This window comes from Zophobas morio, unplaced genomic scaffold (assembly GCF_036711695.1).
Source record: "Zophobas morio isolate AGI-343-1 ecotype UQ-CSIRO unplaced genomic scaffold, CSIRO_AGI_Zmor_V1 ptg000579l, whole genome shotgun sequence".
Lineage (NCBI taxonomy): Eukaryota > Metazoa > Arthropoda > Insecta > Coleoptera > Tenebrionidae > Zophobas > Zophobas morio.
The window spans coordinates 1-103,071 of NW_026972682.1; the positions used below are offsets into that span (position 1 = coordinate 1).

General features: G+C 34.8%; 10 protein-coding genes and 3 long non-coding RNA genes across 16 annotated transcripts; 6 read left to right on the top strand and 7 right to left on the bottom strand.

Moving 5' to 3' along the window:
- Window positions 1-4,605: 4,605 nt before the first annotated feature.
- On the bottom strand, window positions 4,606-10,249 carry LOC135121415 (cohesin subunit SA-1-like). Its single transcript, XM_064045734.1, has 32 exons — window positions 10,211-10,249; window positions 9,631-9,761; window positions 9,406-9,534; window positions 9,226-9,355; window positions 9,119-9,174; window positions 9,012-9,067; window positions 8,860-8,950; window positions 8,681-8,801; window positions 8,528-8,615; window positions 8,413-8,466; window positions 8,271-8,351; window positions 8,142-8,203; window positions 7,977-8,091; window positions 7,739-7,917; window positions 7,533-7,678; window positions 7,362-7,474; window positions 7,067-7,301; window positions 6,962-7,008; window positions 6,824-6,903; window positions 6,592-6,769; window positions 6,479-6,532; window positions 6,319-6,417; window positions 6,159-6,266; window positions 6,030-6,095; window positions 5,834-5,969; window positions 5,670-5,780; window positions 5,396-5,613; window positions 5,274-5,334; window positions 5,119-5,223; window positions 4,992-5,058; window positions 4,827-4,938; window positions 4,606-4,769 (listed from the first exon to the last, which is right to left on the bottom strand). The coding sequence occupies exons 2-32, from the start codon at window positions 9,752-9,754 to the stop codon at window positions 4,677-4,679; spliced, it is 3,315 nt and encodes a 1,104-aa protein (XP_063901804.1). The 5' UTR covers window positions 9,755-9,761; window positions 10,211-10,249; the 3' UTR covers window positions 4,606-4,676.
- Window positions 10,250-19,032: 8,783 nt separating this feature from the next.
- Window positions 19,033-19,447, top strand: LOC135121418 (uncharacterized). Its single transcript, XR_010278968.1, has 3 exons — window positions 19,033-19,118; window positions 19,193-19,321; window positions 19,389-19,447. It is a non-coding gene; the product is annotated as an uncharacterized LOC135121418 (long non-coding RNA).
- A 14,932-nt stretch (window positions 19,448-34,379) lies between these two features.
- On the bottom strand, window positions 34,380-35,520 carry LOC135121411 (ras-related C3 botulinum toxin substrate 1-like). Of its 2 annotated transcripts, none has more exons than XM_064045732.1 (3): window positions 35,418-35,520; window positions 35,083-35,209; window positions 34,380-34,938 (listed from the first exon to the last, which is right to left on the bottom strand). In XM_064045732.1, the coding sequence occupies exons 2-3, from the start codon at window positions 35,188-35,190 to the stop codon at window positions 34,468-34,470; spliced, it is 579 nt and encodes a 192-aa protein (XP_063901802.1). In that variant the 5' UTR covers window positions 35,191-35,209; window positions 35,418-35,520; the 3' UTR covers window positions 34,380-34,467. The 2 variants fall into 2 exon arrangements, with proteins under 2 accessions (XP_063901802.1, XP_063901803.1); XM_064045733.1 differs by having other exon boundaries at window positions 35,378-35,520.
- Window positions 35,521-37,924: 2,404 nt separating this feature from the next.
- LOC135121413 (uncharacterized) lies at window positions 37,925-38,373 on the bottom strand. Its single transcript, XR_010278966.1, has 3 exons — window positions 38,250-38,373; window positions 38,141-38,191; window positions 37,925-38,060 (listed from the first exon to the last, which is right to left on the bottom strand). It is a non-coding gene; the product is annotated as an uncharacterized LOC135121413 (long non-coding RNA).
- Window positions 38,374-41,905: 3,532 nt separating this feature from the next.
- LOC135121420 (regulator of nonsense transcripts 3A-like) lies at window positions 41,906-43,877 on the bottom strand. 2 transcript variants are annotated; one of them, XM_064045741.1, is made up of 9 exons: window positions 43,813-43,877; window positions 43,229-43,456; window positions 43,070-43,176; window positions 42,861-42,953; window positions 42,766-42,810; window positions 42,486-42,710; window positions 42,386-42,429; window positions 42,241-42,324; window positions 41,906-42,187 (listed from the first exon to the last, which is right to left on the bottom strand). In XM_064045741.1, exons 2-9 carry the CDS (start codon window positions 43,453-43,455, stop codon window positions 42,053-42,055), a joined length of 960 nt encoding a protein of 319 aa, XP_063901811.1. In that variant the 5' UTR covers window position 43,456; window positions 43,813-43,877; the 3' UTR covers window positions 41,906-42,052. The 2 variants fall into 2 exon arrangements, with proteins under 2 accessions (XP_063901811.1, XP_063901810.1); XM_064045740.1 differs by having other exon boundaries at window positions 42,241-42,327.
- A 2,534-nt stretch (window positions 43,878-46,411) lies between these two features.
- LOC135121419 (zinc finger protein ZPR1-like) lies at window positions 46,412-48,500 on the top strand. Its single transcript, XM_064045739.1, has 13 exons — window positions 46,412-46,572; window positions 46,651-46,809; window positions 46,862-47,017; window positions 47,068-47,110; window positions 47,167-47,310; window positions 47,369-47,469; window positions 47,526-47,633; window positions 47,695-47,778; window positions 47,833-47,943; window positions 48,001-48,090; window positions 48,148-48,255; window positions 48,312-48,383; window positions 48,439-48,500. The coding sequence occupies exons 1-13, from the start codon at window positions 46,462-46,464 to the stop codon at window positions 48,448-48,450; spliced, it is 1,299 nt and encodes a 432-aa protein (XP_063901809.1). The 5' UTR covers window positions 46,412-46,461; the 3' UTR covers window positions 48,451-48,500.
- Window positions 48,501-48,522: 22 nt separating this feature from the next.
- Window positions 48,523-50,453, bottom strand: LOC135121421 (replication factor C subunit 4-like). Its single transcript, XM_064045742.1, has 10 exons — window positions 50,376-50,453; window positions 50,214-50,292; window positions 50,053-50,132; window positions 49,881-49,997; window positions 49,644-49,778; window positions 49,387-49,507; window positions 49,206-49,331; window positions 48,822-48,947; window positions 48,683-48,757; window positions 48,523-48,615 (listed from the first exon to the last, which is right to left on the bottom strand). The coding sequence occupies exons 1-10, from the start codon at window positions 50,450-50,452 to the stop codon at window positions 48,523-48,525; spliced, it is 1,029 nt and encodes a 342-aa protein (XP_063901812.1). The 5' UTR covers window position 50,453.
- Window positions 50,454-50,595: 142 nt separating this feature from the next.
- LOC135121416 (peptidyl-prolyl cis-trans isomerase-like) lies at window positions 50,596-52,571 on the top strand. Of its 2 annotated transcripts, XM_064045737.1 has the most exons (12): window positions 50,596-50,638; window positions 50,711-50,809; window positions 50,999-51,102; window positions 51,160-51,300; window positions 51,368-51,469; window positions 51,523-51,694; window positions 51,765-51,809; window positions 51,874-51,949; window positions 52,013-52,053; window positions 52,114-52,245; window positions 52,297-52,363; window positions 52,424-52,571. In XM_064045737.1, exons 1-10 carry the CDS (start codon window positions 50,611-50,613, stop codon window positions 52,206-52,208), a joined length of 903 nt encoding a protein of 300 aa, XP_063901807.1. In that variant the 5' UTR covers window positions 50,596-50,610; the 3' UTR covers window positions 52,209-52,245; window positions 52,297-52,363; window positions 52,424-52,571. The 2 variants fall into 2 exon arrangements, with proteins under 2 accessions (XP_063901807.1, XP_063901805.1); XM_064045735.1 differs by having other exon boundaries at window positions 52,013-52,245.
- Window positions 52,420-64,712, bottom strand: LOC135121422 (cystathionine beta-synthase-like). The gene is made up of 16 exons (XM_064045743.1): window positions 64,673-64,712; window positions 64,245-64,597; window positions 63,766-63,784; window positions 54,490-54,579; window positions 54,332-54,377; window positions 54,191-54,270; window positions 54,049-54,137; window positions 53,889-53,996; window positions 53,704-53,830; window positions 53,580-53,641; window positions 53,381-53,525; window positions 53,262-53,312; window positions 53,048-53,203; window positions 52,764-52,990; window positions 52,592-52,708; window positions 52,420-52,530 (listed from the first exon to the last, which is right to left on the bottom strand). The coding sequence occupies exons 1-16, from the start codon at window positions 64,710-64,712 to the stop codon at window positions 52,420-52,422; spliced, it is 1,821 nt and encodes a 606-aa protein (XP_063901813.1).
- LOC135121417 (lysosomal acid phosphatase-like) lies at window positions 58,259-60,057 on the top strand. The gene is made up of 6 exons (XM_064045738.1): window positions 58,259-58,367; window positions 58,422-58,592; window positions 58,649-58,724; window positions 58,784-58,835; window positions 58,902-59,153; window positions 59,209-60,057. Exons 2-6 carry the CDS (start codon window positions 58,460-58,462, stop codon window positions 60,055-60,057), a joined length of 1,362 nt encoding a protein of 453 aa, XP_063901808.1. The 5' UTR covers window positions 58,259-58,367; window positions 58,422-58,459.
- Window positions 64,713-76,897: 12,185 nt separating the features above from the next.
- LOC135121409 (uncharacterized) lies at window positions 76,898-77,594 on the top strand. Its single transcript, XM_064045730.1, has 5 exons — window positions 76,898-77,018; window positions 77,106-77,151; window positions 77,207-77,317; window positions 77,379-77,503; window positions 77,557-77,594. Exons 1-5 carry the CDS (start codon window positions 76,937-76,939, stop codon window positions 77,592-77,594), a joined length of 402 nt encoding a protein of 133 aa, XP_063901800.1. The 5' UTR covers window positions 76,898-76,936.
- Window positions 77,595-77,951: 357 nt separating this feature from the next.
- On the bottom strand, window positions 77,952-78,825 carry LOC135121410 (uncharacterized). The gene is made up of 6 exons (XM_064045731.1): window positions 78,763-78,825; window positions 78,570-78,711; window positions 78,388-78,503; window positions 78,241-78,330; window positions 78,121-78,182; window positions 77,952-78,061 (listed from the first exon to the last, which is right to left on the bottom strand). The coding sequence occupies exons 2-6, from the start codon at window positions 78,617-78,619 to the stop codon at window positions 77,960-77,962; spliced, it is 420 nt and encodes a 139-aa protein (XP_063901801.1). The 5' UTR covers window positions 78,620-78,711; window positions 78,763-78,825; the 3' UTR covers window positions 77,952-77,959.
- A 23,459-nt stretch (window positions 78,826-102,284) lies between these two features.
- Window positions 102,285-102,893, top strand: LOC135121414 (uncharacterized). Its single transcript, XR_010278967.1, has 3 exons — window positions 102,285-102,410; window positions 102,516-102,613; window positions 102,832-102,893. It is a non-coding gene; the product is annotated as an uncharacterized LOC135121414 (long non-coding RNA).
- Window positions 102,894-103,071: the final 178 nt, after the last annotated feature.

Consider the following 103,071-nt stretch of genomic DNA (forward strand, 5'->3'; position numbering starts at 1 on the left):
ACCTAACCCCCCAACCCTAACTAACCCTAACCCTAACCCTAACCCTAACCCTAACCCTAACCCTAACCTAACCCTAACCCTAACCCTAACCCTAACCCTAACCCTAAAACCTTAACCTAACCCTAACCCTAACCCTAACCCTAACCCTAACCCTAACCCTAACCTAACCCTAACCTAACCCTAACCTAACCCTTAACCTTAACCCTAACCCTAACCCTTAACCCTTAACCCTAACCCTAACCTAACCTAACCCTAACCCTAACCCTAACCTAACCCTAACCCTAACCTAACCTAACCCTAACCCTAACCTAACCTTAACCCTAACCTAACCCTAACCCTAACCCTAACCCTAACCCTTAACCCTAACCCTAACCCTTAACCTAACCCTAACCCTTAACCCTAACCCTAAACCCTAACCCTAACCCTAACCCTAACCCTAACCCTAACCCTAACCCTAACCCTAACCTAACCCTAACCTAACCAAACCTAACCTAACCCTAACCCAAACCCTAACCCTAACCCTAACCCTAACCCTAACCCTAACCTTAACCCTAACCCTAACCTAACCCTAACCCTAACCTAACCCTAACCCTAACCCTAACCAAAACCCTAAACCCTAACCTAACCCTAACCTTAACCCTAACCCTAACCCTAAACCTAACCCTAACCCTAACCTAACCCTAACCTAACCCTAACCCTAACCTTAACCTAACCCTAACCCTAACCCTAACCTAACCCTAACCCTAACCTAACCCTAACCTTAACCCTAACCCTTAACCTAACCCTAACCTAACCCTAACCCTTAACCCTAACCCTAACCTAACCTAACCCTAACCTAACCCTAACCCTAACCCTAACCAAAAAACCCTAACCCTAAACCCTAACCCTAACCTAACCCTAACCCTAACCTAACCCTAACCCTAACCCTTTAACCTTAACCTTAACCTAACCCTAACCCTAACCTAACCCTAACCCTAACCCTAACCCTAACCTAACCCTAACCTAACCCTAACCCTAACCCTAACCTAACCCTAACCCTTCACCTTATAAAGAACCTAATTGCTCCCTCTTTTTTAACTCTTTGTACCTTCATCTGGTGGTTAAACTTATAGAGCTTCGCTAGCTATAAAAATATTTTATTGATAAGGAGTCGTGTCTCAATAATTTTACCTTCAGAGGTTGACTAAAAAACCATGGAAGTGTGTTTGTAATGATATATTTTGCAAATCATTCCAGTCCTCAAAACTCCTACTATAGCCCTCATGACTCCTACTACCACAGCCAACCCTAACCCTAGGGAGACCTGAAAAGCCCTTGTTATTTATATATTTTATATGTTATGGAAGGTCAAGCTGCACAATAAATTAGAATCAGGCATTAGCAGCCGCTTTTCTTTTAAAAATGGGTTAAAAGGACCAAAAATCGGGTACTTGCACCACTACCATCTCTTCGTGAAAAAAAATATAGTGGGCGAGTGATGGAGACTAAGTTACGCTTCTCCTTGCTACCTGGAAAGCGCCAGCTGCTTACTTAACTGCCAAATAATGCCATCGTCGGCGAGTTATCTCTTCCCGATGTCTACAAACCCCTTAAGATCGTTAATGTTGGCGAGCTTCAAGCGTTTGTAGAAGCGCAACCCTAACGAAAAGCGCTTGGCCCCGAGGGCATCACTGGTGAGATGCTGAAGAAATGCAGTAAGCAGTGTATATTATATGCACTTCCTAGTGAAAATACAATGGTCCTTGCCGTCTTCCCGATTTGATGGGAGGCCGGCGACTATTGTGATGCTGTTAAAGACACTTAAAGACAATTAAATCGGATTCAACACCTAGCAAAACCGACCCATCAGCTTCCTGTCAGCTGTCGGCAAAGTGGGTTACTATGCCGTCTTAAAGAGGTCATTGACGCTCGGGACGCCTTGCCGGAGTTTTAGTTTGGATTTTGACCAGAGCATTCTAGGACTCAGCATCTCCTCCGCTAAAACGAATGGAGCACACTATTAAGTTCAAGAAGCATCAGGTGCTGTCTACCTTGACTTTGAAAAGGCATTTAATCAGGTATGGCATGAAGGCTCGTTGCACAAACTGCGCTCATTATCGGTTCCTCATGGCCTTTACAACGTGCTGAAGTTGTATCCAAATGGTCGCGCCTTCAGCATGCCCGTGAGAGATAAACAAGGATCGCTGAGGTCTCTGACAGCTGCCACACATGAATCGCTCTTTACGCAAATGATACAACCGCTTACTCATCGCCGAAGTCTCCCGCTTTGCTATGCATGCATCTACAGCGCTAACTTGACGCCCTTGCCGACTGGTGCCTTAATTGGAAAGTTTCTATAAATGCGATGAAGAGCATAACGCTTTTAATTAGAAAGAAAGCGCCTCTCTGTTGACGCCCTTAACCTTTTAACGTGAAGATTCCGTGGTGTTCTCGAGCAAAATACTTGGGAGTCATCAACGACAACAAACTTTCCTAGCAGTCGCACGTGGACTATCTAGTGGCGAAGGTCAAGACAGCAACTAAGACACCTTTTACTATGCAATCAGGGCAAGCTTTCTACGCGAAAATAAACGGCAATTGTATACGTCTTACAATCCGTCAATAACGACATACGCGTCTGCTGCTTGGACCTACGACTCCATTGCAATAGCTTCTGCACTTCAAATGCACAGAAAAAATTGCTACGCGTTTTGATAAAGCGCTGTTGTTTGTCCGTTAGAAGCTTTTCACCGGGCCTTCCCCTTTAGACGTCGTCACGCCAGTACCTTCCACGACAGGCTAGCCAGGCACACTAACTGCCAGCTAATGAGCGAACTTATTTACGAACCATGGGAAGGGACACGTTTTCTGGCCGCCCTCGTTAGGCTTGTAAGCGGTAGTTCTTTTTTTGTTTGTTAATGTCAAGAAATAATAACATCTTATCGCTAAAAAGCTATTTTGTGATATGTCTGCAATCACTCCTGATTGAGAGTTCCATTATTCGAAGTATTTTGACTCGATCGACCACCAGGAATATCAATAAATAAACAAATTTTTAAATGATCTTCGATCTAAATGCTCAACTTAAGTGTCTTCAACATTTTCTGCCGAACTACTGTATTTTATCATAAACAACGTCAGTTATGAAGCAAAATTGAGAATTTTTGGTAGAAAAGGCTTATTTATAAAAATTAAAAATTAGTTGATATGCGTTCAAAGAGTGGGAAGTACATCACTACTGTATATAGTTTTTAATTATTGTCAGTTTATTAGTCGCTGAAAAAAGTGGTTATGCGTTTCCTAGAAAGCTAATAAGCTTGCTAACTCTTTGAGAGCTGTTATAGAAATTGTCTAAAATGTTTAAAGATCTACTAATGAATTTAAAATCAAAAAAAAAAACTATTGAACTGTCGTTAGATTTTATATGCTTAGGCCTAACTTAAATTATATAGGTATACTTAGATTGCATCAAAAGTTGCAAAGTCAAGTAGTAACGACTCTTGAAATGCAACCCTAAGTGCTGTACCTCTCAGTGCAATTCGGAGCACTCAAGAATATGCTTACCTCTTTTATTATGGAAAAAAAAAATTAACTCTGTTAGTAAATTATCAAAAAAGTTAAAGGATAGCAACTTAATAAAGAGAGATGGTAGGAAAGAGGTCTTTTACTCCTTTTAGGTTACTGGTTACCATGTTTACTACTTGTCGCCTAGGTTCAATTTGTAAGAGTAGGTCTATGGAAATTGGCCCTAAACGGCAGGCTCGTTCTCTGAAAAAATCTCGGGTACGTTTGAGTACCATGTTCTAACGGATTAGGCAGCAACCCACAAAACATGAAAAAGCGGTAAATTAAGTTAACAGTGAACGTAAAACAAATCTATTTTAAGACCCAAAGTTTTGCCCGTTAAAGGGTTAATTATTGGCGAGCGTTATCCCTTGGAGTTTCGTAACAACTTAAAGGCCAAAAATTTAGCTTGCGTTATTATCCCTTTAACTTAAAATTGGCAGCCACTTTTAGGCTTGGAAAATGATACCACTAATTAACTATAACCTAATCAAAAAAAACAAAAAACACAATCTTTACTATTTGGTAGAGGACCCGAAAATTGTCAATTATCCTTTTACAGAAGAAGCAGTTTGTTTATCCACCTGATAGTGGAGTACTCCGTAATATAAGTGATTTTCTCTGAAATAAACGAAAAGATACTAAAAAAATAATAATTACCAAAGAGACATTTTGTTTCATAGCAAGGAGAATTAAAAGTTAGGGGAGGGAGAAGGGCATGTGGTAGTTACCTATTACAGAGCTTAACAATCTATTAAAAGTGCACACAGCGGTGTTATATTTCTAAAACATTGAGTTTCTAAAATAATGTTATTGCACTTTGAAAAGTTTGCTTTATAATTTCGAGTCCCCCCATCCCAACTATTTTACTAACGTTTTGTTGTGCGATTCGACTATAAAGCCCAAGTTATAATAATTTCCTGCCCAACCGTAAACTGTACTATGTAACCTTATTAAGGCATCAATAAAAGAATACCTTATAATCCTGACTTATAACGTATTTTTAAGTATAAAGTTTCACAATCTCATACACCCTCACGTCGTTTTTAGACAAGCAACACATTAAAATTAGAGTCTTTAGTACTTTATCATTTTGAAGCCAATCCTTTAAAAAAGTTACTTAGGATTAAACGCTAGTACGCTTCGGAGATGGGGTTTGCTAATTGGCCTTTTTCAATAGCGTTGAAACGAGACTTTGCAGACTTTACGCCATCGACCTCAGCTCCCTGGAGGCAGATCATCGAAGTAAACTGGAAAAAACCGACTTAAAGCAAATGAGGTACGTCAGTGCTTTTTGCAGAAATGCGAAGAAGGTTGTTCATAAACTCCTCCACTAAACGAGAGCTTTTCTCGTCTAACACCGCTTCTTTCGCTAGATCCTCCACAAACTTGTAACTGGTAAGTAAATAAGAGCCTCTCAGACCATCTTAAGCGAGTCATCCACATACACCAAGGAAGCGTCCTGCGGGATCAACCGCGAAGACATAAACTGAAGGATGCGAAGGAACTTGAGCTCTATATAGACGCGAGCAGCAATAGCCCCGCGTAGGATAAGAAGAGTGCCAAGAAGCGCACCCGACGCGAATGCTCTCTTAATTCCTAGCTCGTGAATTTTAAGCAAACGCCTCCTGAACGTCTCCTCGTACGTATCGACCCCAAATGACCGCACAAACATCAACCCTTATAGTCAATACGAACACAGAAGCTACACAACCAGCCACTGAACGCACCCGTTTCTTTGACCTCCTCAAACTCGTGAGCGTCGCCGCTTTCCAGGTAGCCCTCAAACAGCTTTGCAAGGTAAAAGTAGTGAAGAGCAAGCTGGAGAGGTGAGTCGAAGAGAACGGCGTACGGTGCAGAGATTCTCGACGATGAGGTGGGCTAGCACGTCGGGAGGTGCATGCATGCGGATCATCTTCATGAAGTGGCGCACGACTTTTCCGTAGTGCTCATTGGCCAGCAGGTGCAAGTAACCGTGACAGTAGCGGACGTCGACGACGTTCGAAAGGACCAACTTGAAAAATGAGATGAGGCAGGAAGTCCCGATGTAAACGCGCAAATGGGAGTCGTCTGATAAGAGCAGGAAGGTCCAAGTGGCCAATAAGAAGAAGGGGCGCCCGCACTACCCAATTGATAGGGGTCAAATGAGTCCTTATTGGTCAGCGAAAAAAGATTGTCATGTGTCTCTGGCAGCGCTCTGAGCATGTGGTGGGTGACCGGATTGTCGCTTCGCGTATCTGTCGAGAACCACGTGGGCCACCGCAATAAGGGTCACTGAAAGCAGGTCGACCGTCGAGTATGTTGTCGAGCACATTGCAGTACAAGTTCAGTTCCTCGTCGGTGGCCTTCACGGACAACGACTCCAAGCTCGTGAAGGAAAGTTGCTTCGAGCAGAGCACTAATAGATCACTCCATACAAAGAACGCCTGCGGGGGGGAACGCAAGTGAGAAAGGGGCGGAAACATGGGAGAGCGGCAAAAAAAAACTTTAAGCTGTAGAAAAGGAGAGGCAGCCTCGAACAGCTTGACGCAGGCTTTCGAAAGAGCATGTGCCTGAGATTTGCGTGGCCAACAATAAGGCACTAGCAACACACAAGTGCGTACTTTATTGGTTACCGTCTCACTGAGCGGGTTGAGCTGGTCTTCGGTGACGCTAGCGATGTCTATGCGGGTGCAGGCCCATGAGATGCTCAGCAGACTGATGCGCAGGGCATGACCAACCACCTGCACAGAAGGCGCCGGGAAACTAAAAAGAAGCTCCCATGAGGTAGTCTACCTCCTCGTCGAAGCGCGCGGGGCTGCTTAAAATAGAGCTGAGCAAGTGCATCGTGCTGGACTTGGAGGTCACGAGATGACCGATATTGAAGCACATGGCCTTTAACCACATGTTTCGCTATATAATAGAAGGGCGGCAGTATCGTATAGACGCTCCAGACCACTTCGTTGAGCCGCAGCAGCAAGATGGAAAGGTCTTTCTGCAACGCGCCAGTCTTACCAGCAGTTAAAATAGTGAGGTCGTCTATTCAGCAAATGCACGTGACGTCAAAACCTCTTCAGTGCTTCGTGTAAGCTCAGCAGAAAGAGCGGCGAGCCTCACTTCGGTGGTGGTGACTAGGTTGCGAACGTGTGCTTGCACCATGCCGCTCAGCCTCTGCGTGGCAGCGCCAGTTGGGGCTTGAGCCGCCGAGGAGGTAGGCTCGTGCGTCCCAGCGCAGTACAGCAGAGCACTGCATATAACTTTTCAGTATCTTAAGCGAGACACTTTCAGGAAAATAGCAGACCTCAAGCACTTTAGCAGAACCTTGGCCTCAATCAGTTGGTGGCAGACTTTTTCCAAGGCGGCCAATAATTTTTCAAAAGGCTGGAAGGAAAGTAAAAGGGAGAGACGAATTAGATGGCAGCACTAGTTAACGTGGCACCAGAGTTTCATGGGGATGCAGCAGGTCCAGACACTGCACGACATCCGCTAGAACAGCAAAGCTGAAGGTCATTGGGCAACAGCGTTAACCAATAAAAAAGAGCACCGAGCGCAGAGACAGCTGAGGGCACCGTGGAAAACCGGTTTAGCAGGTCGGGCAGCTTCGGAAGAACATGCTCACTACACTTCCGCTTCGCGATGTCAACGGAGGCAGCGTCGGCACGTGGCATCCTGCTGCACCCTTGGCGGATGGCGCATGCCAATATGTGGACGAGGGCGGCCGCCTCAGCATCGTCCAAACCGCCACCGGTATGGAGCAGCTCTGCTAGCAGCCTCCAATCCTGCAAAGCCATATAGCCCTCAAGCGCCCATAGTGAACCAATCATAAGTTGCGGTGGGACCTGGAGCTGCGCTACTTTTCCCCAGAAATTGTGGACCATGTGCTCCGCGGTGCCATTCCCGTAGGCCAGATAAAACCGGACAAGAGCCCGTACATACAGAGTGTCACGAGCTTCTGGTAGAAGCACGTGGTCGTATACCACCACATGGCACACACTCCACATGCGGTTTACCGCTCGTTTCTTCATTGTTGCGGAGGACCGCCGTCTCGATATATTCTGAGCACACAAAGGCGGACAGGGCGCTGTCTGGACTGCACTTCGTTTGCAGAAAACCGGCGTACACGAGATCGAGGTCTTCCTCGCTCAGTGCTTCGTGACTGTAAAGAAAAATAAGGAGAGTTTTCATTCACTCAGCTAGGCGAGAGTGCTCTGCGCACCACCGCAGAGGCTTCAGTATGCTTGCAACTTCCCTGCGCACGTCCGGGGAAACGTCCCGCAGCATCTCAAGCAGCCGTTCCTTATATCTCAGCGTGAAGTTCTTCAATGAGCTGTACAGCTTCGCGTCCTGGTAGACCCTCGCCAACGCTTGGACGGTTCTCCATCGAACACGCGGCTCCTGCAGTAGCGGCGAACTATGGTGGTCTGAGGTGGAGGGGCTAGCCAATGGACTGATACTTTGTCATGGAGGGCCCAACCGTGGTACATAGTGTAGCTGTCGGACAGGAACCGACCGGCCATTTTCCGCTCCCAGACTCCCAGCTCTACAGCACATATCTCTCGTATGTCGGGGCTGCAAAGGAAGCGTTACGGGGGCAAGACGGCGGAAGCAAGGGAACACACCACACGTCTCTAAAGCGATTGGCATAGACTTTCTTGAAGAGATCGTCAACAGTGGTCTCCAGCTAGACAAGCGAAGGCCGTGGATAAGGGAGAGCGCCACGTGAGTAGAGACAGCCTTGCTGGCAGCACCTCAGATAGTTCCTGTGCATGTCTTTTGCTGGTTTTCTGAAGCTGCTGCAATTGCTTAGCGGGACCCCTTTTATCATTATGCTGCCCAAATAAAGAAAAGTCGGCGGCGCACTAGCGACTCTCATTGGTGAAATTAACGCACCGTTTTGATTTGCAAAGCGTTCATGTCAAGTTTTGCGGTGACATCCTCGTGGATCTGCATGGATAACAAAGTTATAGCGGGGAAAGCGGGGTGGTTAGGACGAACAGCTGCCTGCCTGGATAAGCACAGTGAGCAGCTTGCAGGCGAGGAAGACAGCAGTGTGGCGAAATCCTCGTGCAGGCGAGCGGCTCATGGCAGTAACCCTGAAGGATACAGGAAAGGGGGAGGCGTCAATACAGGGTACACGTGCAAGCAACCACGCGCTCACCATCCCACGAGGGCGCACAGGAAGTGGTCGTCAAATAGCAGTTCCTTTGTGTGGGCCTTACAGACGATTTTCCCGAGAAAATCAGAGAGCCTCTCAGAGAAGCGCCTGTAGGGCTTGTCCTCTACCGCGAAACAAGCAGTGAGGCTCGCCTTGATAGGAAAGGCGCTGGAAGGGCACACCTTTCTTGCTGGAGTGGGAGCGCTGGAGAGGGTACGATCCCTCAACGGCGCGATCCTCTATTAAAACTTGGAGCAGATTTGCGAGTACAGTCTTAATCCCAAGAGTCGGGATGTGAGTTAGTGCGAACCATGAATTGCAGAAACGCGAGGACCTGAGCCTCGCTGTCCACAAACCGCTGAAGAGAGATCTGATAGGGACAGCCGCTGGCTTTATATAAATATAAATTTGGGTAAGAAAACAATATGAAATAAAAAATACAAAGAAGAATAAAATGGATTAAGATTCGCATTCCGACCACATCGTGATCCTCGTATCTTTTAGAAAATAGTTAGAAGGCACAAATGACAGTCCGTTAAGAAACGCACTCTTTGAACCAGTCGGAAATTAATTTGGTGTGAGCGGTAGACTTTATAGAAGACTTGGGAGTTCCTTTCTCCGGACTTCCAGATGCGCCGGCTTGAAGGACACAGTTAAAGAGTAAAGTAGACATAGTTTCTGCTCAAAAATTTCAAAAAGACACTTTTTAAAATTAAACAACAGAGCACCTCGATCAGAATCTGTTGCTAGAAAATCAAGAGGAACTGCTTTCAAGTTTTTTAAATGACGACTTGTTTTTTTTTGGGTAGAAGTTGCAGGTTGTGAAGCTTGCTTAGCTCTCTTCGGGATGGGCGAAGCTACCACATTATTTAATATATACAGTTAATTTAAATAAATAAGAAATAAGCTTAAAGTTCTAGACAAGGGGAAAAAAAGTTATAGCTGTGAAAAACCAGCAGCATTTCCTTGTTGGATATTCTTCCTTTTTGGCTGCTGACTAACATGTTTTTTTTCTTGTTCTTCTTTGGATTTGTTAATATTACGAGAAGAACGCCGAACTGTACTTGGAGTTGTCATAAGACTCCTTTGTGGAAAAGTAAACTAAGTGCCAAAACACGAATATACTAGTCGGTTTAGAAGGAGAACTCTCTCCCTGGAAAAAAAGTTAGCATTTATAGCAAAGCTGGTTATATTACGAGCATTTATAGTACAAAATATTGTACAAAGTAAGTAAAACGTACCAATAATAATTTAAAATAGTAGTTACTTAGACAATGAGGTTACAAAGGTACGTTAAAAGAATAACATAAAAGCTTTAAAAAACAGAGAGTAATAACAATAGTAGTTACTTTAACAAAGTGATGGAAGAGGTGATGTACATTAGAACAGCACAAGAACTTAGAATAAGCGGTGAGTAATAACAAGTAATACAGTAGTTACTTCAACAAAGTGGGGAAAAGTTTAAAAAAGAATAACATGAGCTAACGAAAAGCAGTTATTAGCATATAATATAGATTTTAAAATATTAGTTACTTCAGCAAAGTGGTAAAAAAAAAAAGGTGATGTATATTTCTAGAATAGCACAAGAGCTCATGAAAAGCAATTAGCAAGTACGTAATACAAACGTAGGAATGTGTCCTACGTTTTCCTACAGTCTCAAAAGCTTCAATGTTGGGGACGGCTTTCCATTTCAGGAAGTTACGCAAATATTTCTCTGTCAAGGTTTCGTTTTTTTATATAAACATCTTACTCCATATCTTATTTAATAGTAAATAAAGCTGAATTTCACGCATAAAATTCTTAATATATGCTCGAAGTTACAGTGGATGTAATATTAAAATTCTTAGAACACTACTTTTATGGTTGAGTTAAGGCAAACTTAAATTTTTTTTTCATACGATGTCTCGAGAGTACTGCTCAGGTGAAGGTCTATCAAAGTATTCATTATTTTTTCACTCTTTGTGTAAATAATATTGTTAACAAATGGATTATAGTAGTTTCTATTCTATTTCCGCATAACGGTTAGATTCATCTATAGCGCTTAAGATTTCAGCTATTCATAAAGGGCCTAAGGCAGTTAATTATTCTTTAGATCGGGGTACTGAACGGCAAGCCCTCTATAAAAACCCCATTTCCTCTTGACTTTTTCTGTTTGAGGTCTTTTGCAAGTAGTAGGGTTGAGATTTAACGTCTTATTAAACCCTCAGCTGAGACAGAAACCTCAAAAACACGCACAACTCATTTAGTAACTTCTCTTCTATACATTTTCAAAAGCAATATGACTCGCTTGAGTTGTGAATCCAAGCAGCGTAGTAAAGTTTTCTAATCGGTAGCCAACTCCTATAAAGTTATATAGTATCACCGATGGGCTCAAAGCACGATCTTCCGTTTGAAAATAAAATTATGTCTTATTTTTAATATTTTTTGTGAAGCGAGGGGAAGCCTTCCACCGCGTCCTCCAAAGAGCGTTGTTCAATCAATGAGGGAAGTGTAACAAATACACCTATGAATTCACTTAAGTTATTTACCCAATATTTGGGAAGGAACAAACGATTTAAGAAATTAATACCCTACTGTTAAGTTCCGCTCTTCCTTTAGCAGCTTTTTAATATTATATCCACGCCTGTGTAGATTTTTGCCATCAGAGCAGATCATATAAAACGAAAGTGTCAAACATGTCATAATAGCATTTTTTGTTCTTTGGCTTGATTAACAAGCTATAATCTCATATGTAGGTCGTTATTAAATGCTTATTTAACTTGCATCTCGTAGAGTAAATTTTTGTATATTGATAAAAAATTTACTGGCCGATAAAAGAGGTATAAAGTACCCCCTTTTGAAGAAGAATATGGAGTATGACACAGGAAAAATTAACCATTTATATCTATATAACGCACTTGTATTGCAGAGGCGCTCCTTTGCTTCTGTATTTGTTCCAAAGTAACTGGTTTCAAGACCAAATACCGATTCCTTGTACCCTTGCAGCTCTTGCCGCCCGATAAAGTCAGCTTTTGCCAGGGGTTCATCAATCCTCTCAGTGTCTACTCCAAAAAGTTTTTAGCCCGTGATAGTTCAAAGAAGCAAAGTTAACTTTAAGTATCTAATTCGCAAATAGTTTGGGAGAAACTCGCCTTAATACTTAGTTCCTTTTAATAAAAAATACTTTATTGAAAATTCGGCATCATAGGATCCTCCTCTCGCACGTCATGAAACTGAACTAAAAATGCCCCCGTTAACGTGAGCGACCATGGCACCACTGCGACACGCTAACCTGCTAAAAAAAAATATGACTGTTTTACGTAGCTTAGCTACAGAGTATCAAAATTTAAAGTTTAGATCCTATACATTTATTAATTATTTTACGAAGTACAATCCGCGCATGAGCGAGAAAATCTGGAACTTCGTTGATAACCTGCCTTCGAATTTATAAATAGGATGAATAGTTGCAGAGACCCGTCTTTTAGCTTCTTTGAACTTGTTTAATAGTTAGGGTCGTTTATAGTAATAGCATACTTGGTTACAAAGACACCGAAGCAGGTTAAAAGAAAGTTTACTTTAATATTTTACTTAAGTTTCTGAAAATATAAACTATTAACAATACGCCTAGCTAGTATTCTTTTTTAAGCAATGTGTTACTAAAGTAACTGATATTTTGACATTAATTAAATATTTTCTTTAGTAAATTGTTAATCATCTTTACTTGATTGAAAGCTACAGAGATATACGCTAACAACTAATAAATAACTGCCTTAGGAAAGAAGAAACCTTCACTTCGTAAAAGTTAAATAGTTTCTAGTAAGAAATTTTAATAAACTTAGATAGGCAGGTTATTTTATTCTATTAATCTTTAGTGATGGAAAAATATTAATTTTAATTTAGTAAAGAAAGCAAGTACCTTGCACTTTTAAAGCAAAACTTATAATAAATTTTGTTTTTAATGGTTATATATAATGTCATAATTTTATATTTATAAAGTAATAAATAGTAGGATATCATAATTCATAGAAACCTTTTGTAAAAAATTAATCAAAAAAAGTATGAGTGAAATATGTGTCTATAGCCCTAAAGGGTCCGCACCTTGTACCTAATTTGGTAGTCACGAGAACTTTTGTTGTTCCGATGGGTTTATAGCGACCCTCACTCCTAGGAGGAGGGATTTAGGTGTTCTTATATCCATTATAAAAAAGGGCTTAGTTACTTTTGTTCTTAACTATTCTGCTTAACTCTCTGTTGTTTCCTATTTGTTCTAATAGCTTTAATATAAAATTATTGCACTTCATATTAATATATTAGTTTTACTTTGCATTATTATTTTTATCAAGTTTCTGTATTTTTATTACTTTAAATGCTATTAACTTTAAGCCTTTTATCTCCATTGAACGTTATAATTTTTACTTTGTTTATAATATGAAGCATAGTCGTCAATTTTATACTACATAATTATACTTTACTTAAAAGTAGTATAATGGTAAATTAATACTGTAATTCATTATATAGACTAAAATAAATAATAACTACTTTTTTATAAGACATTTAAAAATTATGAAAATAATACCCCAATAAGACCTACAGGATTAAATAACATCAATTCGCAAACTTAAATAAAACTATGTTCATTCCACTAAACCTTTTATTTACCCTAACTCTTATTCAGTGATCATATATATGTTTTTATTGTTTGCTAAGCAAACGGAACAGCTGCAGTTTTCAATGTGACTAACTGTAAGTAAAACAGTTGAAATTAAAATAAAAAAATTTTATTGCTTTACTTAGTAACTGCATTTATGTTCTACGTTTACAATCATGCTGCTAACAGCTATTAAATAACCATCAATATATTTAAATACTAACAGTGTCTTAAAGTACAAGACCTAACTAATCCATATCTGTCGAAAACTTCAAATAGTCTTACAAAATACTATCGTGGACGAAGAGAAAAGGCGATAGAGTAGGGTTGGAGCAAAAAAAAATGATCGTCAAAAATAGTAATAAAAGATTATATTTTTAAACTAGCTTAAAAGTTTTCTGTACAAAATTATTTTATTAAAATTATTTTACGCAATTTAAAAAAGAATTGTTTGACGAGTGAGGGGCTTTCTAATTTAATAACTTTTTAAAGGATGAGGGTTCATCGTTTATCAAATATAATTATATGAAAATTAATTCTTTTAAACAGGAAGCAAAAATAAAATGATTTTTAATGCTAAGTTGCATCGCTTATTTCCTAGAAACGTTATGTTATGAGCTACGCTGTAGATCCTGGAAGGTGTCTAGCCATATCGAAGCACGTGTGGATTTGCATTTTTCTACCGCATGAATGTTAAAGTCTATATTCCTTTGCGCAGAGACCTTGCATTCAGTTATATTCTTAATATGGAAAAGAGGCTCCAGGTCTTTCCTTATAGTCTGTTTCTAGTCTGTTTCCATAGATTCTTCATTATACTTGTAAAAATAATTGAGTACCTTTTCATTCATAGCTATTGATTAAATTTCTTAAGGAAGGAGGAGGATCTGTTTTTAAAAATTTTATTCTTTATCTTAACACTCTTTTTTCTTTTAGTGTTAGTTTCCTCTTTTCACTTCCTCCAATTTTTTAGTTTTATACTTTTCTTTCCTCCACCCTTATTAATCTATTATTTTTTTTAATTTTTTCGTAGTTTTGTGGTTTTTAATTCAGTTTATTAACCATTATATTTAGTATTTATACTTCTGTTATATCGATTCTTGTTTTTTTTTAAACCTTGGCGAAAGAATTTTTTCATTTTTGGCTCTTAACTTTGGTTTTGTCTCACATTTTTATCCAAGTTCTATAGATTATTCTTTTCGTCAAAGTTTTTTTCACAAAAATATATTAATTAAAGTTTGCTTTGCAAGTATAAAGAATCACTGCTACCTTATGTTTTTTTAAAGAAAGGTTTAACTTTGGTGTTAATGAGACCCTATTATCACTGTCTTAGATACCAATTAACATAGAGAGAAAAGCTTTTTTATTTTTTATTTTTTATTTTTCAACTACGAATCCTTTTTAAAACTCGTACAGTTGTATAGGAAAAATTAAATTAATCCGGAAGCCTTTTTATGGTTCCGCACTAATTTGTTGTTTATTTAACTTTGACTATGGTTGAATTCGTTAGCCTTGTGCAATTAACTTTTAATTTTACGACCGTTCCAGAAAAGCTAGAAAGTTTTTGGTTGCTATGAAAGGATCAGAGACTGCATCCGTTTTATTCTCTCAATTCAGCCTCGGATTAAAAGAGGTGGTTTGTAAAAATATTTTGTGGGGAATAAAGGATAGTAGAAAGGATGGTCTAGCGAGGTGTCATGATTAATTTTAAACCTCCCGCGATCTTCAGCTTTTAGCAGTTAACATCGATTCCCAAATTATGGAGAAATTTGTCGAAAGAGAGAGGAATTTCAAAAAGACCAGTTTTCTTATTTGTTCGCGTGTATATTGTCGAAAAACTTCTTTTTAAAGGCTTTCTAGGAGGAAGATTAAGAAAAAGTTTAACAAGGTTTGCGCGTACGGTGCAGCAGAGTTATGAGAAGTTTGCACAAGACATCCTTTTTCGAGATCATACATATCTCTATCTGCTAAACTTATTCTTATTCAAATACTTCCTTGTGTAATGTCTGCGGCGAGACCTTTGGAGCTTCAGGGCCTCTAGTTTTAAAGAATATGGTTAAAAATGTTTTTCTCATTGGGAGTTTACAGCTCCTCATATCTCTGGACAGTGGTCTAAGTTTCGTAAGAAAGAGTAATATTGAAGCTATCTCTTTTGGATAACCCTCTACCCCGTAGTATTATTTTAAGAATAATTCCTGCTGAACTTGTTATTGTCATTACAGCGGTGATGCAATCTAAGGTGGTGAGCATTATGCAATTTCTAGCTCTAAAGTTACAAAACTTAATGGAATTCCGGGAATTCTAGGTTTACCTTGACTGCAATGGTACAATCCAACTATTGATTGGAGACTCGGGCAAGTCTACTATGAAGGTGTTTGGTGTAGAGAATTATACGGACGTGCTTAAGTTGCGGTGTAATGGGCTTAACCTACAATAAGGAAGCATTGCGACATTAAACTGTACTCGGCTTAAATTTCTAATGAGTATGCTTTGAGCCCCAATATTTCTGTTTGAAGTTTTACAAGAGGTGATCCTACCTCAGGGGCCGCATTGGATAAAAGTGGGGTTCCGCTAGAGTATCGCGCAAACTAGGACGTATCGAGATGAAAAAAAGTGGATTCTAGAAAGATTGATTTGCCTCGCCACCGACTATTTTAAGTTATAACTTTTTAAAAATAAAGAATTTGCTTAATTATTTTTCATTTACCTTCCTACAAGGTATAGAAGTTGTACTATATAGCTATAATGATTAGAGCACATCCGTTCTCGTTTATGGTGCAGTGATTCGTGGAAAAACCTTTCTAAAGAGGAAAATTAGATTAAGTAAATGACGCCGGTAGCAAGATCTACGCTAATATCTTTGGTTTTTTTTGTCCTTTAAGTACACCTTTTTTACATATTCCCCTACTCCCTTAAGTTACACGGTTGATTTTCAGTAGTTGTTTTACGAGCAGTTTTTTTGTCTCTCTACTTTGTTTCTGATCCTATTGTATGGTCTTCGATTCTTGTTTTTAGTTGTCTGGTTTTTACAGCCCATCTTTAATTAATTCTCTATTACATAACTGGTTTCCTATTTACTTCCAAATTTAATCTTTTTACTTATATGAAATATATCATTAAATCCGTATTTATAATAGTAGCATTCTGTAGTTAACTGGGTTTTAACACGTGTATAAGAGGAGAAAATCAATTAATTTTAAAAAATAATATTTTGAAATTTAATTATAATAATCAGAGTTACTTATTGTAATCGGAAAGATAAACAAATTTGGATAAAATAAAATTCGTATAAATAACTAGTGTTGAAGCATTTACAAGTCTATTTGCGAAGAGACTTGAGTAATCTTAGGTTTTGCAGTACACTTTTTCTTTTAATTTATATTTTGTCAGAAAATAGAGGTATTTTACAAAAACTTTTTACCGCTAATTAATACATTCTTAAAGCTATTGTTAACTTACCGATCTCTTAATCTACAATTTTATTTCATAACACGTGCGGTCTACCGCGGTTTTCTTTCAATTCGTATACTCTATAGTTCTTTTACAATGAAAAAAAAAAACAGCGGTTTACCCCAAAAATTTATATCCAGCGTACTACTATGTAAATACTTTTGCTCTAAAAGCCTTTACTGGATTAAGAGTTAATAAATCTAGCTACTACTTTTTACGTTTTAAAAGCTATATAGATAAAATTAGTTTTAGGTTAAGCACTAAAATTTTCTTTGATATTTGATAACTTTTGTAAAATAGCTTATTAAGAAATACTTAACAAAAATTAATAAAAAGATCTAAATATCTATTATAATTGCTAATCTCGCACTATATTTTCATTGGTAGACCCTAATTTTTAAGACTGAAAATAACCAAAAGTTATATTTATACTTGTTTCAAGAGATAAGTTGACTTGTTTTGTTTATAGCTGTTAAACAACGTTCCAAAAGGCTTTATAAATGTGTTAAGTTTTATTTAACTTTAACCAGATATTCCCTTCCTGTCCCAGCAACTTCAGTTCTTATAGAATTTTTGTAAAATCTGTATCAGGTTTAACAGCCTTTTGCCATATCAGCTTGATAAAATGGTAATATACACCTCTTTTAGTGTCAAAAAACATCTAGCTTTATATACTTTTCCAAATACTTTGCTTCCATTTGCATTACCTAAAATATGTATGTGACAATCCAATAGTAACAAGCGTAGCAAAGCTCCTTATAATACATAGGAAAAGAAATTGTGCATCAAAAGAAAAAGCGTTGTTGGGATATATCTCATAAAAAAATTTTAGCGAATAGCAATAGATGCTTACTTAAAAAAGAATCTTTGACAAAATTTAAGCGGATTTCTTCATTATCTGTTAGAGTTTCGAGCTATTAAAATAGAACTTAAATCTAAGGTAATTTAGGGTATTTTGTAATATATAAAGAGCAAAATTGTACGACCAACCTCATTCTCCAGAAAACAATTTTATAATAATTAACTTTATGTTAAATATCTTTTCTTTATTCACTAGTAAATTTTTGGACTTTATAATCTAGTAAACATTGTCTTTAAAAGTTTAACAATTAAGCTATTTTTAACGTTAAGTTTGTTCAATATCAAAGTTACTGTCAAAGAGGTATTTAAACTTTCTTGTGATTGGTTTTCAAAAAAGGATTATCGAAATTTGCGTTTTTCTAATGCAAATGAAAATGGTAGAAGTATACGAAAGTTAGGTGTGCCAATATTAGGTATAAATAGGTTTGAATTTTTGTATATTTTAGCTTTAAAGAACATTTTTTTTGTGCTTGTCTTAATATGGATAAACTCATAACACATAGAAACGATAATGGGCCTTATCAAAAAAAATATGGTGGCACTTTATACCTTTCTTGTTCTTACTTTAGCCAATCGCTAAAAACTTTTAAATTTTTGCTGCTATACTTCTATTTTCCTTTTAAAAAAATTGTTTGCAATTATGAATTCTTTTAATTAGGGATAGTCGGTTATTCTGTCATACTTGGATTTACCCTATTTTTACAGCTGCCATCCTTAGTGGTTGGAATTAAAAGTAATTTTGGTAAGTAATTTTTACTTTGAAGTTCACTTATATTATTATGTTGATATCTATAGTACCTTAATTTAAAGCATTTATTCTAGTACTTTAATCATATTTTATACTTAAAATCGGCATCTCATTAGTCATACAAAGGTCCAATCGGTAAAACTCTTTAAAGTACATATTAATTTTTAAAAAATTAATAGCTTAGGGACTACTGTTCTACTAAGTAGCGGGCAGAAAAAGTAATTTGCCCTAAAAGTATCGCAAATAATTATATTATGCATACTCAGTAAATGATGATCTTATTCATTTTGAATAAATACTACAATTATAAGTGTTAAAATTAATGATATAAAATGTACTTCGCTCACCAAACTTCATGAAGTTGTGCACAGCGCGATCAAACTTGTGGTGTCTAAATGTGGTAGTTTATATATAAGAAAAACAGAGTAGCGCTAACATTCCAATAAATGAATAGACAACAAGGATATCTTAAGTTTTGGTTTTATTAAGTTTTTTTAAGCCTTACTTAGGACACCATTTTAGTTGTGGGACTTGAACTCTGTGCTCCGGTATATTTTTCTTGCTGAATTACATTAGCTTAAAAATATTTAGTAACTATTAGGCTAAAACGTCGTTTGTTATCAGGAGATATAGTTGCCGTTCTGTATATCTTATTTTTTCATTGAAAGAGAGAGAAAATCCTGCCGAAGAGACCGGGTTACTTGAAGAAAAAGGGGGCTATGAACTAAAAAAGATGTTTTATGTGTGCCTTTTTTCGGGTATTTTTTATAATTTTAAGTTTTTTTTTGGGAATTACAACATTAAAGAAGAAAAATATCTTTTTTTTTAACAGGCAGCATACACCTTGCATTTGTAGCAATTCTAATTGTTATTGCACTGTGGTTTCGTAAAACTAAAGCTGTCATCAGTAGAGGGCCTGTTTTCTTGTGTCACTTAAGCATTTCATTAATGGGCATGATAGGTATATCTAAACTAATTTAAGTAAACTAATACTTCAACTACTTTAAAAAAATTATTTAATTTAACAGCAACATCCATATTTTACACCAAGACTCAAACCGATAGAGTAATCACCCAAGGTTATGATGACGGGAAAAAAAGAGGCTATAAGGTGACAGTTTCTACATAAACAACTACTTCTTTTTTAAAATGCGTTGCTAAAAATAGTTAAATATGGTAGTAGAACGGTGACTGCTTAAACACATTAACGCCATTAACCATCATTTTGTTCCGGTAACCTTATAGCAAGCCAGCTTTAGATATCATTTACGCAAAACTTAGCCCTGCCCATATCTTATATACTTTTACCTTTTAATCCTTGTATCGGACGTCCTCTTCAGTAAGCTAATACTTACTCTTCCGTTCGTAAAATAGGTTCATTATTCCTTTCATAACAAATGACGGGGAAGAGTTAAATCTTTTAAATCGAAATTATTATACTGCACGTTTAGTTTTTTGTTATAAAGTAATTTATTTATGTGCAATACTCGGCAGGCGGCCATTTTGCTTGCATTTTTCTTTGGAAATTTCCTTTCGGCCATAGCGATCCGCATGCGTATAATATATGAAATTTTTTACGCGAAAGGTCAAAGCAATTTCCATCCAGTATTAAAACACTTCAAGTATTATTACATAGACTTGTTTATTTACGTCATTGCGATTCTTCCGGCCGTTTTAAAAAGTAAACTTACATTTAATATTTAATTTATTTATTCAAATACGAGGTGTTTCAATATAAATGTGGTTTCGCTATTAAACAAAAAATACAAATGTTAAAGGGTTTCCTATCAGAAGCTTACACATTTCAAGCTTTGCATAGAAATATTTGGAGAGCTTTAGTACTTTAACTATAATTTTGCAAACAGACTACTAGCCGCTTAGTTAAACTTTAAGTTAAGCAAATTTATGCCGAGTTTGCTGAGCACCGGTCCTGGGCAACCAGTTTGTTTTATGAGTTTCTTAGGGTCGTAATTGTTTGTCTTAAGGCATCTGGCAAATTGCCTGGATATTAGTTTAATTTCTATTTTCTTTTTCAATAATTTACATTTTATTACGTAAAGAATATACGAAAGATTTCTTTCAGCTTTAGCTTAGCAATTAGAAGTGAGTATGTCACCTGATCAAGCCATTTTTCAAAATGTTGTACTATGTTTGGGGTATAAGTTTCATTATAAAGTGCAAAATTTTTAGTTAGCTTACAGAATTTAAGGCTTGACCAGAGTGTCCGTTCTACAAATACCACCCATTTTAAAAATCATTGGGTCTTTTGAATATTTTCACTTAATAAAATTACTTTAAATACGAAATACAATATTAAAAAGCGAAAAACGCCATTATACCTGTCGTTGAGAACTTACTCTGGTTATAGTTGCAAGTTCATACTTGCAGTAATACACATATATATTTGAAGCACCTCGTAGTTAACATTTAAGCAGGCACGGGAGTAGAGCTACTAAAAAACTTTTTATACTTTTTAATAGCTTCGGGATTGATCCCAGCATATGTCCAAGTTGCCTACGCTTTTTCGATTATTCCTCTCTTCTACTCTATTGTGATTGGATTTTTAACTTATAAATGCAAAAATATAGGTAACATATATGACAAACATTTTATTATTGAAATTACCAAATCTTTGGAAGGAGTATTAGATTTAAAACTGTACATTAACAAATTAACCGTTAAAGTTAATATATTGCGTACTTAAAAGTAAAATTCGGTCATGAATATACTAAGTGCCTAGTCGACCATGTTCTTCATTGCTATTGAGACTTTATTAAAAAGTTGAAATAAAATAAATGAGTTCTTAAATAAAGAGGGAGTACATGGGGGTATTTAAAAAAATTTAATAACCTTTATGTAAAACTATTGTATTTTATTTTATAAAGCTAAATGAGAATATTACATATGCAGCTACTGAATTTTCAGATTACCGCACCAACATTCGATCCTTGTGGTATTGCCTTGCAGCTATGATAGTAGTGCTAATAGTATATAAAACTTTAAAAGCTGTTTTCACGGCTGCAGGTACGCTGTCCCGTTTGCGCAAACATTATATGAAGTTTATATTGTGTAGCCTGGCAGATAGCGATTGAGTCTACTGGTCTAATCTATGGACTAGATTCTTTGCTTGAGCTGACTTTCGTGGAACTCTCCAAAAGGAAAAGGGCTCGTGATAGAAAAAAAACGAAGAGCGCGACTATTGCTACTTTATAAAACTAAACATCTTTACTATTTTATATAAAATAAAATAAATTTTAAAAGAAATGGTTTAGTTTCATGTATTATCCTTAATACCACTTCAGTATTATTCTAATTGTAATTGAATTTCAAGTAAGTAGAACTTACTACAAACTCTGTATACCATATAGTCAATCGTTTAGTTAGTTAATATTTAAGGGCACCTAAAAAAATTATTTTAGCCATAATACCTTAAAAGAAGGGAAGGTTAACATAGAAACTACCAATTCGGTATAACATCCTAAAGAACTTATGCTAGTCATATTTGCTTGAACATACCGAATGGTATAATCATTGATATTTAAATTTTATTACTTAATGCTACTTAAAAAGTTAGTTGACAAGCCCTAGCTAAGTAAAGTATCTACAGTACTGAAAATGATTCAATTCTGCTAATATCTGGAGTAACGAAATTATTGTTATCTACCAGTGTACTATTTACATCTGCGCCAATGACTGGCACTAAACTAAATTATTTTTTTAAAAACTATATTAGGTAAACATAATGTTAAAATTTTATAGTTAATGAAAAGCAGCTTGCTGGTATATTGTTATTTCATCTAATTTTGTATTCTGAGAAATGTACGCTATCCCATTATCTATTAAAAACAGACTTTTCTTGTTACCTTTTCTATAAAGTTAAGTTTATTCGTCACAGTGGCCGGTTAATACTCTCTGGCCTGCCGAACCCTTCTTTCCGCCATTAATAACGGCGTAAGAGTGGCTGAAAGCGAAGAAGCTGAGCCGGCGCTCTTTGCCGACCATCTTGCAACTCAATGCATTCCTCCAAATTGGCTAATTTTTGTGACGAAAAAAGACATTGCAAGGCCTCTCAACTGAATGGGGACTGGAGGCACCCGTCCTCGACTGCATTACTAAAGTAATGCTAAAAAAAATTGCCACTTGGGACAAATAACAATCATTCCAATTCTGCACTTTCTGCAATATCGCTCGGCTTCTTCCCAAGACAATGGAAAAAATTGTGATGCTACCCGAAACTCTGCGTGCTTCACTGAACTCTTGCAAATATTGTCTCATTAGCCTAAATTCAGCAGTGAACAAAATAGGTAGGGCTGTTCTACTAGGTCAACTGAAAGATTTTCTTAAAGCACACGGAGCGCTTCCTAAATCCCGATTTGCATATTGAAGAGGATACTCTACGACACAACAACTTTTTCCTTTTAATTATGAAATCCAAGCGCATTATTTTTTCTCGATTTTGCAAAAGCCTTTGATCGCGTCAACTACGCGCACTGGGTACTTCGTTATTCTGACGTCATTTTTTGCGAAGGAACTTTTCCAGTGGGAATTAGCATTGCGCTGTGGTCATATCATTGACTGACAGCTGATGCAAGGCAAGATTCTTTGCTCTCACATCTGCGTCGCCCCCCACCCAATGACATTGCAGTTTGGGTATACTCAAAGAACCACCCATCATAACAACGACACCTACAACGCTACCGGAAAACACTTGCCCAATTGTGCTGCCATTGGGGATCAACCGTAAATGTAGAGAAAAGTTGAAGGAATCCCATTTAAACAATATACCGCATTACCCCCTCCTCAAACCTTCGAAGGTGTTCAGATCCCATTGGAATTTCATGCCAAATACTTTGGCGTCATTGGCGTCATTTTCGATAAGCAACTAACTTGGCGGTAACACATAGAATTTCGTTGCGTTAAAGTCAAAGCTGGTAACTCATGCACTATCCGCTTCTGTGTGCAAAAAGCAAAATGTCCTTGCGCATAGACTGCACCTCTTTAAAGTGTGCGTGCGCTCTATAATGGCCTACGCATATTTTGCTTGATCGTACGAAAAACCATCAGTCATTGCACTCCTGCTGACCCAACATTTATTCTTGTACGCACTGGCATGTTGCAAGATAAACTGGGCCTGGAACGAGTTGAAGTCCTTTTATGAAATGCAACTACTATTTCTTTGAATGTATTAGGTAGGCACCCAAACCAACATTCAGCTCAAGAATTTATATACAAACCTTGGATGGGCACATTGGGTTCGCGCTTTAAACGCACACCTAAAGTTGGTATGCCAACACATTTATTACTATTTAAGTGTCAAAGGATGAGATGATTACTGTAAATTGAATACGGATTGTGCTAAATTATTTGAGTTATTAGAAAACTAAGCAGTCTGCTCTCGAATTTATCGAGCTTTTGCATAAAATCATTAATAAATAAAGAGAAAATCTCTGATTAATACTGACTTCTTTCAGAGCCCCCTTTAACTATGTCAGTGCCTCAACTAGTATGTTTTTTTTTCTAAACAAACTTGTTTTCAGTATTGATAAAAAGTTAAAGAAAGCATGTACTACAGGTTACAAAAAAAATTTATTATATTTTTATTATCTAATTACAAAAAGATTAAACATATATACTAAGTTTATCTGTAAACCTTCTTATTTATTAAATTGAAGAGTTTCAATTAAACATATTTTTAAATACGTAAGAAGTCTAAATATTAAATAGTGGGAGCCGGTTCATTTCTGGATGTCAACTGAGCATTAAACCTTTTTAGCACCGTGTATCTAACCCAGTTTTGCACTGGCATTAGTATGGTTAAGATTCACAATTTGCCCCTATTTGTATATTGTTAACGCTGTAGCAGTTACTTAGTACGCAGTGGAAAATGGCGAATTAAACATTACTTTTTAATTTGTTTAAACAAATAAGTTTCATTAATTTCCATTATTGTTCGACAAGTTCCCTTAATAACCTATTTATGAACTGTATATATCATATGGAAGCTACTGAGTACGGGAAGTCTTGTAATATTAACAGCAATACATACATAGCATAACTAGTTCCATCAAAGGATGGACGTAAATTTAATTTAAAATCCGGTGGTACATTAACAATTGAGGAAAAAGGGATTAGACAATTTAATTAAGCATACAGCTAAACCTATTTCTTTCAGCAGATTTACTTATAGAAAAACATTAGATATTGTTTGCCTGTTCAGATGAAACCAAGACCTTTTCCAGTCAAATCGTAATATTCGTTTGAGCTCACGACTTTCATTTTAGTGTTAATCTCCGGGGTTTTACCGCAGGATCGCCGCTAATTTTTACATAAAAAAAACATAGTAATAATTTTATTTCTATATTATAGTCTATTATCTAACTAAAAATAATTAATTTTCACTCTTGCCATTAAATATATTAATGGCTTTATACAAAATATAAACTATGATAACTAGCACAGTCTGGTGCTCAAGCAATTTTTTTTAATTTTACGATTCTTGCCTTGCAAGTAAAGATACAGCCTAAGCTATAAAATCTTACTCTCTATTTAAGAATGTCAAGAAAAAAATTTAAAAGTATTTTTTAAAATTGCTGGTACGTTAAAATTAATAACATTAACTAAATTTATTAAATGATGAATGAACATTTAACATCGAAGGTAATGGCGGCATAAAAGGTATTTAATAATTACACAGTTATAAATTCTGTTTCCTCCTGCATCTTAAAACTATAAACTTTTCAAATATCCCTTTAAAAATTACATGGACTTTTTAAGAGAATTTAATATTATCTTTATTTTTTAAGCTCACTAAGTTAAGAACTTACCTGTTAAATGTTTATTGCTCTAATTGCCTGTAGGCAAAGAGATAAAGGTGTTGATTAAAAAATTTACATAAGCAAAAAATTTATAGTCTCATAGTTCAGTAGTTCCGTTTTTGTGAATATTTCTCTCTAATTATCTATTTAAACTCTCTCGAGAACGCATGACGTCAAAATACTCTGCTACGGTCCGTGGTGGGTACTATTTAACTCTCGCTGTGAGTAAAAATATTTAAGTTAATACATTAATTAAGTGGATTTTAAAAAGTATTTGGTGGGCATATTAACTTAATTGATGCATAGCAATGCAAATTACGTTTCAAATTTAAAGTGGGTAAAATTATTTCTTCTAAAGCAAATGTAAAGTTTTAAGGACATTTAAATTGTTAAAAGGTGCCAGCCTTAAAATGTTAATATTTTCATACAAGCAATATAATATAGTGGATAAAAGTTAAAAATTCAAACTCAAATATTCCTTTTTCAGTAAAGATATAAAATATTGGTGCTTAACGCTTTTAACAAAGCTAAATAATAATTATAACAGTATATCATGCATAGCTTGACTTGCTAAATCCCAAAATGACTTTGTGTTTATTCTTTTTTTTACTAATTTGTTATGAAACACTAAGAGGGTCAACTCAGAGAGAATACGAAAAAGTAATTGAAGACTGCAAACGTATCAAATGCTTATTATTGTACTTTTATCTTATATTTATTATTTACTCTCCTCAGCAACCTTCCCGGTACAACTGATATAAACAAAAACTGACTTTACAAGCTACTTTATTACATATGTTTTCGTTCTTTAAATACTTATCATTTTTAAATCAAAATTTAAAAATTTAAGTTTAAAAAACAAAAGATATCCAAGGTTTGATCTTTGCGAGTTTTGAACTCTTTATAAAGAGTATTAGTTTCAATTACTATTTACATTCTATAAGGAGATATCTATAAATTTTTCCTTAGTAAATTAAGAGACTATATTATATTGTTTTAATACTATAATGAGTAATTAATTTTCACCCCGGTAACACTTTAGAAGTAACAAAAGGGATAACAAAACGTTTTTAATAAACTGAAAATATTAAAATAATTAAAAACATCCTAATATATATAAGGGATGCAAAAATTTCCTCAATAAACTCACTTGAGCCTGAACTATTTAAAGATCTCACCTATTTAACTGCAGTGTAAGTTTTTATTAAGAGTATTAAATTATGTCTTATTCCTATTAAAAGGAGCTTAAAAGCAAACTACTTGTCATCATTTACCGCAAATACTTTTAAACTGTGTTACGCTTTGGAAAAATTGTAAGTTTCTCCTTTTAAGACTGTTAAAAGATATTAAAATAGCTTTAGTTTAAAGTTTCTATTTGCATAAAGGTGTATGAATTTTCAGAAAGGACTAATTTTATTATTTTTTTTTACGTTAATAATAACCATAATGGTAAAAATCGTTGAGCTTCAGGACGTTTTTTTTTAATTATATAGACTTTCCATTTCCCGAAAGCCTTTTTTGATATAACTAAGAGTATTCTCCCACGCTAAAATTTTAAGATACTTATTAGCCTTGGGCGTATGCATAAGATACTATGTCAAAGAAGTGGTTGGTAACGATATAATAATATGGGTATTAAATTAGAAAAAAGATCTTCCCACTATACTTTTGGGTCAAAAGATGCTTAATTTTGAAAACCGCTAACTTGTTTTGTAATAGTATGGTATATTATAAATAGAGACCTCTCCCAAAACTATCTAACCTTTCTTACTCGCAATGAATTTTCATACCTGCCTAGTCTGACGACATTGTAGGTCTCAATATAACTTTTCAGTACTTTTTAAACTTTAATATAAAAACAGGAATTTGGGCTTTAATAAGATAACTGCAATTGATAAAGAATTGTTTTTTAACTTTCCGAAGTTGCAGTACTTGTAATATTTACTTTTTTAAAACAAATTTTGTCCTGTTTAAAAATTTTCTAAGTATTAATTTAGGGAAACTTTACAGTAATTTGTTATTTGGTATATCGACCATACTCTCTATAGATACTTAAATGACAACAACCTAACATCACTTGCAATGAGAACTTTTGAATGGCTTGGGAATCTTAAAGAATTGTGCGTTACATAAGTATTTATGTTAGCTAAAAGTTTAATCATGATCTCTGAAACAAAGACATCTAGAAAAAAATCAGTTTACATATATACATGACGGTGCCTTTTCTGGCATGCCCTTACTCTCCAAATTGTAAGAAGTATAAAGTTTTAATATGTGACGCAGTTAAAAAGTGCTGCCTTTTATGCATTCAAGGTTAATAACTCTGCGTTGGGAGTTTCCTTGTTGTCTTCTTGTTCCACTAAAAGATGTTTTAAATAAATATGGCATAGTTACCACTCATTGCGCTCAAGCGGAAAGTTGGGTAGTTCTGTACGAATCGTTTGATCCCAAAAATTGTAAAGGCATACGCTAGATATTGTCTTGACCTTCTCACGCTTAATAAAGATGCGACCATTATTCTTTACTATTTCATATTATTTTGTTATTTTATAACTGCATAAAATTAGGGTTTATTACAAACAAGCCTTAGTGAAACAATGTTTGGGGCGTACCTATTTAAGGCTTATAGAAAGTTAAAAAAAAAAATGGCCCTACTTGGGGGTGTATCAGTTTGGTCACAGTATCACTATATAGCAAATTTAAAAATGTTGGAATTAACACACTAAATTCACTTAATTTAATACGCTTTGTTTTATTAAAATGATAAGGTCTTATTAAACTATTTAACAGCTCTGTACATAAAAAAATATACCTCAAAGCTCTTAGAACGGGCCAAGACAGTTATTAACCCTAGAATACTAGCCGGGATTACTCAGAATCACAGACGGGCCAGAGACCCGAAGTTATTTACTTTTGCTGGTTCTAGAAGTTTAAGGAGAAGTAGGTAGAGTTTGTCTTCTTTTGCTTATTAATATACAATACACTAAACTAAAGTAAACGGGGACCAATAAAAAAGTGAAACCAAATATCCCATAGAGAACGTTAATTTACTGGTAAATCACATCCACTTACTCGAGCTACTAGCTCTTTTTATTTATTTATTTTACCCTTCATTCTTAAGTTAGTGAATGGGGCTAAACGAATATGAACCGAGTCATTGTCGCGAGGTTAAAAGTATATCACTTAATTCTTCCGAGCATTCTCAATACACAAGGCAACATAGTAGCATCCATAAATGTGTTATTATCTAGGTGTTCATTTAAAGACCACAATTTTGTTACTCGTCTGACTTTGTTGACGTTTAGATTTTTACAGAGAAAATTTAACCACAAACTTTATTGGTAGGGGATTGTAACCTTAAAACACCTGACCTTCTTCTACACTTTCACTATGATGAAATCCAGTTAACAGAAATCTCATCTAAGCTCATCAATACAAGGAATCATTTAGCATAATCTTTTTGCAATTCAGAGTTTACCACACAAAGTAGTAAACGCTATTATTTACAATCTACTTTACTTTTTTCGGTTAGATGTTAACCAAAGGTTTAAAGGACTAACCTCATAGAAACATATTTGTATGTTAAACCCTGCGGGTGACATACCGCCGCCCTAAATTATAAAGGTCTTCTGAAGTCCCTCTCTCATCAAACTTGTATGAAACTTGTTGAAATAGGAATCTGAAATATTTTATAAACCAGTGAACTTACTGAAGCAGAAAGAATTAATAAACTAAGCTTCTAAAGATTTACAGAGCTTTATGTAAGCTTTCTCCTCAATTTCACATGGATTACACCCCTATAGGGACAAGAACTTAAGTGTGCATAATTATAGCGCTTCTTGTTCTTCACAGCTTTTTCATTTATGGTTGAGTTGATGATTTAGCAGGCCTTTGGCGAGGTCCAGTAAGATGATCTCTTTGTACAAAACTAAGAGTCATGTAGTTTATAATCCAAATAAAGTGAATAGCTAATTACTGTAAGAAATAGAGGATCATTAAAAGATGATGGGTAAGACGGATAGCTACGGCTTCCCAAAATTCTGCGTACATAACCATGACCCACGCCTAATTTAAAAACACGAAAACCAGCTGAAATAGTAATGCTCCTAATAAAGTGAAACTCTGAGTTGTAAGCCCTAACCCTTAAAATGCAATTAATAACTTTTTTACTAATTACCTTAGATCGTCTTCTCCAGAGAAAGTGGCATCAATAAAGAAAGAATTTAGCTTTTTTATCTTATATATAAACAAAGAACCATAACAACTGCAAAAGTTCAAATTAAAGGTTTCCAAAATTATTGTTTTGAGTCAGTATAAAACTCTTAATTTTTATAAATTTCATAATACTGATACGGAACTTTTCCAAAGTATATGACATGTTTACAATTTAATTTGCTTATTGAAACAACATAAACTTACTTTCTTGTTAATTTTATAAATTAGCGTTCGAATAGAAAAAAAAAATTAGTTGGGAAAAGCCCCCTCCTAGCCGCCGGAGGAATATTAACAGACTTCTCTAGGTCGCCTTAGGGCCGGGTTTGTAATTTTTAAAAACAAAATTTATACTGTGGCAGCTAAACGTTTTAAACTAATCAGAAAGCTCATAATTACTTTAATTAAACCAATTAAAAACGCAGACCTGCTAAAATATACGGCCTCGTCTCCTACATGCCCGTTATTGCATATTTCGTTGAGTGCGGTAGGCTTGGGAAGGATGGTAAATTCTTACATACAAATTGTGGTTCACATATATAGATTTCTTACCGATCTTTAAAGGAGTCGTTCCTCAACCTGTAGGCCTTTAATTTCTTTTTATACACAAATTATACTGTACACTTCATAATAATTTTACAAAGGTAAATCTGGTATTTGCCTAAAAAATTTGTATGCTCTATATTAATTTAGTAGAGAAAAGTAATTAACGAACTTGTTTTTTAAAAATGGGATTTTAACTTGATAATAAATGGCAAGTAATTTTAAAGCTACGTCTTTTTTGGCCTTTCGATTGTAAAAAAAAAGTTATAGGTAAAGTAATTGAATTCATGTTTATATCAAATTTTTTAGTTAAAAGAACTTTATGTACAAGGTCCTCCTGTTAACTTTGTTTAATCAAATGGACGGCCTTCTTTGGCTCTAAATAAAGAAGTCAGTGAAAGTTATTTAAAAAAAAACAGTTTTTAAAAATTTGTGCAGTCTAAAAACAGCTTCTCTTTATTTACGCACACTCCTTCGCTGGTACACACCACCCTTATACAAGAAAATACGTTCCAGGGGGACTGGTGCCTCAGGTTCGTCAAAATTAAAGTTTTCGAGAGTGGGGACTCGTGGGACTTGTTTCAATAACATTTAACTTCGTAGTTGTTACTCTCTTGGCAAATAAAATGGTCATCTGAGTTTGCTTTTCGATAAGAGTGCTTTTGTCTTGCAGTCGGGTATTATTAGTGGAATTTGAGCCCTTTCTTCTTCGCTGCTTGGTGCATGAGTAAAAACCACTGTTAACAATCTCTTTTGTAGCAACAAAAGTTTTTGTACGCAAACTTCCGGTTCTTTCAAGATCAATTTGAGCTAAGTTAATATTTTTCCATTCTTCGTCAGGTTCACTAAAGTCAAACTTATTTAGGTAACTTTTTCCGTTTTTTCAAAAGTCAGAGAGCCGCCCCGGCTAGCGTACTTGTGAAACTTTTATCCTTTCTTACCCTTCTTCAAGAGCCTCTCAGGTTAATGTTAGCCTTGCAAGAAAGAAACGTATTTGAAATTTTTGAAAAGAAGGGAAAACATATTTTTAAGATAGTGGTATCTGTGCACCCCTTGAAGAAGTCTTATACTTACTTTTGTGGCCCATAACACTTTAAACTTCTTTTACTATTTTTTTGCAAGGCGACTCCTGCATTTTTTAAAAGGGAACATCTTACTTCGTATAAATTGGCTTTATTACAATATAAAATTCTTTTTAGTTTCTTGCCTTTTATTATCGCCTTCTACAGCCTTAAAAAATTAAGTCGTGAGATCTTTTTATTTTTACAGTTTTCATTAAGTAGATCATACTTAATAGCTTCAACTTCACAAGGACAATTAAATTAGAGATAAAGGAAAGCGAACGAAAATAATTCGGAGGCTGCTTTAAAAGAAACTTCCAATTTGGACAATTTCATCTTAATAGTCGTCCGAGAAAAGAGAAGGGATTTTTTCCTTATATATTCTAGAAATTGCAGCTAACACATTTACTGTTAGAGGCATAGCTTCTTCCAAGGAACAAATTCTATATAACATTTCTTTTAAAACGCATCTTTTTGCTCTATAGTTAGGTCAGGGTTATAGTTTATCAGGCTTGCGTGTTTTTTTAAACATTTCAACACTAAAATGGTTCTTTCCATTATTTGGTTCAGGTTTAAAGAGAGTAGTACAAAATTCTGATGCGATAACTTTTTATTAGATTGGGCAGATCTCTCGGGAGAAAGTGTAAGTTTACGCCATTTTTCTACAAACTTTTTTAATATGATCTCGTATATAATTGAGCAAAAAGGAAAAGGCTATTATAGGATGAAACAATAAGTTTTTTAATATTGCATCTATTTTTTTTTAGAGTTTCGGCGAAGTCGTTAAATCGACAAAGTAGAAGAGCAGTTAGGAATAGTCTGCTCGAACGTTAAAAACAAACTATAGTTTTCCAAGACAAATTGCGGATTTCTACTATATCTACGAAGGTTCCATCGCATATCAACTGTGCAGAAGACTTTTATATATTTCAAATCTCTTTTTTAGAGCTATGAAAGCCGGATGACAACTTTAAACCGTAATAATAGTTGTGAATCAGATTTCAAGAATAAGTAGGGGTAGGGCCTCTTTCTAACGTTTTTATAATTTTTTTAACTTTACTAACTTAAAAAATATTTGGAAGCGTAAGCCATTACAATGTTCAAAGGATTTTTCCACACTATTACAACTGGTGCTTTGACAAAAAAATAAAGTATAATAACGGCATATACTGACGAAAAAAATAGTTCCTATAACCTCGTCCTCTTCGCCCAATATTCTCTACGAGGCATCCCCTTTAAGGAATTGAACTTCTCCATTATACCTAAAAATTTTTCTTCAATAATTCGTATGTAATTACACAGAAAAAAAAATTGTGTTTTTGAACTTTTGTAGAAAAAAAAACCCTATTAAATCTATTTTTCATAAATTTTGCAAGTTTAACAAAACATTTTTCAATAGACTATTTCTTTTATTTTTCTTTGGCCTAACTTCGTTCACTAAATTCTCTTTTGTGAAAAGGTTCGTTACTTTTTCTTAGAATTCTTTTAAATTCTTCAAAAACTTTAAATAATAATTTTGATTCCTGTTCAAATATTAAAACTTTCTTTCTGCTGACATAAAAAAAGTTTAGACAACCCAACTCGGCGAGAGTGGTTGCAACTAGACAAGAGGTCTAATCTGAAAACTTTACGAACCTTTTATTTACTTCGGCTTATTCAAAATTGTTTGTATTTTTCCTTCCGAAAGATGGAGCTTCAGATCAACAGCAATAACTCGGGCGGATCTTCAGAATTTAAGACCTTCAAGATTTGCAACACTTCTTAGTAAATTAATGAAGTTATTACTATAAAATTTTAGCTTTAAAGTTATATCATCTGAACACTCAGTTGTGTTATCCAGCTTTAAAAACATCCTTAGTAAATTCCTTTTTTCCAGGTGTTTTGAAAGTTTAATTGTTTTTTTAAAAAAAAAACTTTACCTACTTCCTTTAACTTTGGTTAATTCAGGTAACTAACGTATGCTCGAAAAGCAATTTTGAGTGTCTTCACTATCAATATAATATTTTAAACTACCTTTGAAACTAACTTAACAGCTCTGCAACCGGTGACTAATAAATTAAGGTAATTTGAAGGCCATAAAATCGTAGTGGTTTTCTTGCCTTAAGCTAGGGTAAGGTTTGTTACTTTTGAACAAAACTGAAGTATGGAGAGCACAAAGTGTTAAACGAATTAGCATCCGTGAGATTTTTACAAAATAAAAATAACTCCTAAGCAGAAAAGTAATAAATAGGCAAATAATGTTTAAGAACAACTTTATAGTGTTTAAGTTTAACTATTGAAGGTTTTTATAAACGCCACCTAAACGTTAAAAAGGTTTTTTAACACATTTACATATTACGAAAACGGATGAAGAAAATTATATACTTAATACAATAAAGACTAATTAACTTTTTACATGGTGGCGCTGTGTAGAAAGACTTTTTTGGCTTGTAGTCGTTGCTCTCTACTAAAAGTTGACTTGCGTGTAAGCATATCTAAAAAAGTAACAATATAGGGGAGTATTTTGTCTTGAGGTCAAACAAAAATACTATAATAAAGTTTCCCACAACATATTGCTAGAACCTGCGTAGTAGAGTATAAACTCCTTTATAACTTTAAGCGGTTCCCACTCAGCCATACTTTTTGAAATACAAAGATAATTTCTTTAAAAAGTTTTTTTAAAAAAAATACCAATTTGACGTAACATTAAAATTCTTGCAATTATTTCCTTATTCCGATCTCATAATTAAAAAGTAGATATGCTTAAAATAAAAGCAACTTTAGAAGGGAGTTACGTCACTCAGTTGTATTAAATAATATATTTTAAAATAAACGTGTGGCGGGTTAGTCTTTCTATGTCCACGAAACTATAAAGTACTCGATCACACTGAACATACGCCTTTATACAAAAATAATTATTTTGCTTTGCCATTTCTTGCGCCTAACTATATAAAAAGTTTAGCTTCACATATTTATATTTCGAAAGCTTATACCGACTGACAGTATTGTTTCAATCAATTTTATATTAACTTTTTGCTAAATTGTAGCTTTTATAGCTATTATTTATTAAACAGCTTATCCTAACACAAATTAAGCTGAGTACTATATTTTTTTAATTTTATAAATTAAGACGATTAGGAGTAATATAATCCTGGTGAGCTACTACCGTATCTTGCTTTATTCGTAAAAGGACTTACAAGAAACTCTACTTTCTATTTTTACATACCACGAAGGTTGTTAACGTCTACAAACAAGTAGCCATTCCGGCAAAACACGCAAAGCAACTTATACTCACTTATAATAAAATCAGTGTAGTAAACAAGTAAAACTACAAAGCAGTACAGATGTTCGGTCTTTTATCAACTAAAACAAATAAAAAATTTTTTTTTTATTCAAAGTATATCAGTTAAGTAGATTATAAACTAGAACCCTCACTAAGTAAAATACTTCTAAATCTATAAAAAAGGCACTATATTGCTCCAAGCGATGAACTTTATCTACAAAAGTAAACAGCCCGATTTTTTCTTTTCCTTCTGCGGCGGTGCTAGACAAACACGAATAGCCTCGTCAAAAACCAATTTTAAATTCTTTTGCGACAAAGCGGAGCACTCCACGTATCCTGCCGCCTTAATTTCTTTAGCAAGTTGATGCCCTTGACTGCAAGTAATGGGAGCGAGTTTCCTTTCTTTTAGTTTTTCGATTGTTGCGGGGTCGTCGCGGAGATCAACTTTAGTGCCCACGAGAAGCACAGGGACGTTGGGACAATGATGGCCGATTTCAGGACACCACTTAGTCTTCACGTTCGAAAAGGAGGCTGGAGAGACAAGAGAAAAGCACACTAAAAAAACATCCGTTTGTGGGTAGGATAACGGTCGGAGGCGATCGTAATCTTCTTGTCCAGCCGTGTCCCACAACCCGAGATTAATTGGCTTGCCGTCCACCATCACATTTGCAGAGTAATTATCAAACTTTACATACAGAAAATTAAGTTACTATAGAAAGTCTTAGAAAAACCGTTATACCACATACGACAAAGCCATTAAGGCAGTAGTAAGTTTAATAGGTAAAAAGAAAAAATCAACAGTTGAAGTAGCTGCGAAAATAAAACTTACAACGGTGGGTATATATTCTCCAGGAAAAGCATTAGTAGTATAAGATATTAAAAGACAAGTTTTGCCAACGGCCCCATCTCCCACGACCACACATTTTATGGATTGCATAGCCACAATATAATGCTATCTAAACAGTAAAAAGAGTAACTTTATTAAAAGGAAAAATAAACTTTAAAAAGGGTTGAAGTAGGTATGTATATAAGTGTCTATAACACATAAAACTGCGCACTCATAAAACTATCCCTACACCCACCACCGGTAATAACACCACTTAAAATAACATAGAATCATATACATTCAATATTAAATCAAAACGTAAAACCGGTGTTGAATACATTTAAAGGGTTTTAACTCCCTGCATCAACAAAAGCTCAATGGCAGCGTAAAACAGGGGCAAGAGGTCCTCTAATAAAGCGGAAACGCCCAGCTTAGAGTTGCACGCGAAACCACACCTTTTTAGTATTTTTTATATATAGGTTTTAAGCTTTAAAGTTTTCCAAATTTATAAATATACATAAGCGATTGCCAAATTAATAAATATCTTCGAAACACAAATTATTTTGATTTAAGCAGGGCATACATGTTACCAAATCAAGTTCATTAGGTCTAATTAACAGTTAACGCTTATATGCTGGTTTAATAACAGCGTCCAATTCTACTGTAGACAGTTCCTTTTATTACTGTATATGTATTTTAATAAGTGGTTTTAAATTTTTTGGTTGCTTTAACTTTTCTTAGTTTCTGGATATTTAATCAAACTGAGATTAGTGCTCTTTTCTGTTATAACCAAAGGTGCATATACCATTAATAAAGTAGATATTTATATATTTGCTATTTAATATGATAAATTACGCTAACATCCATTAAATTGCTAATTATAATGCTTTCACACACATTTTATACAGTTTAATTATGTACTTTATATAAATAGGCTAACGAAATTAACATTGGTCATGATTATCAAATGCAAAGACAGCTATTCGTAATTATTTAAGATCTTTTTGAGGAAAAACGAATTCTTTTTGTTAGCAACGTTATGTGCCACCTAATTAAAATTCGGTGCTATGAACTGTCTCCTCTACATCGAATAATGCTTTGGACGAAAGTAAAGCAGCAGAGATATTATAAATGAGATAAGCTAAGTTTGCTTAAATGATAACCGTAAAAGATTTTGGCCCTTTATCTATAAAGGGTTGGCGGATCAAAGTCTGTAAGGAGGCGTCGCCCCCAACTTCTAACTAATCCGCGCACAGAAAAAGCATGAGTACTAAGTAAAGACGCTTAACGCATTACGTTCCACGCCCGCACAGCAAACTAACACTCTTTAAAAAGCAGTAAAACACCAATTAGCTAAGTGCATATAACAATGGCCTACTTAATCTTTTTTTGCGGTCTCTGTTCCCGTTGCTCGTCTTAAAAGAGTAAACTTATAGCCGCAATCAATGAGTGGTCTTTGTTAGTGTGCGTTAGTGTATATACTGATGTTTTAGAATAATAAAAGGTAAAAGGATAACTACCTTGGGTTAAAGAATAAATTATATTAAAAAGAGTTGTCCATGTAGTTCATAAACTCCTGGGTTTTTTGAGTGATCTAGCGAAAGGTTCAATAGTTTAGGACTAAGTCTTAGCTCTTAGACCCAGAGTTTTTTTAAGTGCAGTGGGATACCAAATCAGTAGGTAATTTAAGAAGTTAAACCGACGTCACAAAGACATTAATAGAGTGAAAGGTGGATAAATAATGTGGAATACTAATTCAACCTGCACAATATATAATATAGTCTTAAATAATTTAATACCCCTGGGCGTTATCTCAACCCGTAAGGAATAAACTTTGCTTTTTATAAAAAAAACTTACATCGATATATTACAAGAATATATTAGTAAACTATGAGTAAAATATCTGTTCACGAATAATGAAACTTCTACGCAAACGACTAGTTTGAAAATATTAGTAGGTACGGGAACATTGGGATTTCATATAAATAGAAGTTTCTATAATTACAAAATGTATAATATTTTTATATCATTTAAAAACTAATTATTAGTTATAATTATGTTACACATAAATATAAGGAAGAGTTGCTATCAGCTTGCACGAGTGCTATAAGAGATCTCTCACGCGTGGTCCGGCAGTAGTAAACTTCACCCCACGGTTCGCTAGCGGATATCATTTGGATTTGTTCATGCTTAATGCATCTCGCAGAGCGCAGTTTTCAGTGAGCGCTCCAGAAGCCAGCTAGTGGTATTATAATTTATATTTGAAATTCCAGAATCGTTTGAAAAGTTATTATACGCAGGCGCTGCGTTTACTGTAACTCAGTATTATAAAGTTAAAAAAGGTATGTAAACTATATAATGGCCCTCACTAAAATAAAGCAACGCATTCTTTTATTGCTTAAAAGAAGTTGTTGCTATACTTTTCAATAGTGTTCACCTGTAAAAACAAGATGACTTCGGTCGGAAAAACTAAGTTCGAGCTACTGTACTTAACTTTAAACGCGGCTACAGTAGCGACTATCTGTTTTAATTAGTAGGAATAGATGGCCGTATAACTTTTAAATTATAATTTATTTGACTGACTGCACAAAAAAAAGCAAGGTTAGACAATAAACAATCTAAAATGCGTTCTAGCACAGAGGGCTAATAGAGGTGTAGAATAGTGTTATTAGCTAGTATTATATATGTTAGCGCGCGGAACCCATATTATAATTGAAAAAATAACAATAGTTTCTGGCAAAAAATTATAAAAGTTTTTAGAGCGAAAAAAGAAAAACCATAGACACAAATGTTTAATTTATTCAGTATTATAAAAAGCAATACGTAACGCTTTGCTACTTTATTTGCGATATTTACCTAGTTATAAGTGGTAAACTTATAAATATATTAACTAATTTAACTAGGACCAAAGTAAAAAAGGTCGTAATCTTCCAACTTATTATCTTCAGTTAATTCAGTCTTTGCAAATTCTAAAAAGAGCTCTACATTGATATCAAAAATAATGAAAGGTTAGGGGCTAACTTATTCGAATTTCTTTAAAAATAAATACTAATATGATTACCAGAGTCTTCATTGTCCTCTGTAATTGTATATTTCAAAGGAACTTCTATATCTTTCATCAAATAACGGTATTTATAAGTACAAAAATAAGCATAATTACTGTAACTAACCTTCATCTGGAAGAAGATCACCGATCCACTCTTCATCAACATAGTCGATATAGTATCGACTCCTATGATAATGGTTAAATCTACCATCTAGGCTCATGGATAGTTTTTTTCCTCCGTCAAGTAACTGCTTAAAAACTTCTACAGATTGTAATGTATACAGCAGAAAGCGAAAAACCCTACATAACAAAATATGCGAAGTGAAAACGGTAGTTAACACGAGCAGTGAGTATAAAAGTTTACAACTAGTTAAACTAATTTACAGTTTAAGGCGTGTACACGGGAAAAAAATAAAAACAAAATTACGAGAAAAAACAGAAAGCAACTTTTAATTAACTGAGTTTTACCCGCCTTATATTACTTTAAAAAAAAACTTTTCTTTAAAAAGTCAGTTATTCTGTATATAAAAACTTTTACTTATTTGTAACCACTATATAAGATTGGTTTTAATTATTTATATTACTTAATAAATTAAAAACTATTCGTTCTTGTTAATATGCTTAATTTCATCTCCTAAGGGCTTGACTGCCTTAATATACATATATATATCTCTCTCACAGAAAAACAGTTTCTGCTATGACTTCCTCGATGTAATTTAGCTATATGACTGGATGTTATTAACATTACTAAAAAAAATGCAGATGGTTATAGTTTGAAATCGTTTGCAATTCTCGCCTCTGATCTGGGTGAAGTTTTACTGATTGCTTGGTCAATAGTGTTTTCTGGTGCTCGATCGGGTTAAAGAAAAACACTGAATTTACGAGCTCTTAATAAAGTGAAAGCGTGCAAATTAGGTTTAAGCCTATGTTAAAGCAATCTCATATATGTTATATGTACATAAACCCTTTTAATTATAGTTTCAATCCCAACTATAAATTTAGAGCCCGCTGCGCGGTCGGGCGATAGCATGGGCGACCCCATGTTGCGTAACTGCTAGCAGTTAGTTAGTGTGCTCAAAAGCCGTTCATATGTATTATTAACATTGCGCCGAAAATAGTATCCAGGGGCTCGAGGCTATTGTCTCCAATCAGTAGACCCGGAAGTCATGGTTAAACGGTAAGTGGCAAGCATGTTTTCGTCGTTTAGTCATCTTTAGACTTTTATGATGCCGACAAGCGATTATTAAAATATGAAGATAGTTTTTGCAATTTAGAAATTTTAATCAGTTGAAAGGAATGACCCCGAATATATTTAGTAATATGGTAACATAACTTAAGAAGTGGGATCTACAAAGTTTTAGAGTTGTATTTATTGTAATGAGATATGCTCAGGTTGTTCGTTTATGTAAATTTTTATAAAAGAAGGAAGGTGAGGTCTATCTAGTAGGTTAAATGTCTGATTAAAAAAATTGACGTCCAAATTATTATGGCATAGACAACTATAAACCGTTTATATAAACCTTAAATGATTCAAAACTTGCAATTCTAGAAAAATTGCAAATAACTTTACCTTCTAAATGCAGGTGGTTCTCACTTATATTTGGCGTGTCACGAGACCCTTGCCTTAAAGAGCCATATTAGAAAGCGAAGAAACAGTGTTAAAATACCTATTTATATTAATGACTATTATTTTAAAAGGAAAAAAGGGGTGTGAGCCATTAAAAATAGAAATCATTTTAATGTTAAGTTTAAAATCTAAAGCAGATAAGCCATGAATACTTAAGAAACTTTGGTACTCCCCCAAGGCTCTCCTTCAATCTGAGTGTCCACCACCCAAGCAAAGCCTATACCTTATAACAGTATTAGCATCATTATTTCAGGACACAGAAAAAAAAATTTTAATTAAAGAAAAAAGTGACTGCCAAGAAAGAATACTGCTCGACAACTAACCCTGGGAGATTTTCCAAAAAAAAGTTTTTAAACAAACCATTTATGAGGGTCGGCTTAAGAAAGCATTATAATGAAATTGTAGGGAGAAAAATCCTTCCTGTTCAAAGAACACGCCTCAATTACTTCGGTAGGCTTGCCTGCTAGAAGAAGTTTCTTTACAACTTTTCAGAAAAGAGAATTTCATATATATGCAACACTTATTATAGGGACTAAAAAGGGCCTAGTAGAAGGGAATACAATAGTAAAGGAGGGCTCCCTGCTTTATTATATGATTTCTTCGTAAATGTTATATTATTCAAACATTCACATGTTAGTCTTTACGTTTATTTAAGTAACTGTAAAGTCCAATTTAATATCGCTTTAATTTATAAATTTCTGACCAATTAAAAAACCTTTCTCAATTTAAAGTCAGTCGCAACTACGTTTTCAAGTATACGTAAGGGCAAAAAATGCAACTTTCATATATATACGAAATATTCAGATGATTACATGAAGATCAAGGAGGTTGCCCTACTTGTGTTCTCTAAGTATCTGTTCAAGATATAAGGAGTAGTGACATATGTCCATTTACCTTTGGAACAAAATGGTTCTACCACCGTATTGAGTAATTAAAAAAAGAGTGTAGCTCCTGTAACAGAGGCATGTATATAAAAGAAAAGTAAAGAAACGTTTGTTTTGGAAATTTCCTATTGATCGAGGGGCCTCAAAAACCCATAGTGCTCTTTGTTAAGACCATCACATTATATATATTATCTACAAACCAAGTAGAGTATTCACTATTAATGACTGTAGCTTATTTAATAGCCGGGAGTTAAAAAAAAATTTATAAAATGACGCATTTTTTTGTTGTTGTTAAATTTCCTAATGCTGGCAAGAAAATGTACACATAATTTTTAAGTTTTACAAAAACACTAATAAGGAACTGTTGTATAAGAATAACAAAGTCTATAGACAAAACGAAAAAGGTTTAAAGTTTACCCGCTATGTTTTTCTGGACATTCAAGCAGTATGCCACGGAGTATTGTATTTTATTATACCATCCGGGCTAACAGGGCTTGCAGAAATGTCTTTTTCTTATGCTCACTGCAATTTTAAAGTGAAACGACTTAATACTGAATACAACTACTTTTTCAGTGGATACCAGGCTCGACATATACAGTCGTTAAAAGGACCCAATGTTTATTAAAAAGAATTGTTGTAAGAGCTACTAGTAATTATTTAATGATAAAAAAAAAATCCTAAAAGTTAGTCAAGCCAAAGAACCCAGAGCTACACGATGCAAGGGTGAGCCTTATCGGGTGTAATATGAAAATAACTCAAATATAGAAGCAAATTAGTAATATTACATCATTAAGAGGAACCGAGGCTTATTTTTGGGCGTGGCTAGTAGGCTAGAATACTGCTAAACCTATGCATACTTCGAGCTGAGGATTGCAGTAAACCATCAATATTTTTAACATTCTAAAGATGCTCTCTTGCTTTTAAAGGTCTTCCATCAAGCAAGCTATAAACAATTTATTTATAAGCTGTTATATGTTACAGTACACGCCCCATCCCAGAGTGTCCTACAGTGCAATAAGCAACTTAACTATTCTACAGGAACCTTAAATACAGATAGACGCGCTTAGAAACAAAAAAGCGTGTTGTGGTTGGGCTATAAAAAATAACAAAATGCTTGCAAAAACTTCAACCCACGTTTTTTCTTAAACTATTTATAACAAAAGGCACCAAAAATACACAACACAACGCTGAGGAGGTTGCTAAAATTGCAGTTTATTATAAAGCGAGGCCCTCCTTAATAAAGAGAGCGTGGCTCACCAGAGCGGTAACAAGTGCTTTATATGTCACGGAGCCCACAGGTTACTACAACCAGCGCTATTAAGCAAAAGTCGATCGCATAAGCGCTTCTCTGCATTAAAAAAAGCAGTTCTGTAATTTCTGTAAATATTATCTTCTCAATGGTCTCTTGTGTTATCGCTACTTTCGTCTATCGCACGCTCTGGAACTTCGCTGTGGAGGCAATACGAGACTCGCTTGCATGGACTGAGCCTTGAAAAACTCGCCTTCTCGAGTCCGAGACACGCACGAGGCAGGTTGGTGGGAGTCCCGCCCCTGCAAGAACCAATAGCACTGGAATAAAAGAAAACAGCGCAAAACTCAGCTACTTGAGCGTGGTACAGCGAACTGCGTACGTAGCGAGAGGACTCCTTCTCGCCCGGCCTGTCGCATGCCTTTCCCCGCAAAGCATTCTGCTGGAAAGCAGCAAAGCATCGTATAAAAAGAGACAAACTATAAAAATCTCAAAATCACCTGCTGCTCTGCAGATTTTCTGCTGGAGCCAATACCGTCAAGCGCTGGAAGCAAGTACAGTCAATAAGGACTTTACTATGCATAAAAATAAAAATTCCACCATTCTGATTGGAAGTGGAGCAGCCTGGCTTCCAATAGGGCGAGTCGGGCTCTTCTTTTTCGACAATAGTTTTCAAGTCGCCTAGTCTGGCGCCCTTGACCTGCCCGGAACGCCTGCAGAGTTTGTCGCGGTGCTTAGAGGTGCGCTTCGCTTTTAGATATTCAAGGAGTGGCGTTGTGGAGGTGTCCAGCTTTTTCTCAGACTCTTTATCTGCCGGTCTACTTTCTTTATAATGGAAAAAAAAATTAAGTCAACACACCAAATTAGATTAAAGAAATACCTCCTCCTTCGGATAGCGTAGCTACAAATTTTAGATAGTCCGCATCTTTATAAACTAAATTATACAAAAGAATAAGAAATAATAATAATATATACCGCTTTCAATCGTGTTTGCACGAGGATCCTTTCTCCTTGGTTTAGGGAACCTTTGGTAAGGCGCATACTCAACCACAGAAACGTACTCGTTACCTTAAAAACGATAACATATATAAAAAAATAATAAAAACTGCTACAAAAGTGTAGTTTAAACTTTTCTTCAATATTGATAATCTAAAAAATTCGCTAAATTGCCTATGATAAGTTACCTTTGCTATCTCGAAAAAGATGGTCCCTGAAACTTTGTCCGAAGTTAAGAGCATCTTCACTAGTTTTAAAATAAATGTACATTCGAGAAAAACTATTTTCTCCGAGTCTGTATGAAACAAAGTTTAAGTAATTCTAGTTTACTTTGTAGAGGGAATTACGATTTAGGTGCTGTGACAAATCTGCAAAAGTCGAAAGAGTTCACGTAAGAAGCCGAAGTTTCGATAAGAACATCTTCAGTTAAAACAGATGGCAAACGTCTCCAGACTATCTTAAGTTTGGCCTTACGCTCAGCCTTTCCATCGTTTTTGCTAACAACTTCGGCAAATTCTTTTCTAGCAAAAGTTTGAGAATAACATATTTCGGTATTTGGTTGCACTGGATCCATTCTACAACATTAAATAAAGTTTTTATAAGTTTTATATTTAAATTTAAAATTAATAAATTGTGCTAACGTTACAGTACTAATATATGAAAGTAAAGATGTTGGTGTACTTATCCTTTTTACCTAGATATTAGCTGGTGACTGACTATATATTGACACTAATAGATACGAATTGTTTAAACCATTATTCTTGTTAAAATAAGAAAAGTTTTTATTATGCAAGAAAAAATGCCTCAAAAACAAGTGCCGATTAATAAAGATATTATCTCGAGTAAACTAGACGCCAGAGACATCTAATAAAGAGAAAAGTTTTGGTACACACGCCGTTCCTAAGATCTTTACAAAAAGACGAAGAAGTACTTTAGAGTAGGTTATACAAACTTCTCAACACATGATTTATAACATCAAAGCAAAATAATACAGAAATAATATAGTGCATCACAACACCAGTCGAAGACTAAAACTTTATTATATTAAGCTTTCACTCTAATAAGAGTTGTGTCACATGTAAAAGTTTCCGCTAGATTACCTCCTCTCCTTTGAACGTGCGGTCTAAACTTTTCCGCCATGCAAAATAGTAGTTGCATACTTAAAAATAAGAAAAGTCGCTTTTTAATGTTTCAAGTCCTTGCGCACACTTTTACCTTGATATTTAGTTTAATAAAATACTCTTTACTTGAATATATATTTCGGTAAACTAAAAGTAATTTACCCCGCGAACGTCAAATAACGAACACCGGGTTTAAAGCCAGGAAATTATAAATTAGGGTATAATTTCCGTAAAGTAAAATTTATAACTTTGAATACGAACTAAGTTAAGCCAGCACTTCGTTACTCACAATAAGATAATAATATTTTTTTATACAAGTCACTTAATAAAACAGCATATTTTATTATAAAAGTACTAATTCGAAACATAGATTAAAAAACGTGTGCTCCTTTTTTTAAGAACTGAGGCTAATTATCTGCAAGACATGTTAAGAGAAGAGCTGTACCAAAAGTAATGCGCAATTAATGTAACATTAAACTAGAAAGTGGTCGTACACTCTACTTTTATACAAAAATGCCCTTCTATATCATTAAAAGAGAGCTTAGTAGTGCCTTAGAATCTTATTCACATCCTTTTATTGAACTTCTTAGTAGATTATTTTTATATACAGATCACGAAAGTACTGGGAGTACGGGCTAAAAAAAGATTAATGGCATACCATTTCGCCCATTACCTAATTAAGTTGTTTGTTTAATGACTTTTTCTTTTAGGCAATTAAACATATTAAAGGGTATAACCTTTGTTTTCGACATGAACAACCACATGGGGCCACGCTCCTGTAAATTAGAAGTTAACATTTCTTTTAAACGATTCGTCCATATTTATTATACGTTTAAGGGAATAACATAAATATATATTTTCGCTAAATTATCAAAAGTTCATCTTTCACATCCCAGGGGAGATAGGTAACGTGATACTCTTGACCATCAGGAAGGTCATACCTTATCTCGCTGGTGACAGTGGATATCCTTAACAAAGTATAGGGTTTTTGCCACCTTGAACGCTTAATTTTACGTAACACCTACATTGGAGTTTTTTGTAGATATTTTAAAAAACTCTGTCAGTAGTTCTTGCAATGTTTTCATAAGTAAAAAAATGTTTAAAACCCATATTTAGCCAATAAAGTGTGTAATATAAAAAGGTTTTCCGCTTTTACAATGACTATTTCAATAAATGCTAACAATTTTTTATTAAATACCGACATGTGCTGATTTCACAGGCTGTAAGCCTTCGAGAACTTGTATACTATAGACAGCAATGTAATATAATATAGATATATAGTATATTATAGCGTCATTCGCGTTTCATCCACTCTTAACTTGGGAGGGAAGAAGTTGAGTCAAAGGTTTAAATTAAAAGTTATCTTTATTAGTTTGATGAACTCTTTAAGAGCCCGAGTATATGAAGTTGTTAATACGATTGAGTACTAGGAACATCAGTCAGAGATGTATAAATAAGCTTCTTTTATATATTTACGTGGTTGTGCGGTGCCTGCTTCTCGCGCTTAACGGCATTGGTGGGCTAGTAAACTTGTATATGATATATATTTCTAAATAGTTGGACCTTTAAAGGTTCAATTTTAAGTATTAGGTTATCAGTTTAATTTTGCGTTAAAAAACTTTATTTAGTCAAATACAACCATTGACCTATAACTTTACCCATTTAATTCAGAAGTTTCTACAATTCTCGTAAGAAAACAAAAATTTTAAAATATATCACATTTTTTTTAGTGAAGTTAACAGAACAATGCAGGTGCTTCAGAACATCATTCCGGTTATACTTCCCTTCGTTATCTGTTGCGAAAAAAATTGTTGTAAGCCTGTGTAGTTTTTATATTAACTAACTTTAATAACTGGTCTAAACTTTTTTTTTTTTAATAATTATTAGGTTGCAAGCGGTTTAAAATTAAGTTAACATGGTAAAACTTATAATTCAGGATCTACATAAACAATGGAAGTTATTAAAAAATATATTTTCATAAATATTTTTGTTTCAGTTTGGATATAAACTCTCTTTTTAAAACTTATAAGGATTTTACAACAGTCGAACTATCTCAAAGATCATATGAATTTTAGTTATTTAACTTAGAAATAGTAATTTTCAAAGTTAGTTTAATCTCGATCAAAGTAATAAGTTTTTCTATACTGCAAAAGTTTTCAATAAAGTTTTTAAATAACTGCGGCCCACCCTTATAAGTTTCTTTTAAATAGCGCCCCTTCACTATTTGGCTATAATAAAAATTAGTTTACAACAACTGAAAAATAAGAAAACTCTTAAGTATTTACGTACTCTCAAAACAAAATTAAGTTAGCGCTTCTTAGTCAAAAATTATTAAAGGATTGCCATATAATGAAGACGAAAATGCCCCTCACGTGCACGTTATAGGCAGAAGTGTTGAGCTAAGATACAAGATTGATACATCGAATTATATGTAAATACGGAATTTGTAATTTTATAAAATGGATATGAAAAAAACTATTGCACTTGAAAACAAGGAAACAAGCGATGATATACTTTTGAAAGATAGACCAACTGAGATTGAGAGTTACTGTGTACGTTGTCATGAGAAAGTTAGTCTGTTATTTGCATTTACAAATTTAACTTGAATACCAATTAACAAAAATGAATCTTGTCATTTTGTTTTATAGGGACTAACAAAACTTCTATGTACCAATATTCCTTATTTTGGGGACGTTATACTAATGGCTTTTTCATGTCCATGCGGTTTTGAAAATAATGAGATTATGCCTGGAGGTTCCTTGCAAAAATTTGGTGTCCGGTTTACTTTAACTGAAGTTAATCTTTCGGTTTATTTTTTTTGACTGTATATGTTACATAGTACTATATATAATTTTAAAGGATTTAAATAGGCAAGTCGCCAAGAGTCAGTATGCCTCTATACAAATTCCAGAGCTCGAGTTTGAAATACCACCAGGCACTGGTAAACTAAGCACTATAGAAGGATTTCTTCAGGAAGCCATCTACGGTTTACAATATGACCAGCCAGCCAGAAGGGCAAGTCATAACTTTGAGTAAGTATTCGTGCTTTTCTCACTTCCTTAAAGGAGAAGTGTCAGGAGGAGGCTGATAAAATTGACATCTTTATTGGTTTTATTATGAATCAATAAGATTAAAGCCGACGTCTCAGTATATATATTTGAAAGAAAAATTGAAGGAACTGGCCAACGGGAAAGACTTTATGTTTATACTAGACGATCCGTCGGGCAACAGTTTTATAGAGAATCCTCACGCCCCTAATGCAGATCCTAAACTAACTCTTGAGAAGTATCCTCAAACTAAAGTGCAAAGTATCCGGCTTATTATATGATTTCGTGTGCCTCAACTGTAAAACTCGATGATATTCAGTCGAGGCAATGGGATACCAGTACGAATTGGAAGAAACGCACGCCAGCGAAACGGATGTGGAGGATATATATGAGCTGTCTAGCCTCTGCAGCAACTGCCGAGTACTCCATACCTCCAATGCCGTGTGCGCCCTTTTCCTGCGCTCCTTCTCCTGTAGGCGAATGTCAAAATCAACGTCCAGAGAGTGGATATCCCCCATTTCAAAGAAGTCATCCTCATGGCCATGAGCTGCGACCAGTGCGGTTATCGCTCCACTGAAGTAAAGGTACCATCATCACGTGACCAGTTCTTCATTTGTTGATTGGCAAACCGGAGTCATTGTGCAGGCCGGGGGCATCATTGCTGAGCACGGCATAAAGTTTATTCTCAAGGTGGCTTCTGCTGAGGACCTCAACCGCGACGTTATTAAGGCATCCGCTCTACTTGGTTTTCTTGTGAAATAATGCAGATGTAGCGCACTTTAGTCGAGCTTTTCTACCGTTTCTGTGCCCGAACTCCAGCTGGAGCGGGCCACCGGCTTCGGAGAGGACAAGTTCACCACCGTCGAGGGGTTACTGGAAGACATCCGAAACAAAGTTCTTTCAGCCTTTTTTCTGGTTTTTCCCACGTGGTAACTGTAGGCGCACCACCAGCTGCTACAAGAAAATCCTTTTATTTACGGCGACGCCGCGCCTTTTGAAACCAAGAAAAAGCTCGACGAGTTTCTGTGCAACCTCGAGCGTGTAATACAATTATAACCAAAAACATTTCTTTAAAGCTTTCTTTTTTTTGTGCTGCAGCTGCAGAAAGGCGAAAGAAGTTTCACTCTTACGCTGGACGATCCGACAGGCAACAGTTATATACAAAGCATCAACGATCCGGAGACGGACTCCCACTTAAGAGTGGAGGTTTTTTCTTATAGCCGTCTCACGTGGTTTTTTCATTATTGTTTTCTTTAATTTAGCGGTACACCAGAACTAAAGAGCAGGACGAAGATCTAGGGCTGACTTGTATGAAGACTGAAGACTCCTACACGGTTGGCGCATTTTTTGTAATTAAATTCGTGAATATTAAATTGTTTGACTCGCCAGGAAACAGATTAAAGTCGAAGTGCGAATTTGTTTACCAATAACAATAAAACATACGCTTCTCAGTTTATTATAAATTCAAACTTGTCATGCTACTTCAGCAAGAATAGACAAGACGGTTGCGCCTAGAGAGCGAAGTTGTAGTTCCTCATCTGCGCCGTCGTTCAAACACCAGTCGACCTGCTTAGAAAAAATTAAAATAATTTTATATCTGAAGAGGATCTTCTTCTCTCCTGCGAAAACAGACCTCCGACATTTTTAGGAAAATGCTACACTTTTGCGGATCAGTCAAGGAGTTGTCGGCGAGATAAAAGTCGTGCAGCTGTGCAGAGCAAAAAGGCTTATACAGCGGAGCTAGGAGCACAGTGACAGGAGCGCAGATGGACCTGCTGCAGGACGCTAGTGACCGAGTAGCCCTCGTTGATCAACGCCTTCGCCTTTGCAGAGACGCTGGTAAAAGAGCCGCTCCGGAGACATTCGACTAATTCCAGAATCACTTTTTCCGGGACGACCTGCGATTACGCCGAGAAATATTTATATTCAAGGGAGGAAGAAGGAAAAAGCAATCAGTTTATCGTCCCGTAAATACATTCCGGGAATATATACAATTTGTGGGACGGACGTAGAAGCACGTGCTATGTCACGTGTTAATAAGCACATGATATATTGCACGTGAATAGACACTTGGTATGAGCACGTTAACGGGTATGCAATGGCACGTGTTTTATCACAGTTAACTCCAACATTATTAAAAAAGATTTAAGTAAAACCCCAGCGACAGACAGAACATCGGAAACTGTGATGGCAGCCTGGTCTTTCCAGCGAAAACAAGTTTGTAAAAGAGTAATGCATTTGCGTAGATCACCGCTGGAAACTTTAATTAGCGTCTCGATCATCTTTAAATTAAAAAAAATTAAAATTTAGAGAAAAGTTATAACGAACAAATTTCACGTTGTCCCCAAGGGAAATGGCTTCCTGCTCTGCAATCATTTTGATATGCTCTTCCATTAAGCTATAGGGTAGAGGTTTAAATCGAAACTTTGCACAGCGGGACGTTAACGGCTCAATGATTCTAAAAAGTTATAAATAATTAATTAAGTTATCTCAAAGATTAAGCCACGCAGTAACAAGTATAATCGTTAAAACTTTAGTACAGTAAAAAAGCAAAAGGTTCTTATTTCACTTATAGATTACTAATTTTGATGAACCTGGTAACATAATTGCATATAAGGCAAAATCGGGTCATCTTAGAGTAGACCTCCATTGTACGGCGTAAGGCCGCCTGGGCATCCTTCGTCATCGAATCCGCTTCGTCCAGAATCACAACTTTAAATAGCGGTGCGCTTGAAAAATAATTTAATTTTATGAAAATATATTACGAAACTATATTATAAAAATAAGGAAGGTGAAAATAAGAAGTAATTATAAAAGTAAGAACTAACTACGTTTTGCTCACCGAGACAAGAGATTGCGCAAATTTTTTTACTTTCTCGCGAACTACATCGATTCCGCGCTCATCCGAAGCATTTAATTCTAAAACCCGTTCTTTATATAGTTCAGGGCTTGATATTATCATTATTAAAGATAAAAATTCTTATAATGAATACTGTGAAAAACCCAAATATTTGATGAGAGAGAGCTAGAATAGTGGAAGTTTTTCCGGTTCCGGGGGGCCCATAAAATAAAAGATGAGGAAGCTGGAAGAAAAGTTGAAAAAGAAATCGTCCTTCATAAAAAACAAAATTCATAAGACGAAGAAAGATGAAAGCTTATCATACATTTCCAACTTTGACAGCAGCACTTAGAGAAGCCACTACTTCTTCTTGGGAGACAACCTCATCGATGGTCTTAGGTCTGCTAAGTTATAAAAAACAAAGATTTAATAAAAAGGATTTTTAGAGTACCGTTTAATAAAACTTATTATTAACAAAATAGCTTACTATTTTTCTACCCATGGCTGGGAAATACCACCAACCTTAGCACTATTTGGTATACTTTTAATAAAAGAAGGGGACATCGCAGTACTTACAAGAGAGCCTAGTAGTAGTATGTCGCATGCACCGAAAAGTACACCCCCAAAGCCTGCTCACAGACACTTTGCACTAATCTCCGAGTCGCCTATAAAAATTTCTACTTTTTTTTTTTTTTCATTTTTTTACTACATTATTAATACTTATGTCTAATAAGAAGATTTTATATGTTGGTATGTTTTAAATGATATTCTACTTTAAAATGTTTAGATGTTTGTCAATAATATCACAACATCCACCCTTAGGTGGTTTAGATCAAGAGGTTACGAAGGAAATCTTACATGCCGCTTTTATCCCTTTTGGAGAAATATTTGACATTATTATCCCTATAGATTATGAAACAGGTTTATATTGTTTGAGGTTGACCTTGTTACTTGGACAGAGTTAGCATAGACCTTTATTTTTACTATTATATTGTTAGTGTATATGCTGGTCTTAGGTTCTTTATATTTTTTAGCAACTTTTTTTTTTTAGTGCAATTATTTATCAGCTTTTGCTTTTAGAGTTAAGGAAGTACTATTATTTTGTAATAGGAAAGCATCGGGGCTTTGCATTTGTTGAATTTTTTACTGTGGAAGACGCTTCCGCTGCTATTGATAACATGAATGATTCTGAGCTACTGGGCCATACTATACGAGCTTGATTTATAATCTTTTTCTAATACATCAACAGCTAAGTTATTTTTTGTTTTAAGGTTAACGTTGCGAAGCCGCAAATCATCAAAGAAGGTTCCATGCGTCCCATTTGGACAGAAGAAAGCTGGCTGAAAAGGTTTGGTAGAGGAACGGGAGAGGGCCAGGCTGCAAGCGAAGAAACTACTGACTCAGTAGCTCAAGTCTTAATAAAAATTTTTCCTAGCAGACTTTTTACTAAGCGCTGCTGTGCTTTACCACGTTCTAAAGGAAGACCTAACCTCGGTCGAGATGACTGGGAGTAAAGGCAATCCGTTGGTTTACTTAGACATTGCGATTGCCTCGGTTCCTATAGGAAGAATCAAAATAGAGGCAAGTCGGCCAGTTTCGTTCTGGATTCCTACAATGAACTTTATAATTGACAGCTGCGAAAAGACGTCGTACCGCGAACAGCAGAGAATTTCCGGCAGCTGTGCACGCACGCTCGAGGGTTTGGCTACAGGGGAAGTATCTTCCACCGCATCATCCCGCAATTTATGGTGCAAGGCGGTGATTTTACACACGAGGACGGCACCGGCGGGAACTCAATTTATAACGGCACGAAACACTGCTTTCTTTTGAATTGGCTATTTATATTAAATTGAGTGAAATGCCTGCTTTTCTATAGGCCCCTTTGAGGACGAAAATTTTCAGCTGAAACACACCGGAGCAGGTTGGCTTCGGCCTGGTACCTTCTGCCTCTCCTCTCTCCAGCTAACTCGGTTGGGCGTGTAAAGGGGTCCTTTCGATGGCGAATTCCGGCCCCAATACTAACAAATCGCAATTTTTTATCTGCACCGCAAAAACGGAGTGGTACTTATGCGCGACCCCGACGGCTTTTAAATAGTAGCCTTGACACTAAACATCGGTTACCAGGCTCGATGGAAAGCACGTGGTGTTTGGAAAGGTCGTCGAGGGTAAGTTGAATAACCACCACATGGGCCAGGAGGAGGTTTCCTATTGGTTCTGCTTACAAGGGATGGAGGTGGTTAAGAAAATGGAGGAGGTTGGCAGCAAAACCGGAAGACCCATGAAAAGAGTGACGATAGTCGATTGCGGGGAAAACAGCTGAGTAAAGGTTGATGCTGTCTGGCGGACTCGCCAACAACGTAAAACAAACTTTATTGTTGGCTGTTTGTCACTGAAGCTCAAGCAATTAGAGGGCGGTGATCAGTGCGCATCTCTGCTCCTTAGGACATATTGAAGCAGATCATTCATTGTTACCTTGTAAAGTAGCTGGATTATAAAGAGCGTTGAGAGAGTTAATAATTTTTTTTTTTTTTTTAGGGAATTCTGTGGTTTACTTCTTGCGTGTGGTCATCAGTTACGCAGCAGAAATACTTTTTTTGCAGGAGTTTGTCAACTTTAGAAAGCTTTGTGCTCAACTTGACGTTCTTAGAAGTTTTTTAAAAAAGTCTTGTAAGTCAAACAAAAAGTAGCACCAAAGCGCGCTACCTGCACTTTTTGTCCCAGAGAAGATAGCTCCTGAAGGCGGCCTACAGGAGACGCATCTGTCAGTCGTCCGCTTTTAAAGTTGCTGAGGAGTATATCAGTAGCAGCAATCCCCACCACCTACAGCTCTGTTGGACGTGGTGCTTGGCTTGGTTAGGGAATTGTATAATAAGACCTTATTGGAGGTATCCACAACTGGCAGCCACTCGGTGTCTACCTTCGCCAAGGCTTCGCAAGCTTCCTTGCACGTGGCATCTAAGTTATATATTAGAATTAAGCAAAATCCTTGGGTTCCTTTCTGCTGACCATTTCTGATCCGTTCTGTTCTCTCTAGCTTCAAACTGCCTATAGTGCCGCCGTTGTAGTAGTTTTCGGAAGCTTTAGGCGAACTTTCTAAAAATCCTGCTGGCGCCGTTTAGTTTTAGGCTACACACCGCATGGGAGTGATCGGAAATGAACCGTGTAGTTCCATCCATTCGTCTTTCAAAAATTTGCTCATATAGTTCCGTAGTCCGTCTGGCAGTACCACGACGCAAATCTGACCCTCTTTGAGCTCTCTTGCAGCCTTGATTGCTGCGGCCATAGCGGCACCACTAGAACCTCCGCAAAGTAGGCCTTTTAAGCATGGTAGTACAAGTAGTTTTTTTTTCCCTGATCGGTGGAAGCTGGTTACCTTCCAATTTTATTAGTTTGCGTGCCATTTCAAAAGAAGTTTTGTCGTCGGCTGCGGAAAAGTTATAAGCTCATAAAAACCCAGTAAACCATGACATTTTGTCAGGAGTTTATATGTACTCTTAATCCACGAGTCTATCACGCTTCGATTCAGCGTTTTTGGGACAAAATCGTATCCAATGCCCTCGACTAGCCAGTTACCTTTCTTGGCGTTCGTGGGGTCCGGTTGTGAAAGAACAGAGCCTACAGGATCAACACCAACAATCTGGGATGAGTAAAATACAAGTTGGAAATAGGTATATACACAATGACGGCTTACCTTGACGTTCTGATTTATTTCTTTCAGTTTTTTGGCAACCCCCGTAATAGTGCCTCCTGTTCCTTTTATGTAGAAGAAAAATGTAATGAATAACTAATGTTGGTATTATTTGTTAGCGATGCACCTGCGCCAGCGACGAACATATCTACCCTTCCACCGCACTGACTTAAAATTTCTTCTGCAGTTTCTTCATAGTGCACAATAGGATTATACTGATTCTCATATTGGTTTAATATACACGAATTCTTTATCTTGTGATAAGTTTATAGTTACTGCTTCGAGATTAAAGTAACCAAATTTAGTTACTACTTCACGATTAAGGCTCTGAGCAACGCCTATATGCGAATCCGGAGATTCGGATGGAACTTCTGTGGGGGTTCGGATAATTTTCGCATCGAGAGCTTTCAACACGTCGACCTACTAAGATAATTGTTCTGTAAAACAAAAAAATTAGTGGCGCTTAAATTGCCTTCTCATCGCTCACTTTCTCAGGCATACACATAATGCAGCGGTATCCTTTAACGGCAGCACAGAGAGCAAGTCCGATCCCCGTGTTACCTTTTTAAAGTTAAGCATGTTGGCAATTGAGGAAAAGGAAGAGAAAAGTGGACCCGATGTGGGTTCAATTATGGTGTATCCAGGCTTAATTATATTAGATTTCTCAGCTTCTTCGAACATTCTAATCGAAATCCTATAATTTTAGGGCCGTACTATCAAGGATGTACTTATCAAAAAGAGTTTTTCCATCTCACCTATCCTTAACCGAGCCACCACAACTGAAAAATTCGCACTTGGCATCTTTATAAAAGTTTATAAAATAGAAATAAATGAAAGGAAACTAGCTATATACTTTATTTATTTAATATTTATATATCATATTTAAAAATAATAAGAAGGAAGAGTTAATTACAGAGTTCGCATTGTAGTCCATACTCTTTAATTATATTTCCGCAACGAATCATGGGAGTGTTACCAATATATTCCAGTACGCTGGAAAGAACTTTGTTATTTAAAGGTCTATAATGTTATTTGTAGTTAGCCACGAAAAACTGGTATTATCGAGGTTAATAAGTAATGAACAGTTTTTTTCTGCTGTCTTCCATATTAATAATAGCAAGACCAGATCTTATGTTCACATAGGGATTATTGGACACTAAATGCTATCTTAAAAGGGAAGGGTAGATAGAGTGCTGAAAAAAAAAAAATCGAGAATTTAGTTGTTTATAAAACTATTGATAATCATCACATTTCTGTCTTTTGTGGTTGAGAGGTGATTTATATAGTAATAAAACCATGAAAAGCTTGTCTTATATAGCACAAGTAGGAAATTATTGCTTTCCATTTTAGTGGTTGTATCTCTCCAATCAGTAATTTTACTTTCTTAATTACTTTACAGAAAAAGCTTATAACGCATGACGTAGTTGAATTCAGTTTAGCTAACGCGCGATGAAAGAAGCCCACAGCAAAGCAGCGAACGACAAGTGAAGTTTGTGTACCGCCCCTAACGGCTTCCCTGAGGAATTAAAGGCATTAATATGCGAGCGTTGGCAACTCATCCGAGTAGTCACGGCCTTCCAACGCGCAGAAGACAAAATACTTGTGCTAAAACCTCCTTCATTGGCACATCAGGAAAAAGCTGGAGGCACATATAAACTGCCAATGGGATAACAAATTAAACGAAGGATCGGAAGTCGGTGACGTCGGTCGCGCCTCTTTTTGGAAATTTGTTAAGCGAGTTCGAAATCGCGGACGTTCGATTCGACCACCACTTCACAACAGCGATACAGTAGCCGAAAGCGATGAAGATAAAGCGAAAACTTTTTGCTGATCATCTAGCTGCCCAGTGTTCGCCATCCACCCCTTCAACCGTAGACAACGCTCCCCTTGTGCCTAATCTTATTTCCAGTGATCTATTTGACCTGTCTAACACAGACGAGAACAAATCAATTATCAATTTACTACCGAAGCGAGAGGCTCCCGGCTCTGACGGCATCACTAATCCGGCTGTTAAGGCAATTGCCAGAGGCTGCTATGAATCATCTGTACGGTCTCGTCAACTCGGTGTTGGCCTTCGGCTATTTCCCCTGGCGTGGGGAAATGGCGGTGGTCGTGGTGCTACCACAGACGACGCAAATGGCGTCAGTGCCTCACAACTATCGACCCGTCAGCCTTTTGGCGACAACCGGTAAGATAGTTAAAGTAGTTATACTTAATCCTTTGAAGGCGGTTGTGAACGCTAGTGGAATTTTACCAGAGCTTCATTTTTGGATTTCACAAGGGACACTCAACGACCCAACAACATATTCTTCGCCTAACCGAGTGGACGATCAGAGCCTTTAATTTCTAAAAAAGCCTCTGGCGCTGTCTTTTTCGATGTTGAGAAGGCGAAGGCTTTTGCCGAGTATGACATGGTGGCCTGTTATCATGCGAGCTACATGCTTTGGCGGTACCGCGCGGCCTTCAAGAAGTTCTCAAGCCGTACCTAACCTGCCGGTCTTCAACGTGCGAGTAGGCGCTTCACTGGCGTTCGCCTCGCTATCTTACAGCAGGGGTTCCGCAAGACTCTCTTTTATCACCGCTGTTATTCGCACTCTATACTAGCGACATTCTTCTTCCGGTTCACCCTCACACGCGGGTCGCCATTTACGCCAAATAATACGATGATTTTATTTTTCGTCCAAGTCACCCGTTTTACTATGCCAGCACTTACAATTTTATCTTGTAAACGCTTGCTAGCTGACTTCGTCAATGGGACCTCTCCCTTAATGCAGCAAAGAGCAAGGCGCTTCTTATAACGAAGAAACACCATGCGCTGTTGCCTCCGTTAACTTTTAACGGCATGGAAATTCCGTGGTATTTTCAGGTAAAATACCGGGAGGCCACTATTGATTCTTGGTTGACTTGGCGTCCACACGTAAATTACTTGGCGGCGAAGCTCAAGGCAGCAACCCAGGTCCTATATCCTTTATTACACTGCAAAAGTAAACTTTCCTTGTACAATAAGCGAAGCCTTTATGTGCTGTGCATTTCGGTCGATTATGGCATATACATCTCCTGCCTGGGCCTACGACGTATCGGCGATAACCTCATCGCTTCAAGTGCAACAGACCAACTGCTGCGCCTTTCCACAAACGCGCGGTGGTTTGTGCGCAATGAATACACCACTACGAACTACGGACTGAACTGCTGACCCACACTCTTTAAAAAATGATGCCGTCGCCCCCTCTGCATGGAAAGCTTGACGCGCTAATCGCCTACTAGCGGAAGAACTCACTTACGGGTTGTGGGACGGTGCACAGTACTGCCTTCCACGCGACGCACCTCAGCCCCCCACGTCGATTGAAAGCTAAGTGGGGGTTTTAAATTGAACGTAAAGGGCACATGTTAAGACGATAATTTTACTTGCACTTTGTGGAAGGCTAAAAACCTGGTGTGAGAGCTCGGGTATTCGAAGTTGTCAACTCGATCGAGCACCTGTAGAACGCCCTTAGTAAATAAATTCAATTAAGCTATTCAATCTTTTTTTTTTTTTTTTTTTTTAATTAAAAGCTATATGCTTCTGTCAAGAGCAGGTACTACATTCATAATTGTAGTGTTAGAGATTTATTTTATAGTGAAAGGCCAGATATCTATTTGTTATGCTAGCACGTTCAACTATTTTTGGGCTTTCGCTCTTCAAATTTAGATAGTTTACATACCGGTGACCTGTTTTAAGTTAAAGGAGTGTATACAATCGAGCAATGCTTACTTCGAAGAAAATTATATTTTAGTCCTTTTACAAATATAAGAACTATTAAAAAGTATTTTTTTTTAAAAAAAATATTATTTCATCACATGACTTCCTTTTACTCAATAAAGCAATCTTTTGTTTTTCGGAAGAGCAGCTAACATCTCTCTTTCTCCTGCAGAGTTTATTAAATACCATTTACTTCTCTTTGTTATTTTTCAAAAACTACATCATAGGTTTTTATAATAGGAAACTACTGTCCTCCATAATTCCAGTGTAATATCATTAGGTTTTTCTTTTTAAAAGCAAGCCTAGCCCTCGAAAAAGAGACCTTGGGAATTTGATACCGTAATCGCTTTCAAATTTAAAAATCAGGCTTACAAAATAAAGGGTTGTTAAAATTTGCTGGGCGCGATCCCCATTAAAAAAGGCTATCACTGCATGTGTCGATGCATATACGGTCAAAATAAAAATAGAAGAGAGACAAATTTACTAGATATAGAACAATATGTGTACTTGCATAAGTTCTCCTACTAACGAAATACAGTTTTTCACTTATATACTTTATAATAATACTACAAAAGTAAGCCTTCTCGGAATTATTATTAAATGTTTTTAAAAGTAAAAATCAGGCAGTTGCAAGCAACAAGGTAAAAGTTATGATGGTAATAATAATTTTTAATCTTTGGAAACACAAAATTTAGCAGAGCATTCCTTTTTTACTTAGTCATTTTAAGTTATTAGCTATAATATAATAATAAAACAAACCGCACCGCTTAAGTTTAGGAGAATTAGGAAGGCACAAAATTTCTAACCTCATGCCTACCTCTCCACATCTCGGGCATGCCAGTGCACCGTGTTTTTTTATTTATGGCTTCTAGTCAAGTGCGACTAATTTAGTATAATGTTTCTCTTATTTATATATTTTATGGTATGGAAGTGCTTTAGTTTAAAATACATTCCTTCACAGTGCAACTTTAGTTATGCTCCTAATCCTGTGCCTTTGGTGCCAGGTCTTTCCTTGACACAGGTCACTATTTTCCACAGGCATGGAGACAGAGGTTTATAGTTTTTATACTCAATCTTTTTTTAACTTTAAAAGATAATTATATAAGTAACAACTGAAGGCGGAAAGTGTTGGGAAGAAGATTCAATGGAGACTGACTTTGATTGCAAGTTAAAAGTGGGTTTTGTACTTTTAAACGAAAGCGACGTTTCTCCTACAAGAGCGTACTTACAACGTTATGATAACAGAGACTCATTTCCATATAAAAACTGTTACCCTGGTAGGATGTGCGATATAGGGTTATTGTTATTATATAGTAATTTTAGCTTAAAATAGGGCAACTTACCTCTAAGGGCTACGAAATGCAGACAGAAAACGGTAAAATGCTGCGGAGTTCTTATGTGGAATCCGGGTAACTGTTGCAAGTTTTCAGTGCTACTCTTTTTTTTTTTAATTATTTTTCTGCTCTAGTTTTCTTTCGTCCACTCCCTTGAATTCCGAATTGTACTTGCGGGCAGACACTGTACTTTTTTACTGTACAATTACACTTTAACTTTGTTCTATTTACTTCTGCGCCCACTGGGATAAGGTGCCCCGTGTTATTCAATCACTTCAAGCACTTATTAATGGGATGTACCCTATAGACAACTTGAGCGCACTGGAATTCAACACGCAAGCACTTGAGCTTGATCCCATTTGGGGTTATGATTTCTGCGCGAAATCCAGAAGTTATTCGGAAGAGTTTGAACAGTCTGTTAGCCCTAAAAAGAAGCAGCTGGATGCTCAGCGCAAAAACTTTTCTATAATATTGCATAGACAATTTGGAACTTTTTCAGAGAACGTGTGTTTTCATAAAACTTTATATTATAATTAATTTATTAATATATTTAACGCAGTTAGACCACCTTTGGGATTGTATGATCATGCATAAATGTCACGGCTATGAAACTCCGCTTACCAAAGAAAATTTAGAGCTGGAAAAGGACTTTATAGAAAAAATGAGCTTTATTTACGCCGAGACTACAGCGCTCAACGGCACGTACCCTACTTTAGAAAAAAAGTCTCGAGTTTCCATAGGGATTTTACTTAAAGAGTGGAAAGATCGCTGGGATATAGCCGTAATGCAGGCCAAACAGCGATTCTCTATCAATAACACAGGGAAAGATACCAATTCTAATGATGTAGAGTACCACCAGAGTATTTCTAGGAACCTTTCATTTCACAAATTTGCTGAGTATAGCGGTCACGACTTGGGCCTCCTGTCCATCTTGATCGCCTTTGGTTTTTCCCAGCAGAACTGGCCGAGATACTCTTCGTTATTACAGTTTGAGTTGTACGAGGAAGATAATTTAAAAACTGAACCAAACTTTTTCCTTAGGCTAATTTACAACGGTGTAGAAACTCCTTTTCCTTTTTGCGGAAAGTTTTCTATCCAAAACTCGCATCATTTGTGTCCTTGGGAAGTCGTTAGAGACTATTTAGATAAAATAACTCCTACTAATATTAGTGCTGAGTGTCAGAATGATAGAAACCCAGGCGAAAACGACACGAAGGAAGACTATTCTTCTCGAGTTTATAGTATTAACAAGTGGGAAGTGGTGACTATATTGCTTGCTATACTACTGAGTGTAGGCTTAGGGGCTTTAATTGGTTATTATTTTTTCAAAAAAAATAAAAACATTCACCCTTACAATGACGACCTTGTGGGAGAATCGGAAGAAAGTTGGGAAAATAATTTAATTTAACTAAAATCCTACGAAGAGTTTCCACTACAGAAAGTTTTCATGAACTTGGAAAATATTTACATATCCTATATTGATTGTACCTTTAATATGGACAGACTTGCCAGTCCTTATACTTTATTGGCTATAATAAAGTTTAACAAATTGTATTATTTATACCTTTGTTAGTTTCCAGTATTTTCTTATATGGCACACTTTTTAAAACTAGAAATTAAAAAGTTTATCTTTTTTTGTAAATAGTCAGATCCGTTACGGCGAGCACATCTTCCGAATTATACAATTTTTTTGTAATTTTGCTTCTGTAGATGCCCCATTTTGTTCGCACAAGCTTTGAACCCTTAATCCACCTGTTCTGCCGCTTTATTGTATAAAATTCTTCACCTTTCGTATCAATTAGATTTTTACCCATAATATCTTTTAGATTAAACTTTGTATAACCGTTACTGGAAGAGTACTTAACTTCCACGTAAGCTTGAATCCACTTCCCTGAAAAAGCGGACATGGGCCCAAGTTCATGAAAGTTACCAAAATCCGTATAGTAAAATTTGTCGGCGTTTGATTTTTGTTCAATTGTTAAAGTAAACATGGGCGTCCCATCCACGTCACCTACAACTTTAAGCTGAAATATATGAAAAAAGTTTTTGCTTGCTTTTACATTTCCGTTTATTTTAAACCACCACATGTATACCATAGTTTCATCTTTTAAAGCAATAATCCTTTCAGCTGATTTTTCGGAAGCCTTAAACTCAGTTCGCTGTCTATCTTTTAGGTCTCCGCTACCATCCCCGTCTAGATCCCGGTGCATTATAACGTTAAGCACTTGTTTTCTTATTTGTGGATCCCACACAACTTGCAAGTGGTCGTAAACGTGGCCTGGGTGTTCTTCTACTTCATTATTCCATGGGTATTTATATAAAACTTTATAAGGGTTGGAAGCTTTGGGAAATGTAGCGTGAATGCCTTGCTTGAAATCAGTAGTTGAGATGTCATAGTTAAAAGTAAATAGGGTGACACAATGATCCTCTTTTAGTTTGCTGGTTTCATTACAACCACAGAACTTTACTCCATCTCCTATTAAATTATTTACACACTGGCATCCAGAAGTTTCACAAGAGGCTAGGCTATGGCATTTAGAGCAGTCCTTTTTTTCTGATAGTATTGCAAGTTCAGGGCACCGATGTACGCAAGCTTCCTTTTTAGTTAATTCAGGACATAAAGCACCGTCGTTAGAAGGGTAGGTCGTTATTGTTCGTTCAGAAACTACTGTTCCATTTACAGTTCCTGTACCGCAGTGCGCTTTGCAGGATCCTGTAACCCATTCAGTAACTTCGCAGTCAATAGTGAGACACCTTCCTTCACACTCCTCTGTTCGTTTTAGCAGGTCCGGGCAGGGCTCCCCACCTCGACTCGCAGGTCTAATGATAGTTCTAGTTACGTTTCGAAACCCTTTGACTGTGCCCCTTCCACATTTAAATTCACAAGGCCCATGGAACCAATCTGATACTCTACAATCTTCCGGGAGCAAGGGACTGTCATCTCGAAACTTTTTGTATACTGTTAAGTCTGTATAATAAACTTCTTCTAGTTCGTCGAACTTTCGCTCTCTGCTTTGGATCTTGTATATCCCCCATCGAGGTCTAAAAATAATTAATATAATGCAACTGCAGCCTTCATGATAAGAAATCAATATAACCTTATAGAACGATAATTATCTTCCCAGCAGTTGACGTGGTTATCAACAAAGCTTAAATCATCTACAAGTTCCAATAGTCTGTTCCCTTCCATGTCTTTTAAATCAAATTTTATGTAGCCGTCTTTTTCATATTTAATCTTGGTAGTTTAGATCGTTAAAAAAGATTACTAACTGTGCTGAGGTCTACATACTTACCTCAACATATGCCTGAACCCACGCATCATGATAATTATTTAATGGTCCTAAATCGTACATTGAGTCAAACCTTCTGTAAAACAGATGGTTTTCACCGTTAAACTGATTAAGTGAAAAAGCAAATATTGGTAAGTCATCTTGTCCTGTGTCCTCTTGAGTTGCTACGATTTGAAATATGTCAAAAATATTTTGAGACAAATGTGTAAGTCTGCTAACTTTAAACCAAAAAAGGTATATCATGGTGTCGCCTTCCGCGGCTAATATTGTTGTATCATTATTAGCTGTACTTAAGATTTTGATGCTGAATTCTTGGTTATATGGTTGTATATAGGAGTTTAAACTATGATTTACGGTCATTTTTAATACGGGTTTTTGCAGATCATCATCGTAAATAATCGATAAATGATGATTGTTGTAATCTTTCCAAAAGTTTTCCTTAGTTTTGAAAGGATACTTCGAAAGTATTTGGTAAGGGTTAGACCCCTCTGGAAATTCTGTCCTTATGCTTTGATAATAAATACTGCTATCGAGTTCATAATTAAAAAAGTCCAGATCGTAGCATCGTAAGTTACTCATTTTTTGATCTTTAGGGCAAGAACATTCGCTAATTCCATCGCCGATCAAATTATATTTGCAAATACATTTAGCATTATCTACGCATTTGGCATGTACATGACACATAGAGCAAGAAAAATTCTGATTCATCATTATATTCAAGGAATTTTCCGTTAAGCTTGCCTCCGTTCTTTTGTAAACTTCTATACTGGAGTATGATATATTAACACTATCTTTAGTCATTTGTTGCTCATTGAACGACTCGTAAACTCCCCAAGAAGGCCTAATTTAAATAAAAAGTAATGGAATAATGCCAAGCGATAAAAGTATTATACCTTACAAATTCCTCTGGTATAGCTAAACTGTATGCAAATTGATCATAGTACATTTCTTGTTTATCATTAAATGTAAATATTTGTTTATCATAAATGTCACGGAAGTCAAATTTAAGATAGCCAGAGTTTGAAAAATTAATTTCCACATAAGCTTGAACCCATTTATATTTAAACTTCTCAATTAATCCCAGGACGTACATTTTGTTTAATTCTATAAAACTAAAGTAACGATGGCCATTGTTTTCCCTTTTAATTGTAAATGTGATAAGAGGCCTTTCAGTAATGTCATTGATTGATTTTAGTTGAAAGATATGAAAAAAGTTATCATTTGCATGCAATTCTTCATTAATCTTAAACCACCACATGTAGGTCATGGTATCATCCTTGAACCCCAAAATTTGAGAGATTTTTGAGTCATAATGCTCTAAAAGTTCTTTAGGCTTCACATTGTTATTACTAATATACCTGGTAGAAACTTTTAATACATGTTTCGCAAGCTCATCATTATAAACCACTGTTATATTGCTGCTATCTATAAAACTGTAAATTTGTTGGTTTAAGGGTAGTTGCCATATAAGTGCTGCCAAAGAATCGGATTCATTGAATTTAAAGTCAAGTAATTTTAATGTGTTTGTTTGATTAACTTCGTAAAAAAACTTTTCCCTAGGAACACAAATCCCTGCTCTGTTTTTTTCTACAGCTGAACAGTGTTTTTCATTAATTAAACCGAAGTGTTTTTCTTCAATGGCTATTTTCCCATCTCCAGAGCTATAGCTGAATAAATCTAAGTCAACTGCATCATTTAAACCTTTATTGTTAAGCACATTTAACTTGTAGGGCGTTGGTTTACTCCAAGACATAACGTCGCCATCATTACTTGTTGAATAAACCTTGTCCTGATGTTTATAAAAACGTTTTATACTTAAAATAAACTCTTTTTGGGCACGGTTAGCTTTGACAGACCTATTATAATTATGTTGATCTAAGGTAGCCAAAAGTTTAGGCTCATTAGTATGCTGTTTACTAAACTTTTCAATATGCTTAGTGGATATAAATTCTTTTTTTTCTTCGCGATTAGAAATGTACTCGGGTTTATCACTTATGTTTTTATGATCATAACGTTTTGCATGCATCACTTCTTCTTTTTTCTTACGGTTTTCAGTGACAGACCCTCTCAATTCATGTATATGCTTAGCGAATATGTTTCGTCTTTTATTATCGCTATAAGTGCTGTATCCGGGATCATTACTACGAAAATTATGTTTCGCATCCATGACTTCTTTTTTTTCCTTACGATTAACATTTTGCATATTAAAATTTTTTTTTATGTCACTTTTATAATTTTTATGATAACGCTTAGATGCTAGAAAGAAATTTTTCTTAACTCGATTATTTATATAATTGTTATTTACAGAATCGTCATCTTTAAGGTATCCGGAATAGCGTTTGGCTGATAAAAGCGCTTCCTTTTTAGCACGGTTACTATCCTGCGACTTTTTTAAACCATATCTTATTGCTGATATAGCTTGTTGTTTTCTTTTATAATGATCTTTATTATTTACTTCATCAATATCTTTTGATATTTTTTTTAATGCTTTCGTTTCAATATTATTATCGTCCATAGTAGGAAGATAATTTCCGGTAAAGGATTTATTATTATTGGGAATATCGCCTTGTAAGAGGGAGGCAGATTTTCTTCTAGAAAGTTGTGGTGATTTACTTCTAGCATATTTTACGGTAACAATAGTTAGTGCAGTAGTTAAACCTACAATTAACACCACTAACACAATAAAAAGTAAGATCATAACCCAAAACCTATGGTTAGAGGAAGATTTTTTACTTCCACTTTCTTGGTTTAGTGCACTGGAAGAAGTAGACATGTTTAATTTTATTAAATAATTGGAAAATATTCACTGTTTTTTTAAACTTAGAAAAGTAAAATGTCTTTAAAACATAAACAAAGAAACACTATAAGCCTTAGTTAATACTAATAGTATCAAATATAGTAGCTGTTCCCGTACCTGGCTTATGGTCTGATAAAAATTTCGGTCTCTTTAGCTTTAATTAGTAAGATATTAACCGAAATTTTCTATTTAGACATAACTTGATGCTAAATTTAATTGTTCAAACCATAAACAAAAATTATATCCCTAAAATAGAAAGAAAGTAAATGGTAACTACCACTTTTGGAAACGGAAAAACTAAAAATAGTTTCATCTTACCTACGTTTAGAAGATATTAAATGTCAGATGATAAATTTAATAGCAACGATGAATTTTTAGAAGCCTTACAACTGCATATATTATATATAATATTATTTATAAACGAGCTAACTTGGGAGTATCTATCTTAAGAAAATGGCTTCTTCTGTAGTGCAACGTCGTAGGTTACAGAGCTTTAAATTAACCTTTTTATAATTAAAATGCACTGTATTGAACGCCATTGTAAAAGCATACAGTTAAATAGTATTATTCCATAATTACTAAATTCTATCTTTAAATCAATGCTGTTTTGTGGCATATTTGCTTATAACCGTAGCATTAAATTCAAAGGTTTATATTTTTGACTATTATTAATACGCTGTGTAGTCCGTAATATAAAAATAGAGACGTTTTACATTAATTAAAAAAATTAAATTTTAATGCACACAATAAAAGTTAGCTAAATTACTATTATACAGCTTAACTTAAAATATATAGTTAATTAGAGGGGGGTCGAAGAAGGTCATAATAGCGTCGAGTCTGATAAACTTATAAAGGTATCCTTGGAAAGGAACTGGAAAGAGAAGAGAAGAAAAGGTGAAAAATTAAAATAAAGTAGAGGAGGGTCTTTGAACTTTCTTATTTAAGGGAAAAGTTTAAAGTTGCGCATTAAATTATCGATGCTAGTTTTGACTTTCTGTACTGCCATCTAAGTTGTGTTGCGCAAAATGTTGTCATCAGCAAATTCTAATCGAGATTTCTTATATTTTTTAAGTGATGTTATTAGCCTCATTGGGGCATTTAAATTACTTCAAAACATGCTTATTGTACTCTTATTAATGGCAGCTGTCCTTACAGCATGTGTGAAATTGATACTCGTGACACGGTTTTCTTGCAATAAAAAAACGTACATTTTTAGCTCTGCGCTTTATTGTTGTATTGCATATTATTTTTATCTAAAATTTTGTTTATCCAAAACATATTTTTACTGAGTTGTTGTAGGAAAATATGCATAAATAAGCAACTAAGGAAAGTTTAACTTTACTGTATTTTGCAACCCGCTAAAAATAACAAGTCAGACACCCTTGGGTCTTCAAAAAAAAATATCCATATATCAAAAATGTTGTTTAAGGGATGCGCTTGGATTTGCAATAAAACTCTGAAGAGCATAATCTGAAGAGCATAAAATTCTGTCGAGAGTTATTGCGACTTTAAAAGGAAGCGTTCCCAGTTAGGTGCTGTTAATCTGTTATAAAGATATACATGTACGACATTATGACGGGTAAGTTTTTCAGGTTTCTCTTTAATTACTAAACAAGGGCGTAGCTCAGAATCTAAGGGCGGTCTCTTCTTTTTTTCTTGGACCCTCTTTTGGTCCCGGGAGTCTTCGACATGACCTTCAAGCCAGCTAAGAGGTTCGAGTATTTCCTCTTTCCGGAACTCTCTTGTCCTGAAACTCTGACCCTGTCAGCCTCGAACACGTGCCCCTATAGTGCTGGACTTAATCTGTCGAGATTATCTCAACTCTTTAATTTCATTATGCGCTTTTTGCGTGCTGTCTTGTAGAAATGTATAGAGATAAACCGCAACATTATTAGAGGGCGCCCCTGGTTGTGTTCAATTAATCCGATATAAGCGAAAGAGGTCAAATACAATAACTCAAGTCCCTAAATAAATCCCCTTTTCGAAAATAATATAAAAAATTAAAATACCCAGCAAAAAACAAAGAAAGTTAGTTACAGCCCAGAAATTAAAAATCATTAAAACATTTATTTTCACGTGCACTTAACTATAGAAAAACAGTTTTATCTCCTGAAAACAAAGATTAAACCAAGCAAAAAGGAAACTGACTAAATATATTCAAAAGGCGAGAAAAATGACCAACAGCTCAGTTAGATACGGCGAATAAACTAATATCATAACTGAACTTTTTTTTTTTAAAGTTTGCATACACCTTTATACGGATTTAAATAATTTTTAAATTTTTTAATGTAGGCTAAATATTTAGGTTTCTTTCTTTTTAAACCTTTATGCCAAATTGAAGTATCTGTTTGGAGATGTTTTAATATATGAGTTCGAAAGACAACAAGAAAACTAGAGAATTGGGCAAAAAAAAGTAATTACTTCCTATACGTACTCTTTCCCTAATTAATTGTAAATAGTACTATTTGTATTAAAAAAACCACTAATATAGGGCTCGCCGCGGCATTCTAATATATATACTAGCTAATAACACTATTCTCATAGAGTGCCTGTACCATATATCAGACTATATACTATAGGAACAAGTACTATTGGATCGAGTCTAAACTCAGCCAAATTCGTTGAACATAGCATAATCTAATATAGGATACAAGCACTATATTTCAGTGGCGAGTCATCTGAACTAAGTACTATGCTATGCACATAGATCAAACTTTCCTAGAGCTTGCCACCGGCTACAGATAATAGCTAGTGCCATTCGATTACTCATTACATACGCCTTCCTAACAAAAGTCTTCGCAGGCAGTTAGTGACTTGCAAGCAGGAGCACGGATGTAACTTAGTTGCTAACCTAACCAGTATACAATAGTTAACTAGTTAAGTGTCACAGCTCGTTCATTGCTTTTCACAGAGGATTGTCTCTGGACGGCAATCGCTAGTATATCGCACGAGAGAACATGATGTAATTTCGTTCCATAGGTCAGCCGGCTGGCTATTTTCTACAAAGCTCGTACCGTCGAAGATAGCACCTAACTCACATTAGGCTCGGGGCAATAGCAAAAGACCATCGAGTACAGTAAGATATAACCTGCCTAAATGTACCTATCTGATACGGTGTTTTTACCAATATTAAGAGCATGTCTTCCGACACGTAACAATAAACCTTCGTCTCTCCACAGTATTGCGCGTACCTCAACGTGGTTAGATCAAGCAGGGTAACCATTTTCACCACAATTGTTTGGTAAGGAATCTCGTAAGGTTCAAGTACTATTACCTTCGTCTTAGCCTACAAGACCTAATCGTAGTAGAGTGATTACTAACCACCACAAGATGTTATGAAGTCTGCACACGAGCGACAATCCTTCTGTGGATGGCAGTTTCTTTTCTTCATTCTGTGTCAAACACGTACTAGTAGACTTGAGGAATAACAACACGCATCAGTCGCGCTAGAATGGGTACGATCTTTTTCGTACGCTATACGATAACTAAATAACTAAACTCTGTTAAAGTGTGTTCACTAATTGACGAAAGCATCGAGATATTGCTAACAGTCGAAGGAATTCCAATACTCCTAATGCCTCCACATACAAGCAATGACCTACCCAGTTTGCTTTAGTTGTTCTATTGATTGAACAACATAAGACTAACCTGCTGAAATAACAGTCACTTAATGGAACTTTTTAGGTTCGAGATGAAGTCAAGCACTCGATTGACTAAATTATCCAGAGTTATTCAGCACGCTATTCTATATACGAGTCAAAAAGCTCCTTAAATATGTATAGTAAAGACACTTATTTGACAAAACTCGTTTTTTGCAAAATTGTAAAATGCAAAATCGATGGTGTAATTAGCTCATGGCTCTTGCTAAGTACATTAACTTAGATAAAGGAAGCTAAGTTAGTTTCTCCCTTAATAACAAGGCTAGGTAAGATAAACCTTGATGCAAACTAAAAAAGATCTGTTAGAGGTGGTTAGAAATAGTAAGATATAAATTTAAATAATTCATTACCTCTAACAGATCTCTCAACCAATAGTCAATGTTAAAAAAGAAGCACTAGATTGCTACACGTTAGCTTCGCACAGTAGCAGAGTCTAGATTTTAACTATGGTTAAAATGCTAAAACCAAGCTTACTTCCTAGTTTAAGGTCACTAGTTTCTTCCTACTCGATTTAAAGGTAGTTTAAGTAGGTTTTTTCACCTTGGTTTATAAACCCTAGCACAGGAGACTAGAAGACAATTCAAAGATATTAAAAATATTACAAATAGTAATCTCCTATGCTAGGGAATAAGGTTCTACTTTGGTGTAACAAAAATAACTACCACTCTAGAAATGGTAATTAAGTCATTATACCAAAGTGGAAAAAAAAAGTAAGAGTAAAGATTTCCTCTTTTCTAGTTCTAGTGATCCCAGGAAAGGCTTTAGCCTCGGGGGCGACCTTAAGGCCACCTAGTACTTCGCTCCACTAGGTCATCTAGCGAAGCAAAGAGGAACTTTTACTCTTACTTTTTTTTTCTACTTTGGTATAATTATTTAATTATCATTTCTAGAGTGGTAGTTAGTTTTGTTATACCAAAGTAGAAATTGCTTAAGTAGTTAAGTGGTATAATCTTACTTCTTTATCGTAAAGTCCATGGTTTGATTCCATTCTTAAGCATAACTGCCTAAAGGAAACTTACTTAACCTTAACTTATCCTTTGGGAGGCTAATTGACTTTTAAACCAAAATGAAACAACCTGTTTACAAACATCTAATATAATCTAACAGGAAGAAACTAGACTAGTCATCATTTTAACCAATAGGAAGTAATCTTGGTTTACTCAATTTTACCATAGTCAAAATATAGACTCTGCTACCTGTTTATGAACCTTATGTGAGTTGTACTAATCTAGTGGCTATTTTAGACCATTGACGATTGGTAGCTACTTTGTAGCTCAGGTTAGAATAAAAGGGTTAGCTTAAGTTAATACACGAATCAGTTTAAGTTTATCTACTAATAGACCAAAGTTGGTCTAATCATTTAACTTTATATACTAATATAATAGACTAGAGTTTAGAACATCAGTCGCTTTCGACTCTGTCACCGAAGCTCAAAGTAATAATATAGATATTTTATAGTTATATACTTTATAGTTGTAATTTAAATACTAGCGTATTGCCTACTATGTTAATGAGTTGTACAAAGTAGCATTATTGACATTGTATCTAGATGTTAATTAACTAGTTGGAAACTGGTAATGTGTTATATTTATAGAAAAACCTTTACATGCCCTGCCTGATCTAAAAGTTATATATAATTATACACTACACACGCACAGTAGCGCTACTTACTAGTATGTACTTTATTTTTATTCGTTACTATTAAACAAACAAAACTGACAATCAAGTAATGAGCTTAGTGAATAATGAATAAATTTAAATAAAATTTTATAAATAGTTATAATACAATACAATTAAAAATAACTTTTGTTAAAAAAGTACCTTTATATAGAATAATTAAGGACTCAATTGACGCGTATATAGATAGCGAGTTGATTAACTTGTTATCAAACAAAACAACCGATCGTGTGCATGAATTCATCACGAAACTGTGACGATTCCTTGTCTCACTTTGATTCTAGCAGGTCAGTCTTATGTTATTCAGTCAATAAATAACTAAAGTAAACTGGATATATACGTGCTATGAGTGGTAGCATTATACATTATGCTTTCGTGAAACATTGTACACTCTTTGAAGGAGCGAGGTTTGCTGTTTGACTCTAGGCTATTATCGTACAAGTGCTTGTGACAGAGAAGCCTATATATACACGCTGGCTGCGTATGCCTTGCGTCTCATGGTACGTGTTTGACACAGAATTAAGATAATTGGGAGCCATCCGTTGACGGATTGGCATACATGTGTACATGCGCTAAGGTCTTGTGGTGTATAGTAATCACTCTATGATTGTAGGGTCCTGTGACCTTAGACGCATTCATAGTAATTGAATCTCACGGGAATACTCACCAAACTACTTTTATGAATATGGTTATCCTGCTTGGTCGATGCAGGTCGAGGTATGTATGCTACTGCGGAGAGTCGCAGGCTTATCGCTTCGTACCGAAAGGTACCCTCTTAATATTGGTAAAAGCTGCGCAGCGAACAGGTACAGCTAGGCAGGTTCTATCTTACCTGTGCCGAAAGACTATTACTATTGTCTCGAGCCTGACGTGAGTTGGGTACTAGCTTCGACGCTATGAGCTTTGTATAGTATAGCTTGTCGGTTTATCTGTCGGACGAAAGTACCTAATGTTTGGCGTGATGTATACTAGAGTCGCCGTCCTGCGACAATCCTCTGTGAAAAGCAAGGGACGATCTGTGTAACTCCACTCGTGTAATCGACAAACAGGTTGACGGCAGCAGCTAAGTTTCATACGTACTTATGCGCATAAGTCACTAACTGCGTGCGAAGGTTTCTGCTATAAAGGCGTATGTAATGAGCGACTACACTAACAGTATCACTGGTCAAAGGGATGCCGGTGCTGGTGCTACATGCTACTAAAACGAATGTATGTAGTTAACTAGCAGGTCGTTACGATCGAGCTGGGGTGGTATAGTACTGGTACTATATGCTTGTCGAAAGCTATTAGTGCTTGTAGCTATAATACCTACCTCGCGCGAGCGTTGGTTGGGTCCTAGTGAATAGTACTAGTTGCTATAGACTATTGGCTGTAGTATGGTATCGGTACTATACTAGATAGTGTCAGTACCTAGTATATATATATATATAGCGGGCGAGCCCGTATTTTTATAATAGGAAACGCTATAGTATGAAAGTAGGACGTATATTTTCTAAGTCAAATTAACGAAATTCTCGCAACCAGTAGCTATGGTAAATTTTCCTCACGTGCTTCCGGTTCTCAAATGCCTTTAAATTTTTATTTTTTGTCTTTACTGATAAAATATGTGTTTATCTTTCTCATGCTAAAAATATAGCTATTTCTATTATTTGTTGTCATAAATTGAAGTAATAAAAAATGTTAAAATTTTACCATTGAGTACGTCAGGACCTTATTCATAATAAGTTCTCATGTTATAGAAACGTACGACCTTTTATAAAAAGAGGCTACTTCCAACACATTGTCAATAGCCAGAAAACAGATGTTGCTCAAATAAGTAAGACCACTCCAAACTTGGCATCTATTTAAGTTTCTTAATTAGCACATTTCCGGAAACATAGGACATACTCTAGAAGAGAGAGATCAGTACATTGAAGCGGTGGCTACAAAGTTAAAACTGTCTTTCTCACCTACATAATGGATACTAAAGTCGCGTTAAACGGTAAATCATTATAATGACTTAAAATGCAAGACTCTTTTGTTACTAACTAGAGTCTTCCTCAATTTGGACGTCTACCATCCCACTATCTCTCATCGTATGGGCAAAATAGCGAGACAAATAGCCATAGGATGACTGCAGAAATCAAAAAAAAATACTCGTGGTACATCAGATTTTAAAGGTTTAAAAACCTTTCTCTTACTGCAATCACTACCTTGCAAGGAGCATTAATTTAATTTTAAATTAGATTATTTTCCGTTAAAGTAACAACAAACTGAAGTTGTTTTGTTCCATGAACACTTTCCTCAAGCTATTAGAACTTGTTTTTGAAAAAGCTTAATCATTACCTGGAAGTGCGAGCTGCACCGACGAGAACGAACCCGTGACATTAAATTTGCAAGTCAATGCTTCAACTACTGACGGTGACAAATCGCACTTCTAACTGGTATAAGTTTTGTTTCAAACAAATAATGACTATTGCACTGTAAGCTTGCTTTCCTACTAGGAAAAGTCGCAGAAGCCGTGTTTTTTTAAGGTTGCAAATGTGTTGACGACAAGTAACCTACTCCGGTTTTAGTTTAGGTTTCTAGATACCTTTTTATCACTCAACAAATCTTAAGGTGAGCGAGAACCTCAAGTAACGCCCTCAACTACACTTATAAAGCTAAAGATATTATGTAATTTATTCAAATTATCAAGTCAATTTTCTATTAGTAGGCATTACGACTTGTGCAGGAACAAAACCAGGGTATTTATAATCACCTATTTTATTCTCCCTATACGTTAATGGTGCCCTCTTCTACCGCTTAAATCCTCTTAACTTTATATGTCGATAACAACGTTATTTACATTAAGTTAACTCTTTACTTCTTGCAATTACTTATTCTACTTTATTAGAGAGATGGTTCACAAACCGAAGAGCCCCATGAAAAACCACGCCACGTCCAACTGACCGAAAAGAAAAGATAGTAAAAAACTTAACTCTACTTAAGATACTTTTCAACTGGAATAATCTAGCCAAAAACCTCACTGTCATCATAGGTAGCCAACTAAATTGCAAGACCCGCCTGAAATACTTGGCTAGGAAAAATTAATACGACTCAAGATCTACACTATGACTCACCCAATTTTAATTTATTCTTTTATACTGCAGATGTTGCATAAACTTCAGCTAATAGTTTTTTTAAAGTGGTATGTATCAGGAGCACTTATAGGGGGTTTGTTTATTTATAATGAATTGTGGGAAGAAGCCCTAGTGTATTGGAAAACGTTCAGAGATTGCAGCTCTACACTGGGAAGGTAAATCAGTGCAGTACACCGCCGAAAAGTTGGAGTGAAAAAATCTACCGCCATCTGAAGATCCGCCGATTTCAAGAACGCGGAAATCATAAAGATCTCGATCGCCCTAATCCATCTCGGCTCACCTCAGCAGTCGACGACCGAAGAAACAAATCGAGAAGTAAGCGTAACAGACGTCTTTCGGCCCCTGAAATTATTGCAGATTTTTACTCGATGAGAATGCGAAGTTTTTATTAATTTCATAAAAAGGCGCTTACAAAAAACCATTTACAAGGTCGGTGTGCTGTACAAAAACCACTACTTCGACGAGGGAAAAAAGTAAAAACGTCTTCAGTGGGCCAGAACACATGAAAAATTGGATATTGGATGACTGGAAAAACGTGTTGTGGACTGACGAGTTCAAATACGAAGTCTTCGGCCAAAAAAGTAGAATTTTTGTACGAAGAAACCAGGAAGAAAAAAAGTGTTACTAGCATGTGTAGTTCCAATAGTAAATTATGAAGGTATCTCCGTGTTAAAATGGAGTTGTTTCTTTTATGCCGACGTCGAACATTTGATCAACATTACTGGGATTATGGTTAATGAAAATTATCTCCAAATCTTAAAAATCAATGTGCAGCTTTCAAGAGGGCGATTTATCGGTAAAGTTTTAACTTCATGCAGGACAAATATCCTAAACACACCGCTCGGGTGTGCAAAACGTCCCTTGCCAGCAAAGAAGAGGAAAACCGCATCCAAATCATGGTATGCTCCCCCCCATCCCCCACCCCACCAAAGTCTGGACTCTAATCCGATCGAAAAATTATGGTTGAACTCAATAGAAAGTAAGAAAGGATCAAAGGATAAGTGTAGAGTTCTCCAGAGATTGGAGCGATATCTGGCAGGTATTCTTTGAGGAAACCAAAATTTAACTTTTTTTTTTTGATTTCCACAGTCTTAAAAATACGATTTTGCTGTAATATGGTTATCTGTTTATTAGAGAATATAACACAAGTAAACTTTTCTTTGGCTTGATTAAATTGCACCAAGTACTACCGCGTTTATTAACTTTTATCCGTAGTCTATACTTCCTTGAGCGATAGTGCATATCGGCTAATATGCAAAATATGCGCTTAACCTTGATAACAAATTATTTTTAAATCTATTTTAAAAAATTGAGTTACGCTAGTTAACTTATAATAAGGACTGCAATTAATACAAAAAACAGCCTTTTTAAAATGTTTACAGACGCTTCTCGGTATAAGGACCAAGCAGATTACATATGGGTCACAAATGTTTAATCTACAACACTTGCGGGGGTGTGTTTTACATAATCAAAAAATTAGTTGTATAAGAAACTATTGTTTTAATGTTTATAGGGCTTAATACGATTATATAGGTCAATAATGCTTTTAATCTTAATCACTTTAAAGAGAAAGAAGTACTGTAATAATCCTTTTGATAACCTGAATTTCGGCTAACCTGACTAATTACTAATAAAATAGTAAAGGGTTGGAATAACTTTAGTGGCATACAATCTAATGCTACACCTCGGATCCTTATGCTTCAATTTAGTTTAAAATATTTTTTGTTTTTTGTTAAAGTTTTAATATATCAACTGTTTCTGGGTTCTTGAGGGATCATGTAGTATTTAACAGGTTTTTCCTCTTTTATTGTCTTTAATTTTATTTCATCTTTATTTTTAGTGAAAAGTGCAGTGATATGTTTAGATTTAGCATCATAATAACATATTGGTAGTCAGCAAAAGAAGTCAAAACCCATCGCAAAATATATACATACAAAAGTTGACCAGGTAATAGAGTGCGATGGATATAACTAATTTGCTTACTTTCTTTTTTCTTCATTTTACATTTGACATGTATTTCGTACTGATGGGTCTTAAAGTGTTTAACTTTTGGGACAATGTTTTTAAGATACTTCTAGCTAATATGACCATAATTCTAGTGTTCTACGGGTGTCTTGGACTGGGTACAAGAAGGCCTTGAATCTAGAGGTTTGTTATTAGAGCGTACAGATCCCATTTTTAGAGATCCTTCTGCAACTTATATTTTGTTTTTTTTTTTATCGTAGCACGCATCGAGCCTAATTCTGTAGTGTATCCATTCTTACCTAATTTTCCTCCTGAGATTAGATGAAAGAAAAAAGGGCCGTAGACTACCTTGCCCTTATCTAGAACTTTTAATTAACCAGCTTGGTAAGATTATAAGTCTTCCATATTTTAAATGAATTTTTTTCAGTGTCTATCTTAAACCAAACAATTTTTGATAAAATGTGTATACACCGCAGAGACAATAACTAAATTCCGATTAGGGTTCGTGGCTTCTGGGCTTTTTAATAAACATACTTTGCCAAGGTGGCCTATCGTGCCACAAAAGGTGCACTGAGTTTTTAAAAAGGGACAATTACTTCGTAAACGACGGCCATTACAACCTTTGCATATGTAATTAGGAGACACGCGTCTGACAGTTGAATTTTTCTGTACTGTAAGGTGACGTTACCCTAAGTTATTGATTTCAAAGATGTAAATGCAGTTCCTTCTACCTTTTCTAGTCTCTGCTTGTAATAACGAATCTAAGGCATAAATATAGCTCAATTCGTTGGAATTATTGGTGTAATGTTGCCCTTGATATCTTGTCGTACTTGTATTCACCTCCACACCTGTAAATAAAAGTGGTTTGTATATAATCACGTAGTTTTATAGATATAAGGTGTTTAATCTTTTATAGTATAGTGCTCCTGAATTTCTCGAGCTAAGTGATCAAATCTATTAGCAAAGTGTTGAATAGTCTCTTCTTCTCCTTTCAAGTAATACGAAGGTTTCCCATTTTTACCATAACTGTAGCAAGTGATCTACGGCCACAAGTATTTTTTATTGCTTCAGTGACTGTTTCAGTCAGTGTAATATCGATATTGCCTATTTTGCTTTAAAATTCTTCATGTACGCTACCATAAAAATTAAGTCAGGTATGGTATGCCAAAGAAGGTCAAGGCCAGTTTGATGACAATTAGTCATTGACGAAGTTTTGAAGGTTCCCGGAGCATTTGAGCATTTCAGGTAGTAGAACCTGCTGGTGATTTCACATGCTTTTTTAATCATTGTATTAAAGATGTAGAAGCATGAGTTAAAGAATAAAGGCGCTAAAGATTGGAAAGAGTTTCAATTATTTAGTAGGGATGTAAAGAAGAATAAAAATAATAAATACGGAATTATTTGGAGTTTCACAAAAGAGTAGAAATAGAGAAAGATTGAAAGACAAAGTTATCCAGTAAAATATAATATGGAATGGAAAAGGAGATAAAATAGAAAAAGACAAAAAGAGCAAGCTCGTGCTTGTATTGTAATAAGAAGGCAAGCGAAAAAAGGCAGAGTAAGATTAAAAGGAAAGACAATAATTGAAGAAAAATCTGTTAGTACTTGCCTTCTCACACTCTTACGCACAAAACCCAGAAGGAGAAAGCATAAGAGATCGACTAAGCTACTATATACGCTTGCGTTTCACGCCTTTATATTTGTTGAGGTTTTACGTCAAACTATTCAATTGTTCACATTGCTGTAGTTTTGTTACGAGCTTCAAAGCTCAAGTAATATGACTTTGACTGTTATTACTTTAAACTCCTTTAAAAGAATTTGGGGACGTTATACTGGTTTTGGTTTTCATACTCATAAAAGTACTGATACAACAAATAATTTAGTTTACAAAGTTTGAAGTTTTGTTAGAGGTTACTTTTGTACAGAATGTTATTAACTTTCTTTAGGTACTTTTTCTATTGGAAGAACTCTTTCGCCTAAACTGCATTTAAGGTAAGTTAGCTCTTTAAATAAAAATTTTAAATTAAAAATTAGCAATTACCGGCAGGAATTTACATCCCGAGTCCTCTACATGCGAAGTAAACAAGCCAATTCCTTTTTCTAAAACTAAAGCCGCTTCCTTTAACATAACCGATTTAACTAAAAGCGACCGCGAAAAGTTCTTCGCATCTTTCCTCTTTTTTTTATATATAAAAAAATAATACTTGTTTTTATCACAGAAGAAGAATTAATTGGGCCGGTTGGCTAAACATTTCAATATTGCTGCTTGTTTGTTATTGTATGTACTACGGCCAAGATCCTGACTGCGATCTTTTTCCTTTCATAACAAAGTTTGTTAAAACCGGTAGTTCCTGTGCATCTTGTCTAGAGAATACGTTTATAACTTGTTATGAATAGATTTGGAGCCTGAAATTTTATTTAATAAACGGGAATAAAAGGAAAATCTTCTTAAACAATAAAAATAAGAATGGAGATTTTTTTTGTAAGTATACTACACTTTCTTTTTTGTAAACACGCTTTTCTTGTAAAGAAACTAATTTGAATTATTAATAAATCGGTTTTATATAATTGAAGTATTGCTTAATTCATTCCGTTAAGGCTGCTTTATTTTGCTTTGATTATTTTAAGATGGGGAAATTAAGATAATTAAAAAATATAATCCCCAGCTTAACGAGTAAAAGAAGGAACCATTTTTTATTAAACGTAATGGTTTAAAATAAATAAATTTCATGAGTTGGTCCCTTTCAGTTATCAATGCAATTAATTTATATAGAAAAATTTATATGTTAGCAATTCTGCTTTATATAAACTTAGAACTAAGATATCCGTTCTTCTCAGGATTGGTATAAAAATCCAATAGTTTGTTTTTTGTAGGTGGAAATTCCTTAGGAAGAACCTTAAACTACTTAATAAGATAGTTAATTAAATCAAAATTATAGCGCAAAGCTCCGTAATCAGCACCTTTTCAGGCTTAAGCAAAGCCCGTAGCGTCAAGGGCGAGTAGTACTTCGCCACGATACGGCCTGCATAAGAGTAATTTAATTAAATAAATTTGAAAATTATATAAGAAGAGGGAGAAACCTCCGTTTCTTTCAACAGCTTCAATCGCTGTTTTAGAGGCAGCGGAAATTTCTATGTCTATTTTACTAACAAAGCCAAGAGCGCCGTCTCCTACAGACAAAAAGGTAACACAGAAGATATGTACTTCGTTAGAGATAAAAAAAAAACCTAAAAGTTTAACGCCATATTTTGTTCTACTACACAACTTGGAATCCTGCAATGTTTTCAAAGTTATTTTCTTCGAAGGATCAATCTTTCCTCTATCAATCCAGACTTGTAATTTCCTTGTAAAAAGTGTAGAGATTTAAAAGATAAAAATAATATTGCTCCATTCATTTAAATAGAGCAACCCGACATTAAGTCGTAGAAATTCTCCTTCTCTTGGTTTAGGCGAACGCATCTTAGGGATCAGCCTCCAAAAAGGGGTGTTCCCTCCTTGAAAACCAAGTTTATTTTTATGGTTAGGAGAATCTCCTCTACCACACTTTCCCCCTATACTAAAAAAATATATAACTTCTTCAACAAAGAAGGCATATTTGCAACCTCTGTTCCCTCTTCTCCTTATTTTCTTTTTACATTTTAAACTTGGAAGATTATTAAGAGCAATATCTGGAAGTTCTCTCAGCGCATCAATACTAGGTGGGCGCAAGGGGAGACGCATAACAAGAAAAATGGGAATATGATAATTTTCTGTATAAAAGTAGGTAAGTGGTATAGAGGTTAACAAAATATTACGTTACGAAAAAGCAAGGGGGAACGGGTTGGATATCATGTTGAGCAAGAGGACCCAGCTACTTCTGTCCCATTTGAACTTTATCTCAAAAGGTTAGTAGCTTTTATTAATTATTATATAACCGTTAAAACAAAGTTCGAGGGGTATTAACATTAATTATTCCTAGAAAACTTCCTTAGTAACCTTTATGCCGAAACTTTTAAAACCATGTAATTCCTTAGTTTTAGTTAATATTGGTAAAAAATTATTCCACTAGTCAACAGCTTTGAGGACTTGGGGAGCAAAAAATTTTTTACGAAAAGTTGTGTGCTTTCTAAAAATGTTTGGCTAGTTAGTTTATTCCATTATGATTATCTTTATAAAAAAAAAATTTATGTATATATTTTAATATATATAGTATGTTACTGAAAAGTACTAACTCTTCGTGCTTCGAGTTTTCTACCTGGCTACTTCGAACATAATAGAAATAAATAAATTTAATTCCATTGATTTTTTGTCCTATCAACTCAACATCATAAAGAGCGTTAATACCTAGTATATCTCTACCTTATTAAGATAAAACTTTTCAAAATATCCTTAAAAGACTATTAGTAACAATACTGTTCAGTACTAATTGTACGACATTAAAAGTAAAAATTATTATTAAGTTATAATGATAGTAGTAATAACAAAAATAAAAAATTATACAAAACAATAAAAATACAATACTGTTCAGTACTAATTGTACTACATTAAAAGTAAAAATTATTATTAAGTTATAATGATAGTAGTAATAACAAAAATAGAAAATTATTCAAAAAGAATAAATATACAAGTGAATATATTTTATACAAATATAAATTTGATCAAATAAGCCAGAATTTTATACAATAAACCATCTTCATGAGTGCGATATGTATTGTGTGGTCTCAGTGCCTTAGGTCTTACCCCTTTTAAGAATTTGTGTATAATTACCACAATCAACAGAGTGCTCAACGCCTTACACCTTAAAAAATATAAGCGCATTCCATTCACTCAATTAAAAGAAAGTTGGTTAGAAAAGAAGTTAATAATCTTGATTGAGTTACTTCTCGGATAATTAATTATTTCTAATTATGTTCTTAATAAAGGGGCGCGTCTGTAACACTAAAACCGCTTATTTAAGTACATCACTCATGTTGCCGTGCCTTCATATCTAAACCTTACTGAAATTTTTTAACAATAATAGAGCAGCGAGTATATATGAAAAGATGAAAGTAAAAAAAAAGCACCTCTTTTACAATTTTCTCGTTCGACCTCTCTAATTATTAAAGTACACAATACATTCTTTACATAGAGATATTTATAAACCTATTAAAGGTGGATTGTACGTGCGCATTGTAATGTATCATTTTCTATAATTAATCATCACATACATGACTTGTTATTATATGCTTTGCGCACTTAATTTTTATATGAACTAAACTTACTTAACAAACCTGAAGTAAATATTTGGAAGTCTGTTTTCCCATGTAATTTTGTTGATTGCAGGATGCATTAGAGATAGGGCATTCGTGTTCTCTTCAACTATATGCCTGTTTTCCGCTTGTAATAAAGCCTTTGGTGCATAACGTTAATCCAGGATTTCTGGATTATTACTGTAATATTATTCTAGTGATATAACATCGTATTTAAATTCTTCTTAAACCCTGTGGTAAGGGCTATGATTTTATGTAAGTTCGTAATTTCACCAATATGCGGTAACAACCTCTTGGTTGTGCACTGTCCTTCTATTTGACTTGAGATGTGGTCCATGGTTGGCGAATTGTTATATATGGAATCCTCATCTTTCTTTCTTGCATTGCATATTTCATGTATTTTGCTCATGAATGTTACGAGTGACTTCCTTCCAAAAGCATTTACAACGTTTTAAATCATTTGTTCTGGAGCGGTCATTAGTAACTTTTCAGTTCTAGACTTAAGCTCGGGGTGTAGACTGTTCATTATGATTTGTATACTAACAACCGCCTTTTTTAAGTTTTTCTGAAGGAATGAGTTCAGGTTTTCCAATTTTTTCGTAGGGAAGAATATGTTATGGGTCCCTTGAGATATTAATGCTAACTTCACGTCTCAGTTACTGTCTTTAATGCGAAGCATCCCATAGAATTCGTCCATTACATGTTGCAGGTTGAAAAGAATTGCGTTTGTACTGCATATAATTATAAATATCACTATATAGTGTCGCGAATAATAAAAGGTAAGTTAGCGTAAAAAAATTAAAAAAATTAAAAAAAATGAAAATTTATTTAGTAAAAATTATTTTAAAGAGAAATAATTAAGGATTTATATGCAAATTGTAATATATATATATAGTCAAAAATTGGAAGAATAGATAAAAAAGATCCATATAAACATAGCTGAAGATCCTTAAGCCATGTGGCGGCTAGGCGCTGATAACGTAATAGAATGAAACAAAGAAACAAAGAATAGGGGTTAACTTTGTACACAAAATTTATTAAATTTTTGGGAAAATTAAAAAGGTTCGGAAGTATTCTTAATTACATGTAATTTGAGATTTTGGTAAATTTTTAGTTACCTTATTAATTAAGCATGTAGCATATTGTTATCTTCCTTAGCTTCTATTCAACCTATTGGTGCTACTTCTGTGTCTTTGCTACGATGCTTGTACTAAATTTTTTTAATCATATTAAATTTACCTAGATAAAAGCACTAGCATAAAATGTAAAAGGATATAACTAACTTTATGAAAACAGTGTACTTACTATAGGTATTTTAAACGAGAAAAACCTCGTATATAGAGACAGCTTCAAACCGTCTCGTTGCTTTCGCACGTCCTGTGCGGTCATTTAACTTACACATCTTACCTTTATTTTACTTTTTTGGCGCGGGACGTGCGAACCAACCTTGGCTCAGCTGTAACTGCAGTTATAGGTCCCTTGTGTTATATAGTTATACACATTGGCAGCTGCATAGGGCGACTACGTTATGGGTAGTCTCGCAGCTGGAGCAGACTGCTCCGTGGCGTACTTGAACCGTTGTGCAAGGTAGTGATCGGGACCTATCGGCCTTCGTTGAGTCATGTACATACTTTGACTTTAATAAACGATCGCCAAACCGCTTTCTTAATAAACAGTCATCGTACAAGCGCACGAACAAGATCGTGCCATGTAGTACGCACTCGCTACGTATGTTATTCCTAACGTGCTTTGGTAAACGTTCTATTATAATTAAAGTTGCTTGCCATATTGCACCAACATATGGAGTGCTATTCGGTCTCGCTAAGCAATCGGTGTTGCTTCCAAAGAATTAATATAATTTCGAAAAAAAGGAAAACTCTTACTCTCCCAATGAAGCGCACTGCACACCCACCACTGCCGCTAAACTTTACAAAAAAAGTACATCGGTGAATAAACTGTCATGGCGTCCTCGTGTAACTACGTAGCGTCAAAGGTCTAGGTTGGGACTCCAACTTTCTATCGTTTACATTGCGCCCCAAAGCAGACCCTGGTTGCTTAACAAACGACACTTGTACGTTTGTTCACCGGCTAACCACGATATAAGCGTTTCCGCCTGGCCTACGTTTCGTAGGCAAACAGTCTCCTTGCTTTAAATGAGAAAAAAAGATACTAAGTGACTATTTGAGCTTTTAGTCTCTTTTACACACGCCCTTTAGATGTTAAGCATCTAATAAACTATCCTATTAAGAATTATTGAGGACACTCTGTTCGGCCCTGTAGGCCAAAATAAACATATTAAACCTGATCTCTAATCAAAAAAGCTTAAACTTCTTACAACAATACGGACTGAAAGAACGCCAAAAACAAAAGAACAAAACTTGTTATTTATTAAGGTTAAAGTGAAATATATATATAATTTTAATACTAACCATGATAGATTAAACCTACCAGTTAAAATTAATTAAACCGCAAAGCGCATCCCCTCAGTTGTATGGAATCTATCTTATTTAACTGCGCACTGAAAGTGCATCATACCATCAACCCCCCCCCCACCCAACCCTTACAATACGCACAAACCCTATTGACTCCGTTAATTTCTGTTAATTTTTAAATCGCTTAAGGTTTTAGTGAGCGCGTCAGCCAGCATCCTCACTTCTTCAGTATCAAAGAAATCACCTCATCAGCCAACTATTCCTTAACTAACTGTAATTTCACGTTGCAATATATATACAGGGTTGATTACCTATCTTAAATGTTTGCTGGTGACAATAAAACCACATTTCGTTTAAATGGGTTTGTATCCACCTAACATTGCGGACACAGAAAAGAGAGCGAAATATTCCGCTTCCGCAGAGAAAAAGTCAGTAATTGTTTGTCTTTTCGATTCTTAAACAACTGGACACCCGTCTAAGAATATTAAATCCCTTCCTGCTTCTTTTCTCATTTTCAGAGGCAAAACTAACATCTAAGGATATATTGAAAGTAAGCTCACTCCCTTTTAAAGCGATTAATATTAAATCCTTTTTTTGTCCCAGAGATATCTAAGTATCTGCTTTCCTGACTTCCAGTATTCCACGCCATAACCTTAAAATGCTGAGCAAATTTACAGTAAAGCAATGTCGGACATAGTTCCATTATCTAAATATTATAAAGATCTACAAGTTCAATTAAGGACAGAAGAAGGTTATACTTAGACGTCACCCGAGGAAAAAGACGTAGTTTAGAATATTTCAAACTCTCGCCAAGTATAGTCAATAGCGGTTTGTCTGATCAAAACTTATAGGTGTAGATGTTTACGTTATGCCACCTTATGAATTGTCACTATTTCTTTATAGCCAAACCCAATATTCCCAACAATTCCTCGTTGGTAAGGATGCGGAGGTTATCCACGTAAAAGATAGCAAGATACCTCAGACGCCCCTAACCCTTGTAAAATAAGCATAGCTCAAGTTCGGATTACGTGGGTTCACATTTTTTCGACCCTTTCGCAATGAGTTCGAACCAGAAACCTTCCAGGTTGTTTTGTCCCATAAAGAGCCCTATTTAATTGTAAGTGAAACCCTATGGGTATTTTAACTGCAAGGTCAACATTATTATAGGCATTTTTTAAGTCAAATTGTATTTGTCGCAACCTGTTAATACGCTACTGTCATTAATAGCCTGATAGTTTTCTTGGATACAAGGAGCTCGTGGTCTCATATTAACCGACTCCCCTAATTTAATTAATCCCCCTAAAATCATATCCTTGTCTTGTACGAACCATTTTTCTATTGTTATAGAAAAACACGTGGTACCCTTTAAATTTTTCTCATTACAGTATTATGTTCCACGTGTTTTGTCTATTTAACACAAAGTTCGTGAGTCATCGCTTTGCACCACTTCTCGTCCTTCAGAGATTCAAGTGTTACTAGGAAGGACACAGGATCTTATAGTCGCAGTTATTACTATAGGTTTTATTTCATCTGGCTTAATATCCTCATAAATTTCTCCGCTACTGAAAGTCGTTTTCTTTTTATCTAAGTTATAGTTTCAATGAATAACGTAGGCTTTCCAATTACGTTATACTCTTCATGAACCTTTTTGTTCTCATAAAACTTGGAGTCATCACTAGAAGATGGTGTGTCTTCTTCTTCGTCATAGGCTCTTATATTGCTCCTTAAAAAGGGCTTTTCTAAGTTTCTTGAGATTCTTCAACTTCGCTTTTCCAATTCGCTACCTTCTGAATTATCGGAATTGTAGCAATCATCCTTGCAGACCTCATCGCCCTTTCCGAAACTATTATTTGGCTTGCAACTTGATGCTGTTCTCTCAAGTTCCTACTGCTGACAAGTTTGAGCTTGTAATGGCTATAAATCCTCTACAAGTTTCGCAGGCTTTCGGTGTGGGACCTAAAAGGATATTCTGTACTATTATTAGTAAGCTTGAGGCTTAATCTCGGGATAATAAACTATCGAACCAAATTTCCTTAGCTTATCTTGTCTAAGAGTCCTAGAAAAAAAACCTTCTCTCGCTTTTAAAGTCATTTATAATGATTGCAGGTTAAGTCATTGCTTTCCCCCGAAAGGCTCAATTGCGCTCCTGTTTACAAGGTCTTAGTCATTGACTTTTTTAGTATATTTCGGCTATCGCATTGAGAGAGGGAGTATATAGCGACGCGTATGTAGGTGGATACATTCAATTTTTTACATTTTTCACCCTATTATTAGAAATAAATACTCTCTTTTCTAAACATATTCGCTTAACGCCCTACCCACCTCCTAGGACGTGATCTAAAAACTCGCCCATTTTAACATAAGCTTTACTCTTATCCTTAAGGATCAAAATCCAGGCAAAGCGTGTACGCTTACAAACTATCGACATCGCATATTCACCACCGTTAAGGGAAGAGGGATAAGGCCCATGAAGGCTCAGATTTAATTCTTCATATGTTTCTAAATGGCTTTAGTCGAATTTTACATTTCTCCCTACTTTAAATCTTAGTCAGATTCGATTCAGCCCAAGAGTTACATACAATAATAACCATACTATCTTTACATTGAAGTTTGCTTCCTTTTATTACTTTAATAAGTTCAATAAGGCTCAAATGTATTAGAATTCATGACGTTCATACTTTTTTTTCCAAGCTACGTTAACCAATACTACCATTACCTTTTCTCTCGGCGGTAATTTTTAACGATAACCTAAACTATTTCGATTAATCTTCACAGTCATCCATAAGTAAAACTTTTTATTAAATAAAACTGCCTTCTTGTATTACGCAGCTTACCAACACTCAAGAATTAACGAAAGACACTTTTTTGACCCAAGAGCTAGTGACCATATCCTTAAAAGCAAAATATATTTTAAAAATTTTGGGCCCCCTCTAAAGGAATAGTCAAAAGCTTGACAACTAAAGTTATTCCAGTCGGCGAAGGAAAGTATTGCGAGGCAAAGACTTTATACCACCTAGGTCTTCTAAAAATTATTGAGATAAATTGTAGACAAAATAAAATGATTCCCAGGGTTTTATGAACTATAAACTAGAACTGCCTGTGTAAGTGCGAAATGTGGATTAGAAATTTTGCTTTTACAATGTCTTCCGATTTGGCTAATGTTTCTGGACTTGAAGCATTTCTCGCCCTTAAAAAAGATTGTGTCTTCTCTGTGGCCAAGCTTTCTATATCTGTAACAGACTTCACTTTTTTTTTAAAATAAGGTCGTTACCCTTATTTTTTTTTTTTATATTTTGAATTGGTGTTTCTCTCAAAGTTGTTAGACTAAGCGAGTTTGATCAGAATGGAATAATTTATATTCTCCGCAAAAGTACTCTTCTGTATCAATGTATTACCCTTAAAGACCTTCCACAGTCTCCTTATAGTAATTCCGTTATAAATCGATCAAATTTCACTGAATCAGTGATACATTATCGGAGAATATGCTACCCACCAGCTTATTGAACCCCTGTCTTCATATTCAATACTCTCACGTGCTTCATCGTAATATCAAATGATTCCCTTTTTAGAGCAATTTTGCTCGCTGGGTTTTACAATCTAAGACGACTCAACTGCCTCTCATAAAAATTTTACTTCGTTTATTATGACTTCTATTTCGTTTTTATCTCTTTTTCTCTAAGTTATTCCTATCTAATGCTGCTAACTACAGTACCCCTAAAAAGAACCTTTATTCTCTGTTCGCTGAATGTTGAAACATAGAGCGCTTCTGAGGCTTCTTTTCTATTAAATTAAGCAATAAATTGAATTTTTCAATTGAGATAACCTTTTTGTTCTATAAGTTTTTGATTTAGGATGAATACCCATTTTTTTATCGGTTGAGCAACAGAACTCTTCTTGTGTCTAGATTTACCGCCACACCAATAGAGGGCCCCCCACTTGACGAGCGATTAATCCTTTATAAAGAGGGGCGTTGCAACGGGAGCGCCGTTTGTTCATTACAATGCTAGGTATTAAGCAATTAATTATAAAAGTAGAGCTCAGGTACAAACCATAGGATGGTGCACGCTAACGTTGTCCGCGCAGTGCACTTAAAAGTTTATAGTATTCTTAATAGCGTCAGAGCTTATTTTAGACTCACGCTTGCTTGTACTCTATCGCTTTGTCGAGAGTTCAATAACCCTTTTTTTTTTTTACCGTTCGAGCGCCAGGAGGTACCTTCTATAAATAATTAATTAAAAAACTGTTTACTTTCTCAGCGCGTGTAACGCATGCAAAAGTTTAAACTTACCATGTAATATTAGTAGTTGAGAAGTATACCTTTGATGCATTATAAAAAGCAACATTAAAATTATTAAAAAAAGGATTATATAAAAAATTTATAATATAAGTGACCTGCAACCTTATGAACCTACAATGAAAACAAGACAACTATTGTTAGACTCTAATAAATAGTAGTCATTAAAATAAGCGCTGTTGCGTAAAAACAGCGATGAGGTGATCATAAATCTTTCTTACTATTGCTGCATGCAAAATAAAAGAATTTTTTTCTTATTGCTGCCTTCGTATTGCTTTGTCCTTCTCTTTATACATTAATCTCTGTGATCTACTCAAAATTTCTAGAGATAATGAAAGAATGAGGGAATTGTTTAAACTCTATTTGAGTACGGTTGCAACTTTTTCTTTGCTATATAGTTGTAATACATATGCTTATTATAAAAGTTATGGTTAGGGTTATAGTTTGAACATTTTAAAGTAAAGAAATATCGTTTATGTTAATCAGATTATTAGCTTGTTTTATGGCCTTGTATACTCAGAGAGAATGCGAATTCTTAACTAATTTTTAATAAGTAACTTAAAAAAAAGTTTCGTTTACAAGGCTCTTTTAAAAAACTCAAAGTAGGGCTCATACAACTAGCTCCAGAAAAATTCATATCTTTTTTGGAAACAAAAAAAAAAAAGTTTTTGTTTTGCTATAAATCCACGAGGTGATGTTCAATTTAAATTTTATCGTTTTCCTTACTATTTGACGCTTCAAGTATGAGAACAAGAACTAATTTAAAAATCCCCTACAATTTTTAATGCTACTCAGGCTGGTCATGCAATAATTAGTTATTCAGCGACTGAAATAATTGCAAGAGCAGCGACCACAACCGACATTCGGCAACTACTACCAGTTTTGGAACGGACCGTCAAAGGATCTGGAAACCATCTGTAATAGTTTTTTAGCTTACTACGAGTCGCCACGTACAAATATTGTTCTAGATGCTAAGTAACACTAATTAATGCAGCGTCGTTAGTGGAATCGCAGCACTAAATAGCACTGCAAACTCAAAGCTAGTCTAGTTGAGCGAAGTGGAACCATAAGTTTAACAGGGGTAGTGGCTTGATTGCATTACTTTTAAAACCCTGTTTTGTCATTCAATGTTGTAATATTGTCCTTGAATACTATGCGCAACACAGTCGAGTTACACGACGAACGCGGACGGAGAGTTCTAGGAAGCACCTAATGAGGCATAATGGACATAATAGATATTACCTTTTTAAAGGATATTATACGCCTTCTAAAAAGTATCGAGGCGAAGAGTCAAAGGATCACTTGTCTGTCCCGCTCGAATTGAGCAAAGATAAAGAGGCTTAAAAGACACGAAGATTTTCGTGCTGTTTACTAAAGACACCGCGACCGACCTCTGAGTCTAGTAAATCACGAGTCAGCACCATGTTGTCGGCGGTGGTTGACGCACATTCCTCCTTACCTGAGTTTCATATAAGAAATAAAGGTCAGTAAATGATCCAGCAACTTCTTTGCCTGGACGAGTAGAAGTCACTATCGCTGACTATAGATATCAAGAAGACTTCTAATTGAGTATGGCGCGAAGGGTCTGCAACGCAAACCGCAAACAATCACTAGGAAAAGCTATTTCTTAAGTTTCTCCCACAGAGGCCGTGAAGCTACTAGTGAAGAAAAACCTTCGTAAGTTTGTATTTATTGATTTAAAACAAGAGTTCGATTTGCTACATTGAATAGTAAAATAAATTTTTAGAGTGCTTAAAGCTTCCCTTACGGGGTGTTTACTTTAATTTTAGCTCCACAAATTTTCGGCTTTCTTAGAAGCTTCCTCTTAGTGTAATGGCATATTTGCTAAAGCAATAGTTACTGCTTTAGCTATGCAACAACAAACATTTTAATCAACCGGATATCCCGTTTTACTTAATGTCGGTTTATATTTTTATAACTGAGGGAAATAAATCTGGTTGAAAAAATTGTCGGTAAAACCACCCTTATAATAGTTTAACCTACAGAATAAGCTTTTTAACTTATAAGATGAATGAGTGTTGACCTATAATATTATTAAAAAACCTTTTTTTTAAAAGCCTACAACTTTTAATTTAATAATTTCTACTTTTAACCTCTTTGCAACATAATAAGAGGCTCTTGTAAGTTCTAAAAAATTGTTTGTATTTTAGTAATAAAAAAAATTATATTAAAAAAGATTAATCAGATAAAGTGGCCAGTAATAAAAATCATTTAACATTGGCTACAAATAATAAGTTATATTAATAATATTTAATCTATCAGTTAGAGAGATAGTATTATATAGTAATTATTAATTTAAGTAAAATATAATATTTTTAAAATCACTTTTTTAGTTCTAATGCATTCGACCTAGTTTTATAAGGCTAAAAACAGTTACTATTATTCAATTTCGATTAAAGTTAGCAAATGTTATAAATTAAGACAGCCAAAAATATATATAACACTAGTTAATAAAATAGATGGATTATTGCTTATATAAAGATTTTAATTGTTTTATTATTAAATGGTGATATTATTACTATATCCATTCTTTTTAAAAATTGTTTCGTTCTCTGTAGACCATAGAAAGTGATAATTTTTCACGGTCCTATAAAAAAATTTAGTTATTGTTTATCCCTTTTATCACAAAAAAAATTACTTAGCGCTATTGCTGGGTCAAAGTCTATGCCATCCTTTACAAGATGTACGCTCATAAAAGCTATAGAGTGCAAAGACCAGAGAGCTCATGTAATATATGGACTTAAAATTTAATAATTTGCTTTTCTATATTGTACCTTAACTGACTAAATAAATATTTACAGATATTTATTTATTTATTTGCATATTTTTTCCATGTTTATTTATTGAAATTTTTTTTTTAATCCAATAACTCTTTTGTTTTATATTGATTATTTTTTAATATGTCCGCCTCGGGTCTACAAGTTAAAAATATAAAATTAGAAAAAATTATTTTTTAAGGTATCTTACAAGTTTTTTTGTGCTAAACTTTCACATACCTTTTGGAAAATAAAATCTATTAAATCTCTTCTCATTACCATTAAACTATATTAAAACGCTTAGTCATGAACTGGATAACCGCAATAATATATAACAATTAAATTTTTTAGAAGGCTAAGCTCAATCGCCCATATAGGTTACTTCATTACGTAATGCGTTCAATGTAGGGGTTTTGAAAAATTTGCTACCTAGCATTTTTCATATATTGTAATAGTTACTACTATAAAAGAAATAAACAATTTAGTTAACTATACAATAATATTATAAATAAATGATTAAAATATATTCATGTAAAGCTTAAAAGGTATATACGCCTCTAGTATATAAATCAATTCAACTCTCTTATAAAAAATTCAAGTTAGCATTTCGACCAATCAGAAGGTCAGCTACGCAAATATTTTCCAGATAATTTAAATTTCTACAATTGCTTTAAATAAATATCACTTTACCAGGAAAGATAGATTTTTTTGTTCGAGATGACCTCGTTGACGCTGCTTCTTACCTGCTCAGTTATATTTGCATATAGCTTCTTGAGTAAAGTACTTTATGAGCAACATCTAAGTTATTGCAGGAATAATTTAAAAAGTTTTAAGAAATGTCTTGTATTGTAAGCTTTCTAAACGTATATTATGGATATTATTCTATTATATCTATTTTATTAATAATGGTATAAAATTTTATACCCTTAACTGGTACTCCTTATTTCTGCATAAATTTGTTTTATCAACAGTTTTACTAAATATTTATAGAGACTTATCTAACAAGGGTATAAATTTTATTATGCCAAATGAATTCCAGGAATTTGTCAATTTAGAGGAGTTGTAAGTATTTGTATATTAATATGCGAATGTGGTTACTACAAAAGATAAAAAAATTCTTTAATTAGTTTTTTACTCAGTTAGTTTAAAAGTAGGAAACTATTTTATTATTATAAGTTATTTTAATTTTTTGTTCTAAAAATACATTATTACACTATTTACTTTAATATATAAAACTACTAAGGATTTCTTATAAGATGGTGTATTTTAGTATTATAAATTTCTTTCTACTTCATGTTATAACAAGTTGAAGTTAAGGACAAATTTGCACTTAAAGCTGCTTTCTCTGTAGTGCTGTATAATTAGCTAAATGTATCGCTATAAATAGTTTATATAACACTAATTGATAAGATATTGTATAGAACTTTAGAGCATAATAATATAAAAGCCATTTTTTTTGACGCCTTTTGGAATCTTTCGAAGTTAAAGATATTGTAAGTTTTTAATATATTTAATAGTAATATTTAGAAAACCTTATATGGGCTGATCTAATTAGTTTAGTAATGCACTTTTAAATTAAAATTAAAAAATCTTTAAGAAGTCCTTTTTTACTATTTTAAAAATAATCAAACTTTCTGTAACAAAGAAAGGATGTGGGATACTTTTGAAGTTGCGGTATTTTAAATAGACGTTTAACTTTCTTAGAAAGTAAATGTTTCTCAATGATTGAATTTATACTCTCTTTACGAATGGTAGAAATTATTAAATTCTCTAAATGATACAGTATAATGTTTTCTTGTTATAATATATGTAACTTACTATAAGTACTTTGAAAAATTTATTTTTAAATTTAACTCCTTCTTTATTTTTTAAGATTGTTATTTAAATTATAATTGTACTTGTAACTTACCTTTAATTACTAAGAGTATCTATTAAGTCGCAGTATTTCATATAAATGTCCAACTTTTTTAATAAAGTAAAAGGTTCTGCATGATCTTTTACAACGGCAAAATAGTTAGTTTAATAGTAACATCCACATATAATAATTTAAGCTTACTAAAAATTTCCAGTACTATACAAATTATTTATAACCCCAAATTTGTATTAATGTCCTAAGATTCTTAATTATATAATTAATAAACTTTTAACAACTAGTTTTCACCAATCAGATCATTTTTAAATTTTATAAGAAATATATTAGATTTCAATATTTAATAGCAAAATTATTATACTAAAAGAGAATAGTGTGTACAGCTTCAATAAATTTAAAAGCTTTTTTAGTACAGAAATCTTTTTTTAAAAATTTATGACGCTTTATTAAACTAGTATATTTTATTACTATAAATAGATAAAGTAATTAAGTTCTTTATAATTCCATTTATTTAGAAATTTGGCTCATAACTCAATTAAAACTCTTCCTCCGAGCATATTCCGCGATCTCTACAGCTTAAAAATATTGTAAACACAATCAGTACAATAACAAAATAACTTTACTAACTGAATTATTGTTAAAAAATTAACTAACTTGGAATCTTTGAAAATTGGAACTTGACTTATTTTTTGCTTATTTCTATAACTTTCTTATTCCTTTATAGGAATTTATCTAATAATTACATAAGTTCTCTAAGCTCACAGGTTTTCCGAAAACTTAGTTCTTTGAAGTTTTTGTAATAAACAACTATTATAAAGCGACTCTTTTTACTTTTTATCACATTTTTTTAAGTAGAACTTTAGCCAAAAACTCACTTGAAACCATTACCCCTTCATCGTTCTCAGCACTTTCATCTTTAGAAGTTTTGTATGTTTTACTTATAACTAACCTTTCTCAACTCTTCAAAGACTGTAAACAATAAATGCATTCGGCTGTATGTTTTTTTTTTAATATAAATGAGTCTAGTTGTTATACTTTGTGGCTCACAATTTAGTGCTCTTTCCTTCTAATTACTATTTGTAAAAATTTATTATAATATACAGTTAAGTATGAGTAAAATAAGTTATAAAATTACTATAACCTTTTAAGTGTTTAACACTTTTGTATATAATTCCACTTTCTCTTAACGCAAACTAGTGTTTTAGTATCTTAAATTTGGTCATAGACAAAATAAGCTGTTTATTTTTATTAATTATATTCAGAAATCTTTGTGAAAATCCAATAACTTCATATTCTAATGCCGATTTTGAAGGTCTCACATCGCTTAACTCTTTGTAAGTTTGTAACAACCAAAATTCAATATTTTCATTATTTAAAAAAAACCTTTTTCAGAACGTTAGCTGGAGAGCAACTAATCTCCGTTGAAAAAGGAGCTTTCGATAACTTAAAGCGACTAGTGGACTTGTAGTTTGCAATTGTACATTTCTTTTTATTTCATTATAAATTAACTTGTTTGCAGACGATTGCATTTGGGCCCACGGTTTTCTTGCAATTCAACGATTGAAAACGAAATTCTATTTAAAAAGTTTAAAATTACCGTTAATTCCTGCTTTGAAGAAGGAAGAGTTAAAGAGTTAAATTTATTAAAGAATGACACATAATACTGGGAGCGAGAAATATAAATAAAATTATTTTTATAAAAATTTTATAATAAAAATCATTTAAGATTCGCATTAATTATAAACCAAAAGGAAATCCCCTAACATTTATAGTAACTTTAAAGGTATAAATAAGCTAATGCTCAAATTTACTCAAATCTTAATACAATTTCAAAAAGATATTAAGGAAAGTCGTAAAGCACGTACGAGCTATTTTAAAAAAAAACTTTATGTTCCTACTGAGTATTCAGGCGATTTGCTTTAATTAATATAATAACTATAAATTGCTTATAACGAGCTTCACTATAAACAAGTTCCAAAATATACTTATCGTAATTATAAAAGAAAAACAAAAAAGAGACCAGATTAATATTTTAATGCCTTTAAGTCAAAAAAAGTTTTATAAAAGAGCTGATCTATCCAGCTCATATATAGGGTTTCTTTTCATCAACTATTTAAGTTCATAAGTACTAGACGGGAACAAAAAAAGGTTCGAAAACCAAAAAAGCGTAAAGAGTCTTTGCTTAGATTTTTTAGGTTAAACTAATTTATTATGAAAAGTTGTAACCTTCGATTTATATTAATAACTTTATCCCTACACCGGAGAAGCGACTTACCACCGCCCTCCTCTTTAAATAACAAATAGTATATCGCAAAAGGAATACTTTTCACGGATAAGAAACTTCACAGATTTCCAAATATCATGTAATATATTTTGAATTTGTTTAGAAAATATAATTTATAAACTTTATTATTTGCATTTTTAGTTTATTAAATATTGGAGGTAGCATTTATATTTTTTATGGTACAAATGCTTGGTACTTCTATATTACAATTACCAGCATTATCTAAAGAGGCTCGACTACATATAAAGGTTTAGATATACATTAACAATTTTTCGCTGTATTTTTCTTCAATTAGAAGTAATAAAAAAAAATTTTTTTGTTAATATATAAAGTTAACTTCGGATGTCTTAAACTTCGTCCTACGTACAAGACTATAAACTTTTTGAAAGAAACAAACAGAGTAAAATTTTTAATGAAACTGAAAAATATAAAATTACCTGTTAAAGTTATGGAACTCTACCCTTTCTATTAGAAATTCGTACATACTATAAATTATTATTTTACTTTACTATATAATACCCGCTGTCTCTAAGACTTTGCAAATTTATTAGGGACACACAAAAAGTTATAGATGTTTTAAGCATTTTTTTAAAAAATAAATTTTACTCGTAATATAATATAAAAGTGACATATGCTACAGTAGTAAAGTAAGGGAAGTTCGAATAACGTAAGAATAAAACATAATGCGCTCAGTTGTACTGATTTTGAAAAGTTAACACTTTTTTACTAAACTACAAATATTAGTTTTTTAAGTGTATATAAAAAAGAGACTACATTTATATAAAAATCATGTAAGAGATAGCGGAGCTGGAGTTTAGATGCTCAAGCAGATAAAGATCTTGCGCTAATTGCGCGACCATTATAGAACAAAGAAGAGTCACATCCATAGAACAAAGAAGAGTCACATCCGTGGGAATCAACCCACGATTAGAAGAGTTTACGTCCCTAAGCTTGTAACCGCTGAGCAACCGCTACAAACTTTCTATTATGCATATGATGACATAAACATTGTTATTATTCCTTCACACCTGTCTTTAGCTGATTTTGGGTACCTTTATGTATTTGATTTGCTAAACTCTAGTATCACAACTTAAAAAAAATAGATAAAGTTGCGCTTTTCCTTTCAACAACCGTTGCTCTTTGTTACAACCTTTTCTCAGTAAAGTAGTTACCAGTATAAGAATGTATAAGCGTTACATTGTTATAGTCTTTTAATTAAGTACTCTATCCATAAATATATTAAATTGTTTTCTAATAGTTGAAGTAGATAAGAAACTTAAGTTTTGCGGTATCCTCTTTTTGTATAACTTAATTAAAAATATCAATTTGAGCTATGCTCAAACTTAACATTGTATTAAACAAAAAAAAATAAAAGACTGCTTTTCATTCTAGAAACTTATTACTTACTTAAGTAAGGGACTAAAAACATAAAGAAGTAATCTATTTCAAATATAGGACCTGAGGATACGCCAGGGTAGTTATCATTTCATACTTTAAAATTCCTATTAAGGGTAAGTATACTTTTACGAAGGAAGGACGTTAATAATAGGCATTTTGTAAATTCTAAATAGACATTTCAGGCAGGAAGGGGCTACATTGGCCTGCTTTATCATATTGAGTCCTCCATGCCTCCTACATAGAAGTAGAAAGGGCTTCACGTTAGGAAAAGTGGAGCTAGAATTTAATATAAATGTAACTGATCAATAAGTAGTATTACTTTTATGGTGTGGGGTGAAGTTTTGTAATATAATAGAATTTTTTATGATCTTTATCGAGACGGTTAAACGGACAAAATTTATTAATAATTAAAAAATCCTAGAGCTCGTAAATAGAAAAACACGTAAAGAGAATAAACGAACTTTGGGATGCTAAGGTAAGTCAAAATGCATATATATCCATTAAAAAAAGTGTAAAAGTGATTATGCAAGTGTAAAAGGCACAGAGGTTGAAAAGATAAGGAGTTCAAACAAAAATAATAAGTAGGTATCCTAATCGCTTAGTAAACTTCCATTGCTTTCTACTTTATATATCCTCTTCTAAAATATAAATTTATAGAAAAAAAAAAAAGTGTTTTAATATAATATTTTTTTAAAATAAATTATATCTATTTAAGGGGTCAGTTGGAAGCAGGCATGGTTACTTTTTACCATTGGCGTTGCCGAGGTTTAATTTTGGTCCTTTTTTAAAAATAGCTGAAATGCCTTATTAAATGTCGATTTGCTATTCTAATAATTTCTTAACACTTATCTTTTGACCATTGACGCATATAGTTAATAAATAATAAAAAAGATGAGAGTAATAATATGGATAAAACTCTTGCAACCCGCCGTCTAGTGGCAAATTGTTGTATTTTTGTATATATCCAACATTACAATTGAAGCAGATATCATTTCCAAAATTTAACATTTTGCCGACAATATTCAATTTGTATTAGTTTATTATTGTAAAAAGAAGATAGTTTTAAACCTCGAAGAAAATGGTTTTATTAAGCCAAATAAAAAAAGAATCATTTGCTCGGATCTTTGCAACTGCTGCTGAATCTAATTAATTGCTTTTTGAAAGTCTATGAAGGACTTTTTGCTTTCACAAAGACAACCTAGAGGGAAACAAAAGAGTTGACCATTTGAAAGTGGTGATTTTTATAGGTGTTATTCCTAGGATGGCACTCTCGCAGGTAGTGGCTATAAAAGCGTAGATGTAAGTATACTCAAGGTAGAAACAAATGTATAAATAAATATATTAGGCAAATTATATATATAACAGGTAATTAGGCAGCCCCTCTGTACCACAACACTTTCCACGCAGGAAACAGACATGCTACAGCCAGGTTTCTCTTTTTATAAGGGCTCAAATTCTGCTTAATCTAATTTTTTTGCGGCGTAACATCGGATGAAGGAGTACTCAGGTTAATTAGGTGGTCACAGGAGCATCAGACGAAATCAAATTGATGTCGAGGTCTCCTGTATTTCTTGTATAAACTCTTATCGTAAGTCGCCCCCTTCTTGAATAAATAACGGATTAGAATGAGCCAAAAACTTTACATAATTCTCATTGACTGTACGTTGAAAAAATTACGGTAGAGCTTCAATATTTAAGTCGCGGTGAAGAATTAAGTTTGGAACAAACCATTGCTCACCTAAACTAGTTCTCAGCATAGAGTTTTGTAAAAATTGGAGTGGCTGAATAATGGCAGGGGGACAATATGACCACGACACAGATGCGTAGGTCATCTTGTGTCTAATAGTGATGAGATTGGATTGAAACCTATTGCCTTTAAAGAGGCGACTTTTCTGGAAGATAAGCGGGTATACTAGTTTGATCTCTGGTTTAGCCTTTTTCGTGAAATGTTCAATACGGTTGCACCAAGAGAGTCTGTTTCCTATGATGAGGTCCAGATAATTTATGTTAGTGCGCCAGGAGACTGGTGTACCGTGAATGACGATTGGTTGAAGATAAAGTCTTTTACATCTTTTAGTAATGATTATGGCTGCGCTCTTTGAAGGGTTAATAGTAAGGTGGCACTGGGCGAACGAGAGCTCGATCCATTCGATGTATGCTCGCACATCTTACTGCTAGCGGAACTAACTTAGAAATAGCAAAGATTGTTATGGCATCAGCGAATTATGATAAATATGATGAGGTATTGGTCGATCTGGTAAAAAACTTTCTAAGGTGCAGAAATGATTGAATAAGGGAGAGGAGGTAATCTGGTATACTTAGGATGTTTAGTTTAGTTATGAGACCCGCATGCCAAACTTTATCAAAAGCCTTTTCAGTATAGCACATGTGCACTTGTTGCTGTAAAATCCCTTTGTCACGTGTTCCGTGAACCTCAGGAACTGCTGCGTAGTTGAATGGTGGCCCCTTCTGAATCCAAATTGGTTTTCAGGGAAGATATGGTTTTCTTCTACATATTTCTGTAATTACCTGAGTATATCTAACTCTGCTACATTGCCAGCACAGGATAATAGACTTACTGGGTGATAGTCCACTTGTTTGAGGATTTTTTAATTTGGGTAGAAAAATAAGTGGCCACTTTCCATCGATCTGGAAATAGTTAAAGACTAAGAGTGGCGATAATGATAAGAGTGTGAGTTTTTAAGGCTGACTTAGGTAAATTTCTTGCATGAGGTTTTTTATGCTGTCCGGCCCTGGTGAGTTAGTTGGGAAGGTGTTAATAATTGACTGTACCTCTTGGAAGTTTGTGTGATCCTTTAGCGGTACTTGCTTACTAGAGGATAAGAGTTGTGTGAGGGTAGTTGTCCTATTTGCAGAAATCGTTAAGGATGGGCACTGGGGCAGAAGGTACTAAGCAAAGACTTCCACTTTCTCTTTGTCATCATAAACAGTCCCGGTCTTCAAGTTTAACAGGAAGCTGTGCTGTTTATGGCGGTTCTTTACCGATTTAATGATATGCCGATAAGAAATCGAGGGCTTTGTTATTTCCTAGATTAGAAAGCTTATACTCCCATTCACGGTTGTGAAAGGTGAGGAGGTTTTTTTTGACCTTTTTCTCAAGGTTTTTAAGTAATTGTTTATGTCAGGGGGGCCGAGTTAACGCAAACTTCCTCTTTTGCTGTTTTTGGATTGAAGAAAGGACTTCAACTTTAGCGGAAGGTGTGGTTTTAAATATGATAGTTTCATAGTGATAGAGACCTTTTGGTGTAATTGAATGATCGTGCTTTCACAGTTAACTATTGAATCACTGAAAAGTGGGGGCGAATTAGGTCTCAAGGGGTTGTCTTTTAGTTTTTCGTCTTGAACATTCTGAAAAAGTTTCGAAGTGAATTTACGTAATAAAGGCGAAAGACCTACTTATGGGGAGCTTATTTTAAAAACTACAGGTAGGGGATCTGAGGAGAGCTCATATAAAATCGCCTATTTAACTTGGAGAAAATTTTTTTTAAAACTGCAAGGCCTAATACATCAGCAGTACCCCACTTGGTAATGCGTGTTGAGTTGGTTGGGCCTAAAACAGTTAACCTCTAATTTTCGGCGTACTTGTTGATAAATTCTCCATTAGGGTTCCCATTCTGCTATTCCATAATGAATTTTTGCAGCTCAGCTCCCCACATAGAATTACGGAGTTATGATAGCTCATAACGAAGTTCATTTCATAATTTACTAGGGGCTTCCCAGGAGCTTTATATGTAGAGACAACCGCTACATCGCCTTGACCGTATAGATTTAATTTAATTCCAGTTGCCTCGATGAAAGCTAACTGATTAAACAAATCTCTGAGTGGGCAAGGTGTGTGTCTTCTGACCAATACTGCTATACTCCTTTTCTAAGGTTAATTCTGTCTTTACGGGATAATGTGGTTGAGCAATTTAAAGATATTTCCGGGTTTTGGGTGGATTTCGCTCCCAAGGACTATATCGATTTTTTCTCTTATTAGAAGCTCTTCCGGCTCTTCTCTTTTGGGTCGCAGGCCATCTGCATCCCAGCATAGAATGAGTGTACTTCAATGCGTTTTGCAGCACAAACATAACGATTTGAGAAGGTCATTAAGCAATTTGGCTGTAGTGAAAAGTGTATTTCTTAAATTTAATTATATGTAACTTTACCTTCAGAGCGGACCCTTCCATTCGTTGAGGAGGTAGAAATAGTTTTTATAAGGGATGCTTCTGGTCCAGGTACAGCGGTGGTGGGTGTAGGTTGCATTTTTTCTTAAGTATGTGCTTTTCGGATAATATATACATTCCCTATAGTTTGCGGAGTGATAGCCCTGACAGTTAGCACATTTTAGTAGAGTCTCCGGTGTTTTTGTGCGCCGTATAGTTTAGTGATTTTCACCACATTTGACGCATTCGCGGGCTGAGGTGCACTAATTGAGTTATGGTTGAAAAGCTGGCAGCGATTGACCAAAAACGGTGCTGATATTCAGGCTTTTTAAAGAGATTGAGAGATAACAAACGGAAGTAACTTTAAAAATTGGATATTTCAGATCTTGGTAGATGCACGAGAACAAGAGTGGAAGCAGTTTTTATCTTTTCTAAAGCTTTTCAATTGAGCGACTTTTAACGGGTGGAATCCCTTCGTCGCGGATCTTCTTTGATCTTTTGGCAGTTCAATTCTGGAAATATACCTCTTAAAAATACTTTAATTGCTTTCTTTTCAGGTAGTCGATAGGAGTAAAATTTATAATTTCTTTCAAAGAGAAGCTTTGTGGTTTCTCGAAAGTCGTCAAAACTTGAGAGGAAAAATTTAATGCCAGTCGAGAGATCCTTCAAAGTTAAGTCGTTGATGTGACTGTTTGATAAAAGAGAAACTACTTCCGGTCATTTATGCTTTTCACATGTAATTATGGGTGTTGTTTATTTTTAGGGATATGTTACTAGTACTGTTACTAGTACTTTACTAGTACTGTTGCTAGTGGTGGCTTCGATTTTTTATTTTTGAAGGTGTTACCACTACCGCTACTGCTCTTAGTAGTAGGGGTATAACTGTTCTTATATTATTATGGTCCTAATCACTATTGTTAATAGTATTATACTTACTACTATCGTTGCTGTTACTATATTTGTTATTACAGCAAGTAATTTTATTATAGTTATTACTGTTAGTAGTGATATCATTCTCGTTATTAATGATAGTAATTTCGACTTCATCTTGAGCGCTGAAAACTTATTAGAATTAGATTCCCTACAGCTAAAGAATCACCCTTTGTTTTTTCGAAGCATTAAAAATGGGGTTGTTTACCCTACTTTCAAGTTTGGAAATCTTTTTGTAAGCAAAATCTAGTTTTTTAGTTAGTTCCACAAAGGTAGCTAATAATTTGGCCACCATCTCAGGCGAGATGTATATTAACATGGCAGCTTGTTCCCCCGGCCACATCTAAAAACGGTGAGAGGACTGCGCAAGAAAAAAAAAAGAACTCCAACAAATCCGGTTTCCACTATACTATCTCTATTTATATCAATGACATGCTAACTAGTGGGGACCAGTAGCTAGCACAAGCACTAAAGAAAGTCCATGTCAGCACTTACAGTTACTCCATGTCAAAAGCAATACCAACTTGCCGAAACGTAATATTTACCTAAAAAGCTTTTTTCAAACCTTTAAAAGCCATGAGAAAGGTATCTAAGCATAAAAAGTAGGTACCACATAAACTGAAAAGAGCTATCGAAAGAAAAAAAGCTATAGCTGAAATTCTACTTGCCAGGCAAAAAGAAAAATATTTTTATATCAAATTGTTACTAGCTATGAAAAATGAATCTATTTTGATAACCTCAAACGCCGAAAAACTATTTGCGAGCCAAGACAACCATTAACAGCTACGGCAAAACGCAATGCACATGGGAAAAAAGACATGATTTGTATAAGGTAACCTGGCGAAACAGCTACAAGGAATCTCTACTAACAAAAAAACGTTCCGTTTAAGCCAAGCATTGCGAGAAAAAAAAGAACAGAGTATGAAACAAGACAGCATTAAGTAATTTTGGCTTTATGATAAAGCTCAACAGCACGTCAATAAGGCTGTTAGGGAAAACACGACACACTTCGCTGGGAAGTACTACCCCTTGCAGCTTATTTACCCGACTTTGTCCCTTCCGAATATCACTTGTTTCACTTAATGGACTCGCGCTTGTTAAAAACTATTTGACTCTCAAAACCTCGAAATATGGGTCTTAAAATGTATAGCCTCCTAAGATGAGTCTTTTTTTTTTTTGGAAGGAAAATCCGTTTGTTTCAAGGAAGATGAGGAAAGACACGGTGCTTTATAAATATTAAATTTTCGCGAAATAAAGCGGTTTTAAGTTATATACCTAACATAAAGGCGAAAAAGTAAGAGGTACTCGCAAAAAGGCTTGGTGTAATTAAGCAAGTCTAGAATTGCATAAAAGTCAATATAAAATAGTAACCTAACCCAAGTGTTAATAACAAATGTTAAAGTTTTTAGTTTGCTTTACAATTTCGCCTAACTCGCTATGGAATTTTTAACCCAAAGGTAACCTCGTCTCCTATAAACAAAGCGGCGGGGGAGTAGTGATTTTCATGCTAGAGTCAATAAGTGGTTAGTAGGAATATTGTCACAAGTGCGTTAATACTGTCCTGGAATACAATAAAGCTATAGTTTTTCCATATTAACTATATATGCCCTTACCTTAAAACTTTTTGGTGGAAACACATAAGTAATAAGCAATTTGGCCATGTTTAGGGATGTGCAATCTTTTTCATCTTCCATCCTTCAAGTTACTTGTGTTGTTTTCGGTTTTTAGAGCTGAAGCACGGCCAGCTCAAGAGCTTGCGGTGATCAAAGAGAATATTTGTGAGGATTCTGTGTTTATTAGCACTATAGATGGTACTTTTTACGCTGTAGAATTGCGTTCGGGTAATATGCTTTGGTCTTTTTCGCTGAAAAGTAAGTTACGTGAATTTTAGCTGTTTTAGCTATATTTATACTTTGTTATTCTAAATGAATTTATTAAGTTGCTTATACAAATTTATTAATTGTGGTTTGCTCAAGAGCCTTTGCTAGTGACCGTAAGTCAAGCCAGCGATATCAACTTCATACCAGATCCTTCCGATGGCAGTTTGTATTATTCTGAATATGGACGTTTAAAAGTATTGTTTACTTGTTAGATAGAAGTTGGTCAAATACTAGTTTCTATATAAATAAATAAACCAAAAATTAAGCTTATAAGTAATAAAAAGTTATTTCATTGATTCTTCATGGATAGGTTGTAAACTATATAAAACTAGTTTATTTTATACTTCTCTTCAAAAAAAAAATTTTAAACATAAAAAATATATATTTTCTTATTAATGGATAATACTATAAGAAAATGCCTCTGAACATTCCCGAATTAGTTTCCTCAGCTCCTTTTAGAGCAGAAGATGGCACCGTTTTTTTAGGTTAGACCTTATGCAAATAAGATACTAATATTTATAAACTCTACATATATTTTTAATTTCATATTTTTACCTAAAACTCTATAATTTTCAAAACTTATTTATAAGTTATGCTATAATTTAATTTTTATTTTATTAAACTCTTTTTAGGTAGTAAAAAAACAGAGCTT

Coding starts and splice junctions, on each gene's coding strand:
- LOC135121420 (XM_064045740.1), bottom strand. CDS start 43,455: ATGGATCCAGTGCAACCAAATACCGAAATATGTTATTCTCAAACTTTT. Junction 42,811..42,860: donor TGCAAACACGATTGAAAGCG/GTATATATTATT, acceptor TAGTTTATAAAG/ATGCGGACTATCTAAAATTT. Junction 42,711..42,765: donor TACGCTATCCGAAGGAGGAG/GTATTTCTTTAA, acceptor TCCATTATAAAG/AAAGTAGACCGGCAGATAAA.
- LOC135121409 (XM_064045730.1), top strand. CDS start 76,937: ATGACTTTGACTGTTATTACTTTAAACTCCTTTAAAAGAATTTGGGGA. Junction 77,019..77,105: donor TGGTTTTCATACTCATAAAA/GTACTGATACAA, acceptor AACTTTCTTTAG/GTACTTTTTCTATTGGAAGA. Junction 77,152..77,206: donor TCGCCTAAACTGCATTTAAG/GTAAGTTAGCTC, acceptor AATTACCGGCAG/GAATTTACATCCCGAGTCCT.
- LOC135121421 (XM_064045742.1), bottom strand. CDS start 50,452: ATGTCCCCTTCTTTTATTAAAAGTATACCAAATAGTGCTAAGGTTGGT. Junction 50,133..50,213: donor CTGCTGTCAAAGTTGGAAAT/GTATGATAAGCT, acceptor CTTTTCTTCCAG/CTTCCTCATCTTTTATTTTA. Junction 49,779..49,880: donor CTTGTCTCGGTGAGCAAAAC/GTAGTTAGTTCT, acceptor TTATTTTTCAAG/CGCACCGCTATTTAAAGTTG.
- LOC135121410 (XM_064045731.1), bottom strand. CDS start 78,619: ATGCGTTCGCCTAAACCAAGAGAAGGAGAATTTCTACGACTTAATGTC. Junction 78,504..78,569: donor TTTCTACGACTTAATGTCGG/GTTGCTCTATTT, acceptor ACTTTTTACAAG/GAAATTACAAGTCTGGATTG. Junction 78,062..78,120: donor CTTTGCTTAAGCCTGAAAAG/GTGCTGATTACG, acceptor CTTATTAAGTAG/TTTAAGGTTCTTCCTAAGGA.
- LOC135121416 (XM_064045735.1), top strand. CDS start 50,611: ATGTCTAATAAGAAGATTTTATATGTTG. Junction 50,810..50,998: donor CCCTATAGATTATGAAACAG/GTTTATATTGTT, acceptor ATTTTGTAATAG/GAAAGCATCGGGGCTTTGCA. Junction 51,810..51,873: donor GCTGAAACACACCGGAGCAG/GTTGGCTTCGGC, acceptor GGGCGTGTAAAG/GGGTCCTTTCGATGGCGAAT.
- LOC135121411 (XM_064045732.1), bottom strand. CDS start 35,190: ATGCAATCCATAAAATGTGTGGTCGTGGGAGATGGGGCCGTTGGCAAA. Junction 34,939..35,082: donor GAGAATATATACCCACCGTT/GTAAGTTTTATT, acceptor CTGTATGTAAAG/TTTGATAATTACTCTGCAAA.
- LOC135121422 (XM_064045743.1), bottom strand. CDS start 64,712: ATGTCTACTTCTTCCAGTGCACTAAACCAAGAAAGTGGAA. Junction 54,378..54,489: donor TGGACTACAATGCGAACTCT/GTAATTAACTCT, acceptor ACTTTTATAAAG/ATGCCAAGTGCGAATTTTTC. Junction 53,204..53,261: donor CAAACTAATAAAATTGGAAG/GTAACCAGCTTC, acceptor CATGCTTAAAAG/GCCTACTTTGCGGAGGTTCT.
- LOC135121417 (XM_064045738.1), top strand. CDS start 58,460: ATGGAGACTGACTTTGATTGCAAGTTAAAAGTGGGTTTTGTACTTTTA. Junction 58,593..58,648: donor ATATAAAAACTGTTACCCTG/GTAGGATGTGCG, acceptor AGCTTAAAATAG/GGCAACTTACCTCTAAGGGC. Junction 58,836..58,901: donor TGTACTTGCGGGCAGACACT/GTACTTTTTTAC, acceptor CACTGGGATAAG/GTGCCCCGTGTTATTCAATC.
- LOC135121419 (XM_064045739.1), top strand. CDS start 46,462: ATGGATATGAAAAAAACTATTGCACTTGAAAACAAGGAAACAAGCGAT. Junction 47,018..47,067: donor ATGACCAGCCAGCCAGAAGG/GCAAGTCATAAC, acceptor ACTTCCTTAAAG/GAGAAGTGTCAGGAGGAGGC. Junction 47,634..47,694: donor ATCGCTCCACTGAAGTAAAG/GTACCATCATCA, acceptor GTCATTGTGCAG/GCCGGGGGCATCATTGCTGA.
- LOC135121415 (XM_064045734.1), bottom strand. CDS start 9,754: ATGACAACTCCAAGTACAGTTCGGCGTTCTTCTCGTAATATTAACAAA. Junction 7,918..7,976: donor GTTGGGCCCTCCATGACAAA/GTATCAGTCCAT, acceptor CCGCTACTGCAG/GAGCCGCGTGTTCGATGGAG. Junction 6,096..6,158: donor TCAACCCGCTCAGTGAGACG/GTAACCAATAAA, acceptor CGCAAATCTCAG/GCACATGCTCTTTCGAAAGC.